Raw genomic sequence first — 144179 nt, 5'->3', positions numbered from 1 at the left:
AATTTTCCCAAAAAATACCCAATTCTTCCCAAAAAATACCCAATTCTTGGTAAAAATACCCAATTAATCCCAAAAAATACCCAATTCTGACCAAAAATACCCAATTCTTGGCAAAAAACACCCAATTTTTCCCAAAAAATACCCAATTCTTCCCAAAAAATAACCAATTCTGGCCAAAAAATACTCAAATTTTCCCAAAAATACCCAATTCTTCCCAAAAAATACCCAATTCTTGGAAAAAATACCCAATTAATCCCAAAAAATACCCAATTCTGACCAAAAATACCCAATTCTTGGCAAAAACTACCCAATTTTTCCCAAAAAATACCCAATTCTTCCAAAAAAATACCCAATTCTGGCCAAAAATACTCAAATTTTCCCAACAAATACACAATTCTTCACAAAAAATATCCCAATACTTGCCACACAGAGACACAAGTCTCGCCATAAATACCCATTTTTACCACAAAATAGCGAAATCTTATCAAAATACCCAAATTGTAACCAAAATAACAAAATTTTATCATATATTTATCTAAAATATATCAAAAATTAGACAATCTGGCCATCATCCGTTTTTTTCTAATATCTTTTTTTCATTGCAATTCAGTCAATTTTTACTAGAATATACCCGATTTTGGGCTGATATACGTAAATTTTGCCAATTAACCATTTTTTGAATACCCAATTCTTACCAAAAATACCCAATTCCTGGCAAACAATACCCAATTCTTCCCAAAAAATACCCAATTCTTGTCGAAAATTACCCAATTCTTGGCAAAAAATACCCAATTCTGGCCAAAAAATACACAATTCTTGGCAAAAAATAGACAATTCTTGGCTAAAATACCCAATTCTTCCCAAAAAGTACCCAATTCTGGCCAAAAAATACACAATTCGTGGCAAAAAATACCCAATTCTTCCCAAAAAATACCCAATTCTTCCCAAAAAATACCCAATTCTGGCCAAAAAATACCCAATTTTCCCAAAAAATACCCAATTCTGACAAAAAAATACCCAATTCTTCCAGAAAATACCCATTTTTTGGCAAAAATAACCCAATTCCTGGCAAAAAATACCCAATTCTTAGCAAAAATACCCAATTTTTCCCAAAAAATACCCATTTCTGGCCAAAAAATACCCAATTCTTGGCAAAAATTACCCAATTCTTCCCAAAAAATACCCAATTCTGGCCAAAAAATACCAAATTTTCCCAAAAAAATACCCAATTCTGACAAAAAGAATACCCAATTCTTCCAAAAAATACCCATTTTTTGGCAAGAATACCCCAATTCCTGGCAAAAAATACCCATATTTTTCCCAAAAAAATACGCAATTCTGACCAAAAAATACCCAATTCTTATCAAAAAATACCCAATTCTTGCCAAAAAATAAACACTTCTTGGCAAAAATACCCAATTCTTCCTAAAAAATACCCAATTCTGGCCAAAAAATACCCAATTCTTGGCAAAAAATACCCAATTCTTCCCAAAAAGTACCCAATTCTGGGCAAAAATACCCAATTTTTCCCCAAAGATACCCAATTCTTCCCAAAAAATACCCAATTTTGGCCGAAAAATACCCAAGTTTTCCCAAAAAATACCCGATTCTTCCCAAAAAATACCCAATTCTTGGCAAAAATACCCAATTCTTCCCAAAAAGTACCCAATTCATGTGAAAAAATACCTAATTCTGGCCAAAAAATACCCAATTTTTGGCAAAAAAAACCCAATTTTTCCCAAAAAATACCCAATTCTTCCCAAAATATAACTAATTCTGGGCAAAAAATACACAAAATTTCCCAAAAAATACCCAATTCTTCCCAAAAATTACCCAATTCTTGGTAAAAATACCCAATTAATCCCAAAAAATACCCAATTCTGACCAAAAATACACAATTCTTGGCAAAAAACACCCAATTTTTCCCAAAAAATACCCAATTCTTCCCAAAAAATACCCAATTCTGGCCAAAAACAAAAAATACTCAAATTTTCCCAAAATACCCAATTCTTACCAAAAAATACCCAATTCTTGGTGAAAATACCCAATTAATCCCAAAAAATACCCAATTCTGACCAAAAATACCCAATTCTTGGCAAAAAGTACCCTATTTTTTCCAAAAAATACCCAATTCTTCCAAAAAAATACCCAATTCTGGCCAAAAAATACTCAAATTTTCCCAAAAAACACACAACTCTTCAAAAAAAATATCCCAATACTTGCCACACAGAGACACAAGTCTCGCCAAAAATACCCATTTTTACCACAAAATAGCGATATCTTATCAAATCACCCAAATTGTAACCAATATAACAAAATTTTATCATATATTTATCTAAAATATACCAAAAATTAGACAATCTTGCCATCATCCGTTCTTTTCTAATATCTTATCAACAATGCAATTATTTAGTGACCTTAAAACATCAACTTTTGAGATCATCTTTTGTAAAGACGAATCTTCTCAGGTGATCGATATAGGTTTAATGAGTACAAATTTGTCACGAACTTTTTGCTATTGTAAAAAATTAATCGTTAAAAGTTCAATCATAGTAATTTGACAATTACGTCCTACAATCTTCTCAATTAAGAACAATTACGTGATCATTGTTTGTAGGAGGGCCACTGACCTCTTTGGAACAAAATTTACTCCAGCTATGATTGCTGCAAATAGGGATACCTATGTATTGTATGGGGTCACTGAACTCATGTGAACAAAAAATAATCCTTACTACTTACGACATTATTCCTATTTTATCTAAGCATGCACAGCTCACGTGCTTGAAGTCTTACTCATAGTATTGTAATAATTACGTCAGTATTGCGTCATAATGATGTCATTTCTTATTGTAGTGCACAAACAAAAATTCAACTCATTGCGCTTATTTTCGTTCTCTTCAACAACTTAGCTATAGTTAGACTTTTTCATTTTTTTGGAGACAATTTTAATCTCCTTTTCCTACAAACCTAAGTTTTCAGTTATAAACCCTTCAGTGGAGATTCTTCATCTCTAGAACATCTTCCTATTTTCCATTCCAGGTAAGTCACCTCTGTTATAGAATATGAAAACAGACCAAAAAAAGAAAAATGGGCTATTATAATCATCGTACTCATTCGCAAAGAGCATATTATTTCTTCAGAGAGAAAGTTTTTTTCAATATCTGTATTTTCAATTTGTTTATGAGTTCAACCGTTGTCACCTAAAGAAGGCTGGAATAATGAATATCAAATCTGTGAAATTGAACGAAAATCTTAAGGCCCACTTCATCTTCCCCGATTTCAATGATGATGTAGCAATTATAAAGGAGAGGAAGACGTGCTTCGGCTGGGTAGCTGAACTTCCATTCTCCATTCCGAGGCAGCTTCTGGTCTTCATTATTGCAATCGAGAATTTGCCAGAAGTCTCTGTTCCATACAAACAGACAACTGTAGACTTCTAAGAGAACCACATCGAAAAAAAAACTTTACGAGTCTCAGACAACATGGATCTGAGCAGATCAGTCTGATTTTGTGATTATGAGTTGTCCTATAGACCAATGTATGAAAATCAAATAGGATTTTTTGAGGAGGAGAGAGAACTTAACTTTCTCTTGTGTGTGTCTGACGAGTATGACAATTTGCAGGAGCAGAAACCTGATCGGGATTGTGACGAGTGGGAAAATGGGTCATTGACAGGGAGTATTATCGCAATTATATAAGAAGAGAACGCACTTGATCTCAAGTTAGACAACAAAAAATCTGACCAGGCAGTCCCTTTTTGCGTGTTTTTCTACAGACACTGGCAAGATGCAATGAAAGAAGTACAGGGAGCATCGAGTGTTGAAAATACTTCAATCAAGTCTGCCAGAACCATCCTTAGTACTGTACTCAATGATTATACAGATTACCAAGATCATATTTTATCTAATGAAGCAAGTGAAAAAATATCTGAAAAAAACTTCCCTCAAATCTGAGCAACCAGCGTCTTGTACACAAAAGACTGTCAAGAGAAGGGCTCCTGCTGTCAAAAAAACCTGAAAGAATGGGAAGTAAAAATTCAGATGGTGATGAAAACGAAGACAATATGTGTCCTCCATCGTGCAAATTGAGACGAGCTGCTGAGTTGTATAGTAACTAAACTAACAGGCTGAGAACTTATTTCTTTGACTGATTATCTGTTTGTATTTCCGGTATAATTTCAGATCCAAAAACTATTATTTCCTGAGGTGACTAATTGACTGCTTAATTTGTAATATTCTCTTTTTACACTCAGAAAAAGTTGAATTTCATGTATGCTTTTGAATTGATACTTTGATAACATAATTTATTTGAGTTTTACAAATGCATTTTCGAAATTAACTTTTATTTAAAGTTCAGTTTTGAATTAAAATTTATGTCAAAAAATGCCTGTTTTTTAATTTCTTTTTTTTCTCAAAAGAGGCGGTTAACGACGAAAAAGGCTTGTTTTCATAAAATGTTTTTTCAACAACGCGGGTTTTTTTGGCTTCTGCAATCAACTCCCGGCAGCTGATACTGGATGATGCAAAGCAGTTACAGTGATAATTTCGAAGCAAACTCCAGCAGCAATTCTTCCCATCAGAATATAGCAATAAGCGTGCCGCCTTTGATAATAGATTACCTGGTCATTTAAAAGAAGAATTTTTGGCAGCAATTTTTAGAAATTTGCACACTGTTTTTAACAAAAATGTAAATCTTGATTTTTTTTTATTATGCCTTTTTTTTCTGTTTTTTAATTTTTTTATGTCAAAATTTAAATTTAATTAATTTTTATTTGAAAAAACAAAGTTTTACTAGAATAGTTTTTCTTTCAAAAATGCCGTTTTTTACATAAAGTTTTTAACAAAAAATGCAACTTGTGTTGTTTTTTATTTTTTTTCCTTTTTTTCTGTTTTTGATTTTTTTAATAAAAAATTTTAAAATTTTTTTTTTGGAAAATTTTGTTTTACTAAAAAAATTTCTTTCAAAAATGCCGTTTTTTACATAAGGTTTTTAACAAAAATGCAACTTGTGTTTTTTTTTATTTTTCTGTTTTTCCTTTTTTCTGTTTTTGAATTTTTTAATGTAAAATATGAAATTTAATTATTTTCCTTTTTGAAAAAAACAAGTTTTACTAAAATAATTTTTTTTTCAAAAATGCCGTTTTTTACATAAGGTTTTAAACAAAAAATGCAACTTGTATTGTTTTTTATTTTCCCTTTTTTTTCTGTTTTTGAATTTTTTAATGTTAAATTTTAATTTTTTTCGAAAAATTTTGTTTTACTACAAAAAATTTTCTTTCAAAAATTTCGTTTTTTACATCAGGTTTTTAACAAAAAATGCAACTTGTGTTGTTTTTTGTTTTTCCTTTTTTCTGTTTTTGAATTTTTTAAAGAAAAATTTTAATTTTAAATAATTTTTTTTGAAAAAACAAGTTTTACTAGAATAATTTTTCACAAAAATGCCGTTTTTTACATAAGGTTTTTTAAAAAAATGCAACTTGTGTGGTTTTTTATTTTTTTATTTTCCTTTTTTTCTGTTTTTGAGTTTTTTATCTAAAATTTTAAAATTTTTTTTTCGAAAAATTTTGTTTTACAAAAAAAATTTCTTTCAAAAATGTCGTTTTTTACATAAGGTTTTAAACAAAAAATGCAACTTGTCTTGTTTTTTGTTTTTCTTTTTTTCTGTTTTTGAATTTTTTAATGTAAAATTTTAAAATTTTTTTTTCGAAAAATTTTCTTTAACTAAAAAAATTTCTTTCAAAAATACCCAATTCTTGCCAAAAAATACCCAATTCTGGCCAAAAAAATACCCAATTCTTGGCAAAAAATACCCAATTCTTGGCAAAAATACCCAATTCTTCCCAAAAAATACCCAATTCTGGCCAAAAAATACCCAATTCTTGGCAAAAAATACCCAATTCTCCCCAAAAAATACCCAATTTTCCCAAAAAAATACCCAATTCTGACAAAAAAAATACCCAATTCTTCCAGAAAATACCCATTTTTTGGCAAAAATAACCCAATTCCTGGCAAAAAATACCCAATTCTTGGCAAAAATACCCAATTCTGGCCAAAAAATACCCAATTCCTGGCAAAAAATACCCAATTTTTTCCCAAAAAAATACCCAATTCTGACCAAAAATTACCCAATTCTTATCAAAAAATACCCAATTCTTGCCAAAAAATAAACAATTCTTGGCAAAAATACCCAATTCTTCCCAAAAAATACCCAATTCTGGCCGAAAAATACCCAATTCTTGGCAAAAAATACCCAATTCTTCCCAAAAAATACCCAATTCTTCCCAAAAAAAACTCAATTCTGGCCAAAACTTACCCAATTCTGGGCAAAAATATCCAATTTTTCCCAAAAGATACCCAATTCTTCCCAAAAAATACCCAATTTTGGCCGAAAAATATCCAAGTTTTCGCAAAAAATACCCAATATTTCCCAAAAAATACCCAATTCTGGCCAAAAAATACCCAATTTTCCCAAAAAAATACCCAATTCTGACAAAAAAAATACCCAATTCTTCCAGAAAATACCCAATTTTTGGCAAAAATAACCCAATTCTTATCAAAAAATACCCAATTCTTGCCAAAAAATAAACAATTCTTGGCAAAATTACCCAATTCTTCCCAAAAAATACCCAATTCTGGCCAAAAAATACCCAATTCTTGGCAAAAATACCCAATTCTTCCCAAAAAATACCCAATTCTTCCCAAAAAAATACCCAATTCTGGCCAAAAATTACCCAATTCTGGCAAAAATACCCAGTTTTTCCCAAAAGATACCCAATTCTTCACAAAAATACCCAATTTTGGGCAAAAAATACCCAAGTTTTCCCAAAAAATACCCAATTCTTCCCAAAAACTACCCAATTCTTGGCAAAAATAACCAATTCTTCCCAAAAAGTACTCAATTCTTGTGAAACCAATTTTTGGCAAAAAGTACCCAATTTTTCCCAAAAAATACCCAATTCTTCCCAAAATATAACCAATTTTGGGCAAAAAATACACAAATTTTCCCAAAAAATACCCAATTCTTCCCAAAAAATACCCAATTCTTGGTAAAAATACCCAATTAATCCCAAAAAATACCCAATTCTGACCAAAAATACCCAATTCTTCACAAAAAAATACCCAATTCTGACCAAAAATTACCCAATTCTTGGTAAAAATACCCAATTAATTCCAAAAAAATACCCAATTCTGACCAAAAATTACCCAATTCTTATCAAAAAATACCCAATTCTTGCCAAAAAATAAACAATTCTTGGCAAAAATACCCAATTCTTCCCAAAAAATACCCAATTCTGGCCAAAAAATACCCAATTCTTGGCAAAAAATACCCAATTGTTCCCAAAAAATACCCAATTCTTCCCAAAAAAAACTCAATTCTGGCCAAAAATTACCCAATTCTGGGCAAAAATATCCAATTTTTCCCAAAAGATACCCAATTCTTCCCAAAAAATACCCAATTTTGGCCGAAAAATACCCAAGTTTTCGCAAAAAATACCCAATATTTCCCAAAAAATACCCAATTCTGGCCAAAAAATACCCAATTTTCCCAAAAAAATACCCAATTCTGACAAAAAAAATACCCAATTCTTCCAGAAAATACCCAATTTTTGGCAAAAATAACCCAATTCCTGGCAAAAAACACCCAAGTCTTGGCAAAAATACCCAATTCTTCCCAAAAAATACCCAATTCTGGCCAAAAAATACCCAATTCTTGGCAAAAAATACGCAATTCTTCCCAAAAAATACCCAATTCTGGCCAAAATAGACCCAATTTTCCCCAAAAAATACCCAATTCTGACAAAAAGAATACCCAATTCCTCCAAAAAATACCCATTTTTTGGCGAAAGTAACCCAATTCCTGGCAAAAAATACCCAATTTTTTCCCAAAAAAATACCCAATTCTGACCAAAAAATACCCAATTCTTATCAAAAAATACCCAATTCTTGCCAAAAAATAAACAATTCTTGGCAAAATTACCCAATTCTTCCCAAAAAATACCCAATTCTGGCCAAAATAGACCCAATTTTCCCAAAAAAATACCCAATTCTGACAAAAAGAATACCCAATTCCTCCAAAAAAAACCCATTTTTTGGCGAAAGTAACCCAATTCCTGGCAAAAAATACCCAATCTTTTCCCAAAAAAATACCCAATTCTGACCAAAAAATACCCAATTCTTATCAAAAAATACCCAATTCTTGCCAAAAAATAAACAATTTTTTGCAAAATTACCCAATTCTTCCCAAAAAATACCCAATACTGGCCAAAAAATACCCAATTCTTGGCAAAAATACCCAATTCTTCCCAAAAAATACCCAATTCTTCCCAAAAAATACCCAATTCTGGCCAAAAATTACCCAATTCTGGGCAAAAATACCCAGTTTTTCCCAAAAGATACCCAATTCTTCCCAAAAATACCCAATTTTGGCCGAAAAATACCCAAGTTTTCCCAAAAAATACCCAATTCTTCCCAAAAACTACCCAATTCTTGGCAAAAATAACCAATTCTTCCCAAAAAGAACTCAATTCTTGTGAAACCAATTTTTGGCAAAAAGTACCCAATTTTTCCCAAAAAATGCCCAATTCTTCCCAAAATATAACCAATTCTGGGCAAAAAATACACAAATTTTCCCAAAAAATACCCAATTCTTCCCAAAAAATACCCAATTCTTGGTAAAAATACCCAATTAATCCCAAAAAATACCCAATTCTGACCAAAAATACCCAATTCTTCCCAAAAAATACCCAATTCTGGCCAAAAATTACCCAATTCTGGGCAAAAATACCCAGTTTTTCCCAAAAGATACCCAATTCTTCCCAAAAATACCCAATTTTGGCCAAAAAATACCCAAGTTTTCCCAAAAAATACCCAATTCTTCCCAAAAAATACCCAATTCTTGGCAAAAATAACCAATTCTTCCCAAAAAGTACTCAATTCTTGTGAAACCAATTTTTGGCAAAAAGTACCCAATTTTTCCCAAAAAATACTCAATTCTTCCCAAAATATAACCAATTCTGGGCAAAAAATACACAAATTTTCCCAAAAAATACCCAATTCTTCCCAAAAAATACCCAATTCGTGGTAAAAATACCCAATTAATCCCAAAAAATACCCAATTCTGACCAAAAATACCCAATTCTTGGCAAAAAACACCCAATTTTTCCCAAAAAATACCCAATTCTTCCCAAAAAATACTCAATTCTGGCCAAAAAATACTCAAATTTTCCCAAAAATACCTAATTCTTCCCAAAAAATACCCAATTCTTGGTAAAAATACCCAATTAATTCCAAAAAATACCCAATTCTGACCAAAAATACCCAACTCTTGGCAAAAAGTACCCAATTTTTCCCAAAAAATACCCAATTCTTCCAAAAAAATACCCAATTCTGGCCAAAAAATACTCAAATTTTCCCAAAAAATACACAATTCTTCACAACAAATATCCCAATACTTGCCACACAGAGACACAAATCTCGCCAAAAACACCCATTTTCACCACAAAATAGCGAAATCTTATCAAAAAGTACCCAAATCGTAACCAAAATAACAAAATTTTATCATATATTTGTCTAAAATATATCAAATATTAGACAATCTTGCCATCATCCGTTGTTTTTCTAATATCTTATCAACAATGCAATTATTTAGTGAACTTAAAACATCTTATCTTTTGAGATCCTCTTTTGTAAAGACGAATCTTCTCAGGTGATCGATACAGGTTTAATGAGTACAAATTTGTTACGAACTTTTTGCTATTGTAAAGAATTAATCGTTAAAAGTTCAATCATAGTAATTTAACAATTACGTCCTACAATCTTCTCAATTAAAAACAATTACGTGATCATTTTTTGTAGGAGGGCCACTGACCTCTTTGGAACAAAATTTACTCCAGCTACGTCAGATTATACAGATGAATATACAAAATGATTATACAGATTACCAAGATCATATTTTATCTAATGAAGCAAGTGAAAAATTATCTGAAAAAAACTTCCCTCAAATCTGAGCAACCAGCGTCTTGTACACAAAAGACTGTCAAGAGAAGGGCTCCTGCTGTCAAAAAACCTGAAAGAGTGGGAAGTAAAAATTCAGATGGTGATGAAAACGAAGACAACATGTGTCCTCCATCGTGCAAATTGAGACGAGCTGCTGAGTTGTATAGTAACTAAACTAACAGGCTGAGAACTTATTTCTTTGACTGATTATCTGTTTGTATTTCCGGTATAATTTCAGATCCAAAAACTATTATTTCCTGAGGTGACTAATTGACTGCTTAAATTGTAATATTCTCTTTTTACACTCAGAAAAAGTTGAATTTCATGTATGCTTTTGAATTGATACTTTGATAACATAATTTATTTGAGTTTTACAAATGCATTTTCGAAATTAACTTTTGTTTAAAGTTCAGTTTTGAATTTAAATTTATGTCAAAAAATGCCTGTTTTTTAATATCTTTTTTTTTCTCAAAAGAGGCGGTTAACGACGAAAAAGGCTTGTTTTCATAAAATGTTTTTTTCAAAAACGCGGGTTTTTTTTGGCTTCTGCAATGAACTCCCGGCAGCTGATACTGGATGATGCAAAGCAGTTACAGTGATAATTTCGAAGCAAACTCCAGCAGCAATTCTTCCCATCAGAATATAGCAATAAGCGTGCTGCCTTTGATAATAGATTACCTGGTCATTTAAAAGAAGAATTTTTGGCAGGAATTTTTAGAAATAGATACTCAAACAAATCTTTAAGTATAGAATTTACAATTTTTTAAAAAAGTTGAAAAACTTTTGCATAATTTTTTACTGTTTTGAAAAAAATGTTCTTTTACTATCCCATTTTTTTCAAAAAAGTCGTTTTTTTACAAAAGGTTTCTTTTTTCATTTTTCCATTTGTCAGTTTTTGAAGTTTTTTAATGTGAAGTTTTGAATTGAATAATTTTTTAAATGAAAATCTTTTTTACTAAAATGATTTACGATTTTTTTGAAAACTGTCGTGTTTTACACACTGTTTTTAACAAAAATGTAAATCTTGATTTTTTTTATTTTGCCTTTTTTTCTGTTTTTTAATTTTTTTATGTCAAAATTTAAATTTAATTAATTTTTTTTTGAAAAAACAAAGTTCTACTAGAATAGTTTTTCTTTCAAAAATGCCGTTTTTTACATAAAGTTTTCAACAAAAAATGCAACTTGTGTTGTTTTTTATTTTTTTTTTCCTTTTTTTCTGTTTTTGATTTTTTTATATAAAATTTTAAAAATTTTTTTCAGAAAATTTTGTTTTACTAAAAAAATTTCTTTCAAAAATGCCGTTTTTTACATAAGGTTTTTAACAAAAAATGCAACTTGTGTTGTTTTTTATTTTTCTGTTTTTCCTTTTTTCTGTTTTTGAATTTTTTAATGTAAAATATGAAATTTAATTAATTTCCTTTTTGAAAAAACAAGTTTTACTAAAATAATTTTTTTTTCAAAAATGCCGTTTTTTACATAAGGTTTTAAAAAATGCAACTTGTGTTGTTTTTTATTTTTTTTCCTTTTTTTCTGTTTCTGAATTTTTTAATGTAAAATTGTAATTTTTTTTCGAAAAATTTTGTTTTACTACAAAAAAATTTCTTTCTAAAATGTCGTTTTTTACATAAGGTTTTTAACAAAAATGCAACTTGTGTTGTTTTTTGTTTTTCCCTTTTTCTGTTTTTGAATTTTTTAATGTAAAATTTTAATTTTAAATAATTTTTTTTGAAAAAACAAGTTTTACTAGAGAAATTTTTCTCAAAAATGCCGTTTTTTACATAAGGTTTTTAACAAAAAATGCAACTTGTGTTGTTTTTTATTTTTTTATTTTTCCTTTTGTTTCTGCTTTTGACTTTCGAATTTTTTTATGTAAGTTTAATTTTGTTTTGAACAAACAAGTTCTATTAGAATAATTTTTCTTTCAAAAATGCCGTTTTTTACACAAGGTTTTTAACAAAAAAAAACAATTTTGTGTTGTTTTTTTTATTTTTCTGCTTTTCCTTTTTTTTCTGTTTTTGAATTTTTTAATGTAAAATTTTAAAATTTTTTTTTCGAAAATATTTCTTTAACTAAAAAAAAATTCTTTCAAAAATGTCGTTTTTTACATAAGGTTTTAAACAAAAAATTCGACTTGTGTTGTTTTTTATTTTTTTTTCCTTTTTTTCTGTTTTTGATTTTTTTAATAAAAAATTTTAAAAATTTTTTTTTGGAAAATTTTGTTTTACTAAAAAAATTTCTTTCAAAAATGCCGTTTTTTACATAAAGTTTTCAACAAAAAATGCAACTTGTGTTGTTTTTTATTTTTTTTTCCTTTTTTTCTGTTTTTGATTTTTTTATATAAAATTTTAAAAATTTTTTTCAGAAAATTTTGTTTTACTAAAAAAATTTCTTTCAAAAATGCCGTTTTTTACATAAGGTTTTTAACAAAAAATGCAACTTGTGTTGTTTTTTATTTTTCTGTTTTTCCTTTTTTCTGTTTTTGAATTTTTTAATGTAAAATATGAAATTTAATTAATTTCCTTTTTGAAAAAACAAGTTTTACTAAAATAATTTTTTTTCAAAAATGCCGTTTTTTACATAAGGTTTTAAAAAATGCAACTTGTGTTGTTTTTTATTTTTTTTCCTTTTTTTCTGTTTCTGAATTTTTTAATGTAAAATTGTAATTTTTTTTCGAAAAATTTTGTTTTACTACAAAAAAATTTCTTTCTAAAATGTCGTTTTTTACATAAGGTTTTTAACAAAAATGCAACTTGTGTTGTTTTTTGTTTTTCCCTTTTTCTGTTTTTGAATTTTTTAATGTAAAATTTTAATTTTAAATAATTTTTTTTGAAAAAACAAGTTTTACTAGAGAAATTTTTCTCAAAAATGCCGTTTTTTACATAAGGTTTTTAACAAAAAATGCAACTTGTGTTGTTTTTTATTTTTTTATTTTTCCTTTTGTTTCTGCTTTTGACTTTCGAATTTTTTTATGTAAGTTTAATTTTGTTTTGAACAAACAAGTTCTATTAGAATAATTTTTCTTTCAAAAATGCCGTTTTTTACACAAGGTTTTTAACAAAAAAAAAACAATTTTGTGTTGTTTTTTTTATTTTTCTGCTTTTCCTTTTTTTTCTGTTTTTGAATTTTTTAATGTAAAATTTTAAAATTTTTTTTTCGAAAATATTTCTTTAACTAAAAAAAAATTCTTTCAAAAATGTCGTTTTTTACATAAGGTTTTAAACAAAAAATTCGACTTGTGTTGTTTTTTATTTTTTTATTTTTCCTTCTTTTTCTGCTTTCGAATTTTTTTATGTAAAATTTAATTTTTTTTTGAACAACCAAGTTTTACCAGAATAATTTTTCTTTCAAAAATGCCGTTTTTTACATAAGGTTTTTAACACAAAAAGCAATTTGTAATGTTTTTTGTTTTTCTATTTTTCCATTTTTCTGTTTTTGAAGTTTTTTATGTAAAATTTTTGATTTAAATAATTTTTTTGCAAAAACAAGTTTTACTAGAATAATTTATGTTTCGAAAATGTCGTTTTTTACATAAAGTTTTTACCAAAAAATGCTATTTCTGTTTTTTATTTTTCTATTTTTCAGTTTTTGAAATTTTTTTAAAAATTTTTTATTGAATTATTTTTTTTTCTTAAAAAAATGTTGTTTTCTAAAACATTTTTTTTTCAAAAATGCCGTTTTTTACATTAGGTATTTAACAAAAAATGTGAATTCTGTTGTTTTTTACTTTTGTGTTTTTCCTTTTTTCAGTTTTGGAAGTTTTTTTTGTAAAATTTTTAATTTAATTTTTTTATGAAAAAATATTGTTTTAGTAAAACAATTTTTTTCCAAATGTCGTTTTATGCATATTACTTTCAACAAAAAATGTAAGTTCGATGTTTTTTCTTATTCTATTTTTCAATTTTTCAGCTCTTGATGTTTTTTGCAATTTCTTTAGCAAAGCAGAAAATTGTAAATATCAATGTATTACAATTATTACAAAAATCAATTATTTATTTTCGACCGTTGTCGCCTGCTGACAAATACTGACTTCAAGCATCCCTAGCGTGCATCTCTGGATGTTGTTCGGAAATAAAAGATCGTTGGGCGCGATCAACTATCTTTTTTTTCCGAACAACATCCAGAGATGCACGCTAGGGATGCTTGAAGTCAGTAATTGTCAGCAGGCGACAACGGTACCCTGGGGCTTACTCTGAAGTATGTTTATCACGAGACGATGAATAAATCGGAATTTCTTAAGAAAAATATGATATTATTGAAAATGTAACTGTTTAAAATGAAAAAACAAAATAAAAAGTTTGTCATCAAAAGCTTGATTTGTTATAGATTTCCGCAGATTTTATCAATAAGTGTATTAATTTGTAATAAATAATTGTAAAAAATAACTAATTTTTGTAATAATTGTAATACATTGATTTTTACAATTTTCTGCTTTGCTAAAGAAATTGCAAAAAACATCAAGAGCTGAAAAATTGAAAAATAGAATAAGAAAAACCATCAAACTTACATTTTTTGTTGAAAATATTATGCATAAAACGGCATTTGGAAAAAAATTGTTTACTAAAACAATATTTTTTCAAAAAAAAATAAAATAAAAATTTTGAAAAAAAAACTTCCAAAACTGAAAAAAAGGAAAAACAGAAAAGTAAAAAACAACAGAATTCACATTTTTTGTTAAATACATAATGTAAAAAAAGGCATTTTTGAAAAAAAAATGTTTTAGAAAACAACATTTTTTAAGAAAAAAAATCAATAAAAATTTTTTTTTTTAATTTCAAAAACTGAAAAATAGAAAAATAAAAAACAGAAATAGCATTTTTTGGTAAAAACTTTATGTAATAAACGACATTGTCGAAACATAAATTATTCTAGTAAAACTTGTTTTCGCAAAAAAATTATTTAAATTAAAAATTTTACATAAAAAACTTCAAAAACAGAAAAAGGAAAAATAGAAAAAAAATAAAAAAACATTACAAATTGCTTTTTTGTGAAAAACCTTATGTAAAAAACGGCATTTTTGAAAGAAAAATTATTCTAGTAAAATTTGTTTGTTCAAAAAAAAATTAAATTTAACATTAAAAAAATTGAAAGCAGAAAAAAAAGGAAAAATAAAAAATAAAAAACAACACAAGTTGCATTTTTTGTTTAAAACCTTATGTAAAAAACGGAATTTTTGAAAGAAAAATTATTCTAATAAAACTTATTTGTTCAAAAAAAAAATTAAATTTTACATAAAAAAATTCGAAAGTCGAAAGCAGAAAAAAAGAAAAATGAAAAATAAAAAACAACACAAGTTGCATTTTTTGTTAAAAACCTTATGTAGAAAACGGCATTTTCGAGAAAAATTATTCTAGTAAAACTTTTTTTTCAAAAAAAATTATTTAAAATTAAAATTTTACATAAAAAACTTCAAAAACAGAAAAAAGGAAAAATAGAAAAACAAAAAACATTACAAATTGCTTTTTTGTGAAAAACCTTATGTAAAAAACGGCATTTTTGAAAGAAAAATTATTCTAGTAAAACTTGTTTGTTCAAAAAAAATTAAATTTTACATTAAAAAATTTGAAAGCAGAAAAAAAAGGAAAAATAAAAAAATAAAAAACAACACAAGTTGCATTTTTTGTTTAAAACCTTATGTAAAAAACGACATCTGTGAAAGAATTTTTTTTAGTGAAAGAAAATATTTCGAAAAAAAATTTTTAAATTTTTACATTAAAAAATTCAAAAACAGAAAAAAAAGGAAAAACAGAAAAATAAAAAAACAACACAAATTGCTTTTTTTGTTAAAAACCTTATGTAAAAAACGGCATTTTTGAAAGAAAAATTATTCTAATAAAACTTATTTGTTCAAAAAAAAATTAAATTTTACATAAAAAAATTCGAAAGTCGAAAGCAGAAAAAAAAGAAAAATGAAAAAATAAAAAAACTAAGTTGCATTTTTTGTTAAAAACCTTATGTAGAAAACGGCATTTTCGAGAAAAATTATTCTAGTAAAATTTTTTTTTTCAAAAAAAATTATTTAAAATTAAAATTTTACATTAAAAAATTCAAAAACAGAAAAAAGGAAAAACAAAAAACAACACAAGTTGCATTTTTTGTTAAAAACCTTATGTAAAAAACGACATTTTTGGAAGAAATTTTTTAGTAGTCAAACAAAAGATTTTGAAAAAAAAATTTAAAATTGTACATAAAAAAATCAAAAACAGAAAATAAGGAAAATAAAAAAATATAAAACAACACAAGTTGCATTTTTTGTTAAAAACCTTATGTAAAAAATGGCATTTCTGAGAAAAATTATACTAGTAAAATTGTTTTTTCAAAAAAATTATTTAAAATTAAAATTTTACATTAAAAAATTCAAAAACAGAAAAAAGGAAAAACAAAAAACAACACAAGTTGCATTTTTTGTTTAAAACCTGATGTACATTTTTGAAAAAAATTTATTTTAGTAAAACTTGTTTTTTCAAAAAGGAAATTATTTAAGTTTCATATTTTACATTAAAAAATTCAAAAACAAATGTGGTGCTCAGTTCCTTCACACTCAACTTAGTATCTTAACTATCGTATAAAGAGAAGATTAACGCACAACTTCTATTCACGTTCATATAAGGCAGACTGCAATTGATCATTTCGTGGTCTGTCTGTTAGTGCATAAATACCTGTCACTTTCAACACCATGAAGAATCGTGCGGCGATTCCAATGTTAACAAAACATGATGAATTACATACTGCATAAGGTAGTATTAATTTACTGCTTCAAAGAAATAATAGTTTGGAGGTTAACTGGTTACCCATGTACCACATTTCCCCTCGGAGGAAAAACAAAGTTTTTAAAGTTTGTTTACAATTCGAGAGGGTCTAGTTCTCTCTCTTCCTCAGCCTGCTGGAACGGCAGGGTATCGTCCAAGGGTTGTGCTGGTTCAGACTGTGGCGGTGCGCTCTCGTGGGGAGAATGTGATGGGCCGGCTGTTTGTATGTCCACCTTCGATACTTGCGGGACATCTTGTGTTGTGGTCGTGGGCTGATAATTTGCAATTCCAGTGAATTGCTTTTTCGGGGAGCCTGTCTCTGAGGTTTCCGTGTCGTAGTCTGTTTGGGGACAGTTGCTGTGGCCATATTTTTCGGGCTTCTTTGTTGTCCTTTTACTTCTTCTTGGTTTCTTTGGTGCCGCAATTTCCTGGACGTTTATGTCTTCCTCTGGGTCATAGTCTGGATCCTCGCTGTTGTCCAGTGTTTCCTGTCTTTGTGTTGCCGCTTCATAATCCTCGTCTTCGAATGGGGAATCAGGCGGTGTCGGTGTTCTTCGGCTTTTTGCCCCGGTCTTTCCCTTCTTGGGTGATCGTATAAATTTTCTCTTTGGGGGAATCTTAGTGCGGTTCACTTTCAAAAGATTAGCGAGGTTGAGGTTCGTTGGCGAATCGTTTGTTCTCCTTCTGATCGTTTTCTCGCCTTTGAGTTTTGCACACTGATCTTTTTGGTGTACGTTCATCTGTCTTTGAATTTTACCGTGGTGGTTGATTAGGGTCTTTCGAGCTGCGAATTGTATGAGTGGGATCTGCGGTTGCGCTGGTGTTCCGAAGCGTGCTACTTCCGATTTGTGTAAAACTGTATCGTCTTGGCCGGGGTACTTGATGGTCACGGTGGAGCCGGACGTTTTTACCAGTGCCGCTCCTTCAGGGATGGCTTCGTAAAGCCCTTGCAGCTGTTTCTTGCTTCGGGTGGCGGCGAGGGTCTTCTTGGCTAGTTTCAACTGTTTGCTGTTTTCGGCGAGGGGTTGTAGCGGTGTCTGGGGTGCCATACGGAAGGTGCGGGGGTTTTCACTTTTGTCATTCAGTGCCGCAGATAGCATTCGCTGCTTTGATAGTTTCACTTCTTCGTCGCTGTCCAGCGTCTCTTGAATCCAACGTTCGTCTGAGATTAGCTCGTCGTTGCCCATAATGTTGTCATCTAAATAATCAGACGTAATATTTGGCCATTTCAAGTTTCGACTATCCGCACATGAGTTAAGTTAGTTATTGGTGTGTTCACCGGGCGACCGAAGTGTGCTTCGAAAGGGGGAATATTAGTTGCTTTTTTGCGGCATATTCTTAATTTCTGTGCGATTTGTCTTAATGACTGTTTTATGTTGAAGGGGCGGTGGTTCGGGTCTAGTTTAATGCAACCTAGGCGGCGTTTTACCGTTTGTATTAATCTTTCGACTAATCCTATCGATCGGTGATCGTTCGCTGGGGCGAATATTATCTTGATATTATTTCTATTGCAGAATTCTTTTATTACATTTCCTGTTTGGCATCTAGCTTGGTCCATTCGTATGGATCTGGGTACCCCTTGGATAGCAATGTTTTTTGTTAGGAAGTGTTCTATGTTTGTGGCATTCGCGTTGTTGTATAATTTAAGCGTATGAAATTTAGAGAATCTATCAATGCACGCAAGGAAGTATACTTCTCTTCCTTGACCGTCTAGTATTGGGCCCCCAAAGTCTAGTTGTATTTCTCCGTTCGGCTCGACAAATGGTTTTAGTGGTGACAATTTGGTTTTTGGTATTATGCTTTTAAGGTTCTTACCAAATTCTGTGCACGGGCAACACGTTTTTGATTTGTTAATCAGATCTCTATTTATGAACGGCCACCATAATCTGTGGGCTAGTTCGGTCATCCCCCAAGCGCCTGGGTGGGTTGCGTGCAGGACGTCTATCACTGCTTCTTTCATTGCGTTCGGGATGGTTAGCCGACTGTCTAGGAGGATGCACCCGTCATTCACACTGAGTTGTTTCCAATGTGTGTGGATTTGCCTGCTTACTGCTTTACATCTTTGTTCATCCCCTAGTGTTATGCAGTCTCTTATCTCCCTTAGAACTTCGTCTCTGTTCGTCATGGCCGCAATTAGTGTTGAACTGAAGACATCTCGTATTGCTTTATCTAGCTGGGTGTCTGCTTTGGTGGGGCGATCTTCTTTGTCTGGGCTGAGGTAGGTCGAGAAAGAGATTGGGTTCTTAGCTGGCGATGTAGGTGGGGTTTGTTGTATTGTGGGTTGTTTTTTGTCCATTTCGAAATTAGAGTTGGAATTAGGTAGTGACTTATCTGTAGCTAAGTTACTTGGCAAATGCGCTTTTGTAATGTTTTGCTGTGTGACTTTTTGTAAATTTGCGTCATCTATCGTCACGTGGTTTTCTATATTTGGTAATTCTTTGTTTCTGTGTAGGCTGTAATTGTGCAGCTTTTGCAAAGTTTGTGGTTTTGTCTTGTGACTTTGTGCTCTAGGCACTTTGATTTTGGAATCGTCCTGCAATTGCAGGGGTAATTTCCGTGGGCGGCCTCTTTGTCGTTTGATTTTCAGCTTTGTAGTTAGTGCTTTGGAATCGTTGGACGATTGCAACTTGTCTGTTTTTCGCGGCCTCCCTCGTTGTCTTATTGCATAGATGGTTTGTTTAATTGCGTCTATTTGCGCGATTACAAAGTCCTCATCGTATCAGCTTATTGGCTTAGCTTTTTTATTTGGGTTACTTGAAATGTAATCTGTTAATCCCATCTTTGATCCTGGTATGTGTTCAATTTGAAAATGGAATGGGATTAACCTGTCACACCAACGTGTTAGTCTACTTTGATGGGCTTTCGTAGATTTCTCTTTCAATACGGATAAAAGTGCTCTATGATATGTTTGTACTGTAAAATAATGGCCATAAAGATAATGTTTAAAATGTTCGAGTGCCCATACTACACCTAGAAGTTCTAGTTCATTTATGCTATAATTTTCTTCAGCTTTATTTAGGAAACGTGAGGCGTATGCGATTGTCTCTCATCCTTTGTTCGATTCTTGTTCTAGGACGGCTCCGAGTCCGGATCGTGATGCGTCTGTTCTGACTCTCGTTTTTCGGGTGGATTCATAGTGCGTATTTTCTGTTATGTTTTTTATGTGTAATTTTATTTTTTCGAATGCTGTTTGATGTTTATGTTCCCACTTGTATTTGTTGTCTTTTTTCAGGTCTCTAAAGACTCTACATTGGATTGCTAGATTTGGAACAAATTTGGTTAGGTGGTGGACGCTTCCGAGGAATGATTTTAGTTGCTTGCATGTGTTCGGGGCTTTTAGGTTTTGAATAGCCTCGGTTTTGCCTATGAGTGGCATTATTCCGTTGATTGATTTCGAATCCTAACCATTCTATCTTATTTTTTGCGAAGTGGCATTTTTCTAAGTTTATGCTGAGGTTTTCTTTATCGAGTTTTTGTAGGCATTTAAAAATTTTTTCCTTGTGAGTTTTTATTCCTCCGCCGGAGACTATAATTATGTCGTCCAAGAAACTATATGTGTCGCTAAGACCTTTTAGTGTGCTGTCAATGGCTTTTTGGAATTCTGCCGGCATGTCCGTTAGGCCGTAGAAACCTGTTATGAATCGGTACGTTCCGGTGGCTTGGCCGCCTACTATGTTAAAATTGCATTGCTTTGCTGTTGCTTCGTCTAGAGGTAGTTGGCTGTATGCATACCGTAAGTCGATTGTTGAAAAAAGTACCTCGCCTTTGTGCGACGATTCCGAGATTGATTGGGCAATTTTGTCCATTAGGCAATCTATGTTTTGCATCTGATATTTGTTTTTGTGGATGGCTTTGTTTATAATTTTAGAGTCCATGGCTAGTTTTATCGTTTTGTCTCTTTTGACTGTTATTACAATTGGCGATATGAAGTTTTTGTCGCTGCATTTGTCCAGTTTTATTATGTTTGCGTTCTATGGTAATTTTTTGAGTTCCTGTTCGACCTGGTTTTGTAAATGTATTGGTACTCTTCGACCTCGTTGATGAATAGGCGTAAAGTTTGTTTTAAATTTGGATTTTACTGTGTGGTTTACTGATCGTCCTATCCGTTTTACTAGCCGGGAAATTGTTTTGCTAATAATTGTTTTAAGTTTCGGCTATCCAGATTTTCTATCATCGCGACGTTCTTACCTTCCGAATTTTGGGATGTCTGTTAATTGACTTGAATGCCTAGTCCCTGGAAGAGGTCTCGGCCTATTAGTGCTCTATGGTTGTTTGGTACCACGATGAGGTCAGCTCTTCCTGCGTTCCACCTGTTGCATTGAACGTCACAGTACAAGGTTCCCTTGTTCTTGATTGGGGTGTTCTTGAAGCTTCTTAGGTTAGTTGGATTCGTCTTGCGACTCCACCAACTATTTTTGTCCCGTTCTTCTATCTTGTGGGCCTTCCGCTCTGTGATTAAGCTGTTAGAGCTCCCGGAGTCGACCATTACCCAATATTTGTTTTTTCCAAATGTCACGTTTAGTTTGGTGGGGGTTGTTGGTCCTTCCGTTGGAGAGACTAGGTTTACACTGTAGTCTTCTTCTGAGTCATCTCTTATGCTCTCTATTTCGTTATTTAAGGAAACCATGTTTATGTTGTCCTCGTGTTGTGTATCGTGTATTTCTTCGATTTCGTTGATGTTTCTATTGTTGTTTCTGTTTAAGTTTGAGCGGCATACCTTAGCAAGGTGGTTGAGCTTATTGCATCTTCTGCATGTTTGGCCTAGCGCTTGACATTTGGCTCTGTGGTCTTGTGTCCAGGGTTGTCCGCAGTTCCTACAATTGTGTTGTACTTGCTGTCTGTTTGACTGAGTGTTGTTGTCATTGTTGCCTCTGGACTGTGTGAATGTGCCTCTGGGCTGGCTATAGTTGCCTCTAAAATTTCCTCGATACCTTGAACTGGTGATTGCTAGGACGGGCTCCGATCGTCCTACTATTGATACCATTGATGGGTCTGTTGTGGATTTTGCCTGTATGGCTAGTTGGCTTCGTGCGCCTAATTCAATACTGATGGCTAATTCCAGTGCCTTTTCTGGTTCCAGTGTTACCTTCAAGAGTTCTTTTTGTATTTCTGGATCATTCATGTTGGCCGTGAAGATGTCTCTTAACAATCCGTCTTCTAGAGTTCCTAGCTGGCAGAATTCTGCTAGGAATCGTAAGGCCGAACGGAATTGTTCCATGGTTTCACCTTTTTGTTGACGTCTGGTTAGCAACAAATACCGGTCAAAAGTTGCATTCCTTGGTCTTATGAATGTCAACTCTAATTCTTCCCACAGTTGTTGTGTTGTGATGATCTCGACGTTTGTATGTGGGTATTTTCGGGTGTGCATCCTGCGTCCTTCGATTCCAATTGTTAGGTATACCATTGATTTTGCCTTCTTGTCTGCAATGTCCCATGGCTTGTCGCCGCACAACACCCCTATTCTGTCGATTAGGTTGCACTCGTTCTTCCATTTGGCTACTGCCTGACTGTATCTCGTGAGTCTCTCCCTCTCCATTGTTTGTGTTGGATTATTCACTGGTTGTTCTTCCACTGGTTCCGGGGGATATATGACTATTGTCGGCTTCTCTCTTAGGAGTTCATCTAGTTCGATGTTTGTCTTTGCGACGAGGGCCATCTTGAGTTGACTTCTCCACTTTTCCCATGGAATGGGGGGGGGGTTGGAGCTGGGTCGTTCCCAAAATGGTTCCAGTCCTAATATGGTTCTTCCTTTTTCCGTTGACTGCGCCATGTGGTGCTCAGTTCCTTCACACTCAACTAAGTATCTTCACTATCGTATAAAGAGAAGATTAACGCACAACTTCTATTCACGTTCATATAAGGCAGACTGCAATTGATCATTCCGTGGTCTGTCTGTTAGTGCGTAAACACCTGTCACTTTCAACACTATGAAGAATCGCGCGGCGATTCCAATGTTAACAAAACATGATGAATTACATACTGCATATGGTAGTATTAATTTACTGCATCAAAGATATAATAGTTTGGAGGTTAAGTGGTTACCCATGTACCACAACAGAAAAAAGGAAAAACAGAAAAATAAAAAACAACACAAGTTGCCTTTTTTGTTAAAAACCTTATGTAAAAAACGGCTTTTTTGAAAGAAATTTTTTTTAGTAAAACAAAATTTTTCGAAAAAAAAACTTTAAAATTTTATATAAAAAAAATCAAAAATAGAAAAAAAAGGAAAAATAAAAAAATAAAAAACAACACAAGTTGCAATTTTTGTTAAAAACCTTATGTAAAAAACGGCATTTTTGAAAGCAAAACTATTCTAGTAAAACTTTATTTTTTCAAAAAAAAATTAATTAAATTTAAAGTTTTACATAAAAAAATTAAAAAACAGAAAAAAAGGCAATATAAAAAAAATCAAGGTTTACATTTTTGTTAAAAACAATGTGTAAAACACGACAATTTTCAAAAAAATCATATATCATTTTAGTAAAAAAGATTTTCATTTGAAAAATTATTCAATTCAAAACTTCACATTAAAAAACTTCAAAAACTGACAAATGGAAAAATGAAAAAAGAAACCTTTTGTAAAAAAAACGACTTTTTTGAAAAAAAATGGGATAGTAAAAAAATATTTTTTCAAAACAGTAAAAAATTATGCAAAATGTTTTCAACTTTTTTAAAAAAAATTGTAAATTCTATACTTAAAGATTTGTACGAGTATCTATTTCTAAAAATTCCTGCCAAAAATTCTTCTTTTAAATGACCAGGTAATCTATTATCAAAGGCAGCACGCTTATTGCTATATTCTGATGGGAAGAATTGCTGCTGGAGTTTGCTTCGAAATTATCACTGTAACTGCTTTGCATCATCCAGTATCAGCTGCCGGGAGTTCATTGCAGAAGCCAAAAAAAACCCGCGTTTTTGAAAAAAACATTTTATGAAAACAAGCCTTTTTCGTCGTTAACCGCCTCTTTTGAGAAAAAAAAAGATATTAAAAAACAGGCATTTTTTGACATAAATTTTAATTCAAAACTGAACTTTAAATAAAAGTTAATTTCGAAAATGCATTTGTAAAACTCAAATAAATTATGTTATCAAAGTATCAATTCAAAAGCATACATGAAATTCAACTTTTTCTGAGTGTAAAAAGAGAATATTACAATTTAAGCAGTCAATTAGTCACCTCAGGAAATAATAGTTTTTGGATCTGAAATTATACCGGAAATACAAACAGATAATAAGTCAAAGAAATAAGTTCTCAGCCTGTTAGTTTAGTTACTATAGAACTCAGCAGCTCGTCTCAATTTGCACGATGGAGGACACATGTTGTCTTCGTTTTCATCACCATCTGAATTTTTACTTCCCACTCTTTCAGGTTTTTTGACAGCAGGAGCCCTTCTATTGACAGTCTTTTGTGTACAAGACGCTGGTTGCTCAGATTTGAGGGAAGTTTTTTTCAGATAATTTTTCACTTGCTTCATTAGATAAAATATGATCTTGGTAATCTGTATAATCATTGAGTACAGTACTAAGGATGGTTCTGGCAGACTTGATTGAAGTATTTTTAACACTTGATGCTCCCTGTACTTCTTTCATTGCATCTTGCCAGTGTCTCTAGAAAAACACGCAAAAGGGGACTGCCTAGTCAGATTTTTTGTTGTCTAACTTGGGATCAAGTGCGTTCTCTTCTTCAATAATTGCGATAATACTCCCTGTCAACGACCCATTTTCCCACTCGTCACAATCCCGATCAGGTTTCTGCTCCTGCAAATTGTCGTACTTGTCAGACACACACCAGAAAAAGTTAAGTTCTCTCTCTTCCTCAAAAAATCCTAATTGATTTTCATACATTGGTCTATAGGACAACTCATAATCACAAAATTGTGCACAGACTGATCTGCTCAGATCCATGTTGTCTGAGACTCGTAAAGTTTTGTTTTCGATGTGGTTCTCGTAGAAGTCTACAGTTGTCTGTTTGTATGGAACAGAGACTTCTGGCAAATTCTCGATTGCAATAATGAAGACCAGAAGCTGCCTCGGAATGGAGAATGGAAGTTCAGCTACCCAGCCGAAGCACGTCTTCCTCTCCTTTATAATTGCTACATCATCATTGAAATCGGGGAAGAAGAAGTGGGCCTTAAGATTTTCGTTCAATTTCACAGATTTGATATTCATTATTCCAGCTTTCTTTAGGTGACAACGGTTGAACTCATAAACAAATTGAAAATACAGATATTGAAAAAAACTTTCTCCCTGAAGAAATAATATGCTCTTTGCGAATGAGTACGATGATTATAATAGCCCATTATTCTTGGTCTGTTTTCATATTCTATAACAGAGGTGACTTGACTGGAATGGGAAATAGGAAGATGTCCTGGAGATGATGAATCTCCACTGAAAGGTTTATAACTGAAAACTTAGGTTTGTAGGAAAAGGAGATTAAAATTGTCTCCAAAAAAATGAAAAAGTCTAACTATAGCTAAGTTGTTGAAGAGAACGAAAATAAGCGCAATGAGTTGAATTTTTGTTTGTGCACTACAATAAAAAATGACATCATTATGACGCAAAAGTGACGTAATTATTACAATACTACGAGTAAGACTTCAAGCACGTGAGTTGTGCATAATTAGATAAAATAGGAATAATATCGTAAGTAGTAAGGATTATTTTTGTTCACATGAGTTCAGTGACCCCATACAATACATAGGTATCCCTATTTGCAGCAATCATATGACGTAGCTGGAGTAAATTTTGTTCCAAAGAGGTCAGTGGCCCTCTTACAAAAAATGATCACGTAATTGTTCTTAATTGAGAAGATTGTAGGACGTAATTGTTAAATTACTATGATTGAACTTTTAACGATTAATACTTTGCAATAGCAAAAACTTCGTGACAAATTTGTACTCATTAAACCTATATCGAACACCTGAGAAGATTCGTCTTTACAAAAGAGGATCTCAAAAGTTGATGTTTTAAGGTCACTAAATAATTGCATTGTTGATAAGATATTAGAAAAAAACGGATGATGGCAAGATTGTCTAATTTTTGATATATTTTAGATAAATATATGATAAAATTTTGTTATTTTGGTTACAATTTGGGTGATTTGATAAGATATCGCTATTTTGTGGTAAAAATGGGTATTTTTGGCGAGACTTGTGTCTCTGTGTGGCAAGTATTGGGATATTTTTTGTGAAGAATTGTGTATTTTTTGGGAAAGTTTGAGTATTTTTTGGCCAGAATTGGGTATTTTTTGGGGAGAATTGGGTATTTTTTCGGAAAAATTGGGTATTTTTTGCCAATAATTGGGTAATTTTGGTCAGAATTGGGTATTTTTTGGGATAAACTGGGTATTTTTACCAAGAATTGGGTATTTTTTGGGAAGAATTGGGTATTTTTCGAGAAAATTTGTGTATTTTTTGCCAAAATTGGTTATATTTTGGGAAGAATTGTGTATTTTTCGGGAAAAATTGGGTATTTTTTGCCAAAAATTGGGTATTTTTTGGCCAAAATTAGGTATTTTTTGACGAGAATTGGGTACTTTTTGAGAAGAATTGGGTATTTTTGCAAACAATTGGGTATTTTTTGGGAACAATTGGGTATTTTTTGGGAAAACTTGGGTATTTTTCGGCCAAAATTGGGTATTTTTTGGGAAGAATTGGTATCTTTTGGGAAAAATTGGGTATTTTTTGCCCAGAATTGGGTAATTTTTGGCCAGAATTGGGTAATTTTGGGAAGAATTGGGTATTATTTGAGAAGAATTGGGTATTTTTTGGCCAGAATTGGGTATTTTTTTGGAAGAATTGGGTATTTTTGCCAAGAATTGTTTATTTTTTGGCAAGAATTGGGTATTTTTTGATAAGAATTGGGTATTTTTTGGTCAGAATTGTGTATTTTTTGGGGAAAAAATTGAGTATTTTTTGCCAGGAATTGGGTTATTTTTGCCAAAAAATTGGGTATTTTTTGGGAAGAATTGGGTACTTTTGCCAAGAGTTGGGTATTTTTTGCCAAGAATTGGGTATTTTTTGGCCAGAATTGGGTATTTTTTGCCAAGAATTGGGTATTTTTTGGCCAGAATTGGGTATTTTTTGAGAAGAATTGGGTATTGTTTGCCAGGAATTGGGTATTTTTGGTAAGAATTGGGTATTCAAAAAATGATAAACTGGCAAAATTTACGTATATCAGCCCAAAATCGGGTAAATTCTAGTAAAAATTGACTGAATTGCAATGAAAAATGATAAAATAGTATTCTCCATATGTCAATGAATGAAAGAAAAATATAGTTGTGATAACTATGCGCGGATGAAAAAAATGTGAAAATGATTAAAAGTGAAAGTTCCGCAGATATAATTTATTAAGTAGATAGGATTAGCTGAAGTGCATTAGAGCGGAAAACTGGATGCATTTCCCTGGGGTAATTAACATAATTACCCCTGGGTAATTACGATAAGATGACAGGCCTATTGTTCTCACTCTCTTTTTTAGGTACGTCTTTGGAAAATTGATGAAAATAGGCTATAGGTAATCTTTATACATAGGTACGTCCTTTTACCCCCCCCCCCACTCTTGCTTACATATAACTACTTACATTGAACTGGATAGTGTAGAGAGATATTTAGTCAACTAATTCTTTCTAGTAACAAAGGTGCTGAATAATGAATTCGTACCCCAAAAGTAGGGAAAATTCATGCACCAAAAGGGCCGCTATAGGAATTGCTGGAACAATGTTATTTTAAGACTAACAGTAGGGCTCACTGATCTGTTATGACTGTAACTGTTTTGTCATCTAAAGTGTATTTAAAATACTCACTAAACCAAACGACACCTAAAAATTCAATTTGTTGACTTTATCTCCCTTCCCTTGAATAAAGAAAGTGTGACGTGAATGCAAATGGTTTCTAATACAACCCTGTGCAATTCAATTTCTATCTTCGAAAATCAAATTATCGGTAGATTTATCTGAAAGTTATTTGTGTTCCCAATGACCTTGTGAACTCAAGAAAAGCATAAACTTTGTCGATGATTGATTAATTTACCGCCAAAAACCTGAGAGTTACTCTTTCCCGAAAACATCTGACAAGAAGTCGCAACCAAATACGAGCAACCAAAAGTCTAGAATATATGTTACATTACATAAAATGGAAACCTACCTCCGTGATTAAGAAAACATAATCCACCTTCTGAAAGGGAGTTTTATTAACAAAGAGGGTAACATCACCCCCCCCCCCCCAACCAAAAACAAAGAAACCGTACCAAGATTGTCCGAACAAAAGGGCCTATCTGACCACCAGTCACAAGCAGAAAATGTGACAAACTGAGAGTAAGGTTGCAACTGGTACAGGAAATAGCTTAAACGTTGTTCTCATTTTCGGAACCCACGAAACAAGAACAAACTAAGTGGGGTCCCTAAGTGACTTTTGCAGGGGACAAACTGGAACAGCTGGAGATTGAGAACAGCAAGACGATTTATTTTTGGTGTCAGACGACACCAAAGACGAGGAGATTTTTTTCAAGGGTTCCAGAAGTCAACCGATCAAGAAGGCCTGATTTTTTTTGGTTGCAGACGTCACAAAGAGATGATCGCCCGAGGTTCCAGACGTCACCTCAGAAATCCCTTCCCCGGTTAGACCTATCCAAAAAAAACTTGAATTTTTTTTGCGACAAAAAATCTCAAAAACAAGAAAGTTTTCCCCCAACGAGCTTTTGTGGATGGTTTATGAACGAAATAGCCGTGAAAAATTACATGTCCCACATGTCAGCATTTAGCAACAAAGAACACACAGATTGTACGAAAAAACGATATAGCGTTTTTTGCATCAGAAAAATCTAAAAACATTTTTTTGACTTTGTTGCAAAAAATCTACATGAACATGAAATTACTAGTTGAATAGAACACTTCAGTTGGACCTTAAGTTGTCTTTTTTAAAGTTGAATTCCTCATGTAAAATTTTTGCTCAAAAAACGAAAGAGTCGCAAAAGTGCTTTTTTGATGAAAAAGTCGCAAACCTTTTAATGAAAACTTTTTTTTAAACCCAAAAAAACCCATTGCTTGACCTTCCGGCTTTGTTAGAAAACAAACTTCACAGTCAGTTTATCGACTTTGTATTTTACAAAAGAGGCAGCTTATTTTTGACAAAAATTGCAACTTTGACTTTAAAAAATTCAAAAAATGTTTTCTTGACGTTTTAATATAAACAATCAGTAGATCCCAGATAACCTATTGATTGGGCCCCCTCAGTTTGCTATATTACAAGTTTTGAAGTTAGTTTATGGATTTCACATTTTAACGAAGAGGCAACTAGAATTTGGCAAAATTGCATCTTTGAGTTAAAAAACTCAAAAAATGTTTTCCTGACGTTTTGATTAAAAAAATTAGGAGATTCAAAAAAACTATTCACTGAGCGCCTTCAGTTTGTTAAGAAACAAGCTTTAAAAAAATTTATCAATTTTGCATTTTAGTAAAGAAACAGCTTGAATTTAGCAAAAGTGCATCTTTGACTTAAAAAACCCAAAAAACGTTTTCTTGACGTTTTGATACGAAAAATTAGTAGACCCAAAAAAATCTATTCATTGAGCCCCCTCTGTTTGCTATAAAACACCCTTCAAAGTATTTTCATCGATTTTGCATTTTTATAAAGAAGCAACCTAAAATTGGCAAAATTGCTTCTTTGACTCAATAATTTAAAAACTTTTTCGCAACGTTTTGCTTGAAGCATTTATTAGATCCAAGAAATCCTTTTGATCGCAGCCCTTTAGTTCATATCAGAAAAAGCTGATAAGTATTTTTTATCATTTTCGCAAAACTGCAAAGAAGCAACAGAAGAGTGGCAAAACTGCTTCTTTGACTTATAGAAACAAAATACATTTTATTTCTAACAATTAATGAAAATATCAATCGATTTTTATTAAAAAAAACCTATCGAATTGGCCTTCTCACTTCATTACAAAACCAAAAATTTTTTTAAAAATCATTTTGCTTAACTGTGAAGAACGGAGAGAAAAATTTCCAAAAAGGCATCTTCAAAAAAATACATACAATAGAATTTGAGTTCTTTTACTTTAATTGCATACTACTAGCCGCCAGCCTTGTTAATGGGGTAGTATGCGCTGAAAACAGGCACTGAAAACAGAAGTTGCTGAATGAAGTCCCTCCGTCCCTTTTTGGTCTCAGTAGTCACCAGATAGAAGAAGGGGGCATTTTGGTGTCAGCGGTTACCATATTTGAAGAACTACAGAACTCAGTGTCAGCAATTAAAAGAGCGGAAGGAAATTTCAAAGTAAAGATTTCGGAAAATTTGAAAAGAAAACAAGAAGCAAGCAGTTCAACTTAAAGGGAAAGAAAATCAACTCCAGCACAAATCGCTTTGTCTTGTCTGCTTGTCTGTAGCTCACGTTGCCTAGTCGCTCCGGTTTTATAAAAAATTCAAAACAAGGTCAAAGCAGTAGCAATCTCTATGCATTTTTTTAGTCCTTGTTCCAAAAAAAGCTTTTGTCTTCGTAAAATTTTGTAACAAGAACCATTCAAAAAGCATATACTTATTCAACTGAAGAGAATATTTAATTTCCCCAAGATTTAGCAATTATTTGGTTGTGTTTATTGTAATAACGAAACAAGCGCGCGCAAACGGTTATTTTTCTTTTTTAGTGATAAAATTAGCTAGATTTAGTACAATAACAAAAAAAACACTAGGATTCTAATTTTCCAGAAAATTTGCGTCGTTTTTTTTCAACAACAAAAAACCTGGGGCTGATTAGCCTCACAGTGCCATAAACATTGTTTTTCAACTTTGAAACTTGCGTCGCTCCGGTTTCGAAGCCGTCTTTTACCTGTTAGTTCAAAATGACCAACAAGAGCAAAATGACAAAGAAGAACAGTCAAAGTTGTTAGTACGCGTTAAACAAATTCAACCTTGCAGAGCTGAGTTTGAAAAGCCATCTGGACCTCTTACAATCTTCAATCGATCAGCAAAAAACTTTCAGATCACTCACCCCGCTCATCAATAAAGCAAAAGCAAATGTTGACGAGCTGAAAACAACAATTGATGCCGTTTTAAAGAAAGTCCGAACTCCAGCAGCACTTCCTCTGTCATGGAACGATATTCCAAACTTTTGTCACGTCTAGAGAAATTTGAACACGAAATTGACAGTTTAGATAACGATGGACTACTCAGCCAATCTTCAACTAGGACACGCGATGATGTCAGTGTAACAACTCATACAACTGCCAGACGTCCTACCTCACGGAGATGTTCACCATCAATGAACGAGATTCCAGAAGCAAGCAACCCAGAACCTTCATCATTCTCCAACAAAACACCACCTCTACCACCGAGACCGGAGAAACCAACCCTGTCTGAATGCCACAGAACCGAACCAATGTTGTCAACGTTTTTAAATGGCAACAACGATAATCACCTTACTATTGGAATGAGTACATCAAGTTCATTCAGATCAATTAATAATAACACAGCGGACTCCAAAACAGAAGCAAAATACTCGGATAAAAAACTTGCAAAACCTGAGACGACCGTCGCAAAAACGTCCGATCGTTTTGGTCTCAGTGATACAACACTCTCTGCTGTTGATCATTTTAGAGTTAACCACCAGCAGCCTAAAACCAACAATGATTCAATCCCGCCGCTATACGCAAGCACGCAAAATAAATTTCAAAACCATTTCGCTCAGGAAAACCTTAATAATCATTTTTATTCAAAATACATATTTTCTGAATTTTCTCGAGATTCGCCGAGGAACTGTTTCAGATGCAAACGTTTCAACCAATGGGCATGGGTTGTTCCAAATACCAAGAAACCTATAATTCCCACCTGATGAATCCCGGTTCTGTCAAATACTACAGTCAAGAAACCCCTTAGAACCCAGATTCTGATCTCCCCAGACAAAACAACCATTTGAACTCAGAAACACAATGACAAATTTTAATCAGTTCTCTGAAAGTTTCTGCCAAAACCCAAACAATTTTCAAACGTCTAACTTACTTTCTTCACAATTGCATAATGGACAGGAATTCAGAAACACAGAGAATAAAATTTTACCTGGAAGTTTTACTCAATTCCAGCCACAGTCACAAGTCGAAACCGTTGGCATAGAGCCGCTCAACCCATTCGGTGTTCAACAAACCACCTGTTCAAAACCCCTAACTGAAAGTGTTCCCATTGCTCCGTCAATCTCAGCGTTTCCCCACAAGCACTACCTTCAGCAGAGCGAAAACCCAAGCAACAATTTCAACATTCACATCAATTTTTGAGTGTATTTCATCCAATATCAATTGAAGGGTTCAAACACTCTTCATTTAAACCAATTTTTTTTACCGTTGACCTCAAACACAACTCCATATTCGCCCATCCCAACAAGTAAACACTCAATCAAGTTACCACCTCTTACTATTCAAAACTTTAATGGCAACCCATTGAAGTAGCACGAATGGAAAAATAAGTTTTTTTTTGCCTCGTACATAACAACCGCAGTATTACTGACACACATAGAATCACCTACTTGCTAAGTGCAGTTACTGGCAAAGCAAAAGATGTCATTCAAGCGTATTTGTGTAATCCTGCTTATTATAGCACAGCTTTAAACGAACTCATGTCATATTTTTGTGGCCATAGAATAGTGGTGAATGCCCTCATGAATCAGTGGAAAACTGGAAATCAACTAATGACTATAACAAGCAAAACTTTATAGCATTTGATTTGTTCTTGAAACGCTTAGTGCAAACTTTCCAATACATGGTATACACAGCGGACCTACAGAGCTCAACACTTACGAAGAAAGCTAAAGAAAAAGTCGGGCATAACATCCTCCTCAAATGGACAGAGCACATCCTTACATCAATTGAAACGCCAGCTATTTTAGTTGAGTTTCAGAAATGGTTAGACGTTCAAGCGCACGTGTACAATAAAATGCACCGCAAAAACTTCCAACAAAATAGCCTTTGTAAAAACAATTTTAAGAATTCTGGGAACTTGAACAACAGCGGTAATCACGCAAGAAAAGAAAGTACCCAAAGTTCAGGCTTTCCGGCGCAGCTGACTATTCGAAATCAGTCAACAAACATGAACAGTAACGGTACTGTTAAACCACCTAGCGCTCCACCATTGCCACCCCTAAACAACCCAAAACCAAACAAAGCGTTCTTGCGAAAAATGTCGTGGAAACCACATACTAACAACCTGTCCCGATTCCCAAAAATGCAGCCCAAGCCAGCGATTTCAAATTTTGAGCAAGAGCAATAAACACAGGAAGCAAAACTGCCCATCAACAAAACGCTGCCAAACATGCAGCGGGTACCACCACACAACACTGCATGACCCTGGTAAAACTATCAAGCTTCCGCCAGCTGCTTTTGCCACCAGCAATTCCACAGGTACAAATGTTACCAACCAAGAAAATCAGCCAGTCAAACAGCAATGTGAACCATGAAGTAACTGCATTGCAAGCGTCTCATCCAAATTACAAAAGAGCCACAACGGACAGTCTTTTCCAAACAAAAATCAGAATCAAATTCAGCGCGGTAATTTGAACAAATCGAACCAAATTTTTAGCATAAATCATCTACAGTCTACACCAAAAGAATGGTTCGAACAACTCCAACATATCTAGTATCTTTTGTAAACGGCAAGAAAGCTTTCGATACAAACGCTCTGATTGATCCAGGAAGCCAATTTACATTCAAACTTGAGAAAATCACAAATTTCCTTGCTCTTCCATTCGAAGATCAAGAAGCCACTACGCTTCAGTATCTTAACACAGAGCATGATATGCCACTTTCAAAAATTTCTGAAAAAGTGACAGTTGCACCCTACAAAAATTTGGATCAAAAATTTCAAATTACAACAACTTATAGCATTCCCTGTTTGAATCTAGCACCAGCTAATACATTTGACCTCATACCAGCTTTGCGATGCATTCAAAGAATTGCGTCACATTCACTTTCCAGAAATAACTGAAGGCAAAATTGGTGCCCTTTCGAGAATAAAAACGTGTGATTTCACACATCCAGTTGAAGTCATCCCGGCAACTAAAAACCAGCCATTCGGCGTAAGGACGAGTCTTGGATGGACCCTAGCCGGAGAGTATGAAGGAGTACAAAAGCAACCCTAACAACGATCTCACCAGCAGAAACAGTACGTGTACCACGTATCACGACAAAGCCCCGACAATCAGCCCCTCGATGAGTTGCTTGCGCAATTCTAGAAAGTTCAAGCCGAAGGAACTCAACCCGAGAGTGAATCTACGAATCCCGTTGATAAGGAAGCCCTTGAAATATTGAACAAGACAATCAGCTACAATGGTGAGAGGTACGAAGTTGGACTACCTTGGAAAAAACAGTTGAGAATTGGAAATAAAGATTTCGCAGCTCTCAGCCATATGAAACGTCTTCAGAAGCGACTCAGTAGTGATATCCAATTAAAAGAGTTGTATGAGCAAACTCTCACAAACTCTCTCTCGCAAATTTTATGTCAAGCCAGTTGAAATGCAGCAGCCAGAACCCGAGAAAAGTTGGTACTTGCCTCATCACCCGGTGGTGAATCCAAACAGGCCCAGAAAAGTGCGCAGAGTAGCAAATGCTGCGACCAAGATTAGAGACCAATCTTTGAACTCCAATTTGATCACAGGACCCGATTTGCTGAACAACTTGCTAGGAATTCTTCTCAGATTTCATGAAAACCCAGTTGCCATTCTCTCTGATATCGAAGGCATGTTCATGCAGATAGCAAAAACGCATGAGGACCAATGTGCACTACGCCTTCTCTGGCCCAATGAAGAGATGGTTAACCAATATCAGTTCACCAGATTAAAATTTGGAGCAACCTGCTGCCAGTTTTGTGCAATTTTTGTGCTGAACCGTTGCGCAGAGGATAATGCAATTGAATTTCTGAAAGCAGTTAATGCAATAAAAACCATTTTTATATGGACGACTATATCCATTCTTTGCCGTCTATAGAAGAAACAATTGAAACCATTAACCAAACTAAAAATAGCTCTCAAAAAAGTGGCTTTCGCTTCACAGAATTTGTGTCCAACAAACATGAAGCTCCAAGGTTCCTTGAGCAAGAAGATACAGATGAACTGAAAGAGATCAATAGAGTCCAGGTTCCGAAATGGAATACTAGAACTGAATGTTTTCTAATGAAGACATTAGAATTGTTTCCCCGAAATGCGAGTGAGTATACACAAAGGAAAATGTTCAGCTTAGTATCAACAATTTTCGATCCCCCAGGAATGTTGTCTCCCCTCACAATGAGAATCAAGATGCTTCTACAACAAATCTGGAAGCTAGGCAAGAAGTGAGATGAACTTCCCACCGAATTTTATTCCAACCTACAAAAGTGCTCGATAGTTATTTTGCAATGCCTGATATCGAAATACCCAGATGGTTGAACACTTCAACGAATCTGGAAAAAAATCACCTGATTCACATCTTTGTTGATGCCTCAACTGTTGCATCGGCAACAGTTGCTTATAGTTGCACCCAGTTACAGGACAAAAATTTTCAAACATCTCCTCTGCTTGGAAAAATCAAAGTTGCGACAATTAAACAAATTAGTGTGCCCAAATTAGAACTCGAAGCTGCCGTTTTAGCCACACGCCTCAGCACCTTGATACAAACCGAAATGAAATTAAAATTTGAAAAAGTTCATCCAATATATTGAAGACAAACAAAGCAAAATCGAGAAATATTATGGACTTCTTTTAACAAGCCTCGTTTTCTGAGCAGTCCATTTGGAAACCTGTCCAGATATAAATACAGACACCATCCTCAATGCATATCGACGGTTCACCAGCCGAAGATGCCAACCTTTTTTATTGTACAGTGATAACGGAAAAACATTTGTCGGCTCCTCCGAAGAGCTGAAGAAGTCTGTTAAAGCTTTAGACAAAGGAAAGATTTATAAAGCCTTAGCTGCAGTCACAACCACATGAAGTTTAACCCACCGTACTGCCCTCAATTTGGTGGCTTGTGGGAGCGATTGATTAAGAGCGCCAATAGGACACTCTTGAGCATTCTAGGATCTAAGCGTCTCTCTTTCGACACCTTAGAAACAATAATGGTTGAAGTTGAAGTAATCCTGAATTCCAGACCCTTGACAAACGTTGCCGATCAGCCTGAAAACGAAGAACCGCTCACTCCTAACAATTTCCTCATTCAACGCCCGTACAGTTCCCTGCCACCCGGAAACTTTGAAGATCAACAGCTAGCTAATTTCAAGAACTGGAAGCATGTTCAGCAATTAATGAATCACCTGTGGCGGCGTTTGATTAAGGAGTACCTGCCGACATTACTCAAGAGACGTAAATGGACAGACAACAACCAGCCTCCTCTGAAATTTGGAGATGTTGTGTGGGTACTCAAAGAGTTGACGCCGAGAGGAACTTGGCCCCTTGGAAGGGTTGTGGAAACATCCCTTGGACGAGACGGTGAAGTACGAGTTGCTAAAGTAAAAACGGCTTACGAGTCGTTCGTGCGTCCGGTCGCCAGCCTCGCACGGGTTTTTTCTCCGGAGTTTTTTAATTCAAATTTTTTGCTCCGGCCTTAGGCAACATGAGCTACATCCACCCCCTCTAATATTATTACCCTTACAGTATTTTCAATTCCATTTATATAGATTCAAGGACATTGGATCAAACGACAATCAAGATGATCTTCAACCCCTGCCCTCCTTTTTGGAGCATGTTCCCAATGACCTGGTGAACTCAAGAAACTTTGTCGATGATTACTTTACCGACAAAAACCTGAGAATTACTCTTTCCCGAAAACATCTGAAAAGAAGTCGCAACCAAATAAGAGCAACCAAAAGTTTAGAATATGTGTCTCATTACAATCTGCATCTGGTTCTCGAAGACGAGCACACCTAATGTCCGCCAGAACCTTGGCTTACTAACAAAGTGACATGAATAAAGTTCTATTAAGATTAGAACCTAAAAACAAAGTATAAATTGCAACGCGGGATTATGTAAACTTTGTTGAAGAGAATTGCTGAGCGTTTTAATATGAGCCATTTTTATTTTGCTGATGGCTGCTTTCTTTATTTGAGAAGCTAAAGCAGGTTTGAAGGATTGATCACGTTTCATAGTAATCGAAATAGATAAATCAAATTGGATTCAGAGGAGAGTGGAAGCTCTTTAAGGTGTCAATGTCATTTTTTATTTACATTTGCTTTTTGGTATTTTTTCTGCAAATTGAGGATAACTTTAAAAAATTAATATAACACAGTGCTTTTGATTTTCCTATATGACTGACGAGGATAAGGAATCTTTCGTATTGCTTTTCGTGATAGGGCAAAATACAATTGTAGTTATTTTCACTACCTTTTAAGTTCACATCTACTTTGAACTGCGAGAGTTCTTGTTGAAGCTCAAGCTTCAATATTTCAACATTCTCAATTTGACTTTTGCATGATTTGATTCCTAACTTTAGCTCATATGTTTTTCCATGCCAATTTACCGCTGAAACCAAAGTTTGTGAATTTACTATTGTCAAATCGATCTTGCAAGTTGGTCAAGAGTTCTAAAACGGGAGAGATCTCGCTAAGTAGTGATTTATGGCCACCAAGTACGACCGTAAAAATTGCTGATTAAAAAATTGAATTATTGAAATCAATATGTGCCAATATGTAGATTGATTAGTTTGAAAAAGTTTTTTGATCTCTTTTAGATCAGAGAAGATATTACGATAGATCACACGTTAGATTTTCAAATTCAAGTATTGGAGTTGTGTGTTTCTTGTTTATGTACTCGAGGGTTCCAAGATGGTGGCAACATAATTATCTGCAGAGCTGGAATAGTAGGAATAAAGTTCTTCATTATAATTGATTAGCATATTTACCTTTTCCTAGAGTTATGTGGTGGCGTTTGCAGAAAAATGCTTAAGTTTTTCATTTGCTCACACAGGATATCGTTTTGCTTTTTGAGTTGTCTACAACGTCAAGGGAAACACTACGATGGGCTGCAGATCATTTCTGACCACAGTTACAACATCATTGTGGTTGGACTGATTGGGATTGTTGTTGCGTAGAAATTTTGAGTTTGAAGATCGATTTTGTTTTTGGACTCAGAGGCCATTAACGGTCAGATCTTTTGCCACCTGCGATGATGTTGTCATCAAGCGCTGATTGCCAGCACCTTTTTACATAGAAATGGCGTTTCATAACACGATATTCGGGTCAACAGTTTCCCGTAGATGCTCTCGTTGTATCTCGAAATCTCGACATTCAATATATCGAAATATAATTTTCTTGTACTACATTTCTTCTAAATTACTTAAATCACAATTTTCTGCTCTCTTTTAAGGTTATTCGCTCTTCAATCGCAGTTTTGGGATCCCAAAACTCTACGATTGAAGACCACGTGCTTGTTTTGTTGTCAAATCATTTCAAATTTATTGATATTGCGTGGACCAGCATAGGCTGTTTTCTTTGGGTTCTAGAGTTCACGGGTAGTAAGGTTATTAATTTCGACATGCATGTTCTTTTTCCCCCAAAATTCTGAGTCCTGTGCTAACTGGCAGACCGAGAAGGGAACCTGTCAGTTTCCCAAACTGGCTCCCATAGTTTTTCTCCGCATAGAATACTCCGATCAATCCTTTTTTACTTTTGTTTAGCCAATTCAAACTGACTTGAGCCCTTCTAGCGGTTCTTTCGCGGTCCAACTGAGCTTAAGCTCCAACTACTGTTTTCATAATGGAGTTCTGGGGTTAAAAAGACACTTTGAGGTGTTACTTGTAGTACAAATTTGAGAACAATTGTTTGCTTCGTTAGAAGGGCATAATTTGAATAAAAAATTTTTTCCAGTCGTAATGTTATCCTAGAGAGAAGAGCCTCTATTTGTCTTATCCCAAAAAACAACTCATAAACGAATATTCTAAGAGCTACGCATTCTTGCATTCTGTTTTTAGTGCAGTGATATTCTGTATCTCGCGAAGTAAATTTATAAACATCGACAAACGTCAAATCAAGACTAATCAAACAAAAAAACTTGCAAAATGAGGAAAAACGGAAAGAAAAAACCTGGAACCATTTTGGGCTCAAAAACTCCTAAATATGATATTTTAAACTTGAATTAAGGACTCTATGCACCTCAAGGATTACAAAAGCCAGCTGGGCTTTACGTGTTTACCCCGTTTTGAAAGATCAAAGGCATTGAAAAATGTGAAAATCGTACGAAAAAGAGCCCCAACACAATCCATTTCTCGGATTGTAAAAAGGAGAGCGCCTAAATAATAGACGTTGAGATGCTGACGGCGGCTATTAAAGATCACCAACTAACGCCAGAGCGGAATGCTTTCAAACGAACGGCGAGCGGTTGACGCCAGTAGCTAGCTACGGTTTAGTGAGGCTAGCTTTAGCTTAATTGAAGGCTTGTGAGGTGAGCGCAGCGGGGGAGGGGGGTTGTGGGAGTCAACTCCTAAGAACAACCCTTCACTCAACAAGTTTAGGTCTCCAAAGAAATTTCTGTGAACCGCAAACTTAAAAAATATTGAGCTGAAAGGCTGTAAGAGACTTTAACGCCCTCTGGGGCTACTTGTTATTCCGTCTTGAGGAAAAATTGAAAGGTTCCTACGAAAAATCGGTCAATAAAAAAACGCATAAGACCTTTACGTGTATTATAATTGCTAAACTTCGTTTGATAGCAGTTAAACACACTAAAAGGAAACAAAATATCAGCTACCCTCAATCAAAGAGACTATAGTTCTTATAAATTTTCGAAGATTGGGAAAACTGCTAAAAAGCTGTTGACAAGGCAAAACAACTGAATTGGCTCACATCATCTTGGAGACCAATATTTGCCTCAGATGGTCAACAATTCTTCCAAGCACACTATTGTTAGCGAAAATATTTGAGACAAATACCTTGGTTTGAAATATATAGGATTAAATCCACAGAATCTCATATTGAAATAGCACGAGTAAAAAACTAGCTCTCTTGGCGCAAAAATACTTTTTACGTACACTTCTCGCGATTTCTTCGAAGACTGCAAGTACAAAAAGCTCCCACTCTTCAGATTTATCTAAAAACTTGTTTGCACGTGCGGATTTGCTTTTGCATGTTGTTAAAGTTAAGTCAAAGACTTAAAACATAACCAACTAACGTCAGGTGGATCCGTCTTTGGCTTCACGGGGCCCATTTGGACTGAGACATGCGCGGGTCTTGAGATTCGGGGGGGGGGGATTGTGCCGGGGATCAACTTCTAAGAACCACCCTACTACCATAACTGTAAGTCTCGAAAGCAGTTTCTGTGAATCACATAGTTGCAGACTAGTGAGCTGAATTTAAACAATTTAGAATCATTTTTTGAGTTAATGTTTGCACTACCAAATCATTTAGCTCATAAAATGGTCATAGAAAGTAGCTGTATCTCGCAAAATACGTTTATCAACATCGACAAACCTCAATTCAATACTAATCAAACAAAAAAATGGAAAAATGAGGAATAATGGAAAACCAAAAACTGGAGTTTGAGGTAAAATTTTGCACATTTTTGGGCTCAAAAACTTCTAAAAGTGACAATTTAAACTTGAACTAAGGACTTCCCAGCTGTTTTTCAACTCTATGGAGCTCAAGGAGTTCGTAAACCAGCTGGGAAAGAGACCCAATACAATCCAATGCTTGGATTGTAAAAAGGAGAGCGCCTAAATAATAGAGGTCGAGATGCTGACGGAGGCTATTAAAGATAACCGACTAACGTCCGAGCGAAATGCTTTCAAACGACCGGCGAGCTACGGTTTATTGAGGCTAGTTTTAGCTTAATTGAAGGGTGTTTGGGGTTTTTCGTGGGGGTCAACCCATGAGAACAACCCTCACGCCACAAGTTTAGGTCTCCAAAAAAGTTTGTTAATCGCATACTTAAGGACTAGTGCACTGAAAAGCTCCCAGAGACCTTAATGCCTTCTTGGGCTACTTGTTTATCCGTTTTTCAGGACGAAAAGTTGAATGCGTCTGCCGAAAATTCGATCAAGTGAAAAATCGCATTAAAAACCAACAGGACTACAAAAATTGCTACAAACTTTGAGAGCAATTAAAACAGAGCACCATAACTCTTGAGAACATACTGTAGCACTATAATTACTGCAACCTTTATTTACCATCATAACTCTTCGAGTTGTAAAAATAGAGCTCTCAAATACAATGCAATTCTTTGATTTGTAAAGAAAGAAGAAAGCCTAATTAATAGCCATTGAGAGCTGATGGCGGCTATTAATGAGAAAATCCGGCATGGAATACATCGAGGACAAAGAAATTCATTCCAATTTTGTCTCCTAGTTATAAAAAAATAAGTTTCAACTTGGTAGCTAATATTCTGTTATCATATTCATTACTTTGAATATGTTCTTGGTAGTTCATCCACCTCAGCTCAATTTGAGAACGCGAATTCAGTTTTTCTCGTTTTTTTTATATTATAGTATCCTTTCATCTAACAGCTGCTCGACCTTTAAGGCTACTTATCAAAACATCTTTTCTTATTAGTTCAACGAGTGGCAATTTGCTTGGTTTATGCTTGCTAACGGCATATCAATTGTCTACTAAACTTTCTGAGAGTTGTACATGTTCCGATCATGTTTAATAAGATGCCGAATAATGTTCCGAGATATTTCTTCCTTCTTCGTGATTAAGATACAAGCCGTACTTTTTTGACATAACTCAATTTAAAAATGGCAAAAGTGTAACTACATTATCATATTCGCATATTTACAAACTTCATATTTATAAGAGTTTATTTACATTTTTCTACAGTTATTTTTGAAAAGCTCCTTCATTCCCGAATTTGATGTTTGAGTACGTATCTTTCCTCGGTGCTTGGGGCGGTGGCATCCTTTGAAGGACATTTCGAGCATAATCGCTATTGAGAAGACCTGCTTTGCGTAGAGCATTCTCAACTTGAACTCTGTTGTCTCTTTTAAGCTGCCTTTCTAAATCATCCAAGTACTTGGTAAGCGCAACAGAATTTAATGCACTGAGCCACATAGATACCTATGACACACGTCGCAATCCCAGCAAAATCCTTTCCATTCGGTAACTATATCGAATAACGTAACAGCTGTCTGATTACGTACAGCGACATCAGAAAAATACTAAATACTAGGTTCTACTCCTGTTAGCAAAGTCAAACAGTTGCAAAATTCAGACAATTTTGTTGCTACCAAACTGCCTAGACAGTTAAAAAAAATTCTTGTCCATTTTTAGAAGTTGAGTTGAACGTACCACTGAAAGTATTGACAGAAAACATCTGCGTGTTCACTGGTTCGTAGCTGGTCTCAGATACATTTGCAACCTGTCCGGTTCTGTATTCGGATGCCACAGTGGCCTTCTGTGTCCTCTCGGGATCCCGAGGTGCCTCCACTCTCACTTGCTTTCTCAGTTCCTCTAATCTATCTTGCAGCTTCTCTTTCTCCATATCTCTTCTCTGTCGTTCTTCAGCCATTCGTTCCAGTTTCTTTTCGCGCTCCGCTCGACGGAACTCTATTCTGAAAAAGGTTATCCCGTTACCCATCGGCAAGCTTAAACTCAATTACGATTACGCACAGGTTCAGGACCGATACTTGCACTTCCGAACGTGTAATTGTTTATTGAAAGAAATAATTAATTTCTCCGGATTAAATGAATGTATCAAATCAATATAACTCAATAATAATAACGTTATCAAGAGATCCGGAGAGGACAAACAACGGGACAACACAGTCCACAAAATTCTGCCCTTCTAATTAACCACTTTACAACCTTAAACAAAAAAAAACAAAGAAAAAAATATATAAAATTTTTGTATTTTTTTTCAATATTAAACAATGTTTTCAGATTAGTCATCTTGTTCAGGACTCGACACAAAAAAACGGTAGAAAATTACACATTCTAAAATTGAGGTTTGATGGGCAAAGCACGTTTAATTGAAGAAACATACATGGTAATTTACACAACACGCTTGAATGTGGTATAAGATATTTACCCCAATTGTTCTCATTGCTTCGCATGTTTTTGTTTAAAATATCCATTTCGGTCAGAACTCTGGTTCAGTTGGCTGCATCTGGACGATTTCTGAACGTGAATTACAGTTTATCTGTGGCAGATTTCCAGTCACGATTTTGGTCTGTTTAACAGCTTTAAATCAATTGAAAAATCAATCGAGTTTGCAGTCTTCGTTGTTTCAGCAGTTATGGAAAGTAGATATATGTATCTACCATGTTTGACTGCTACATGAACAAGCAAATTTACGTTCTCTTCCGTTAAGCTTCTTATTAACTATGGCTAGCGTAGCAGAAACCCATAGGATGTCAAAATTTGGAAGAAAATTCGTCCCTAAATATACCTGGGAAAAATTCCAAAATTAAATCCACGAACAATCGGTTAAATAAAAAATGACACTGAGTGTACCGAAGCCATAGTATCAGACATAAATTATATCAGAGTTGCAGGCGTTAAATAGTATTGCAATTTTTACCAAAAGCTAGTCAAAAAGACAGCTTCAACTATTAATTGCTGGCCACTGTGATTGACCGCACAACCGCTTTTCAAACTTACATACACTATACTGTGATAGAACCACCAAAGAATTACATACCTTAACAAAGCCGGCAAACTGCCGGAAAAAACCACCCATCATCCCACAGACCGACATTATGGTTAAAACGATAAGAAAAAATGAGAAAAATTGACGGCAGCCTAATTCTTGACTAAGTCTCATAAAGTGTTGTAAATTGGTCCGCAGTTTGATTAGACTCGATAAATAAGGCGAATACAGCCTCTAAATTAGAGGAGAAACATACCAGGCAGATTGCCGGAAAATAGCCGCCGTTGATTCCAATAAGCATGATTGGGATTGAACGAATAGAATATATTGAAAAAAAAAAATTTTGTACAAAAATATTTTTTAAGTCCGATTTATTTTGATGGCATTTCGTAGTTGAACATACTTCTGTTTCTTAGAGAGAGGCTACAGGGGCTACTATCAACACCAATAAGCATTAGAGGTGGGTACTAAGACTTATAGGAACGACGTTCAAATAGCGGGCATCTAAAATTGGGCTTTATGGGTTTATCCCGTTTCTATTTCTGACTTCAATTTTTTATACCGACTCTGTTCATTTTGAATTGCTTTGCTTAGCAACTGATGTTCAAATTCACTTTTAGCAGAATGAGAGAAGAGAGAAACTAGCCCAGAGAAGTCAAAAAGATTTCACGCAAAATGTCGAAAAAGCGGCAAAATGGTAAAGCGAAAAAAAGTTTGACGAAGTAAAAAAAAACCCGAGCGCAATAATAGCCGGCTGAGAAGATAGGAACGACGTTCAAATAGCGGGCATCTAAAATTGGGCTTTATGGGTTTATCCCCTTTCTATTTCTGACTTCAATTTTTATACTGACTCTGTTCATTTTGAATTGCTTTGCTGAGTTGCTGAGCAACTGATGTTTAAAATCATTTTTAGCAGAATGAGAGGAGAGAAACTAGCCTAGAGAAGTCAAATACATTTCACGCAAAATGTTGAAAAAGCGGCAAAATGAAGTAAAGCGAAACATTTTTTTGTTCGACGAAAAAAAAACATAACAGGACAAGTCCTGACGTACAATTCAAAGAATTTTCATTGACTAAACAAAAAACTAGACCTAGAAAGGAATATGAATGGATTGGGAAAACCATTTAGAAAAAAATCCGGTCCAAAAAATTGAAAAAACAGAAAAAATCAAAGCGAAATTGCCGCATGTGAACAAAAAACCACTAGCGAGAAAGCAAATTTTTGTTCAAATACCGTTTTCTCACTCTACTTTAAAATTAGAGCGAAAAAAATTCACGCCGCAAAACCACTCGCTTTTTCGCTCCACTTCCTGTTTTGGCGTGACCAAAATCACTACTCCAATTTGACTTCCAAAATCATGAAAATGTGTGAACAGATCTTAAAAAAAAGACAGCGCCCCAATACAATTCAAATTCTTTGAATTGTAAAAAAAACATAGCAGTACAAGTCCTAAAACACAATTCAAAGAATTGAATGAAAAACTCAGACGTACTCTACCTGACCAGCATATCAATTGAACAGTGCCAGCCCAAACACAAAATCATCTAAAAAAATTGAGAAACTAAAAGAATCAAAACTAAACAAAAATATACTCATTGCTGAAACTTTTAAGCCTAAGGCAAAACTTTTTCTCTTTAAAAATGCCTATGTCAAAATTATGTTTAAACCAATTTTTTTCTGAAATCGGTCCAGTATTATATCTGCAGGACCTGAAAAATATTCATTGGCCCGTGAACTCGATTAACTCAAAAATGAACAGAAAAATTAAAAAAAAAACAAATCAATTGCAAATTATAAGGAAATGTTGCTGAAAATCGTGATATAAATATCTTCAGAATAATTTCTGTGTCTCTAGAGGCTATCCAGTAACCCAAATCCAAGCTTTAAAAACTCATTGGCTCATAGATCGACAGGCAATAATTTTTGAAAAAATTTCAAACTTTCAAAAAATAGAAATTCGTTCTATTAAAATGTTGAAAGCCATTCAATTGCCTCCTACCAACAATTTAATAACATACTATCAAACCCTGGATGAGGTTACCTGGCTACTGAGGAAAGAAGAAAATAAATAAAAGACAAATACTTTGAAAAAAACCTGAAAAAATTGCAAATTTTATCAATAAACTTCTAAAAGTCGAAAGGTTAAATTGTTGAAAACAAACTCAATGAAAATAAAAACCATGCAGTAACTTTTTATCAGAATGTGGAATATGTTTTCTCGCACTTGAGAATGGACGAATATCAAAAACTAACAAAAACTTTAGGGAAGCCTTAAAAAAATTGCAGATTTTATAAAAAAAAAGCAAAAATTCGAGACATTAAAATGTTGAAACCATTCCATTGTTACTAGAAACTATGCAGTGCTTTATTATCAAAACTCAGGGGCGATTGCCTGGTCCCTGAAGCTGGAAAAACTGGAAAAGTGACGAACATTTTCAAAACATGAAAAAAATGCGAATTTTGTCAAAAAAAATTGCTAAAAATTGTGATATCCAAAAGTTGAAACCTATTCTATGGCAACTAAAAATTTTTTCAGTAACTTATCATCCAACCCATGATGAGGTTTTATGGCCCCTGGGACTCAAACAATTTCAATAATGACAATAAATGTAAAAACAAATATGAAAAAATTGCAAGTTTTGTCAAAAAATGCTAAAATTCATGATCGAAAAAAGCTAAAAACCATAACATTTCCACTAGAAACTATGCAGTATTCTATCATCAAACCCTTTATCAAACCCTAGATGAGGTTTCTCGACACCTAGGGCTAAAAACCCAAAAAATGACAAATTTTCAAAAAACCTGAAAAAGATTGCAAAAATTAGTATCATTTTGAGTGTTTGTAGTACCAAAACATATAGCTCATAAAACGGTCATAACAAGCAATTTTGTCTCGCAAAAGGCCTTCATCAACTTTTAATAACTTCAACCTAAGACTAATTAAACAAAAAAAACTGAAAAAAAATCACAAAAAAAACATGAAAAATTAATTGTAGCATTAATAGCCGGCTGAGAAGATGAGGGCGGCTATTAATGACGACGAAATTGAGTTCTGAAATGTAGTTTTTTCAATCTCCACAACTGCAAATCAATTTTTCGCAAAAACTTTGTGGTACTGATTCCGTGCAACCAATGGGGTACTACAAAACATAAAAATAAAAAAGATACATACCTACAAATGAAGGACAAAAGAACTAAAAATGAAGGCAAGATTCCCAAATTCACTCAAACATTTCCAAACAAACGATATCTCAGTCAAAAATAACATTAGCTAAAAGCCAAAGCTACAAACTTCATAACAATTTCACCCCACTAGAATGCAAATGAGAACAGTAACTTTTGAGACTGAGCCACAGGACCGCAAGAAATGCAACAAAAAGAGCAGACTCATATATACAAAAGTGTTTTGTGGAAATAGTTGAAAGCCGTAAAAATCGTTGCTATGAACTGCAATCAATAGGTAGATTAATCGAGGCCCCATAAGCAACCAAGGAATCTTGTCAACAAAGCGACTCAGTAATAAGACAACGAAATGAATGTCATTTTCGTTAAAGGAAATTAACGAAAATAAATAATGTATATGCAATGGTTCCATTAGCCGCCCTCAAATGCCCTTGATTAGAGTGAAATATATTGAATTGACATGAAATCCTTGAATTAAAGTATGCAGAAATCTGTTTGATACTGAGGAGAGTCATTTTTGAGAGTGCACAAGTCACTTGCGACTAAAAATTTTCAGTGAAAATGAAGTCACGCACGCATTTCAGTCAAAATAGCATAAATGAATGAACAAAAACAGACTTGAGCTGAGCGCCATGTCATATGGTCGTAATATTGCCAGAAAAGATCCGGATCCGACTAAATCGTCGTCCCATACTAAACAACAGAATATTGAAGCGAAAACCATCATAAATCGTACTGAAACAGTTATTTTCTGTCTCGCCAATTTTAACTCAACTCTTTGTAAAAGTTTATTGTACTGGAGCCATGGCACCTGATTTAAACTCTGTCAGAGTTGCAAGCTTCGCAATTTTAACCAAAAGCTAGTCAAAAAGACAGCTTCAACTACAAGTTGCGTTTGATTTATAAAATACACAGAACGCTATCAACAACAAAGAGCCTGATAAGAACCTTCATAACATAGCTGCCATATTGCCAAAAAGAGCCGGAATAGCTTCGCAGATCTACAGTCTAAAAAGTAAGAAACGACAGACCAAAAACATTAGTCTTTTCATTGAAAGCTGAGATGCTATATGTTGATTAAGAATCTGTATAAGTTATTGCTGCCTCTATTAGCTGCTCTCAAATAACTTAATTTAGAGTGACACACATTCGCTTGACCTTATTTCTTTGAGTTAAAGTAAATAAAAGTCAATTTAAAAGTGAGGAAGTCATTTTTGAGAGTGAGGTGAGCGTAATTTAATGACGCGATTGAACAAAAAACTCGCTCCACTACGAGCGAAATATGACGTCACGCACGTGCTTCAGTTGAAATGGCATGAACGAATGAACAAAAAGCAGATTTGAAGTGTTTGTGACGTCATATGGTCTTTACAAAATCTTGACGAAAACATACCCGGCAGATTGCCGGAAAATAGCCGCCTTCGATTCCCATAACCAAGATTGGGAATGAAAGAGAAAAAACTAGTGAAAAATGATTTTCGTGCAAAAGTGCGAACTATTTTGATGTCATTTTGGAGCTGAACATTCTCCTGTTTTGTAGTGAGAACACAGGGGCTAGTATCATTAGCAATAAGCATTAGAGATGGTAACAAAGAACAAAGTTCGAGTAACGGGCATCTAAAATCGGGCTATATGGGTTGTTTCTATTTCTGATTTCGTTTTTTTAATAGTGACTCTGTTCATTTTGAATTGCGTTGCTGAGCAACTGCTGTCTAAAAGCACTTTGAGCAGAATGACAGAAGGTGAAACTAGGCTAGAGAAGTCAAAAAGACTTCACGAAAAATGTTGAACAAGCTGTGAACTTAGGTAAAGCGAGAAACTTTTATTCGACGAAGTAAAATAAAAAACATAGCAGGACAAGTCCTGACGTACAATTCAAAGAATTTTCATTGACTAAACAAAAAACTAGACCTAGAAAGGAATATGAATGGATTGGGAAAACCATTTAGAAAAAAATCTGATCCAAAAAATCGAAAAAACAGAAACAATCAAAGCGAAATTGCCACATGTGAACAAAAAACATCTAGCGAGAAAGCAAATTTTTGTTCAAATACCGTTTTCTCACTCTACTTTAAAATTAGAGCGAAAAAATTTCACGCCGCAAAACCACTCGCTTTTCCGCTCCACTTCCTGTTTCGGCATGACCAAAATCACTACTCCAATTTGACTTCCAAAATCATGAAAATGTGTGAACAGATCTTAAAAAAAGACAGCGCCCCAATACAATTCCAAATCTTTGAATTGTAAAAAATTAGGAGCGCAATAACAGCCGGCTGAGAAGATGAGGGCGGCTATTAATCATAAATATAGTTTGTCAAAATCTTGATCAGAACAAAAATTTCTCACCTTTCTTCGTCAATTATTGCTTGTTTTGCAAGGTTCTCCTGAATCTCTTTTAATTTCTGCATCTTAGTTCTCTCCGCTTCTTCGCTCATCAATCTCTTTGCATTCCTGAAATCGATAAGTTTTGAAGTTATTTCACATGAATTCAATCCGAGAACAATTTTGCCTTCAATATTTGAAAATCAAACTCAAGGCATGATAACCCGTTCATTCGGATAAATATTATACGCTCGAAATAATCGAAATACGAATTGTTCAATTTGCAATCACAACCATGATGCTGAAACCTTCATTAATCAATCGCCAAAAACATTCGAACTAGATAATGGTTCAAACAGTTAGCTAACATTTGTTTCGACTCACGCTGTTGGACACAAAACTGAGGGCTTTCTAATTTTTTATACCCACAGTCCGAGATAGTTGAAGTAATTCGAGCTTCGGATGTTAGAAAAAAAAGTAAGAAAGCTGATCACAGTTAAGAAAGCGATAGAACAAATGAGAATCGAAACCTGCCAATTTGAAGTTTTTAACCTGAATTGCTCGATCTCTTGTTTTTGTTGACTCCGTATTGACTTTTCTCTTTTCAGTTTTTCGTCTGTCCTCAGGCGTTCCCTTTGCGCTGCTAGTGCTTCCAACTCATCTTGCAGTTTTTGTTCTTCTAACTTAGCAAACTTCCACGCATTGACCTAAAAATCAATAGATGTCCATTATAATTTCAAAAATAGTAGCATAAATTCTTATTTTTACATACAGGCTTTGTTATCGAAGGGTTAAGGCTATTCAGTCTGCATTATCACGCCTAAAAAAAATTTCTGAGCAAACTATTGCTATGATAACCAAATTAGCCCAGAAACAATTGATATAATTACTGTAACTCTTCTCGTTATCACAGGAATATTAAATTACAAGTTTCAGACAGAAACATCGCGCAGCAGAACTCGCACAAAATACTCAACAATAAAAACTGCAATAATTATAGCGAAAAAAAAAGAATATGAAAACCTTATCAATGAGATGTTTGCAGTATTTCATTTGGGCGTCCTTTTCTGCGTTGTTTCTTTGCATCTCTTCAGCCTTGTGCGATGCTTCTGTTAAAACAGCTGTTACTTTGAGCACCAACTGCTGCTTCGTCTGCTGCCATGTCTTCAGAATCCCCGACTTCCGTAATTTGTACGACTTTCGGTCTCTGCACCATTTGTCGTGCATCATCTGAAGCAGAATTCTATCGATGAACAAGATTTGAGCTTTCATATTTTCGGCTCAGAAAATTTTGAAATAAGCGACAATCTGTGTAGAAGTAATGTATTTGTTCGAGATTTGAAACCAATTGAGAAGTCAATCGGGTTTGCATGCTCAATATAATTTAAGCAGTTTTGGAAAGCAGGTACATTTATCAGCTCTGTTTGACTGCTAAAACACGCTCTCAAAGACTAGTCTCTCAAGACTCAATGTTGTCATCTATCTGATCAAATGTTCTGTCCCTAGTACTGTTCAGAAAGAACTTAGAATAAACAGTTCATGACATTTTGGGTTCGTGTATGAAAAAACAGTGAAGCTAAATTTGCGGACTCAAACCAGTTTTGCACCCTTTCCAAAACGAATTAAATAATCAGGTTACACTGTTAACAGCAACACCACTGAACTACAACAAATCAATGATTTTCATAATAGTCCATGTCCATGAGCCATAGTATCTGACATACAATGTTTGTCAGAGTTGCAAGCCCCAAACAATTTAGCAATTTTTACCAAAAGCTAGTCTAATGGACAGCTTCAACTATCAATTGCTCAATTTCTCAAATATCAACAAGCGACATTCTAACTGATTAAAAAAACATAACCGACTAACGTCGGAAGAATTGCTCTCGAACAATGACTGGTGGCAGCCTGCTTCAGTCGGATGCGGGGGGGGGGCGGTGACTAAAATCGCTAATGGGGCTTCAAATGACGTCATTGGAGAGGTTATTATGTACCATAATAACCACTACAAAATTTAGAGTGAAAAAATGACCGATTTTGACGCACTTTTCATTTGCCTTTTTGTAGTAAACTGCCTCCACTTGAATTCACCTGCCTGAAATTCTGAATGTGAGCAATTTAAAACATGGAAAACGTAATCTCACTTAGAGCCGCAGTTAAAAACATACCCGGCAGATTGCCGGAAAATAGCCGCCGTTGATTCCAATAAGCATGATTGGGATTGAACGAATAGAATATATTGAAAAAAAAAGATTTTTGTACAAAAATATTTTTTAAGTCCGATTTATTTTGATGGCATTTCGTAGTTGAACATACTTCTGTTTCTAGGAGAGAGGCTACAGGGGCTACTATCAACACCAATAAGCATTAGAGGTGGTAACTAAGACCTATAGGAACGACGTTCAAATAGCGGGCATCTAAAATTGGGCTTTATGGGTTTATCCCGTTTCTATTTCTGACTTCAATTTTTTATACCGACTCTGTTCATTTTCAATTGCTTTGCTTAGCAACTGATGTTCAAATTCACTTTTAGAATAATGAGAGAAGAGAGAAACTAGCCTAGAGAAGTCAAAAACATTTCACGCAAAATGTCGAAAAAGCGGCAAAATGGTACAGCGAAAAAAAGTTTGACGAAGTAAAAAAAAATACGAGCGCAATAATAGCCGGCTGAGAAGATGAGGGCGGCTATTAACCAGTAACCATTTTATAGTAGACAATACATGAACAACTCAAACAACGTTTCTAAATTGCAGTTTGCAACAAAGTGACAAAAACAACGAGGCAAGTAAGTAACCACAAAGGAAAGCAAGCTTAAAAACAATAGTTAATGGCATTTTAGTCATTAACATAAGCTAATCGTGAATTTAAAGACAATTGAAATAATCGTGAATTTAAAGACAATTGAAAGCAAAACCGACTGAACGTCGGAACAATTGAAATAATCGTGAATTTAAACACAATTGAAAACACAACCGCCTAAACGTCGGAAGAATTTTTCTCGAAAGACTAGTCGGAGCTCTAATCAATTGCAGCATGCTTCAGTGTGGGGGGGTCTAAATGGGACTAAGAAGTTCAAAAGTGGGCTTCAAATAACCACATTAGAGGGTAACATATACCACTTTTAAGAATTAAAGTGAAAAATGGCACCAGTTTCGGCGCACTTTTCATTTGACTCTTAGTATTAAATTGCCGCCAATTGAGTTCAGCTGCTTGAAATTGTTAATGAGAGAGAAATTTAGATCACGCGAAACGCAAAAATTCAAGGGCGTAAAAGTCACTCGAAAGTCAAAACTGTCAACCGAAAATTTTGCATAAAAAAGACACACGTTTACAAAAATTGTTATTCACTTCGTTCAAGAGCAATTAATTACACAAAACGAAAGTCAAGGGCGCCAAAATCACTCGAAAATTCAAATTGGTCCAGAGAAAATTTTACATTTAAAACATAGCCGGTAGAATACCCGAAAGTCTTTGTCATAAGGACTGAAAACTTTTTTTCGACGAAGTAAAAAAAACATGACAGGACAAATCCTGACGTACAATTCAAAGAATGTTTGTTGACTAAACAGAAAACTAGACCTAGAACGGACTATGAATGGATTGGGAAAACCATTTAGAAAAAATCCAATCCAAAAAACCGAAAAAACTTTAAAAAACAAAGTGAAATTGCCGCATGTGAACAAACATAGCCGGCAGATTGCCGGAATAGCTGCGAAAGAATAGACCTGCGTGCCATATAATAGAGATAGAAACAGATATAGATCTAAATTGAAAAAAAATGACGTCGCTCAAAAAACCAGGCTAAAAACATTCAGCAATAAATTAAAACAGCCTGTTAAAATTCATTCCACAGAAGCCTCTTATTAGGGACGTTTAATGCACATAGGAGTTCCTTTGACCTTAAACAAATTCAAATTAAACTTTTAAGTTTTAAAGTGCAAAAGTCATTTTATTGAGTGAGGTAAGTCATGATCAAAATGTAATCACGCAAATAACCTAAAATCTTTCGCAAAAGCGAGTGAGAAATGACATCACGCGCGCAAATGCCGTTAGTGAGAAGAAGAAGTCATTCAGAAAATTTGACTTTTTCAGCTTTGCGGTGTGAACAAATGTAAAACGAAAAAAGAGCGTCAGACGAAGAAACAAAAAAAACCAAGAGCACCGCAATATAGCTACGCTCAGCTTACAGCTTCGCAGCTATAAAAAACCACTAGCGAGAAAGCGAATTTTTGTTCAAATACCGTTTTCTCACTCTACTTTAAAATTAGAGCGAAAAAATTTCACGCCGCAAAACCACTCGCTTTTTCGCTCCACTTCCTGTTTCGGCGTGACCAAAATCACTACTCCAATTTGACTTCCAAAATCATGAAAATGTGTGAACAGATCTTAAAAAAAGACAGCGCCCCAATACAATTCCAATTCTTTGAATTGTAAAAAATTAGGAGCGCAATAACAGCCGGCTGAGAAGATGAGGGCGGCTATTAATCATAAATATAGTTTGTCAAAATCTTGATCAGAACAAAAATTTCTCACCTTTCTTCGTCAATTATTGCTTGTTTTGCAAGGTTCTCCTGAATCTCTTTTAATTTCTGCATCTTAGTTCTCTCCGCTTCTTCGCTCATCAATCTCTTTGCATTCCTGAAATCGATAAGTTTTGAAGTTATTTCACATGAATTCAATCCGAGAACAATTTTGACTTCAATATTTGAAAATCAAACTCAAGGCATGATAACCCGTTCATTCGGATAAATATTATACGCTCGAAATAATCGAAATACGAATTGTTCAATTTGCAATCACAACCATGATGCTGAAACCTTCATTAATCAATCGCCAAAAATATTCGAACTAGATAATGGTTCAAACAGTTAGCTAACATTTGTTTCGACTCACGCTGTTGGACACAAAACTGAGGGCTTTCTAATTTTTTATACCCACAGTCCGAGATAGTTGAAGTAATTCGAGCTTCGGATGTTAGAAAAAAAAGTAAGAAAGCTGATCACAGTTAAGAAAGCGATAGAACAAATGAGAATCGAAACCTGCCAATTTGAAGTTTTTAACCTGAATTGCTCGATCTCTTGTTTTTGTTGACTCCGTATTGACTTTTCTCTTTTCAGTTTTTCGTCTGTCCTCAGGCGTTCCCTTTGCGCTGCTAGTGCTTCCAACTCATCTTGCAGTTTTTGTTCTTCTAACTTAGCAAACTTCCACGCATTGACCTAAAAATCAATAGATGTCCATTATAATTTCAAAAATAGTAGCATAAATTCTTATTTTTACATACAGGCTTTGTTATCGAAGGGTTAAGGCTATTCAGTCTGCATTATCACGCCTATAAAAAATTTCTGAGCAAACTATTGCTATGATAACCAAATTAGCCCAGAAACAATTGGATATAATTACTGTAACTCTTCTCGTTATCACAGGAATATTAAATTACAAGTTTCAGACAGAAACATCGCGCAGCACAACTCGCACAAAATACTCAACAAAAAAACTGCAATAATTATAGCGAAAAAAAAGAATATGAAAACCTTATCAATGAGATGTCTGCAGTAATTCATTTGGGCGTCCTTTTCTGCGTTGTTTCTTTGCATCTCTTCAGCCTTGTGCGATGCTTCTGTTAAAACAGCTGTTACTTTGAGCACCAACTGCTGCTTCGTCTGCTGCCATGTCTTCAGAATCCCCGACTTCCGTAATTTGTACGACTTTCGGTCTCTGCACCATTTGTCGTGCATCATCTGAAGCAGAATTCTATCGATGAACAAGATTTGAGCTTTCATATTTTCGGCTCAAAAAATTTTGAAATAAGCGACAATCTGTGTAGAACTAATGTATTTGTTCGAGATTTGAAACCAATTGAGAAGTCAATCGGGTTTGCATGCTCAATATAATTTAAGCAGTTTTGGAAAGCAGATACATTTATCAGCTCTGTTTGACTGCTAAAACACGCTCTCAAAGACTAATCTCTCAAGACTCAATGTTGTCATCTATCTGATCAAATGTTCTGTCCCTAGTACTGTTCAGAAAGAACTTAGAATAAACAGTTCATGACATTTTGGGTTCGTGTATGAAAAAACAGTGAAGCTAAATTTGCGGACTCAAACCAGTTTTGCACCCTTTCTAAAACGAATTAAATAATCAGGTTACATTGTTAACAGCAACACCACTGAACTACAACAAATCAATGATTTTTATAATAGTCCATGTTCATGAGCCATAGTATCTGACATACAATGTTTGTCAGAGTTGCAAGCCCCAAACAATTTAGCAATTTTTACCAAAAGCTAGTCTAATGGACAGCTTCAACTATCAATTGCTCAATTTCTCAAATATCAACAAGCGACATTCTAACTGATAAGAACATTAAAAAAACATAACCGACTAACGTCGGAAGAATTGCTCTCAAACAACGACTGGTGGCAGCCTGCTTCAGTCGGGTGCGGGGGGGGGGGTGACTAAAATAGCTAATGGGGCTTCAAATGACGTCATTGGAGAGGTTATTATGTACCATAATAATCACTACAAAATTTAGAGTGAAAAAAAGACCAATTTTAACGCACTTTTCATTTGCCTTTTAGTAGTAAACTGACTCCACTTGAGTTCAGCTGATTAAATTCTGAATGTGAGCAATTTAAAACATGCAAAACGTAACCTCACTTAGAGTCGCAGTTAAAATCAGTAACCATTTTATAGTAGACAATACATGAACAACTCAAACAACGTTTCTAAATTGCAGTTTGCGACAAAGTGACAAAAACAACGAGGCAAGTAAGTAGCCACAAAGGAAAGCAAGCTTAAAAACAATAGTTAATGGCATTTTAGTCATTAACCTAAGCTAATCGTGAATTTAAAGACAATTGAAATAATCGTGAATTTAAAGACAATTGAAAACATAACCGCCTAAACGTCGGAAGAATTGTTCTCGAACGACTAGTCGGGGCTCTAATCAATTGCAGCATGCTTCAGTGGGGGGGGGGGTCTAAATGGGACTAAGAAGTTCAATAGTGGGCTTCAAATAACCACATTAGAGGGTAACATATACCACTTTTAAGAATTAAAGTGAAAAATGGCACCAGTTTCGGCGCACTTTTCATTTGACTCTTAGTATTAAATTGCCGCCAATTGAGTTCAGCTGCTTGAAATTGTTATTGAGAGAGAAATTTAGATCACGCGAAACCGCAAAAATTCAAGGGCGTAAAAGTCACTCGAAAAGTCAAAACTGTCAAGCGAAAATTTTGCATTAAAAAGACACACACGTTTACAATAATTGCTATTCACTTCGTTCAAGAGCAATTAATTACACAAAACGAAAGTCAAGGGCGCAAAAATCACTCGAAAACTCAAATTGGTCCAGCGAAAATTTTACATTAAAAACATAGCCGTTAGAATACCCGAAAGAACCGGTGTTCTACCTATATCGGAAACACCAGGAGCAAAAATTAAATGTCTAATAGAATTCGAGTGTTTTGAAGAAATCACACGCACCTTTTTTGGGTGGGGGGTAGGTATGTAGGGTGGTGAGGAAAGGCTAGGTAGCTGCAGACAAGTAAATTTAGTTCAAATGAACAGGTATTTGAGAGAAGTTGAAAGGATGAAATCTCGAATTACTAACCAGTGTTTCGAGATCAAGAGAGGGAAAATGGCGCTTGAGTCGGTCAATGAATAAGGAATGGCAGTTCTGGGTGTCATATGTTTGGTACTGCTCTCGTGTCATCTCAAATAGAGCGTGATCTTCCCAGTACATCCCATTATTTGCATTGCTGAAACATTATCAAAATACCTCAGTCAGACTAATGATTATTCAATCGCATTTATCGAGATCCAATAATAGTTCAGATAAATGGATGAAAATATAAATTCTACCTCAAGTTGCATTTCCATTATAACGACCTACATCAGATAAAGATACCTTTACATCAAACTTCAAATTTTGCTCTAAATATACCACTTGCCCAATGACATGAAGGTATTCGATATCAAGGTCTCGCAACTTCTGCTTAAAGCTTTCGTCCATTAGAACCACTTCGGCCATAAGGGAAGTCCAGAGAGCATCGTGTGGAAAATCTGCAATGAGCAGATCTAATGGGATGCCTAAACATACCACTATTTATTTTGTGATCCATAGATCATACTGCGATTGCAAAGGAATGGTCCGAGATATTCACACAAGGTGGAGTCATTTTGATGTGGGCAAAACAAAAACTGATTCAATAATCTTCTAAATTGAGAGCTGGATATGATAGGATGAATCATATATTTAGTTAGATCGGTCTTTATAAATGTTGACACAACCTCTGAACCTGCAGCAAATTATCCTCTGTAAGGTACACGATATCAGCTTATCACGGATGAATTATCCGTGTCCTCAATCCTATATGTAACGTAAACCAACTAACATTGGAAGAAGTGCTCTCGAACGACAGACGCATTATTAACACTATGTTATCATATGTGAAAAAATAAAAAACATAACCGACTAACGTCGGGCGAATTGCTCTCAAACGACCGGCGAGCGGTTGGCTTGGTCAGTAGCTAGCCACGGGGGGGCACCGGGGGCAGCGCTGGGTTGGGGGGGGGGGGGGGGCAACAGCGCGGGCGCGGTGGGGGGGGGTGTCAACCTCTATGAACCGCCCTTCACACCATAAGTATAAGTATAAGTCTCCAAAACAGTTTGAGCTGACACAGACCTGAAAGGCTCTAAGAGCACTTAATGCCCGCTGGGCGCTACCTGTTTATCCCGTTTTTGAGGACGAAAAGTCAAAAGCGTCAGACGAAAAATTGGTCAAGCAAAAAATCGCATAAAAAAAGACCGACAGGACTAATATAATTGCTACAAACTTCGTTTGAGAGCAATTAACCGCAATTTCAATTTGATCCTACAAAAATTTCATGACGGTTTATGGGAGTTACAGGTTTAATCGAAGAGCATGTTTGCGGAGCCTTTCGGTGATCTATGGTTTAGAAGTGTATATGTGCGTGTGTGTGATAGTGGTAGGCGCTGTGGTTTGAGCTTGTATGTGTCTGCTTACTGTGCATGGCTTTCGGACAAGCATATTGGCGCTAAAATCTACGTTTACAGGTTTTCTGACTTTCGCTTACTAGAGCTTGGATATTTTCAAGACACACTTGCCTGCTTTGAATGTCTCCTTGAGGCCAAAATGACCCTGCACTTAAAAACATAGCCGGCAGATTGCTGGAAAATAGCCGCGATAGAGGCTTTTGGCCTTCCATGAATTGAAACAACTAAAAAAATAAGATGGACGGATCGATCACCAGTCCTTCAATAGACCACTTTTTTTGGGTTAGAATCGGACTGTCTTTAGGTTACTTCTTGGAATGGACTTTTTCAATGACTTCTACTGCTTTGCAGTTAAATTTTGTGTACGTGACGTCATTTCTGCTTTTAGGTCAATTGCGCGACTTACCTCACTCAAATAAATGACTTCTGAACTAACTTATGGAACTTTCAAATGGTTTCAAAAACCGCAGCTGAAACGCAGTTTCATTAGAAAATCCATAAATATTTAAAAAAGGTGCAGTTTAACGTTACTGTTCATGAGCGTGGTAGCAAAATTTCATGGAAAAGCTTGATGAAAAACAAAAATAAATTTGCAATCAGAAGCCAGAAATTGCTATGCCCTTTTCTTTTTCCCGAAGTACGAGCAGTGAATTCGAAGATGAAACTAGGCTTAAAATTAGGGCACCCAATTTCAGAAATGCTTAGTAGCACTATCGGGGATTCTAATTTTTGAGGTTTTCGAACGCTCGCTTACTGCATCATGGACCCCAAAATACTTCAATTGAATGAGAGAGGTAGGGAGGGAGAGAAGGACACCATTTCCGGACGTAAAAGGTTTTATTTTTTTTTAAGCTCCTGTAGATATTTAACGGAGAAATCGATCAAGTCAAAAATTCTTTTGAGTCCTAGTTAGACTTGCAGTGGTTATTTCTCGAGCCTTGTTTTCTAGTAGTCTGGATTGACAACGAAAAAGATTTTTTTTCAGTTTAACATGGCCAGCTTCGAATACAAAAAGGAGCCACATAGGACCTACGTGGTTTTGCCTCCATGCAGGCTTTTTCATTCTCTCAGAACCCAAAGCTTAAAAGCAATTTCATTAAAATTCAGAAATATTCACAAATTATAAACTTTGATGACACATTTTATCAGCTGTTTAACAAGCTTTCAAGCAACAGCTTGATGAAAACCTAATATAATTTTGCAATCGAAAGACCGGAAATTACTATGTCCTTCTCTTTTTCCCAAAGTGAGAGCAAAGTGGATTCAATGATAAAACTAGGCTTAAAATTTGGGCATCCACTCTCGGAATGGCCCAGAAGTTTGGAAACATAAACCAGCTAACGTCAGACGAATGGCTCTCAAACGACTGACAAACAATTGAGAAGGTAGAAGAAACTTTTATGGAGCAAAAACTTCTGATTAGGGAGGGGTTCAAACCCGCGCCCACTTAGTTTCTGAATGCAGAAAAAATCAAATCACTCAAAAAAGGAATCGAGAGGTGAAATCGAAAAAAATGTTCTACAATCAACAATAGTTCTCTTTGAGCATAAAAATGTTTAAAACGTTACCTCTGACGAGACAATCTCTTCTTTTGGGAATATTCTCTGAGGAAGTTCTAATGGTATATTTCCCTATGTTCAAAAAATCTGTACCGTACCTTCAAATTCATAGTTTGCGCTGGAAGATTTTATTGCACACTCTGAATCACAATACGCAAGATGTGTGATATCAATTTCGAGGTCCAACATCTCATCAGTCAATTGGTCACTGACTTCGTCCATAATCTCTTTCAGGCCTTCTAACTTCAATTGCAGGATCTCAAAGTTTTCGTCCTCAACGCAACTCCTGAGCAAACGTACCTCTCTCTATCAAAATCAACTGGCCCATTGTCAAACAGAAGTTGCACCGTATATCATTTTAGCTTTCTCATCAATTTCCATATCAATATAAAGCTCTTCCAATAAATAGTATTATAGCCGCACAATAGCCGACATTAATCAATGGATCACATTCCATTTTAGCTGACAAAGATTTATTAAAACTGCTTTACGTTCCCAAATCTGAGCCTGTGGTGGACCTAGATTTGAAAACATCCACATGCAAACCTGATGGCCGACTTACAAAACCACAAAAATTGTACATGATGGAATACTAACTGTTCATAAAATAGAAGATCTATATCGTTCCTGAGTTCAGCTACATTCGCCAACACATCCGCTTTGAACTCTTTCGTATCTTCTGCCATACACTTTTTATACTCCAATAACTCCACAAAGACACTCTCACCATTCTCACACACTGGGATGTGACAGTCAGCAGCAGCAATCGAATCGTACATCTGAAATAAGAAATGCTACAAAACTGTAAGAAGCAAGTATATCTATTCATCTATTTCAAAACAACACTTATAGTAAAGACATCAAAGATGATCGCAATAACACGATGGAAGGCGAATGTCAGAGTACCCAAGTCGGGAATCTTTTATCACAAACGCTGAAGCAAAACATCACGACAGTTTGTTCAACATCACGAATGTTGTCATCAGCTAACAACATAAGTGCTAAACAAATGGTGTCAGCCTGCAACTTCCAAAACTACGGAAAGATAAATCAATTCGACTGATTCAAATACGCAATCAAAGAAAACCGAATTAACGAATGGTGTTGCTTGTAAATTATTATTTACGTACATCCAACAGAGGTCAAAATAAGGTCATTAAGCCACTGTTGAGATATGACAGCTCATAACGCTTTGAACAGGCTTGTGCTAAAAGAATCGACCACCAAGGGAAAGCAAAATGACAACTCGAAGAACACAAAACTAAAGCAAACCTTCGAAAATCTAGTTTGAATTAAGAAATACAAATTGATTTGGCGTCTAAAGCGCTACCAATTCAAAACCGACGATGCTATCATGCAATTCATCAGAAGCGAATCAGTAGCATTGACTGAAAAATACACGGAAAGGCACCGTGATTTAACAAATTAAGAGAAAACGCAACGCTTTTCAACTGACGAAAATGCTCTTAAAAATTTAAACAACACTTATAGCCGAGCTTAGCGCACAGACTACAATCAGTAGGTAACAGAATACAGAAATAGGCATCAAGAAGTTAACCGATGAAACACGTGATCAGAACTTTATGGAATCATAAATCATAAGGACTTAAGCAAAAGATCACATCGGAAGCGGAAAATAAGAATTGGAAACGATCAAGGAGCATGCACAAATAAATGCAAAGCATTTGAACAAATAAATTATCTCAAATCAATTTTTCAAAACAAAATGAGTCGAAATGCACTGAAAAGGCAAATTGTAAACGAATCAAACGCCAGGTCAGGCAAAACGGATTACCAACCCAAAGAAAACACAAAGCATAAGCTTTCAAAAAAAAACCTAGTTTGAAATCAAAAACACTTACTGATTGCGCATCATAAGCGCTAATAATTTAGGACCCACGACGCTAAAAAGTAAACCATCAGAAGCGAATCAGAACCATCTGCTCAAAACAGCCGCAAAGCATGATTCAAACAAGTTAACGACAACGCATCTCGAACCATTTAATGCAAGCAGACATCGAGCACAGATGTCTAGCGCTTTCTCTAATTCTTATCAACAATTATCCTAATTTGATTGCGTAGAATACGCTGCCGGAGCGACAGGGCACTGGAAGAAGCGACAGAACGCAGTAAAAGGTAGAACAATATGTTTTGATCAGAACTTTTCGGAATCGTTCACCATAAGTACTGAAGCAAAACATAACAAATTGAACATAATAGGAATTTAAAACGAACGAAAACAAGGAACCTGAACAAATAATGTAAAGCATTTTTACGAAAAAAAAACAAAATTATCCCAAATCATTAATTTTTCCAAAAAAGAATGCCACAATGAAAATGACCGCGATGAAAAATGAAGGGCACAATATCCAACAAATAAGAAAAGCAAAATGACAACCCAATGAAAACCAATAAGAGGACAACAGTCGAAATCTATTACGACGCTTATATGTGGAGGGAGCATCATCAACGTATCTTTATCGTAGTCTCGGAAGTCCACCTTAACTGATGCAAAATATTAACGCAAAACAAAGAAATAATTGACATTAAGAAAAACGACCAGCACTAGTTATTTATAATGCTCTTACTAAATCGAAAAACGTCAATCAGTTGCTTCATGCGAATAGCACAAAGAACCAGAAAAAGCTTCAATAAATTTAGAGAGGAAAACTTTACTAGAAATGTCTAAAATCATCCCAGGGACTGAAGCATATTTAAGCTAAAAAACCGAAAAAATCTATCACAAAGTTTTGTCCAAAGAAGTTTAGTCCATGAATATAAAGTCAACAGACATGACTTCTATAATCAATCCGTAGCAGAAAAAGAAGTGGAAACAGAAAAACTAGTTTTAAGCATACGCAGAATATTTGGGATACTAACCATAACAAACAACCTAACCATTCGGAAATCAAGCTGGAAATATAAAAATAATGCTCCAACAAAGCGATAACAACCCAAAACCAATGACGAAAATATGTGAATTCAGCAAAACAAACCATATAGATTCATATAAATACAAACGAGCACAAATTTTAAAGAGCTCTATTTCGATCAAAAAAGCAATCAGTAGGTTGATGCAAAGAGCACAATCAACTAAGAGAAAACGAAAACATCGACAAACAGAGGTAAAACACTTCATTACTTTTTGGAAACATTTATCATAAAGACTGAAGCATCACATTTGAGCTACACCGAGAGGGAAAAAATCTGTAACAAAAAACGCAAAGCAAATAACTTCAAGTGATAGTCCTAACCATCAAGCCAAAGCAGAAACTGCATAGGAAGCAAACTACCAACTGGAAATATGCAATGTTCAGAAACATTGGGTTATTTGGCACAGCAAACAGCCTTAACTTTTAAACAGTCTGAGATCAAAAATAGAAAAGATAAAGCAAAAAGCAACACCGATTGAACATCCATGACGCTTACGAGTATTAAAATCAGGTAAAACTTTGTATCATTGGCTCAAAACCACCAAAAAACATCATTGAGCACAATTCAACTAAAAACAAAGAATAAGAAATGACACGAACACAGGTATTTAATAAAGCTCTAAGAGATCATAAAATGGTAATCAGTAGGCTGATGCGATGAGCACAACCAAGAGAACGCCAAAAACATCAAAAAGAGATAATACACTTCATAACTTTTTGGAATCATTTATCATAAGGACTGAAGCGTATCATCAAATTTTAAGTACCGAGATGAAAAATATCTAGAAGAACCTTGGAACAAAAAAAAAGTCAAGGCATATAACTTCAAGATATAGTCTTAACCATCAAACGAAAGCAGAAGACGCATATGAAGCAAACTACCAACTGGAAATATGCAATGTTCAGAAAAATTGATATCTGGCACAACATACAACCCTAACTTTTAAACAGTCTGAGATCACAAATAGAAAAGATAAAGCAAAAAGGAACACCGATTGAACATCCATGACGCACACAATTATTAAAATCAGGTAAAACTTTGTATCGTTGGCTCGAAACCACCAAAAAACATCATTGAGCACAATTTAACTAAAAACAAAGAATAAGAAATGACACAAACACAGGTAATTAATAAAACTCTAAGAGATCATAAAATGGTAATCAGTAGGCTGATGCGATGAGCACACAAGTATTACATAATAGTCCTAACAATCAAATCAAAGCAGAAAATGCACAGGAAGCAATCACCAACTAGAATAAGGCAGCGTTCAGAAAAGATGGGAACATTCAAAGTCTGAACTCAGATATAGAAAACCAAAAAGTAAAAAAGCAACACCAATTGAACACCTATGACGCAAGCACGTAATAGATCAGGAAAAATTTTGTATCATTTGCTCAATACTACATCTGTTTGTTGATCCAAGGAGACAAAAAAATCGAACAAAGAACCTTGGAAAAAACGCAAGGCATATAACCGAGTGATATTCCTAGCAATCAAATCAAAGCAGAAAATGCAGAGGAAGGGAACTATCAACTGGAATTAGGCAACTTTCAGAAAAGATGGGACTTTGCACAATCCAAATATTCAAACAGTCTGAACGCAGAAATAGAAAACCAAAAAGTAAAAAAGCAAACAGATTGAACACCATTGACGCAAGCAAGTAATACATCAGGAAAAATTCTGTATCATTTGCTCAAAACTACACCGAAAACTATGGAGGAAAAGTCAATGCAAAATAGTTTACAAAAACACGAAAAGACAAATGATTAGCACAGACATTGAACAGAGCTCTACGTGATCAAAAAATGGTTCACTGTAGGTTGATGCGAAGAGCACAATCAACTACGAGAAAAACAAAAACATCAACAAACAGAGGTGATACACTACATCAGAGTTTTTGGAATCATTCATCATAAGGACTGAAGCGTAACATCACATTTGATCCACAGAGACGAAAAAAATCGAAGAAAGAACCTTGGAAAAAACGCAAGGCATATAACCGAGTGATATTCCTAGCAATCAAATCAAAGCAGAAAATGCAGAGGAAGGGAACCATCAACTGGAATTAGGTAACGTTCAGAAAAGATGGGTCTTTGCACAATCCAAATATTCAAACAGTCTGAACGCAGAAATAGAAAACCAACAAGTAAAAAAGCAAACAGATTGAACACCATTGACGCAAGCATGTCAAACATCAGGAAAAATTTGTATCGTTTGCTCAAAACTACACCGAATAACATCATGGAGCACAAGTCAATACAAAATAGTTTACAAAAACACGTAAAGACAAATGAGGAGAAAAGACATTTAAGAGAGCTCTAGGTGATCAAAAACTGGTAATCTGTAGGTTGATGCGAAGAGCACAATCAACTATGAGAAGAACAAAAACATCAACAAACCGAGATAAAACACTTCATCAGAACTTTTTGGAATCATTCATCATAAGGACTAAAGCGTAACATCACATTTGACCCACGGAGACAAAAAAATCGAACAAAGAACCTTGGAAAAAACGTAAGGCATATAACTGAGTGATATTCCTAGCAATCAAATCAAAGCAGAAAATGCAGAGGAAGGGAACTATCAACTGGAATTAGGCAACTTTCAGAAAAGATGGGACTTTGCACAATCCAAATATTCAAACAGTCTGAACGCAGAAATAGAAAACCAAAAAGTAAAAAAGCAAACAGATTGAACACCATTGACGCAAGCAAGTAATACATCAGGAAAAATTCTGTATCATTTGCTCAAAACTACACCAAAAACTATGGAGGAAAAGTCAATGCAAAATAGTTTACAAAAACACGAAAAGACAAATGATTAGCACAGACATTGAACAGAGCTCTACGTGATCAAAAAATGGTTCACTGTAGGTTGATGCGAAGAGCACAATCAACTACGAGAAAAACAAAAACATCAACAAACAGAGGTGATACACTACATCAGAGTTTTTGGAATCATTCATCATAAGGACTGAAGCGTAACATCACATTTGATCCACAGAGACGAAAAAAATCGAACAAAGAACCTTGGAAAAAACGCAAGGCATATAACCGAGTGATATTCCTAGCAATCAAATCAAAGCAGAAAATGCAGAGGAAGGGAACCATCAACTGGAATTAGGTAACGTTCAGAAAAGATGGCTCTTTGCACAATCCAAATATTCAAACAGTCTGAACGCAGAAATAGAAAACCAAAAAGTAAAAAAGCAAACAGATTGAACACCATTGACGCAAGCATGTAAAACATCAGGAAAAATTTGTATCGTTTGCTCAAAACTACACCGAATAACATCATGGAGCACAAGTCAATACAAAATAGTTTACAAAAACACGTAAAGACAAATGAGGAGAAAAGACATTTAAGAGATCTCTAGGTGATCAAAAACTGGTAATCTGTAGGTTGATGCGAAGAGCACAATCAACTATGAGAAGAACAAAAACATCAACAAACCGAGATAAAACACTTCATCAGAACTTTTTGGAATCATTCATCATAAGGACTAAAGCGTAACATCACATTTGACCCACGGAGACAAAAAATCGAACAAAGAACCTTGGAAAAAACGTAAGGCATATAACCGAGTGATATTCCTAGCAATCAAATCAAAGCAGAAAATGCAGAGGAAGGGAACCATCAACTGGAAATAGGCAACGTTCAGAAAAGATGGGACTTTGCACAATCCAAATATTCAAACAGTCTGAACGCAGAAATAGGAAACCAATAAGTAAAAAAGCAAACAGATTGAACAACTTTGACGCAAGCAAGTAATACATCAGGAAAAATTCTATCATTTGCTCAAAACTACACCGAATAACATGGAGCACAAGTCAATGCAAAATAGTTTACAAAAACACGTAGCCAAATGATTAGCACAGACATTGAACAGAGCTCTAGGTGATCAAAAAATGGTACACTGTAGGTTGATGCGAAGAGCAAAATCAACTACGAGAAAAATCAAAAACATCAACAAACAGAGGTGATACACTACATCAGAGTTTTGGGAATAATTCATCATAAGGACTGAAGCGTAACATCACATTTGATCCACGGAGACGAAAAAATCGAAGAAAGAACCTTGGAAAAAAAGCAAGGCATGTAACCTCAAGTGTTATTCCTAGCAATCAAATCAAAGCAGAAAATGCAGAGTAAGGAAACCACCAACTGGAAATAGGCAACGTTCAGAAAAAAATGGGACTTTGCACGATCCAAACATTCAAACAGTCTGAACGCAGAAATAGAAAACCAAAAAGTAAAAAAGCAAACAGATTGAACACCTTTGACGCAAGCATGTAAAACATCAGGAAAATTTGTATCGTTTGCTCAAAACTACACCGAATAACATCATGGAGCACAAGTCAATACAAAATAGTTTACAAAAACACGTAAAGACAAATGAGGAGAACAGACATTTAAAAGAGCTCTAGGTGATCAAAAACTGGTACTCTGTAGGTTGATGCGAATAGCACAATCAACTACGAGAAGAACAAAAACATCAACAAACCGAGATAATACACATCAGAAATTTTTTGGAATCATTCATCATAAGGACTGAAGCGTAACATCACATTTGATCCACGGAGACAAAAAAATCGAACAAAGAACCTTGGAAAAAACGCAAGGCATGTAACCTCAAGTGTTATTCCTAGCAATCAAATCAAAGCAGAAAATGCAGAGTAAGGAAACCACCAACTGGAAATAGGCAACGTTCAGAAAAAAATGGGACTTTGCACGATCCAAACATTCAAACAGTCTGAACGCAGAAATAGAAAACCAAAAAGTAAAAAAGCAAACAGATTGAACACCTTTGACGCAAGCATGTAAAACATCAGGAAAAATTTGTATCATTTGCTCAAAACTACACCGAATAACATCATGGAGCACAAGTCAATGCAAAATAGTTTACAAAAACACGTAAAGACAAATGAGGAGCACAGACAATTAAGAGAGCTCTAGGTGATCAAAAACTGGTACTCTGTAGGTTGATGCCAAGAGCACAATCAACTATGAGAAGGACAAAAACATCAACAAACAGAGATAATTCACTTCATCAGAACTTTTTGGAATCATTCATCATAAGGACTAAAGCGTAACATCACATTTGACCCACGGAGACAAAAAAATCGGAGACAAAAAAATTGGTAACAAAGAACCTTGGAAAAAACGTAAGGCATATATCCGAGTGATATTCCTAGCAATCAAATCAAAGCAGAAAATGCAGAATAAGGAAACCACCAACTGGAAATAGGCAACAATCATTAAAAAATGGGACTTTGCACGATCCAAATATTCAAACAGTCTGAACGCAGAAATAGAAAACCAAAAAGTAAAAAAGCAAACATATTGAACACCTTTGACGCAAGCATGTAATACATCAGGAAAAATTTGTATCGTTTGCTCAAAACTACACCGAATAACATCATGGAGCACAAGTCAATGCAAAATAGTTTGCAAAAACACGTAAAGACAAATGAGGAGCACAGACATTTAAGAGAGCTCTAGGTGATCAAAAACTGGTACTCTGTAGGTTGATGCGAAGAACACAATCAACTATGAGAAGAACAAAAACCTCAACAAACAGAGATAACAAACTTCATCAAGGACTGAAGCGTAACATCACATTTTACCCACGGAGACAAAAAATCGAAGAAAGAACCTTGGAAAAAAAGCAAGGCATATAACTTCAAATGATATCAGCCAAATCAAAGCAGAAACTGCAGAGGAAGGAAACCACCAACTGGAAATAGGCAACGTTCAGAAAAGATGGGACTTTGCACGATCCAAATATTCAAACAGTCTGAACGCAGAAATAGAAAACCAAAAAGTAAAAAAGCAAACAGATTGAACACCTTTGACACAAGCATGTAATACTTCAGAAAAAAATCCATCATTTGCTCAAAAGTACACCGAATAACGTCATGGAGCATAAGTCAAAGCAAAATAGATTACAAAAACACGACAAATGAAGAGCACAGACATTTAAGAGGGCTCTAGGTGATCAAAAACTGGTACTCTGTAGGTTGATGCGAATAGCACAATCAACTACGTCAAGAACAAAAACATCAACAAACCGAGATAATACACAGAAATTTTTTGGAATCATTCATCATAAGGACTGAAGCGTAACATCACATTTGATCCACAGAGACAAAAAAATCGAACAAAGAACCTTGGAAAAAACGCAAGGCATGTAACCTCAAGTGTTATTCCTACCAATCAAATCAAAGCAGAAAATGCAGAGTAAGGAAACCACCCACTGGAAATAGGCAACGCCCAGAAAAAAATGGGACTTTGCACGATACAAACATTCAAACAGTCTGAACGCAGAAATAGAAAACCAAAAAGTAAAAAAGCAAACAGATTGAACACCTTTGACGCAAGCATGTAATACATCAGGAAAAATTTGTATCGTTTGCTCAAAACTACACCGAATAACATCATGGAGCACAAGTCAATGCAAAATAGTTTACAAAAACACGTAAAGACAAATGAGGAGCAGACATTCAAGAGAGCTCTAGGTGATCAAAAACGTAATCTGAAGGTTGACCCGAAGATCACAATCAACTACGAGAAGAACAAAAACATCAACAAATAGAGGTAATAAACTTCATCAGAACTTTGTGGAATCATTCATCATGAGGACTGAAGCGTAACATCAAATTTGATCGACGGAGATGAAAAAAATCAAAAAAACCTTGGAAAAAACGCAAGGCATATAACTTCAAATGATACTCCTAGCAATCAAATCAAAGCAGAAAATGCAGAGGAAGGAAACCACTAACTGGAAATAGGCAACGTTCAGAAAAGATGGGACTTTGCACAATCCAAATATTCAAACAGTCTGAACGCAGAAACAGAAAACCAAAAAGTAAAAAAGCAAACAGATTGAACACCTTTGACGCAAGCTTGTATTACATCAGGAAAAATTTGTATCGTTTGCTCAAAACTACACCGAATAACATCATGGAGCACAAGTCAATGCAAAATAGTTTACAAAAACACGTAAAGACAAATGAGGAGCAGACATTCAAGAGAGCTCTAGGTGATCAAAAACTGGTAATCTGAAGGTTGACCCGAAGATCACAATCAACTACGAGAAGAACAAAAACATCAACAAATAGAGGTAATAAACTTCATCAGAACGTTGTGGAATCATTCATCATGAGGACTGAAGCGTAACATCAAATTTGATCGACGGAGATGAAAAAAATCAAAAAAACCTTGGAAAAAACGCAAGGCATATAACTTCAAATGATACTCCTAGCAATCAAATCAAAGCAGAAAATGCAGAGGAAGGAAACCACCAACTGGAAATAGGCAACGTTCAGAAAAGATGGGACTTTGCACGATCCAAATATTCAAACAGTCTGAACGCAGAAATAGAAAACCAAAAAGTAAAAAAGCAAACAGATTGAACACCTTTGACACAAGCATGTAATACTTCAGAAAAAAATCCATCATTTGCTCAAAAGTACACCGAATAACGTCATGGAGCATAAGTCAAAGCAAAATAGATTACAAAAACACGACAAATGAAGAGCACAGACATTTAAGAGGGCTCTAGGTGATCAAAAACTGGTACTCTGTAGGTTGATGCGAATAGCACAATCAACTACGTCAAGAACAAAAACATCAACAAACCGAGATAATACACAGAAATTTTTTGGAATCATTCATCATAAGGACTGAAGCGTAACATCACATTTGATCCACAGAGACAAAAAAATCGAACAAAGAACCTTGGAAAAAACGCAAGGCATGTAACCTCAAGTGTTATTCCTAGCAATCAAATCAAAGCAGAAAATGCAGAGTAAGGAAACCACCCACTGGAAATAGGCAACGCCCAGAAAAAAATGGGACTTTGCACGATACAAACATTCAAACAGTCTGAACGCAGAAACAGAAAACCAAAAAGTAAAAAAGCAAACAGATTGAACACCTTTGACGCAAGCTTGTATTACATCAGGAAAAATTTGCATCATTTGCTGAAAACTACACCGAATATCATCATAAAGCACAAGTCAATGCAAAATAGTTTACAAAAACACGTAAAGACAAATGATAAGCACAGACATGGAAGAGAGCTCTAGGTGATAAAATGGTACACTGTAGGTTGATGCGAAGAGCACAATCAACTATGAGAAGAACAAAAACATCAACAAACAGAGATAAAACACTTCATCAGAACTTTTTGGAATCATTCATCATAAGGACTAAAGCGTAACATCACATTTGATCCACGGAGACAAAAAAATCGAACAAAGAACCTTGGAAAAAACGCAAGGCATGTAACCTCAAGTGTTATTCCTAGCAATCAAATCAAAGCAGAAAATGCAGAGTAAGGAAACCACCCACTGGAAATAGGCAACGCCCAGAAAAAAATGGGACTTTGCACGATACAAACATTCCAGCAGTCTGAACGCAGAAATAGAAAACCAAAAAGTAAAAAAGCAAACAGATTGAACACCTTTGACGCAAGCATGTAATACATCAGGAAAAATTTGTATCGTTTTCTCAAAACTACACCGAATAACATCATGGAGCACAAGTCAATGCAAAATAGTTTACAAAAACACGTAAAGACAAATGAGGAGCAGACATTCAAGAGAGCTCTAGGTGATCAAAAACTGGTAATCTGAAGGTTGACACGAAGATCACAATCAACTACGAGAAGAACAAAAACATCAACAAATAGAGGTAATAAACTTCATCAGAACTTTGTGGAATCATTCATCATGAGGACTGAAGCGTAACATCAAATTTGATCGACGGAGATGAAAAAAATCGAAAAAACCTTGGAAAAAACGCAAGGCATATAACTTCAAATGATACTCCTAGCAATCAAATCAAAGCAGAAAATGCAGAGGAAGGAAACCACTAACTGGAAATAGGCAACGTTCAGAAAAGATGGGACTTTGCACAATCCAAATATTCAAACAGTCTGAACGCAGAAACAGAAAACCAAAAAGTAAAAAGTAAGAAAGCAAACAGATTGAACACCTTTGACGCAAGCTTGTATTACATCAGGAAAAATTTGCATCATTTGCTCAAAACTACACCGAATATCATCATAAAGCACAAGTCAATGCAAAATAGTTTATAAAAACACGTAAAGACAAATGATAAGCACAGACATGGAAGAGAGCTCTAGGTGATCAAAAAATGGTACACTGTAGGTTGATGCGAAGAGAACAATCAACTACGAGAAAAACAAAAACATCAACAAACAGAGGTAGTACACTACATCAGAACTTTTTGAAATCATTCATCATAAGGACTGAAGCGTAACATCACATTTGATCCACGGAGACAAAAAAATTGAACAAAGAACCTTGGAAAGACGCAAGGCATATAACCTCAAGTGATACTCCTAGCAATCAAATCAAAGCAGAAAATGCAGAGTAAGGAAACCACCAACTGGAAATAGGCAACGTTCAGAAAAAATGGGATTTTGCACAATCCAAATATTCAAACAATCTGAACGCAGAAATAGAAAACCAAAAAGTAAAAAAGCAAACAGATTGAACACCTTTGACGCAAGCATGTAATACATCAGGAAAAATTTGTATCATTTGCTCAAAACTACACCGAATAACATCATGGAGCACAAGTCAATGCAAAATAGTTTACAAAAACACGTAAAGACAAATGATTAGGACAGACATTGAAGAGAGCTCTAGGTGATCAAAAAATGGTACACTGTAGGTTGATGCGAATAGCACAATCAACTACGAGAAGAACAAAAACATCAACAAACCGAGATAATACACATCAGAAATTTTTTGGAATCATTCATCATAAGGACTGAAGCGTAACATCACATTTGATCCACGGAGACAAAAAAATCGAACAAAGAACCTTGGAAAAAACGTAAGGCATGTAACCTCAAGTGTTATTCCTAGCAATCAAATCAAAGCAGAAAATGCAGGGTAAGGAAACCACCAACTGGAAATAGGCAACATTCAGAAAAAAATGGGACTTTGCACGATCCAAACATTCAAACAGTCTGAACGCAGAAATAAATAGAAAACCAAAAAGTAAAAAAGCAAACAGATTGAACACCTTTGACGCAAGCATGTAATACATCAGGAAAAATTTGTATCGTTTGCTCAAAACTACACCGAATAACATCATGGAGCACAAGTCAATGCAAAATTGTTTACAAAAACACGTAAAGACAAATGAGGAGCACAGACATTTAAGAGAGCTCTAGGTGATCAAAAACTGGTAATCTGACGGTTGACGCGAAGAGCACAATCAACTACGAGAAGAACAAAAACATCAACAAATATAGGTAATAACTTCATCAGAACTTTGTGGAATCATTCATCATAAAGACTGAAGCGTAACATCAAATTTGATCCACGGAGATGAAAAAAATCGAAAAAGCCTTGGAAAAAACGCAAGGCATATAACTTCAAATGATATTCCTAACAGCTAAATCAAACCAGAAAATAATTAGAAAGGAAACCACCAACTGGAAATAGTCAACGTTCAGAAAAGAAGGGACTTTGCACGATCCAAATATTCAAACAGTCTGAACGCAGAAATAGAAAACCAAAAGTAAAAAAGGAAACAGATTGAACACCTTTGACGCAAGCATGTAATACATCAGGAAAAAATCTATCATTTGCTCAAAACTACACCGAATAACATCATGGAGCACGAGTCAATGCAAAATAGTATACAAAAACACGTAAAGACAAATGAGGAGCACAGACATTTAAGAGAGCTCTAGGTGATCAAAAACTGGTAATCTGAAGGTTGACGCGAAGAGCACAATCAACTACGAGAAGAACAAAAACCTCAACAAATAGAGGTAATAAACTTCATCAGAATTTTGTGGAATCATTCATCATAAGGACTGAAGCGTAACATCAAATTTGATCCACAGAGATGAAAAAAATCGAAAAAACCTTGGAAAAAACGCAAGGCATATAACTTCAAATGATATTCCTAACAGCCAAATCAATCCAGAAAATACATAGGAAGGAAACCACCAACTGGAAATAGGCAACGTTCGGAAAAGATGGGACTTGGCACGATCCAAATATTCAAACAGTCTGAACGCAGAAATAGAAAACCAAAAAGTAAAAAAGCAAACAGATTGAACACTTTTGACGCAAGCTTGTAATACATCAGTAAAAATTTGTATCATTTGCTCAAAACTACACCGAATAACATCATGGAAAACAAGTCAATGCAAAATAGTTTACAAAAACACGTAAAGACAAATGATAAGCACAGACATTGAAGAGAGCTCTAGGTGATCAAAAAATGGTACTCTGTAGGTTGATGCGAAGAGCACAATCAACTAGGAGAAAAACAAAAACATCAACAAACAGAGGTAATGCACTACATCAGAACTTTTTGGAATCATTCATCATAAGGACTAAAGCGTAACATCACATTTGATCCACGGAGACAAAAAAATCGAACAAAGAACCTTGGAAAAAACGGAAGGCATATAACCTTAAGTGATATTCCTAGCAATCAAATCAAAGCAGAAAATGCAGAGTGAGGAAACCACCAACTGGAAATAGGCAACGTTCAGAAAAAATGGGACTTTGCACAATCCAAATATTCAAACAGTCTGAACGCAGAAATAGAAAACCAAAAGTAAAAAAGCAAACAGAGTGAACACCTTTGACGCAAGCATGTAATACCTCAGGAAAAAATCTATCCTTTGCTCAAAACTACACCGAATAACATCATGGAGCACGAGTCAATGCAAAATAGTATACAAAAACTCGTAAGACAAATGATTAGCACAGACATTGAAGAGAGCTCTAGGTGATCAAAAAATGGTACACTGTAGGTTGATGCGAAGAGCACAATCAAATAAGAGAAGAACAAAAACATCAACAAAAGCAAACAGATTGAACACCTTTGACGCAAGCATGTAATACATCAATAAAAATTTGTATAGTTTGCTCAAAACTACACCGAATAACATCATGGAGCACAAGTCAATGCAAAATAGTTTACAAAAACACGTAAAGACAAATGAGGAGCAGAGACATTTAAGAGAGCTCTAGGTGATCAAAAACTGGAAATCTGAAGGTTGATGCGAAGAGCACAATCAACTATGAGAAGAACAAAAACATCAACAAACAGAGGTAATAAACTTTATCAGAACTTTTTTGTAATCATTCATCGTAAGGACTGAAGCGTAACATCTAATTTGATCCACGGAGACGAAAAAATCGAACAAAAAACCTTGGAAAAAAACACAAGGCATATAACTTCAAAAGATATTCCTAACAACCAAATCAAAGCAGAAAATGCATAGGAAGGAATCCACTAACTTGAAATAGGCAACATTCAGAAAGATGGGACTGCACAATCCAAATATTCAAACAGTCTGAACGCAGAAATAGAAAACCAAAAAGTAAAAAAGCAAACAGATTGAACACTTTTGACGCAAGCTTGTAATACATCAATAAAAATTTGTATAGTTTGCTCAAAACTACACCGAATAACATCATGGAGCACAAGTCAATGCAAAATAGTTTACAAAAACACGTAAAGACAAATGAGGAGCAGAGACATTTAAGAGAGCTCTAGGTGATCAAAAACTGGAAATCTGAAGGTTGATGCGAAGAGCACAATCAACTATGAGAAGAACAAAAACATCAACAAACAGAGGTAATAAACTTTATCAGAACTTTTTTGTAATCATTCATCGTAAGGACTGAAGCGTAACATCTAATTTGATCCACGGAGACGAAAAAATCGAACAAAAAACCTTGGAAAAAAACACAAGGCATATAACTTCAAATGATATTCCTAACAGCCAAATCAATCCAGAAAATACATAGGAAGGAAACCACCAACTGGAAATAGGCAACGTTCGGAAAAGATGGGACTTGGCACGATCCAAATATTCAAACAGTCTGAACGCAGAAATAGAAAACCAAAAAGTAAAAAAGCAAACAGATTGAACACTTTTGACGCAAGCTTGTAATACATCAGTAAAAATTTGTATCATTTGCTCAAAACTACACCGAATAACATCATGGAGAACAAGTCAATGCAAAATAGTTTACAAAAACACGTAAAGACAAATGATAAGCACAGACATTGAAGAGAGCTCTAGGTGATCAAAAAATGGTACTCTGTAGGTTGATGCGAAGAGCACAATCAACTAGGAGAAAAACAAAAACATCAACAAACAGAGGTAATGCACTACATCAGAACTTTTTGGAATCATTCATCATAAGGACTAAAGCGTAACATCACATTTGATCCACGGAGACAAAAAAATCGAACAAAGAACCTTGGAAAAAACGGAAGGCATATAACCTTAAGTGATATTCCTAGCAATCAAATCAAAGCAGAAAATGCAGAGTGAGGAAACCACCAACTGGAAATAGGCAACGTTCAGAAAAAATGGGACTTTGCACAATCCAAATATTCAAACAGTCTGAACGCAGAAATAGAAAACCAAAAGTAAAAAAGCAAACAGAGTGAACACCTTTGACGCAAGCATGTAATACCTCAGGAAAAAATCTATCCTTTGCTCAAAACTACACCGAATAACATCATGGAGCACGAGTCAATGCAAAATAGTATACAAAAACTCGTAAGACAAATGATTAGCACAGACATTGAAGAGAGCTCTAGGTGATCAAAAAATGGTACACTGTAGGTTGATGCGAAGAGCACAATCAAATAAGAGAAGAACAAAAACATCAACAAAAGCAAACAGATTGAACACCTTTGACGCAAGCATGTAATACATCAATAAAAATTTGTATAGTTTGCTCAAAACTACACCGAATAACATCATGGAGCACAAGTCAATGCAAAATAGTTTACAAAAACACGTAAAGACAAATGAGGAGCAGAGACATTTAAGAGAGCTCTAGGTGATCAAAAACTGGAAATCTGAAGGTTGATGCGAAGAGCACAATCAACTATGAGAAGAACAAAAACATCAACAAACAGAGGTAATAAACTTTATCAGAACTTTTTTGTAATCATTCATCGTAAGGACTGAAGCGTAACATCTAATTTGATCCACGGAGACGAAAAAATCGAACAAAAAACCTTGGAAAAAAACACAAGGCATATAACTTCAAAAGATATTCCTAACAACCAAATCAAAGCAGAAAATGCATAGGAAGGAATCCACTAACTTGAAATAGGCAACGTTCAGAAAGATGGGACTGCACAATCCAAATATTCAAACAGTCTGAACGCAGAAATAGAAAACCAAAAAGTAAAAAAGCAAACAGATTGAACACTTTTGACGCAAGCTTGTAATACATCAATAAAAATTTGTATAGTTTGCTCAAAACTACACCGAATAACATCATGGAGCACAAGTCAATGCAAAATAGTTTACAAAAACACGTAAAGACAAATGAGGAGCAGAGACATTTAAGAGAGCTCTAGGTGATCAAAAACTGGAAATCTGAAGGTTGATGCGAAGAGCACAATCAACTATGAGAAGAACAAAAACATCAACAAACAGAGGTAATAAACTTTATCAGAACTTTTTTGTAATCATTCATCGTAAGGACTGAAGCGTAACATCTAATTTGATCCACGGAGACGAAAAAATCGAACAAAAAACCTTGGAAAAAAACACAAGGCATATAACTTCAAATGATATTCCTAACAGCCAAATCAATCCAGAAAATACATAGGAAGGAAACCACCAACTGGAAATAGGCAACGTTCGGAAAAGATGGGACTTGGCACGATCCAAATATTCAAACAGTCTGAACGCAGAAATAGAAAACCAAAAAGTAAAAAAGCAAACAGATTGAACACTTTTGACGCAAGCTTGTAATACATCAGTAAAAATTTGTATCATTTGCTCAAAACTACACCGAATAACATCATGGAGAACAAGTCAATGCAAAATAGTTTACAAAAACACGTAAAGACAAATGATAAGCACAGACATTGAAGAGAGCTCTAGGTGATCAAAAAATGGTACTCTGTAGGTTGATGCGAAGAGCACAATCAACTAGGAGAAAAACAAAAACATCAACAAACAGAGGTAATGCACTACATCAGAACTTTTTGGAATCATTCATCATAAGGACTAAAGCGTAACATCACATTTGATCCACGGAGACAAAAAAATCGAACAAAGAACCTTGGAAAAAACGGAAGGCATATAACCTTAAGTGATATTCCTAGCAATCAAATCAAAGCAGAAAATGCAGAGTGAGGAAACCACCAACTGGAAATAGGCAACGTTCAGAAAAAATGGGACTTTGCACAATCCAAATATTCAAACAGTCTGAACGCAGAAATAGAAAACCAAAAGTAAAAAAGCAAACAGAGTGAACACCTTTGACGCAAGCATGTAATACCTCAGGAAAAAATCTATCCTTTGCTCAAAACTACACCGAATAACATCATGGAGCACGAGTCAATGCAAAATAGTATACAAAAACTCGTAAGACAAATGATTAGCACAGACATTGAAGAGAGCTCTAGGTGATCAAAAAATGGTACACTGTAGGTTGATGCGAAGAGCACAATCAAATAAGAGAAGAACAAAAACATCAACAAAAGCAAACAGATTGAACACCTTTGACGCAAGCATGTAATACATCAATAAAAATTTGTATAGTTTGCTCAAAACTACACCGAATAACATCATGGAGCACAAGTCAATGCAAAATAGTTTACAAAAACACGTAAAGACAAATGAGGAGCAGAGACATTTAAGAGAGCTCTAGGTGATCAAAAACTGGAAATCTGAAGGTTGATGCGAAGAGCACAATCAACTATGAGAAGAACAAAAACATCAACAAACAGAGGTAATAAACTTTATCAGAACTTTTTTGTAATCATTCATCGTAAGGACTGAAGCGTAACATCTAATTTGATCCACGGAGACGAAAAAATCGAACAAAAAACCTTGGAAAAAAACACAAGGCATATAACTTCAAAAGATATTCCTAACAACCAAATCAAAGCAGAAAATGCATAGGAAGGAATCCACTAACTTGCAATAGGCAACGTTCAGAAAGATGGGACTGCACAATCCAAATATTCAAACAGTCTGAACGCAGAAATAGAAAACCAAAAAGTAAAAAAGCAAACAGATTGAACACTTTTGACGCAAGCTTGTAATACATCAGGAAAAATTTGTATCATTTGCTCAAAACTACACCGAATAACATCATGGCGCAAAAGTCAATGCAAAATAGTTTACAAAAACACGTAAAGACAAATGATAAGCACAGACATTGAAGAGAGCTCTAGGTGATCAAAAAATGGTACTCTGTAGGTTGATGCGAAGAGCACAATCAACTAGGAGAAAAACAAAAACATCAACAAACAGAGGTAATACACTACATCAGAACTTTTTGGAATCATTCATCATAAGGACTAAAGCGTAACATCACATTTGATCCACGGAGACAAAAAAATCGAACAAAGAACCTTGGAAAACGCAAGGCATATAACCTTAAGTGATATTCCTAGCAATCAAATCAAAGCAGAAAATGCAGAGTAAGGAAACCACCAACTGGAAATAGGCAACGTTCAGAAAAAATGGGACTTTGCACAATCCAAATATTCAAACAGTCTGAACGCAGAAATAGAAAACCAAAAGTAAAAAAGCAAACAGATTGAACACCTTTGACGCAAGCATGTAATACATCAGGAAAAAATCTATCATTTGCTCAAAACTACACCGAACAACATCATGGAGCAGGAGTCAATGCAAAATAGTATACAAAAACTCGTAAGACAAATGATTAGCACAGACATTTAAGAGAGCTCTAGGTGATCAAAAACTGGAAATCTGAAGGTTGATGCGAAGAGCACAATCAACTAAGAGAAGAACAAAAACATCAACAAACAGAGGTAATAAACTTTATCAGAACTTTTTTGGAATCATCATAAGGACTGAAGCGTAACATCACATGTGATCCACGGAGACGAAAAAAATCGAAAAAACCTTGGAAAAAACGCAAGGCATATAACTTCAAATGATACTCCTAGCAATCAAATCAAAGCAGAAAATGCATAGGAAGGAAACCACTAACTTGAAATAGGCAACGTTCAGAAAGATGGGACTGCACAATCCAAATATTCAAACAGTCTGAACGCAGAAATAGAAAACCAAAAAGAAAAAAAGCAAACAGATTGAACACTTTTGACGCAAGCTTGTAATACATCAGGAAAAATTTGTATCATTTGCTCAAAACTACACCGAATAACATCATGGAGCACAAGTCAATGCAAAATAGTTTACAAAAACACGTAAAGACAAATGATAAGCACAGACATTGAAGAGAGCTCTAGGTGATCAAAAAATTGGTACTCTGTAGGTTGATGCGAAGAGCACAATCAACTAGGAGAAAAACAAAAACATCAACAAACAGAGGTAATGCACTACATCAGAACTTTTTGGAATCATTCATCATAAGGACTAAAGCGTAACATCACATTTGATCCACGGAGACAAAAAAATCGAACAAAGAACCTTGGAAAACGCAAGGCATATAACCTTAAGTGATATTCCTAGCAATCAAATCAAAGCAGAAAATGCAGAGTAAGGAAACCACCAACTGGAAATAGGCAACGTTCAGAAAAAATGGGACTTTGCACAATCCAAATATTCAAACAGTCTGAACGCAGAAATAGAAAACCAAAAGTAAAAAAGCAAACAGATTGAACACCTTTGACGCAAGCATGTAATACATCAGGAAAAAATCTATCATTTGCTCAAAACTACACCGAACAACATCATGGAGCAGGAGTCAATGCAAAATAGTATACAAAAACTCGTAAGACAAATGATTAGCACAGACATTTAAGAGAGCTCTAGGTGATCAAAAACTGGAAATCTGAAGGTTGATGCGAAGAGCACAATCAACTAAGAGAAGAACAAAAACATCAACAAACAGAGGTAATAAACTTTATCAGAACTTTTTTGGAATCATCATAAGGACTGAAGCGTAACATCACATGTGATCCACGGAGACGAAAAAAATCGAAAAAACCTTGGAAAAAACGCAAGGCATATAACTTCAAATGATACTCCTAGCAATCAAATCAAAGCAGAAAATGCATAGGAAGGAAACCACTAACTTGAAATAGGCAACGTTCAGAAAGATGGGACTGCACAATCCAAATATTCAAACAGTCTGAACGCAGAAATAGAAAACCAAAAAGAAAAAAAGCAAACAGATTGAACACTTTTGACGCAAGCTTGTAATACATCAGGAAAAATTTGTATCATTTGCTCAAAACTACACCGAATAACATCATGGAGCACAAGTCAATGCAAAATAGTTTACAAAAACACGTAAAGACAAATGATAAGCACAGACATTGAAGAGAGCTCTAGGTGATCAAAAAATTGTACTCTGTAGGTTGATGCGAAGAGCACAATCAACTAGGAGAAAAACAAAAACATCAACAAACAGAGGTAATACACTACATCAGAACTTTTTGGAACCATTCATCATAAGGACTAAAGCGTAACATCACATTTGATCCACGGAGACAAAAAAATCGAACAAAGAACCTTGGAAAAAACGCAAGGCATATAACCTTAAGTGATATTCCTAGCAATCAAATCAAAGCAGAAAATGCAGAGTGAGGAAACCACCAACTGGAAATAGGCAACGTTCAGAAAAAATGGGACTTTGCACAATCCAAATATTCAAACAGTCTGAACGCAGAAATAGAAAACCAAAAGTAAAAAAGCAAACAGAGTGAACACCTTTGACGCAAGCATGTAATACATCAGGAAAAATTTGTATCATTTGCTCAAAACTACACCGAATAACATCATGGAGCACGAGTCAATGCAAAATAGTATACAAAAACTCGTAAGACAAATGATTAGCACAGACATTGAAGAGAGCTCTAGGTGATCAAAAAATGGTACTGTAGGTTGATGCGAAGAGCACAATCAAATAAGAGAAGAACAAAAACATCAACAAAAGCAAACAGATTGAACACCTTTGACGCAAGCATGTAATACATCAATAAAAATTTGTATCATTTGCTCAAAACTACATCGAATAACATCATGGAGCACAAGTCAATGCAAAAATAGTTTACAAAAACACGTAAAGACAAATGAGGAGCAGAGACATTTAAGAGAGCTCTAGGTGATCAAAAACTGGAAATCTGAAGGTTGATGCGAAGAGCACAATCAACTACGAGAAGATCAAAAACATCAACAAACAGAGGTAATAAACTTTATCAGAACTTTTTTGTAATCATTCATCATAAGGACTGAAGCGTAACATCAATTTGATCCACGGAGAAGACAAAATCGAAAAACTTGAAAACGGAAGGCATATAACTTCAAATGATATTCCTAGCAATCAAATCAAAGCAGAAAATGCATAGGAAGGAAACCACTAACTTGAAATAGGCAACGTTCAGAAAAGATGGGACTTTGCACAATCCAAATATTCAAACAGTCTGAACGCAGAAATAGAAAACCAAAAAGTTAAAAAGCAAACAGATTGAACACCTTTGACGCAAGCATGGAATACATCAGGAAAATTTTGTATCATTTGCTCAAAACTACACCGAATAACATCATGGAGCACAAGTCGATGCAAAATAGTTTACAAAAACACGTAAAGACAAATGATTAGCACAGACATTGAAGAGCTCTGGGTGATTAAAAAATTGTACTCTGTAGGTTGATGCGAAGAGCAGAATCAACTACGAGAAAAACAAAAACAACAAACAGAGGTAATACACTACATCAGAACTTTTTGGAATCATTCATCATAAGGACTGAAGCGTAACATCACATGTGATCCACGGAGACGAAAAAAATCGAACAAAAAACCTTCGAAAAAACTTCAAAAGATATTCCTAACAACAAAATCAAAGCAGAAAATGCATAGGAAGGAAACGACTAACTTGAAATAGGCAACGTTCAGAAAGATGGGACTGCACAATCCAAATATTCAAACAGTCTGAACGGAGAAATAGAAAACCAAAAGTAAAAAATCAAACAGATTGAACACCTTTGACGCAAGCATGTAATACATCAGGAAAAAATCTATCATTTGCTCAAAACTACACCGAACAACATCATGGAGCAGGAGTCAATGCAAAATAGTATACAAAAACTCGTAAGACAAATGATTAGCACAGACATTTAAGAGAGCTCTAGGTGATCAAAAACTGGAAATCTGAAGGTTGATGCGAAGAGCACAATCAACTACGAGAAGAACAAAAACATCAACAAACAGAGGTAATAAACTTTATCAGAACTTTTTTGGAATCATTCATCATAAGGACTGAAGCGTAACATCAATTTGATCCACGGAGACGACAAAATCGAAAAAAACTGAAAAACGGAAGGCATATAACTTCAAATGATATTCCTAGCAATCAAATCAAAGCAGAAAATGCATAGGAAGGAAACCACTAACTTGAAATAGGCAACGTTCAGAAAAGATGGGACTTTGCACAATCCAAATATTCAAACAGTCTGAACGCAGAAATAGAAAACCAAAAAGTTAAAAAGCAAACAGATTGAACACCTTTGACGCAAGCATGGAATACATCAGGAAAAATTTGTATCATTTGCTCAAAACTACACCGAATAACATCATGGAGCACAAGTCAATGCAAAATAGTTTACAAAAACACGTAAAGACAAATGATTAGCACAGACATTGAAGAGCTCTGGGTGATTAAAAAATTGTACTCTGTAGGTTGATGCGAAGAGCAGAATCAACTACGAGAAAAACAAAAACAACAAACAGAGGTAATACACTACATCAGAACTTTTTGGAATCATTCATCATAAGGACTGAAGCGTAACATCACATGTGATCCACGGAGACGAAAAAAATCGAACAAAAAACCTTCGAAAAAACTTCAAAAGATATTCCTAACAACAAAATCAAAGCAGAAAATGCATAGGAAGGAAACCACTAACTTGAAATAGGCAACGTTCAGAAAGATGGGACTGCACAATCCAAATATTCAAACAGTCTGAACGGAGAAATAGAAAACCAAAAGTAAAAAATCAAACAGATTGAACACCTTTGACGCAAGCATGTAATACATCAGGAAAAAATCTATCATTTGCTCAAAACTACACCGAACAACATCATGGAGCAGGAGTCAATGCAAAATAGTATACAAAAACTCGTAAGACAAATGATTAGCACAGACATTTAAGAGAGCTCTAGGTGATCAAAAACTGGAAATCTGAAGGTTGATGCGAAGAGCACAATCAACTACGAGAAGAACCAAAACATCAACAAACAGAGGTAATAAACTTTATCAGAACTTTTTTGGAATCATTCATCATAAGGACTGAAGCGTAACATCAATTTGATCCACGGAGACGACAAAATCGAAAAAAACTGAAAAACGGAAGGCATATAACTTCAAATGATATTCCTAGCAATCAAATCAAAGCAGAAAATGCATAGGAAGGAAACCACTAACTTGAAATAGGCAACGTTCAGAAAAGATGGGACTTTGCACAATCCAAATATTCAAACAGTCTGAACGCAGAAATAGAAAACCAAAAAGTTAAAAAGCAAACAGATTGAACACCTTTGACGCAAGCATGGAATACATCAGGAAAAATTTGTATCATTTGCTCAAAACTACACCGAATAACATCATGGAGCACAAGTCAATGCAAAATAGTTTACAAAAACACGTAAAGACAAATGATTAGCACAGACATTGAAGAGCTCTGGGTGATTAAAAAATTGTACTCTGTAGGTTGATGCGAAGAGCAGAATCAACTACGAGAAAAACAAAAACAACAAACAGAGGTAATACACTACATCAGAACTTTTTGGAATCATTCATCATAAGGACTGAAGCGTAACATCACATGTGATCCACGGAGACGAAAAAAATCGAACAAAAAACCTTCGAAAAAACTTCAAAAGATATTCCTAACAACAAAATCAAAGCAGAAAATGCATAGGAAGGAAACCACTAACTTGAAATAGGCAACGTTCAGAAAGATGGGACTGCACAATCCAAATATTCAAACAGTCTGAACGCAGAAATAGAAAACCAAAAGTAAAAAATCAAACAGATTGAACACCTTTGACGCAAGCATTTAATACATCAGGAAAAAATCTATCATTTGCTCAAAACTACACCGAACAACATCATGGAGCAGGAGTCAATGCAAAAAAGTATACAAAAACTCGTAAGACAAATGATTAGCACAGACATTTAAGAGAGCTCTAGGTGATCAAAAACTGGAAATCTGAAGGTTGATGCGTAGAGCACAATCAACTACGAGAAGAACAAAAACATCAACAAACAGAGGTAATAAACATTATCAGAACTTTTTTGGAATCATTCATCATAAGGACTGAAGCGTAACATCAATTTGATCCACGGAGACGACAAAATCGAAAAAAACTTGAAAACGGAAGGCATATATCTTCAAATGATATTCCTAGCAATCAAATCAAAGCAGAAAATGCATAGGAAGGAAACCACTAACTTGAAATAGGCAACGTTCAGAAAAGATGGGACTTTGCACAATCCAAATATTCAAACAGTCTGAACGCAGAAATAGAAAACCAAAAAGTTAAAAAGCAAACAGATTGAACACCTTTGACGCAAGCATGGAATACATCAGGAAAAATTTGTATCATTTGCTCAAAACTAAACCGAATAACATCATGGAGCACAAGTCAATGCAAAATAGTTTACAAAAACACGTAAAGACAAATGATTAGCACGGACATTGAAGAGCTCTGGGTGATTAAAAAATTGTACTCTGTAGGTTGATGCGAAGAGCAGAATCAACTACGAGAAAAACAAAAACAACAAACAGAGGTAATACACTACATCAGAACTTTTTTGGAATCATTCATCATAAGGACTGAAGCGTAACATCACATGTGATCCACGGAGACGAAAAAAATCGAACAAAAAACCTTGGAAAAAACTTCAAAAGATATTCCTAACAACAAAATCAAAGCAGAAAATGCATAGGAAGGAAACCACTAACTTGAAATAGGCAACGTTCAGAAAGATGGGACTGCACAATCCAATTATTCAAACAGTCTGAACGCAGAAACAGAAAACCAAAAGTAAAAGAGCAAACAGATTGAACACCTTTGACGCAAGCATGTAATACATCAGGAAAAAATCTATCATTTGCTCAAAACTACACCGAACAACATCATGGAGCACGAGTCAATGCAAAATAGTATACGAAAACTCTTAAGACAAATGATTAGCACAGACATTGAAGAGAGCTCTAGGTGATCAAAAAATGGAACACTGTAGGTTGATGCGAAGAGCACAATCAACTAAGAGAAGAACAAAAACATCAACAAACAGAGGTAATAAACTTCATCAGAACTTTTTGGAATCATTCATCATAAGGACTGAAGCGTAACATCACATGTAATCCACGGAGATGAAAAAAATCGAACAAAAAACCTTGGAAAAAAAGCAAGCCATATAACTTCAAAGGATATTCCTAACAACCAAATCAAAGCAGAAAATGCATAGGAAGGAAACCACTAACTTGAAATAGGCAACGTTCAGAAAGATGGGACTGCACAATCCAAATATTCAAACAGTCTGAACGCAAAAATAGAAAACCGAAAGTAAAAAAGCAAACAGATTGAACACCTTTGACGCAAGCATGTAATACATCAGGAAAAAATCTATCATTTGCTCAAAACTACACCGAATAACATCATGGAGGACAAGTCAATGCAAAATAGTTTACAAAAACACGTAAAGACAAATGATTAGCACAGACATTGAAGAGCTCTGGGTGATTAAAAAATTGTACTCTGTAGGTTGATGCGAAGAGCAGAATCAACTACGAGAAAAACAAAAACAACAGAGGTAATACACTACATCAGAACTTTTTGGAATCATTCATCATAAGGACTGAAGCGTAACATCACATGTGATCCACGGACAACGAAAAAAATCGAACAAAAAACCTTGGAAAAAACGCAAGGCATATAACTTCAAAAGATATTCCTAACAACAAAATCAAAGCAGAAAATGCATAGGAAGGAAACCACTAACTTGAAATAGGCAACGTTCAGAAAGATGGGACTGCACAATCAAAATATGCAAACAGTCTGAACGCAGAAATAGAAAACCAAAAGTAAAAAAGCAAACAGATTGAACACCTTTGACGCAAGCATGTAATACATCAGGAAAAAATCTATCATTTGCTCAAAACTACACCAAATAACATGGAGCACAAGTCAGTGCAAAATAGTTTACAAAAACACGTAAAGACAAATGATTAGCACAGACATTGAAAAGAGCTCAACGTGATCAAAAAATGGTACACTGTAGGTTGATGCGAAGAGCACAATCAACTAAGAGAAGAACAAAAACATCAACAAACAGAGGTAATAAACTTCATCAGAACTTTTTGGAATCATTCATCATAAGGACTGAAGCGTAACATCACATGTGATCCACGGAGATGAAAAAAATCGAACAAAAAACCTTGGAAAAAACGCAAGGCATATAACTTCAAAGGATATTCCTAACAACCAAATCAAAGCAGAAAATGCATAGGAAGGAAACCACTAACTTGAAATAGGCAACGTTCAGAAAGATGGGACTGCACAATCCAAATATTCAAACAGTCTGAACGCAAAAATAGAAAACCGAAAGTAAAAAAGCAAACAGATTGAACACCTTTGGCGCAAGCATGTAATACATCAGGAAAAAATCTATCATTTGCTCAAAACTACACCGAATAACATCATGGAGCACAAGTCAATGCAAAATACTTTACAAAAACACGTAAAGACAAATGATTAGCACAGACATTGAAGAGCTCTGGGTGATTAAAAAATTGTACTCTGTAGGTTGATGCGAAGAGAATCAACTACGAGAAAAACAAAAACAATAGAGGCAATACACTACATCAGAACTTTTTGGAATCATTCATCATTAGGACTGAAGCGTAACATCACATGTGATCCACGGAGACAAACAAAATCGAACAAAAAACCTTGGAAAAACTTCAAAAGATATTCCTAACAACAAAATCAAAGCAGAAAATGCATAGGAAGGAAACCACTAACTTGAAATAGGGAACGTTCAGAAAGATGGGACTGCACAATCCAAATATTCAAACAGTCTGAACGCAGAAATAGAAAACTAAAAGTAAAAAAGCAAACAGATTGAACACCTTTGACGCAAGCATGTAATACATCAGGAAAAAATCTATCATTTGCTCAAAACTACACCGAAAAACATCATGGAGCACGAGTCAATGCAAAATAGTATACAAAAACTCGTAAGACAAATGATTAGCACAGACATTGAAGAGAGCTCTAGGTGATCAAAAAATGGAACACTGTAGGTTGATGCGAAGAGCACAATCAACTAAGAGAAGAACAAAAACATCAACAAACAGAAGTAATAAACTTCATCAGAACTTTTTGGAATCATTCATCATAAGGACTGAAGCGTAACATCACATGTGATCCACGGAGACGAAAAAAATCGAACAAAAAACCTTGAAGACGCAAGGCATATAACTTCAAAGGATATTCATAACAACCAAATCAAAGCAGAAAATGCATAGGAAGGAAACCACTAACTTGAAATAGGCAACGTTCAGAAAGATGGGACTGCACAACCCAAATATTCAAACAGTCTGAACGCAGAAATAGAAAACCATAAGTAAAAATGCAAACAGATTGAACACCTTTGACGCAAGCATGTAAAACATCAGGAAAAAATCTGTCATTTGCTCAAAACTACACCGAATAACATCATGGAGCACAATTCAATGCAAAATAGTTTACAAAAACACGTAAAGACAAATGATTAGCACAGACATTGAAGAGAGCTCTGGGTGATTAAAAAAATGTACTCTGTAGGTTGATGCGAAGAGCAGAATCAACTACGAGAAAAACAAAAACAACAAACAGAGGTAATACACTACATCAGAACTTTTTGGAATCATTCATCATAAGGACTGAAGCGTAACATCACATGTGATCCACGGACAACGAAAAAAATCGAACAAAAAACCTTGGAAAAAACGCAAGGCATATAACTTCAAAAGATATTCCTAACAACAAAATCAAAGCAGAAAATGCATAGGAAGGAAACCACTAACTTGAAATAGGCAACGTTCAGAAAGATGGGACTGCACAACCCAAATATTCGAACAGTCTGAACGCAGAAATAGAAAACCAAAAGTAAAAAATCAAACAGATTGAACACCTTTGACAAAAGCATGTAATACATCAGGAAAAAATCTATCATTTGCTCAAAACTACACCGAACAACATCATGGAGCAGGAGTCAATGCAAAATAGTATACAAAAACTCGTATGACAAATGATTAGCACAGACATTTAAGAGAGCTCTAGGTGATCAAAAACTGGAAATCTGAAGGTTGATGCGAAGAGCACAATCAACTACGAGAAGAACAAAAACATCAACAAACAGAGGTAATAAACTTTATCAGAACTTTTTTTGGAATCATTCATCATAAGGACTGAAGCGTAACATCACATGTGATCCACGGAGACGAAAAAAAATAGAACAAAAAACCTTGAAAAAAACGCAAGGCATATAACTTCAAAGGATATTCCTAACAACCAAATCAAAGCAGAAAATGCATAGGAAGGAAACCACTAACTTGAAAAAGGCAACGTTCAGAAAGATGGGACTTCACAATCCAAATATTCAAACAGTCTGAACGCAGAAATAGAAAACCAAAAGTAAAAAAGCAAACAGATTGAACACCTTTGACGCAAGCATGTAAAACATCAGGAAAAAATCTATCATTTGCTCAAAACTACACCGAATAACATCATGGAGCACAAGTCAATGCAAAATAGTTTACAAAAACACGTAAAGACAAATGATTAGCACAGACATTGAAGAGAGCTCTGGGTGATTAAAAAAATGTACTCTGTAGGTTGATGCGAAGAGCAGAATCAACTACGAGAAAAACAAAAACAACAAACAGAGGTAATACACTACAACAGAACTTTTTGGAATCATTCATCATAAGGACTGAAGCGTAACATCACATGTGATCCACGGACAACGAAAAAAATCGAACAAAAAACCTTGGAAAAAACGCAAGGCATATAACTTCAAAGGATATTCCTAACAACCAAATCAAAGCAGAAAATGCATAGGAAGGAAACCACTAAATTGAAATAGGCAACGTTCAGAAAGATGGGACTGTGCAATCCAAATATTCAAACAGTCTGAACGCAGAAATAGAAAACCAAAAGTAAAAAAGCAAACAGATTGAACACCTTTGACGCAAGCATGTAATACATCAGGAAAAAATCTATCATTTGCTCAAAACTACACCGAATAACATCATGGAGCACGAGTCAATGCAAAATAGTATACAAAAACTCGTAAGACAAATGATTAGCACAGACATTGAAGAGAGCTCTAGGTGATCAAAAAATGGTACACTGTAGGTTGATGCGAAGAGCACAATCAACTAAGAGAAGAACAAAAACATCAACAAACAGAGGTAATACACTTCATCAGAACTTTTTTGGAATCATTCATCATAAGGACTGAAGCGTAACATCACATTTGATCAACGGAGACAAAAAACAATCGAACAAAAAACCTTGGAAAAACGTAAGGCATATAACTTCAAATGATATTCCTAACAGCCAAATCAAACCAGAAAATACATAGGAAGGAAACCACTAAATTGAAATAGGTAACGTTCAGAAAGATGGGACTGCACAATCCAAATATTCAAACAGTCTGAACGCAGAAATAGAAAACCAAAAGTAAAAAAGCAAACAGATTGAACACCTTTGACGCAAGCATGTAATACATCAGGAAAAAATCTATCATTTGCTCAAAACTACACCGAATAACATCATGGAGCACGAGGCAATGCAAAATAGTATACAAAAACTCGTAAGACAAATGATTAGCACAGACATTGAAGAGAGCTCTAGGTGATCAAAAAATGGTACACTGTAGGTTGATGCGAAGAGCACAATCAACAAAGAGAAGAACAAAAACATCAACAAACAGAGGTAATAAACTTCATCAGAACTTTTTGGAATCAATCATCATAAGGACTGAAGCGTAACATCACATGTGATCCACGGAGACGAAAAAAATCGAACAAAAAACCTTGGAAAAAACGCAAGGCATATAACTTCAAAGGATATTCCTAACAACCAAATCAAAGCAGAAAATGCATAGGAAGGAAACCACTAAATTGAAATAGGCAACGTTCAGAAAGATGGGACTGTGCAATCCAAATATTCAAACAGTCTGAACGCAGAAATAGAAAACCAAAAGTAAAAAAGCAAACAGATTGAACACCTTTGACGCAAGCATGTAATACATCAGGAAAAAATCTATCATTTGCTCAAAACTACACCTAATAACATCATGGAGCACGAGTCAATGCAAAATAGTATACAAAAACTCGTAAGACAAATGATTAGCACAGACATTGAAGAGAGCTCTAGGTGATCAAAAAATGGTACACTGTAGGTTGATGCGAAGAGCACAATCAACTAAGAGAAGAACAAAAACATCAACAAACAGAGGTAATACACTTCATCAGAACTTTTTTGGAATCATTCATCATAAGGACTGAAGCGTAACATCACATTTGATCAACGGAGACAAAAAACAATCGAACAAAAAACCTTGGAAAAAACGTAAGGCATATAACTTCAAATGATATTCCTAACAGCCAAATCGAACCAGAAAATACATAGGAAGGAAACCACCAACTGGAAATAGGCAACGTTCAGAAAAGATGGGACTTTGCACAATCCAAATATTCAAACAGTCTGAACGCAGAAAAAGAAAACTAAAAGTAAAAAGCAAACAGATTGAACACCTTTGACGCAAGCCTGTAATACATCAGGAAAAAATCGCTCATTTGCTCAGAACTACACCGAATAACATCATGGAGCACGAGTCAATGCAAAATAGTATACAAAAACACGTAAGACAAATGATTAGCACAGACATTGAAGAGAGCTCTAGGTGATCAAAAATGGTACACTGTAGGTTGATGCGAAGAGCACAATCAACTAAGAGAAGAACAAAAACATCAACAAACAGAGGTAATACACTTCATCAGAACATTTTTGGAATTATTCATCATAAGGACTGAAGCGTAACATCACATTTGATCCACGGAGACAAAAAAAATCGAACAAAGAACCTAGGAAAAAACGCAGGGCATATAACTTCAAATGATATTCCTAGCAATCAAATCAAAGCAGAAAATGCAGAGCAAGGAAACCACCAACTGGAAACAGGCAGCGTTCAGAAAAGATGGGACTTTGCACAATCCAAATATTCAAACAGTCTGAACGCAGAAACAAAACCAAAAAGTAAAAAAGCAAACCGATTGGACACCTGTGACGCAAGCATGTAATACATCAGGAAAAACTCTGTATCATTTGCTCAAAACTACACCGAATAACATCATGGAGCAAAAGCCAATGCAAAATAGTTTACAAAAACACAAAGACAAATGGTGAGCACAGACATTAAAGAGAGCTCTAGGTGATCAAAAAATGGTACACTGTTGGTTGATGCGAAGGGCACAATCAACTACGAGAAGAACAAAAACATCAACGAACAGAGGTAATATACTTCATCAGAACTTTTTGGAATCATTCATAAGGACTGAAGCGTAACATCACATTTGATCCACGGAGACGGAAAAAATCGAACGAAGAACCTAGGAAAAAACGCAAGGCATATAACTTCAAATGATATTCCTAACAGCCAAATCAAAGCAGTAAATGCATAGGAAGGAAACCACCAACTGGAAATAGGCAACGTTCAGAAAAGATGGGATTTTGCACAACAATCCAATTATTCAAAACTCAGAAAAAGAAAAGCAAAAAGTAGAAAAGCAACACCGATTGAACACCTATGACGCAAGCATGTAATACATCAGGGAAAATTTTGTATCATTTGCTAAAAACTACGCCGAAAAATATCATAGCGTACAATTCAACATCATGGAGTACAATTCAAAAACTTCTTTCAGCTGCACAAAACTCAGTTGAAAAAAATCATGCAGCACAATTCAACGAACGAAGCAAACGAACTGACGTAAAGACAAATGAGCACAGAGTCACAGTCGAGCTCTAATTGATTAAAAAATCGTCTATGAGTAGGTTGATGCAAAGAGCACAATCAACTAAAAGAAGAGCGGAAGAACATCAACAAACCCAGATGCAAAACTGATAAAAACTTTTTGAAATCATTAAGGACTGAAACGTAACATCAGATTTGAACTAAACAGACGAAAAAATCTGGAAGCATGGGACAAAAAGTCAAGGCATATAAACTCAAGTGGCATTCCAAAAAACCGATTTAAAGCAGAAAAAGCCAAAGAAGCCAACCAACAACTGGAAATAGACAATGTTCAGAAAGCTTGGGATACTTGTAACAACAAAGCTTAAATATACATACAGTTTGAACTCAGAAAAACGAAAATAAATTATAATAGAGCAACAGCTATTGAACGCCCATGACGAAAACATGAGACATCAACTGGAAATAGGCAATGTTCAGAAAAAATGGGACTTTGCACCAAAACCCAAAAATTTATATGTTCTGAAGTCAAAAAATAGAAAACCAAAGAGCGAAAAAGCATCAGAAAAATTATATCATTTGCTCAGAACTACACCGAATAACATTTTGCACAAGTCTATGCAAAACAGCCTACAAAATGACGTAAAGACAAATGAGGAGCACAGACATTAATGGAGCTCTAACAGATCCATAAATGGTAATCAGTAGGTCGATGAGAGGAGCACAATCAACCAAGAGAAAACCATAGACATCAACAAACAGGTAATAAACTTCATAAGAACTTTTTGGAATCAATTATCCTAAGGACTGAAGCGTAGCATCACATCTGAACTGTACCAAGACGAAAAAAAATCTTGAACAAAGAAACTAGTAACAAAAAAGTCAAGGCATATAACTTCAATTGTTAGTGCTAACGATTAAATAAATACAAAAAAAGCAGAGGAAGCCAACCACCAACTGGAAATAGGTAATCTTCAGAAAAGTAGGGATTTTTGGCTCAACAAACAGCCCAAGCATTCAAACAGCCTAAATTCAGAAATGGAAAACAATAAATTAAAAACGCAACATCAATTGAACACTAATGACGCAAACATGAAATGCATCAGGGAAAATTCTGTATCATTTGCTCAAAACTACACCGAAAAACATCATGGAGTGAGTACGAGTAAAAAAATGAGTCAAATACAGATGAACAACACAGATATTTAATAGAGATCCAATAGATTAACATAGCCTATTCATAAAGTTCGTAAACGAAAAAACACTCAATCCCAAAGTTAGCTGCTTCAAAAAATTGAACGAAAAAAAAATTGCTACATTACTACAAAAAATTCCGATTATCAATTTCTCGCTCTCGAAAACTGCGGTATGAACAAAAGTAGAACTCTTTTCGGTCCACTCTCCAATTTCGTTCACAAAACAAACCACTCCCTAATTTTCTCACGCATGTACTATATCACAAAAATTCTATCATTTGCTCAAAACTAAACCGAATAACATTTTGCACAAGTCAATGCAAAACAGCCTACAAAATGACGTAAAGACAAATGAGGAGCACACACATTTATTGGAGCTCTAAGAGATCCATAAATGGTAATCAGTAGGTTGATGAGAAGAGCACAATCAACTAAGAGAAGACCAAAAACATTAACAGGTTAATTACTTCATAAGAACTTTTTGGAATCAATTATCATAAGGACTGAAGCGTAGAATCACATCTGAACTGTACCAAGACGAAAAAAATCTTGAACAAAGAACCTAGTAACAAAAAAGTCAAGGCATATAACTTCAAGTGTAAGTGCTAACGATCAAATACAGAATAAGCTTAGGAAGCCAACCACCAACTGGAAATAGGTAATCTTCAGAAAAGTTGGGATTTTGTGCTCAACAAACAGCCCAAACATTCAAACAGCCTAAATTCAGAAATGGAAAACAATAAATTAAAAACGCAACATCAATTGAACACTAATGACGCAAACATGAAATGCATCAGGGAAAATTCTATCATTTGCTCAAAACTACACCGAAAAACATCATGGAGTACAAGTAAAAAAAAAAAATGAGTCAAACACAGATGAAGAACACAGATATTTAATAGAGATCCAATAGATTAATATAGCCTATTCAAAAAGTTCGTAAACGAAAAAACAGTCAATCCCAAAAGTACCTGCTTCGAAAAACTGAAAAATTGCTATATTACTAAAAAAACTTCCGATTATCAATTTCTCGCTCTCGAAACTGCGGTATGAACAAAAATAGAACTCTTTTCGGTCCACTCTCCAATTTCGTTCACAAAACAAACCAGTCCCTAATTTTCTCACGCATGTACTATATCAGAAAATTCTATCATTTGCTCAAAACTACACCGAATAACATTTTGCACAAGTCTATGCAAACCAGCCTACAAAATGACGTAAAGACAAATGAGGAGCACAGGCATTTATTGGAGCTCTAAGAGATCCATAAATGTTAATCAGTAGGTTGATGAGAAGAGCACAATCAACTAAGAGAAAACCAAAAACACCAACAGGTTAAAAACTTCATCAGAACTTTTTGGAATCAATTTTCATAAGGACTGAAGCGTAGCATCACATCTGAACTGTACCAAGACGGAAAAAAATCTTGAACAAAGAACCTAGTAACAAAAAGTCAAGGCACATAACTTCAAGTGTTAGTGCTAACGATCAAATACAGAATAAGCATAGGAAGCCAACCACCAACTGGAAATAGGTAATCCTCAGAAAAGTTGGGATTATCAACAAACAGCCCAAACATCCAAACAGCCTGAATTCAGAAATAGAAAACGATGAATTAAAACCCAACATTAATTGAACACTAATGACGCAAACATGAAATGCATCAGGGAAAATTCTGTATCATTTGCTCAAAACTACACCGAAAAACATCATGGAGTACCAGTAAAAAATTGAGTCAAATACAGATGAACAACACAGATATTTAATAGAGATCCAATAGAATAACATAGCCTATTCAAAAAGTTCGTAAACGAAAAAACACTCAATCCCAAAGATAGCTGCTTCAAAAAATTGAACAAAAAAATTTGCTATATTACAAAAAATTCCGATTATCAATTTCTCGCTCTCGAAAACTGTGGTATGGACAAAAATAGAACTCTTTTCGGTCCACTCCAATTTCGTTCACAAAACAAACCACTCCCTAATTTTCTCACGCATGTACTATATCACAAAAATTCTATCATTTGCTCAAAACTAAACCGAATAATATTTTGCACAAGTCAATGCAAAACAGCCTACAAAATGACGTAAAGACAAATTAGGAGCACATGCATTTATTGGAGCTCTAAGAGATCCATAAATGTTAATCAGTAGGTTGATGAGAAGAGCACAATCAACTTAGAGAAAACCAAAAACACCAACAGGTTAAAAACTTCATCAGAACTTTTTGGAATCAATTTTCATAAGGACTGAATCTTGAACAAAGAACTTAGTAACAAAAAGTCAAGGCTCATAACTTCAAGTGTTAGTGCTAACGATCAAATACAGAATAAGCATAGGAAGCCAACCACCAACTGGAAATAGGTAATCTTCAGAAAAGTTGGGATTATCAACAAACAGCCCAAACATCCAAACAGCCTGAATTCAGAAATAGAAAACGATGAATTAAAACCCAACATCAATTGAACACTAATGACGCAAACATGAAATGCATCAGGGAAAATTCTGTATCATTTGCTCAAAACTACACCGAAAAACATCATGGAGTACAAGTAAAAATAAGAGTCAAACACAGATGAACAACACAGATATTTAATAGAGATCCAATAGATTGATATAGCCTATTCAAAAAGTTTGTAAACGAAAAAAACAGTCAATCCCAAAAGTACCTGCTTCAAAAAACTGAACAAAAAAATTGCTATATTACTAAAAAACTTCCGATTATCAATTTCTCGCTCTCGAAAACTGTGGTATGAACAAAAATAGAACTCTTTTCGGTCCACTCCAATTTCGTTCACAAAACAAACCACTTCCTAATTTTCTCACGCATGTACTATATCACAAAAATTCTATCATTTGCTCAAAACTAAACCGAATAATATTTTGCACAAGTCAATGCAAATCAGCCTACAAAATGACGTAAAGACAAATTAGGAGCACATGCATTTATTGGAGCTCTAAGAGATCCATAAATGTTAATCAGTAGGTTGATGAGAAGAGCACAATCAACTTAGAGAAAACCAAAAACACCAACAGGTTAAAAACTTCATCAGAACTTTTTGGAATCAATTTTCATAAGGACTGAATCTTGAACAAAGAACTTAGTAACAAAAAGTCAAGGCTCATAACTTCAAGTGTTAGTGCTAACGATCAAATACAGAATAAGCATAGGAAGCCAACCACCAACTGGAAATAGGTAATCTTCAGAAAAGTTGGGATTATCAACAAACAGCCCAAACATCCAAACAGCCTGAATTCAGAAATAGAAAACGATGAATTAAAACCCAACATCAATTGAACACTAATGACGCAAACATGAAATGCATCAGGGAAAATTCTGTATCATTTGCTCAAAACTACACCGAAAAACATCATGGAGTACAAGTAAAAATAAGAGTCAAACACAGATGAACAACACAGATATTTAATAGAGATCCAATAGATTAACATAGCCTATTCAAAAAGTTCGTAAACGAAAAAACACTCAATCCCAAAGATAGCTGCTTCAAAAAATTGAACAAAAAAATTTGCTATATTACAAAAAATTCCGATTATCAATTTCTCGCTCTCGAAAACTGTGGTATGAACAAAAATAGAACTCTTTTCGGTCCACTCCAATTTCGTTCACAAAACAAACCACTCCCTAATTTTCTCACGCATGTACTATATCACAAAAATTCTATCATTTGCTCAAAACTAAACCGAATAATATTTTGCACAAGTCAATGCAAAACAGCCTACAAAATGACGTAAAGACAAATTAGGAGCACATGCATTTATTGGAGCTCTAAGAGATCCATAAATGTTAATCAGTAGGTTGATGAGAAGAGCACAATCAACTTAGAGAAAACCAAAAACACCAACAGGCTAAAAACTTCATCAGAACTTTTTGGAATCAATTTTCATAAGGACTGAATCTTGAACAAAGAACTTAGTAACAAAAAGTCAAGGCTCATAACTTCAAGTGTTAGTGCTAACGATCAAATACAGAATAAGCATAGGAAGCCAACCACCAACTGGAAATAGGTAATCTTCAGAAAAGTTGGGATTATCAACAAACAGCCCAAACATCCAAACAGCCTGAATTCAGAAATAGAAAACGATGAATTAAAACCCAACATCAATTGAACACTAATGACGCAAACATGAAATGCATCAGGGAAAATTCTGTATCATTTGCTCAAAACTACACCGAAAAACATCATGGAGTACAAGTAAAAATAAGAGTCAAACACAGATGAACAACACAGATATTTAATAGAGATCCAATAGATTGATATAGCCTATTCAAAAAGTTTGTAAACGAAAAAAACAGTCAATCCCAAAAGTACCTGCTTCAAAAAACTGAACAAAAAAATTGCTATATTACTAAAAAACTTCCGATTATCAATTTCTCGCTCTCGAAACTGCGGTATGAACAAAAATAGAACTCTTTTCGGTCCACTCTCCAATTTCGTTCACAAAACAAACCAGTCTCTAATTTTCTCACGCATGTACTATATCAGAAAAATTCTATCATTTGCTCAAAACTACACCGAATAACATTTTGCACAAGTCTATGCAAACCAGCCTACAAAATGACGTAAAGACAAATGAGGAGCACAGGCATTTATTGGAGCTCTAAGAGATCCATAAATGTTAATCAGTAGGTTGATGAGAAGAGCACAATCAACTAAGAGAAAACCAAAAACACCAACAGGTTAAAAACTTCATCGGAACTTTTTGGAATCAATTATCATAAGGACTGAAGCGCAGCATCACATTTGAACTGTACCAAGACGAAAACATATTGAACAAAGAATCTTGTAACAAAAAAGTCAAGGCATATAACTTCAAGTGTTAGAGCTAACGATTAAATAAATACAGAAAAAGCAGAGGAAGCCAACCACCAACTGGAAATAGGTAATCTTTAGAAAAGTTGAGATTTTTGGCTCAACAAACAGCCCAAACATTCAATCAACCTGAATTTAGAAATAGAAAACGATAAATTAAAAACGCAACATCAATTGAACAACAATGAAGCAAACATGAAATGCATCAGGGAAAATTCTGTATCATTTGCTCAAAACTACACCGAAAAACATCATGGAGTAAGAGTAAAAAAATGAGTCAAACACAGATGAAGAACACAGATATTTAAAAGAGATCCAACAGATTAATATAGCCTATTCAAAAAGTTCGTAAACGAAAAAACAGTCAATCCCAAAAGCACCTGCTCCAAAAAATTGAACTAAGAAATTGCTACATTACTAAAAAACTTCCGATTATCAATTTCTCGCTCTCGAAACTGCGGTATGAACAAAAATAGAACTCTTTTCGGTCCACTCTCCAATTTCGTTCACAAAACAAACCAGTCTCTAATTTTCTCACGCATGTACTATATCAGAAAAATTCTATCATTTGCTCAAAACTACACCGAATAACATTTTGCACAAGTCTATGCAAACCAGCCTACAAAATGACGTAAAGACAAATGAGGAGCACAGGCATTTATTGGAGCTCTAAGAGATCCATAAATGTTAATCAGTAGGTTGATGAGAAGAGCACAATCAACTAAGAGAAAACCAAAAACACCAACAGGTTAAAAACTTCATCGGAACTTTTTGGAATCAATTATCATAAGGACTGAAGCGCAGCATCACATTTGAACTGTACCAAGACGAAAACATATTGAACAAAGAATCTTGTAACAAAAAAGTCAAGGCATATAACTTCAAGTGTTAGAGCTAACGATTAAATAAATACAGAAAAAGCAGAGGAAGCCAACCACCAACTGGAAATAGGTAATCTTTAGAAAAGTTGAGATTTTTGGCTCAACAAACAGCCCAAACATTCAATCAACCTGAATTTAGAAATAGAAAACGATAAATTAAAAACGCAACATCAATTGAACAACAATGAAGCAAACATGAAATGCATCAGGGAAAATTCTGTATCATTTGCTCAAAACTACACCGAAAAACATCATGGAGTAAGAGTAAAAAAATGAGTCAAACACAGATGAAGAACACAGATATTTAATAGAGATCCAATAGATTAAAATAGCCTATTCAAAAAGTTCGTAAACGAAAAAACACTCAATCCCAAAGACAGCTGCTTCAAAAAATTGAACAAAAAAATTTGCTATATTACAAAAAATTCCGATTATCAATTTCTCGCTCTCGAAAACTGTGGTATGAACAAAAATAGAACTCTTTTCGGTCCACTCTCCAATTTCGTTCACAAAACAAACCACTCCCTAATGTTCTCACGCATGTACTATATCACAAAAATTCTATCATTTGCTCAAAACTACACCGAATAACATTTTGCACAAGTCTATGCAAAACAGCCTACAAAATGACGTAAAGACAAATGAGGAGCACAGGCATTTATTGGAGCTCTAAGAGATCCATAAAAGGCAATCAGTAGGTTGATGAGAAGAGCACTATCAACTAAGAGAAAATCAAAAACATCAACAGGTTATAAACTTCATCGGAACTTTTTGGAATCAATTATCATAAAGACTGAAGCGCAGCATCACATTTGAACTGTACCAAGACGAAAACATATTGAACAAAGAATCTTGTAACAAAAAAGTCAAGGCATATAACTTCAAGTGTTAGTGCTAACGATTAAATAAATACAGAAAAAGCAGAGGAAGCCAACCACCAACTGGAAATAGGTAATCTTTAGAAAAGTTGGGATTTTTGGCTCAACAAACAGCCCAAACATTCAATCAACCTGAATTTAGAAATAGAAAACGATAAATTAAAAACGCAACATCAATTGAACAACAATGAAGCAAACATGAAATGCATCAGGGAAAATTCTGTATCATTTGCTCAAAACTACACCGAAAAACATCATGGAGTAAGAGTAAAAAAATGAGTCACACAGATGAAGAACACAGATATTTAATAGAGATCCAATAGATTAAAATAGCCTATTCAAAAAGTTCGTAAACGAAAAAACACTCAATCCCAAAGACAGCTGCTTCAAAAAATTAACAAAGAAATTTGCTATATTACAAAAAATTCCGATTATCAATTTCTCGCTCTCGAAAACTGTGGTATGAACAAAAATAGAACTCTTTTCGGTCCACTCTCCAATTTCGTTCACAAAACAAACCACTCCCTAATTTTCTCACGCATGTACTATATCACAAAAATTCTATCATTTGCTCAAAACTACACCGAATAACATTTTGCACAAGTCTATGCAAAACAGCCTACAAAATGACGTAAAGACAAATGAGGAGCATAGGCATTTATTGGAGCTCTAAGAGATCCATAAATGCTAATCAGTAGGTTGATGAGAAGAGCACAATCAACTAAGAGAAAACCAAAAACACCAACAGGTTAAAAACTTCATCAGCAATTTTTGGAATCAATTTTCATAAGGACTGAAGCGTAGCATCACATCTGAACTGTACCAAGACGGAAAAAAATCTTGAACAAAGAACCTAGTAACAAAAAAGTCAAGGCATATAACTTCAAGTGTTAGTGCTAACGATTAAATAAATACAGAAAAAGCAGAGGAAGCCAACCACCAACTGGAAATAGGTAATCTTTAGAAAAGTTGGGATTTTTGGCTCAACAAACAGCCCAAACATTCAATCAACCTGAATTCAGAAATAGAAAACGATAAATTAAAAACGCAACATTAATTGAACAACAATGAAGCAAACATGAAATGCATCAGGGAAAATTCTGTATCATTTGTTCAAAACTACACCAAAAAACATCATGGAGTACGAGTAAAAAAATGAGTCAAACACAGATGAAGAACACAGATATTTAATAGAGATCCAATAGATTAAAATTGCCTATTCAAAAAGTTCGTAAACGAAAAAACACTCAATCCCAAAGATAGCTGCTTCAAAAAAATGAACAAAAAAATTTGCTATATTACAAAAAATTCCGATTATCAATTTCTCGCTCTCGAAAACTGTGGTATGAAAAAAATAGAACTCTTTTCGGTCCACTCTCCAATTTCGTTCACAAAACAAACCACTCCCTAATTTTCTCACGCATGTACTATATCACAAAAATTCTATCATTTGCTCAAAACTAAACCGAATAATATTTTGCACAAGTCAATGCAAAACAGCCTACAAAATGACGTAAAGACAAATGAGGAGCACAGACATTTATTGGAGCTCTAAGAGATCCATAAAAGGCAATCAGTAGGTTGATGAGAAGAGCACTATCAACTAAGAGAAAATCAAAAACATCAACAGGTTATAAACTTCATCGGAACTTTTTGGAATCAATTATCATAAGGACTGAAGCGCAGCATCACATTTGAACTGTACCAAGACGGAAAAAAATCTTGAACAAAGAACCTAGTAACAAAAAAGTCAAGGCATATAACTTCAAGTGTTAGTGCTAACGATTAAATAAATACAGAAAAAGCAGAGGAAGCCAACCACCAACTGGAAATAGGTAATCTTTAGAAAAGTTGGGATTTTTGGCTCAACAAACAGCCCAAACATTCAATCAACCTGAATTCAGAAATAGAAAACGATAAATTAAAAACGCAACATTAATTGAACAACAATGAAGCAAACATGAAATGCATCAGGGAAAATTCTGTATCATTTGTTCAAAACTACACCAAAAAACATCATGGAGTACGAGTAAAAAAATGAGTCAAACACAGATGAAGAACACAGATATTTAATAGAGATCCAATAGATTAAAATTGCCTATTCAAAAAGTTCGTAAACGAAAAAACACTCAATCCCAAAGATAGCTGCTTCAAAAAAATGAACAAAAAAATTTGCTATATTACAAAAAATTCCGATTATCAATTTCTCGCTCTCGAAAACTGTGGTATGAAAAAAATAGAACTCTTTTCGGTCCACTCTCCAATTTCGTTCACAAAACAAACCACTCCCTAATTTTCTCACGCATGTACTATATCACAAAAATTCTATCATTTGCTCAAAACTAAACCGAATAATATTTTGCACAAGTCAATGCAAAACAGCCTACAAAATGACGTAAAGACAAATGAGGAGCACAGACATTTATTGGAGCTCTAAGAGATCCATAAAAGGCAATCAGTAGGTTGATGAGAAGAGCACTATCAACTAAGAGAAAATCAAAAACATCAACAGGTTATAAACTTCATCGGAACTTTTTGGAATCAATTATCATAAGGACTGAAGCGCAGCATCACATTTGAACTGTACCAAGACGAAAACATATTGAACAAAGAATCTTGTAACAAAAAAGTCAAGGCATATAACTTCAAGTGTTAGTGCTAACGATTAAATAAATACAGAAAAAGCAGAGGAAGCCAACCACCAACTGGAAATAGGTAATCTTTAGAAAAGTTGGGATTTTTGGCTCAACAAACAGCCCAAACATTCAATCAACCTGAATTCAGAAATAGAAAACGATAAATTAAAAACGCAACATCAATTGAACACCAATGAAGCAAACATGAAATGCATCAGGGAAAATTCTATCATTTGCTCAAAACTACACCGAAAAACATCATGGAGTACAAGTAAAAATAAGAGTCAAACACAGATGAACAACACAGATATTTAATAGAGATCCAATAGATTAAAATAGCCTATTCAAAAAGTTCGTAAACGAAAAAACACTCAATCCCAAAGACAGCTGCTTCAAAAAATTAACAAAAAAATTTGCTATATTACAAAAAATTCCGATTATCAATTTCTCGCTCTCGAAAACTGTGGTATGAACAAAAATAGAACTCTTTTCGGTCCACTCTCCAATTTCGTTCACAAAACAAACCACTCCCTAATTTTCTCACGCATGTACTATATCACAAAAATTCTATCATTTGCTCAAAACTACACCGAATAACATTTTGCACAAGTCTATGCAAAACAGCCTACAAAATGACGTAAAGACAAATGAGGAGCATAGGCATTTATTGGAGCTCTAAGAGATCCATAAATGCTAATCAGTAGGTTGATGAGAAGAGCACAATCAACTAAGAGAAAACCAAAAACACCAACAGGTTAAAAACTTCATCAGCAATTTTTGGAATCAATTTTCATAAGGACTGAAGCGTAGCATCACATCTGAACTGTACCAAGACGGAAAAAAATCTTGAACAAAGAACCTAGTAACAAAAAAGTCAAGGCAAATAACTTCAAGTGTTAGTGCTAACGATTAAATAAATACAGAAAAAGCAGAGGAAGCCAACCACCAACTGGAAATAGGTAATCTTTAGAAAAGTTGGGATTTTTGGCTCAACAAACAGCCCAAACATTCAATCAACCTGAATTCAGAAATAGAAAACGATAAATTAAAAACGCAACATTAATTGGACAACAATGAAGCAAACATGAAATGCATCAGGGAAAATTCTGTATCATTTGTTCAAAACTACACCAAAAAACATCATGGAGTACGAGTAAAAAAATGAGTCAAACACAGATGAAGAACACAGATATTTAATAGAGATCCAATAGATTAAAATTGCCTATTCAAAAAGTTCGTAAACGAAAAAACACTCAATCCCAAAGATAGCTGCTTCAAAAAAATGAACAAAAAAATTTGCTATATTACAAAAAATTCCGATTATCAATTTCTCGCTCTCGAAAACTGTGGTATGAAAAAAATAGAACTCTTTTCGGTCCACTCTCCAATTTCGTTCACAAAACAAACCACTCCCTAATTTTCTCACGCATGTACTATATCACAAAAATTCTATCATTTGCTCAAAACTAAACCGAATAATATTTTGCACAAGTCAATGCAAAACAGCCTACAAAATGACGTAAAGACAAATGAGGAGCACAGACATTTATTGGAGCTCTAAGAGATCCATAAAAGGCAATCAGTAGGTTGATGAGAAGAGCACTATCAACTAAGAGAAAATCAAAAACATCAACAGGTTATAAACTTCATCGGAACTTTTTGGAATCAATTATCATAAGGACTGAAGCGCAGCATCACATTTGAACTGTACCAAGACGAAAACATATTGAACAAAGAATCTTGTAACAAAAAAGTCAAGGCATATAACTTCAAGTGTTAGTGCTAACGATTAAATAAATACAGAAAAAGCAGAGGAAGCCAACCACCAACTGGAAATAGGTAATCTTTAGAAAAGTTGGGATTTTTGGCTCAACAAACAGCCCAAACATTCAATCAACCTGAATTCAGAAATAGAAAACGATAAATTAAAAACGCAACATCAATTGAACACCAATGAAGCAAACATGAAATGCATCAGGGAAAATTCTATCATTTGCTCAAAACTACACCGAAAAACATCATGGAGTACAAGTAAAACAATGAGTCAAACACAGATGAAGAACACAGATATTTAAAAGAGATCCAACAGATTAATATAGCCTATTCAAAAAGTTCGTAAACGAAATAACAGTCAATCCCAAAAGCACCTGCTCCAAAAAATTGAACTAAGAAATTGCTATATTACTAAAAAAATTTCCGATTATCAATTTCTCGCTCTCGAAAACTGCGTTATGAGCAAAAATAGAACTCTTTTCGGTCCACTCTCCAATTTTGTTCACAAAACAAACCACTCCCTAATTTTCTCACGCATGTACTATATCAGAAAAATTCTATCATTTGCTCAAAACTACACCAAAGAACATTTTGCACAAGTCAATGCAAAACAGCCTACAAAATGACGTAAAGACAAATGAGGAGCACAGACATTTATTGGAGCTCTAAGAGATCCATAAAAGGTAATGAGTAGGTTGATGAGAAGAGCACAATCAACTAGGAGAAGACCAAAAACATCAACAGGTTAATTACTTCATAAGAACTTTTTGGAATCAATTATCATGACTGAAGCGTAGCATCACATCTGAAATTTACCATGACGAAAAAAAAATCTTGAACAAAGAACCTAGTAATAAAAAAGTCAAGGCATATAACTTCAAGTGTTAGCGCTAACGATCAAATACAGAATAAGCATAGGTAGCCAACCACCAACTGGAAATAGGTTATCTTTAGAAAAGTTGGGATTTTTGGCTCAACAAACAGCCCAAACATTCAATCAACCTGAATTCAGAAATAGAAAACGATAAATTAAAAACGCAACATCAATTGAACACTAATGACGCAAACATGAAATGCATCAGGGAAAATTCTATCATTTGCTCAAAACTACACCGAAAAACATCATGGAGTACAAGTAAAAAAAAGAGTCAAACACAGATGAAGCACACATAAATTTAATAGAGATCCAACAGATTAATATAGCCTATTCAAAAAGTTCGTAAACGAAAAAACAATCAATCCCAAAAGTACCTGCTCCAAAAAATTAAAGAAATTGCTATATTACTAAAAAAAATTTCCGATTATCAATTTCTCGCTCTCGAAAACTGCGTTATGAGCAAAAATAGAACTCTTTTCGGTCCACTCTCCAATTTCGTTCACAAAACAAACCACTCCCTAATTTTCTCACGCATGTACTATATCAGAAAAATTCTATCATTTGCTCAAAACTACACCAAAGAACATTTTGCACAAGTCAATGCAAAACAGCCTACAAAATGACGTAAAGACAAATGAGGAGCACAGACATTTATTGGAGCTCTAAGAGATCCATAAAAGGTAATGAGTAGGTTGATGAGAAGAGCACAATCAACTAAGAGAAGACCAAAAACATCAACAGGTTAATTACTTCATAAGAACTTTTTGGAATCAATTATCATGACTGAAGCGTAGCATCACATCTGAAATTTACCATGACGAAAAAAAAATCTTGAACAAAGAACCTAGTAATAAAAAAGTCAAGGCATATAACTTCAAGTGTTAGCGCTAACGATCAAATACAGAATAAGCATAGGTAGCCAACCACCAACTGGAAATAGGTTGTCTTTAGAAAAGTTGGGATTTTTGGCTCAACAAACAGCCCAAACATTCAATCAACCTGAATTCAGAAATAGAAAACGATAAATTAAAAACGCAACATCAATTGAACACTAATGACGCAAACATGAAATGCATCAGGGAAAATTCTATCATTTGCTAAAAACTACACCGAAAAACATCATGGAGTACAAGTAAAACAATGAGTCAAACACAGATGAAGAACACAGATATTTAAAAGAGATCCAACAGATTAATATAGCCTATTCAAAAAGTTCGTAAACGAAAAAACAGTCAATCCCAAAAGCACCTGCTCCAAAAAATTGAACTAAGAAATTGCTATATTACTAAAAAAATTTCCGATTATCAATTTCTCGCTCTCGAAAACTGCGTTATGAGCAAAAATAGAACTCTTTTCGGTCCACTCTCCAATTTTGTTCACAAAACAAACCACTCCCTAATTTTCTCACGCATGTACTATATCAGAAAAATTCTATCATTTGCTCAAAACTACACCAAAGAACATTTTGCACAAGTCAATGCAAAACAGCCTACAAAATGACGTAAAGACAAATGAGGAGCACAGACATTTATTGGAGCTCTAAGAGATCCATAAAAGGTAATGAGTAGGTTGATGAGAAGAGCACAATCAACTAAGAGAAGACCAAAAACATCAACAGGTTAATTACTTCATAAGAACTTTTTGGAATCAATTATCATGACTGAAGCGTAGCATCACATCTGAAATTTACCATGACGAAAAAAAAATCTTGAACAAAGAACCTAGTAATAAAAAAGTCAAGGCATATAACTTCAAGTGTTAGCGCTAACGATCAAATACAGAATAAGCATAGGTAGCCAACCACCAACTGGAAATAGGTTATCTTTAGAAAAGTTGGGATTTTTGGCTCAACAAACAGCCCAAACATTCAATCAACCTGAATTCAGAAATAGAAAACGATAAATTAAAAACGCAACATCAATTGAACACTAATGACGCAAACATGAAATGCATCAGGGAAAATTCTATCATTTGCTCAAAACTACACCGAAAAACATCATGGAGTACAAGTAAAAAAAAGAGTCAAACACAGATGAAGTACACATATATTTAATAGAGATCCAACAGATTAATATAGCCTATTCAAAAAGTTCGTAAACGAAAAAACAATCAATCCCAAAAGTACCTGCTCCAAAAAATTAAAGAAATTGCTATATTACTAAAAAAAATTTCCGATTATCAATTTCTCGCTCTCGAAAACTGCGTTATGAGCAAAAATAGAACTCTTTTCGGTCCCCTCTCCAATTTCGTTCACAAAACAAACCACTCCCTAATTTTCTCACGCATGTACTATATCAGAAAAATTCTATCATTTGCTCAAAACTACACCGAATAACATTTTGCACAAGTCTATGCAAAACAGCCTACAAAATGACGTAAAGACAAATGAGGAGCACAGACATTTATTGGAGCTCTAAGAGATCCATAAAAGGTAATGAGTAGGTTGATGAGAAGAGCACAATCAACTAAGAGAAGACCAAAAACATCAACAGGTTAATTACTTCATAAGAACTTTTTGGAATCAATTATCATGACTGAAGCGTAGCATCACATCTGAAATTTACCATGACGAAAAAAAATCTTGAACAAAGAACCTAGTAATAAAAAAGTCAAGGCATATAACTTCAAGTGTTAGTGCTAAAGATCAAATACAGAATAAGCATAGGAAGCCAACCAAACCACCAACTGGAAATAGGTAATCTTCAGAAAAGTTGGGATTTTTGGCTCAACAAACAGCCCAAACATTCAAAGAGCCTGAATTCAGAAATGGAAAACGATAAATTCAAAACGCAACATCAATTGAACACTAATGACGCAAACATGAAACGCATCAGGGAAAATTCTATCAATTGCTCAAAACTACACCGAAAAACATCATGGAGTACAAGTAAAAATAAGAGTCAAACACAGATGAACAACACAGATATTTAATAGAGATCCAATAGATTGATATAGCCTATTCAAAAAGTTTGTAAACGAAAAAAACAGTCAATCCCAAAAGTACCTGCTTCAAAAAACTGAACAAAAAAATTGCTATATTACTAAAAAACTTCCGATTATCAATTTCTCGCTCTCAAAAACTGCGGTATGAGCAAAAATAGAACTCTTTTTGGTCCACTCTCCAATTTTGTTCACAAAACAAACCACTCCCTAATTTTCTCACGCATGTACTATATCAGAAAAATTCTATCATTTGCTCAAAACACCGAATAACATTTTGCACAAGTCCATGCAAAACAGCCTACAAAATGACGTAAAGACAAATGAGGAGCACAGGCATTTATTGGAGCTCTAAGAGATCCATAAATGGTAATCAGTAGGTTGATGATAAGAGTACAATCAACTAAGAGAAAACCAAAAACACCAACAGGTTAAAAACTTCATCAGAACTTTTTGGAATCAATTATCATAAGGACTGAAGCGTAGGATCACATCTGAACTGTACCAAGACGGAAAAATCTTGAACAAAGAACATGGTAACAAAAGGTCAAGGCACATAACTTCAAGTGTTAGTGCTAATCATCAAATACAGAATAAGCATAGGAAGCCATCCACCAACTGGAAAAAAGTAATCTTCAGAAAAGTTAGGATTTTTGGCTCAACAAACAGCCCAAACAGCCTGAATTCAGAAATAGGAAACGATAAAATAAAACCCAACATCAATTGAACACTAATGACGCAAACATGAAATGCATCAGGGAAAATTCTGTATCATTTGCTCAAAACTACACCGAAAAACATCATGGAGTACGAGTAAAAAAATGAGTCAAACACAGATGAAGAACACAGATATTTAATAGAGATCCAATAGATTAATATAGCCTATTCAAAAAGTTCGTAAACGAAAAAACACTCAATCCCAAAGTTACCTGCTTCAAAAAATTGAAAAAAATTGCTATATTACTACAAAAATTTCCGATTATCAATTTCTCGCTCTCGAAAACTGCGTTATGAGCAAAAATAGAACTCTTTTCGGTCCACTCTCCAATTTCGTTCACAAAACAAACCACTCCCTAATTTTCTCACGCATGTACTATATCAGAAAAATTCTATCATTTGCTCAAAACTACACCGAATAACATTTTGCACAAGTCTATGCAAAACAGCCTACAAAATGACGTAAAGACAAATGAGGAGCACAGACATTTATTGGAGCTCTAAGAGATCCATAAAAGGTAATGAGTAGGTTGATGAGAAGAGCACAATCAACTAAGAGAAGACCAAAAACATCAACAGGTTAATTACTTCATAAGAACTTTTTGGAATCAATTATCATGACTGAAGCGTAGCATCACATCTGAAATTTACCATGACGAAAAAAAATCTTGAACAAAGAACCTAGTAATAAAAAAGTCAAGGCATATAACTTCAAGTGTTAGTGCTAACGATCAAATACAGAATAAGCATAGGAAGCCAACCAAACCACCAACTGGAAATAGGTAATCTTCAGAAAAGTTGGGATTTTTGGCTCAACAAACAGCCCAAACATTCAAAGAGCCTGAATTCAGAAATGGAAAACGATAAATTAAAAACGCAACATCAATTGAACACTAATGACGCAAACATGAAATACATCAGGGAAAATTCTATCATTTGCTCAAAACTACACCGAAAAACATCATGGAGTACAAGTAAAAATAAGAGTCAAACACAGATGAACAACACAGATATTTAATAGAGATCCAATAGATTGATATAGCCTATTCAAAAAGTTTGTAAACGAAAAAAACAGTCAATCCCAAAAGTACCTGCTTCAAAAAACTGAACAAAAAAATTGCTATATTACTAAAAAACTTCCGATTATCAATTTCTCGCTCTCAAAAACTGCGGTATGAGCAAAAATAGAACTCTTTTTGGTCCACTCTCCAATTTTGTTCACAAAACAAACCACTCCCTAATTTTCTCACGCATGTACTATATCAGAAAAATTCTATCATTTGCTCAAAACACCGAATAACATTTTGCACAAGTCTATGCAAAACAGCCTACAAAATGACGTAAAGACAAATGAGGAGCACAGGCATTTATTGGAGCTCTAAGAGATCCATAAATGGTAATCAGTAGGTTGATGATAAGAGTACAATCAACTAAGAGAAAACCAAAAACACCAACAGGTTAAAAACTTCATCAGAACTTTTTGGAATCAATTATCATAAGGACTGAAGCGTAGCATCACATCTGAACTGTACCAAGACGGAAAAATCTTGAACAAAGAACATGGTAACAAAAGGTCAAGGCACATAACTTCAAGTGTTAGTGCTAATCATCAAATACAGAATAAGCATAGGAAGCCATCCACCAACTGGAAAAAAGTAATCTTCAGAAAAGTTAGGATTTTTGGCTCAACAAACAGCTCAAACAGCCTGAATTCAGAAATAGGAAACGATAAAATAAAACCCAACATCAATTGAACACTAATGACGCAAACATGAAATGCATCAGGGAAAATTCTGTATCATTTGCTCAAAACTACACCGAAAAACATCATGGAGTACGAGTAAAAAAATGAGTCAAACACAGATGAAGAACACAGATATTTAATAGAGATCCAATAGATTAATATAGCCTATTCAAAAAGTTCGTAAACGAAAAAACACTCAATCCCAAAGTTACCAGCTTCAAAAAATTGAACAAAAAAAATTGCTATATTACTACAAAAAATTCCGATTATCAATTTCTCGCTCTCGAAAACTGCGGTATGAACAAAAATAGAACTCTTTCCGGTCCACTCTCCAATTTCGTTCACAAAACAAACCACTCCCTAATTTTCTCACGCATGTACTATATCACAAAAATTCTATCATTTGCTCAAAACTAAACCGAATAATATTTTGCACAAATCAATGCAAAACAGCCTACAAAATGACGTAAAGACAAATGAGGAGCACAGACATTTATTGGAGCTCTAAGAGATCCATAAATGGCAATCAGTAGGTTGATGAGAAGAGCACTATCAACTAAGAGAAAATCAAAAACATCAACAGGTTATAAACTTCATCGGAACTTTTTGGAATCAATTATCATAAGGACTGAAGCGTAGCATCACATCTGAACTGTACCAAGACGGAAAAAAAATCTTGAACAAAGAACCTGGTAACAAAAAGTCAAGGCACATAACTTCAAGTGTTAGTGCTAACCATCAAATACAGAATAAGCATAGGAAGCCAACCACCAACTGGAAATAGGTAATCTTCAGAAAAGTTGGGATTTTTGGCTCAACAAACAGCCCAAACATCCAAACAGCCTGAAAACAGAAATAGAAAACGATAAATTAAAACCCAACATCAATTGAACACTAATGACGCAAACATGAAAGGCATCAGGGAAAACTCTATCATTTGCTCAAAACTACACCGAAAAACATCATGGAGTACGAGTAAAAAAATGAGTCAAACACCCATGAAGAACACAGATATTTAATAGAGATCCAATAGATTAATATAGCCTATTCAAAAAGTTCGTAAACGAAAAAACACTCAATCCCAAAGGTACCTGCTTCAAAAAATTGAACAAAAAAAATTGCTATATTACTACAAAAAATTCCGATTATCAATTTCTCGCTCTCGAAAACTGCGGTATGAAAAAAAAAACTCTTTTCGGTCCACTCTCCAATTTCGTTCACAAAACAAACCACTCCCTAATTTTCTCACGCATGTACTATATCAGAAAAATTCTATCATTTGCTCAAAACTACACCGAATAACATTTTGCACAAGTCTATGCAAAACAGCCTACAAAATGACGTAAAGACAAATGAGGAGCACAGGCATTTATTGGAGCTCTAAGAGATCCATAAATGGTAATCAGTAGGTTGATGATAAGAGCACAATCAACTAAGAGAAAACCAAAAACACCAACAGGTTAAAACCTTCATCAGAACTTTTTGGAATCAATTATCATAAGGACTGAAGCGTAGCATCACATCTGAACTGTACCAAGACGGAAAAATCTTGAACAAAGAACATGGTAACAAAAAGTCAAGGCACATAACTTCAAGTGTTAGTGCTAATAATCAAATACAGAATAAGCATAGGAAGCCAACCACCAACTGGAAATAAGTAATCTTCAGAAAAGTTGGGATTTTTGGCTCAACAAACAGCCCAAACATCCAAACAGCCTGAATTCAGAAATAGAAAACGATAAAATAAAACCCAACATCAATTGAACACTAATGACGCAAACATGAAATGCATCAGGGAAAATTCTGTATCATTTGCTCAAAACTACACCGAAAAACATCATGGAGTACGAGTAAAAAAATGAGTCAAACACAGATGAAGAACACAGATATTTAATAGAGATCCAATAGATTAATATAGCCTATTCAAAAAGTTCGTAAACGAAAAAACACTCAATCCCAAAGGTACCTGCTTCAAAAAATTGAACAAAAAAAAAATTGCTATATTACTACAAAAAATTCCGATTATCAATTTCTCGCTCTCGAAAACTGCGGTATGAACAAAAATAGAACTCTTTCCGGTCCACTCTCCAATTTCGTTCACAAAACAAACCACTCCCTAATTTTCTCACGCATGTACTATATCACAAAAATTCTATCATTTGCTCAAAACTAAACCGAATAATATTTTGCACAAATCAATGCAAAACAGCCTACAAAATGACGTAAAGACAAATGAGGAGCACAGACATTTATTGGAGCTCTAAGAGATCCATAAATGGCAATCAGTAGGTTGATGAGAAGAGCACTATCAACTAAGAGAAAATCAAAAACATCAACAGGTTATAAACTTCATCGGAACTTTTTGGAATCAATTATCATAAGGACTGAAGCGTAGCATCACATCTGAACTGTACCAAGACGGAAAAAAATCTTGAACAAAGAACCTGGTAACAAAAAGTCAAGGCACATAACTTTAAGTGTTAGTGCTAACCATCAAATACAGAATAAGCATAGGAAGCGAACCACCAACTGGAAATAGGTAATCTTCAGAAAAGTTGGGATTTTTGGCTCAACAAACAGCCCAAACATCCAAACAGCCTGAAAACAGAAATAGAAAACGATTAATTAAAACCCAACATCAATTGAACACTAATGACGCAAACATGAAAGGCATCAGGGAAAATTCTGTATCATTTGCTCAAAACTACACCGAAAAACATCATGGAGTACGAGTAAAAAAATGAGTCAAACACAGATGAAGAACACAGATATTTAATAGAGATCCAATAGATTAATATAGCCTATTCAAAAAGTTCGTAAACGAAAAAACACTCAATCCCAAAGGTACCTGCTTCAAAAAATTGAACAAAAAAAATTGCTATATTACTACAAAAAATTCCGATTATCAATTTCTCGCTCTCGAAAACTGCGGTATGAAAAAATAGAACTCTTTTCGGTCCACTCTCCAATTTCGTTCACAAAACAAACCACTCCCTAATTTTCTCACGCATGTACTATATCAGAAAAATTCTATCATTTGCTCAAAACTACACCGAATAACATTTTGCACAAGTCTATGCAAAACAGCCTACAAAATGACGTAAAGACAAATGAGGAGCACAGGCATTTATTGGAGCTCTAAGAGATCCATAAATGGTAATCAGTAGGTTGATGATAAGAGCACAATTAACTAAGAGAAAACCAAAAACACCAACAGGTTAAAAACTTCATCAGAACTATTTGGAATCAATTATCATAAGGACTGAAGCGTAGCATTACATTTGAACTGTACCAAGACGAAAAAATATTGAACAAAGAATCTTTTAACAAAAAAGTCATGGCATATAACTTCAAGTGTTAGTGCTAACGACTAAATAAATACAGAAAAAGCATAGGAAGCCAACCACCAACTGGAAATAGGTAATCTTCAGAAAAGTTGGGATTTTTGGCTCAACAAACAGCCGAAACATCCAAACAGCCTGAATTCAGAAATAGAAAACGACAAACTAAAACCCAAATTTCGGTCCACTCTCCAATTTTGTTCACAAAACAAACCACTCCCTAATTTTCTCACGAGTTTCAATTCCTGCTCCAGATTCACCCAAAAGAAACTGAAAGTCTTCCCAATACTTCTCTTCGAGTCATAAAAACACAGCGCACCAATACAATTCAAATCCTTTCAATTGTAAAAAAAATCAGTAGCGCTATAATATCAGTGAGATGAGAGCGACTAAGATCAAAACTAAACGGTTGATAATAATCAGCAAACGGCAAGAAGTCATTTTGGAGGCAAGTCACGCAATTGACCTAAAAGCAAAAATGACGTCAGGCACACAAATTTTAACTGCAAAGCAGTAGAAGTCACTGAAGTCAAAGAAAAAGTCAATACTAAGAAGTCAGGTCGTAGGAATCATCGATGGAGACAACGAATTAAAAAAAAAACAGCAGGACGACTCCTGAAATACAATTCAAAGACTTGAAAAACATAGAAGTACTCCACTTGAACAGCAGATCAATTGAACAAGGCCAGCCAAAGCAAACAAAATCATCTCAAAAAATTGAGAAACTAACAATAAAACGTACTAAAAAAATACTCATTGCTAAAAATCTTTAAGCTTTTACCACTGAGGTAAAATTTGATCCCTTTAAATATACCTTTTTTAAAAATATGCTCACAGCCACTTTTTGTTTCTGAAATCGGTCCAGTATTATATCTGATAGACCTGAAAAAAATTCGTTGATCCTTGAAGATTGATTAACTCAAAAATGACCAATTTTTTTAAAAAAATGAAATCAATTGCAAATTTTAATGAAATGTTGCTGAGAAAGCGTGATATTAATATCTTTAGAATCATTTATGTGTGTCTAGAGGCTATTCAGTAACCCAATTCCACGCCTTAAAAAATGCATTGGCTCAAAGATCGAGAGGCAAAATTTTTTAGAAATTTCAAATTTCGGAGAAATTTGATTATTAAAATGTTGAAAATTATTCAATTGAACCCTATTAACTACTTAATAACATACTATTAAACCCTGGCTGAAGTTACCTGGCAACTTAGGCAAGAAAAACTAAATAAAAGACATTTGAAAATAAAAGACATTTAAAATTTGAAAATATTGTAAATTTTAGCAAGAAAGTTCTAAAATTCGAAAGGTTAAAAACAAATCCACTAGAACGAACAACCATGCAGTAACTTTTTTATCAGACCGTTGAATAGGTTTTATGGCACTTGGGAATGGACAAATATCAAAAATTGACAAAAACTTTAGGAAACCTTAAAAAAATTGAATTGAAATTCGTTTATCTGATGCATCAAAATTGTTCTATGAAAGGCAAAAAAGAAACACCAAAAGGGACTCTACTGCAGGCTTATGCCTAACAAGGTAGAGCCCAGGTGACCTCATGAGGAGAAAACAAAGACCCGGGGGTGGGGAACTTGAAGAAATGGACATTTAGAAGAAAAGTTTATGATTTACTATATTATTGCGAAGATAGATTTTTCCAGACTTATGAAAAAACCTTTGAAAGCTTGAAGTACTCTTCTTTCACAAATCTGAGGGTATCTGGTTATTTTCCTACAAGAAGTTGTATGCAATAACCATTCAAAATCTAATGAATTTTTTCCAGCTCTTGATTGTCTTGCTTTGGAAAGCTATGCATTTTTTGACACTGATCGTGTGTGAGGCCTCTTATTGAGTTCAGAAAAATGCAGTGTTTGGACTGCCGTTTGATTTCGTATTTAGAGGAAAAGTTCTTGAAAAAGGTCAATAAACTTAAACTCAAGACTGTAGCATGTTGCGACTCGTTCAAAATTTCATGCACTGACTCCCAAGGGCGTTTAAAATAAATTGATCTGATGATTCGTTACTGAGCTTTTAAAATTCTGTTAAACAATACTCGGAAGTGTTCCATAAATTAAAAGTCCGTACCTAAATCAAGATTTTATGTATGCATCACAGAATCTGACCATTTGCTTTTTAGAGAAAAAATGCCGAGCTTGACAAGCCACTCCGCAAAATTGATTGTTTTTTTTTACTACAGTTTGTATGTGAGGTATAAAATTGAGTTTAAAATCAATATAAACACTCAAGTGTTTTTGATTAGAAACCAGTTTCTCAGAGCAACCGTGATTTTTTTTAACAAGCTGCGTTTTGACATTTAGATCTGTTCAAAGTCAAATAATTTTTTTCTAACCACTTATGGAGAAATTTCTGGTCTTGATTCATACTAATGCATGATTTGAAGCTGTTTTTGAAAACTGTAGTGTCATCTGCAAAAACTATGCAATGGCCAGATTTAATGGAGTCATTCATATCAATAATGAAATGCAAAAAAATAGGGCCGTAAACAGAACCTTGAGGAACCCCGCATGAGATTTCAAGTGTTTTGGATTCCCAGCTACCACCTACCACATATTGTAAACGATTAAAAAGGTTATACATTTTTCTGGGAACCCATAGCACAACAATTTTCAAAAGAATTTCATGATTAACTGTATCAAACGCTTTTTTAGGAGTATGAAACATGCAGAGCCGTATTTGCCCTTGTCAATAGTTTCTCTCATAAATTCAGTGAAAACTTTTAAGGCATGCACGCACGATCGATTCCGGGGGAAACCAAATTGTCTTGAGTTCAGTAAATTGTTTTGGTCGATGAAGTTCATCATTCTGCGATGTAATAGTTTTTCAAGCAATTTATTGAGAGCTGGTAGCAAACTAATAGTTCGAAAATCTGATGGTTCATCAGATAAACCAGTTTTAGGTAGAGGTTTAATCCTAGCAATTTTAGCTTGACGGAAAATATCGTTCTTTGATACAATTGTTAAAGATCTCCGATAGTGGCTGACTAATAACCGTAGCCGATATTTTAAGTGCAAACATACTCAAACGATCATGCCTTATTGATTTTTTGTATTTACCTTCTCCCAAAACTTTTTCCAATTCTTTTGGAGTAATTGGATCAACAAAAAAGTATTGTTGTTGAAAAAAGTTTCTGGTGTCTTTGAAGGTGTTCCAAATTCTGGCGCCAAATTTTTCCCTTCGTTTACGAAAAACTCATTTAATTTCTATATGAGACGATAAATGTTTAATGTTGATGCTACAAAATTCTTTAAAAGATTGGAACAGAGATTTTGAATATTTACCATTTATGAATTTGCTGTCAAATTTTTTTTTCGAATCTCGGATTAAATTTATGACATTGGTGCTAGCATCTTTAAAATTTTTTTAAGTTTATATCACGTGGCTCACGGATACGCACTATTCTAAGTTTATCTCGCTTAGCTAATGCTTTTTTAATTGTTGATTACAACCAAGCCGGTTTTTAGCTTCCGTTGATACCTGGTTCAAGGGAGCAAATTTGTCAAACTCAGTTTGAAACGCAACTTGTGATTTTGCTACAACATGATGTTGCAACAATTTTCTGTTGTACGACTGCATTTCCACTCTCGAACACTTCGTCAGCATCTTTCTCATCAATCAAGGTATGTGGTCGTACCCACTTTTTGTTTTTATTAATACTTGCGGTTGACTGTTTTTGGAGGTGGTGCGCATTCCCAAGCCCCTGGTGTAGTTAAGCAGATCACCGTCTTGCTTGGTCAGTCGTTCGTATATAAATACGGGTTTTTTGTTAATCGTTTTCAAATATTCTCTAAGCCATTTTTTCGTCCCCATACCCGATCTTTTTTTCCAAAAGTGCACAAATTTTACAATTACTGCGGGTGGGTAATTCAAATTTTCCCAGACAATGGCACGCCACCTTATCCGATAAACTGGCCTCAGTTTGCAGAGTAGTCTTGAAGAAGTTGATAACATCCGAGAACACATCTTTGTTTGTAAAGAGAGGAAGATTCTGTATGATCACACAGTCCTTTGATGAGTACCGCTCCGCTTCGTTCACTTTCTTCTTGAGGTAAAGAACTTCTTCCTGTAAGGCTACTATCTTTTCGTCCTTCTCCTTCAAATCAGTGATAATCAATTTTAATAAATCTGCCAAACCATCGTTAATATGTGATGTGTCTCAAGTTGTTGTTGCATTGTGTTTTCTTTAGCGGTCATTCTATTGAAAGCAGGTTTTATGCAGCGCAGTAAGCCGACTGTTCTTTAGCTGTTCATTTAGTTCTCTGACAATGAAATTGCAGATTTTATCAAAATACTAAAAATCGAGACATTAAATTTTAAAACCAATCCATCGCTACTGGAAACTGTGCAATGCCCTATTATCAAAACTTAAAGGAGATATCCTGGCACCTGAAGCTGGAAAAACTCAAAAAGCGACAAAAGGTTTCAAAAAACTTTAAAAATTTCAAAAATTAGTATCAATTTGCGTATTTGTGTTTGTAGTACCAAAACATGTAGCTCATAAAATGGTCATAACAAATACTTTTGTCTCGCAAAAGGCCTTCATCAACTTTTAATAACTTCAAACTCCGAAAATGACCTCTTTTAACCTTAAATTAAGGCCATCCCAGCAACTGCACCACTCTAAGCACTTGAAGGAATACTAAAGCCCACTTTGTGCCTCTAATGAAACTTAATTGCCGCAGGGCTTTACCTGTTTATCCCGTTTTGAAAGATCAAAGTCATTAAAAATGTTTGAACACATCTTAAAAAAAAGACAGCCCCTCAGTACAATTCAAATTCTTTGAATTGTAATAAACCACGATGTCCCCAATAATAGCCACTATCGCTTCGCGGCTATTAATAAAATGGATAACTCGATCAAACTGAATTCAATCATGAGTTATAAAGACTGGGGCACAACATAATAATATTGAGATAAAATCCGAAAGAATATGGAAGCCCAGACGCCATTGAAGATTAAATCAGCTAACATTTCCAGATTAAAACACTTACTTCGGCGCAGATTTCGTCTTCCATTCTGGAAGCAGACTGGCACAATTTCTCATAAAACTTCCTCCAGGCTAGCTTGTGCTGTTTCAGGGAATTTATATCCCGATTCTGCTTTCGGGCTCTTTCGATTTGTCTGCAAAATGAGAGAACAATTTGATTACAATTTTTTTAACAATTCAATTTATCTGATAAAGTTTTAATTAAGGCCTTTAATTCAGACGTAGAGTACTTGTTTTCAGAAACAGGTCGAAACAATTCTATTTTTTCGATAAGTGATTAGAGTACGGGGAGAACCCAAACGACGTACAGGGCGAACTTTTTATTGTAAGCATACTTGTGGAGGGGAGAATATAACACCGCAGGGGGACCTCATAGAAGATGAGTTCCCTTCTCAACAAATTTTGACTCATTTGATTGATCTCTCCTTTAGTTAAACGTCAGCAGTTCAATCAGCTGCTTAAAAATCCTAATGAGCAATTGAATTACTCAAACATCAGGCGAGGCAGTAGAAGACAGGCAAAGTCCGAAATTTACACAAAAGAATTTTCACAAACAATTCCCCACCCCAAATTTAACATAACGCGCGCCTTACCTGTGCGGCAGTTTAGATTTTCTAATACGAAATCATACATACCAAACTTAGCTTGACAAACAATGTGCCAAACAATTTTCGTGCGAAGAGTTTTGCTGACTAAATCTTTTAACTTTTTCATTAATGTCACGCAGAAGCGCACAAAATGGTTTTCTTAGTTGAGCGGTTTCCTACTGGCAGTGAGACCTTTTTGTTACTTCGTTCGCAAATCAAGTTAAAAACATAACCGACAAAGGTTTGGCAAATTGCTCTCAAACGACTGCGAGCTTGTCGTAAGTAAGTGTGTGTGTGTGGGGGGGGGGGGGGGTCAAGCGCATTCAGACTAGAAAGGCGTACGATTTTAGAATTCAACCACAATAGTTTCGCACTCCAGACTGAACCCACTTAAAATCTGATGTTTCAGCCCACCGGCATTTTGCGACGTTCACCATCCTAGAAAATCTTAAATGGTCGAGACTGAGATAAGTATAAACATAGCCGACTAACGTCGGGCGAATTGTTCTCAAAATACGGGTGAGCGGTTGGCTTCGGTAGTATCCAGTTGGGGCTTATGGCTGGTTATCTAAGACGTCCTAAAGTAATAAGCCTCTATTGAGATTCCACACAAAGCAATTAAACAAACCAAATAGCGGAGAATTGCAGAAATTTGCCCAAATTCAGCGAAATAGCCTAAAAACCGGCAAATTGGTATAAAATTCATATTAATTACCATAAAACCTTCAAACCTCTATCAAAACAACCCGAAAAGAATACAATATATAATTTTTTTGGTTTAAAAGTTCGATTGAATTTGTATTATTTTTAGGGTTGCTTTGATAGACGTTTGAAGGTTTCTGGTAATTAATGAAATTTATACAAATTTGAAGGTTTTTCAGCTATTTTGGTGAAAATTAGGCGAATTTGACAATTTTTCTTTTTGTTTGTTTTATTGCTTTGTGTGGGATTTGAATAGACGCTTAATACTTCAGGATTTTTTAGATACCAAGTGATTACAGTTTAATTGGTATTAAACGTTTTCTGTTCAGAAAAATGACCAAAAACAAGTTTTAATTTTAAAATTTTGCATTTTTCTAATCATTGATAAGTTTCTTATGACTTGCCTGTTGTTTTGCGAGTAGTTTTGAGCTAGTCTTCAAGACAAGACTGGTTAAAAAGCCGCACGAAAAAAGATTCCACTCGCTTAGAATCTTTTTCCACACCAACTTCTCGCTTTCTCGAAAACGGCGATATGAACAAAAAATCCGCTCTTTTTGCTCTACTTTTCAATTTTTGATAAAATGGACTTCTCCAATACTTTGATTGGTAAAAAGGAGAGCGCCTAAATAATAGCCGTCGAGAGGCTGACGGCGGCTATTAATTAATACAATAGCTAAACATTAAGAACATAACCGGCTAACGTCGGGCGAATTGCTCTCAAACGACCGGCGAGCGGTTGGCTTCGTCAGTACCTAGTCACTGATTAGTGACCTCAGGGCACTACCTCTTTATTCCGATTCTGAAAACGAAAGTCGAATGGGTCAGACGAAAAATCGGCCAAGCAAAAAAGTGCATAAAAGACAAACAGGATCAATATATTTGCTACAAATTGCTTTTGAGAGCAATTAAAAATTGCCTGTTAGATCGTTTATGATTAAAACATCTCTACTATAGCTCATTGTTAATGAGGATCAGAGATGATTACATTACGCCACACAGCAGCAGCTGAAGAGCGGCCTCAACAGAAAGAGACAGAGAGATACAGTGAGAGAGAGAGAGAGATAAAAAGTGAAAGAGAAAGAAAAGGAACCCTAACCCACAGAGAGCAAAAGAGACAGGAATATTGTCTATGATTGGATTCGACTTTGCAACTTCTAGTTTTCTAGCCTTGTTAATATAAAAAAAACTGAAAAAGGCAAAATGCAAAAAAAAAATTTTCAACTTCGCAGTAAAAAAGTTCAAAACCATTTTTTGTCTCCAAAGCTCTGTGAAAAAACCCACCTCCGAGACTTGAAGAGTTTTGTTGACCATTAATGGTCAAAGAAAAAGAAAAATATGGATAAACCTTTGAAAAAATTGCAAATTTTAATAAAATCTTGCTAAAATTCTAGATATTAATATCTTAAGAACCATTTCATTGTTTCACAGGCTCAAAGATCCATACACTTCGAACAAAAATTTTCCATAAATTTGGAAAGCTCAAATTTTATCCAAAAATTACTATAACTGGAGTCATAAGAAATGTTCATGACTATCCCATTAACTCTGGAAACTATGCAGCAGCTTATTATCAAACCTTGGAGGTCCCAGGGCCTCTGGTGCAAGAAAAAATTAAACAGTAAAAAATAGCAAACATTTTTAAAAAATTGCTAAAATTTGTGATACTAAAATCTTGAAGAACATTCCATTACATCTAAAAACTGTGCAGTTATATATTATAAAACCCTACAGGAAGTTCCGTGGCTCTTGAGGCTAGAGACACCTAAAAATGACAAAAAATTTCAAAAAACTTAGAATTGCAAGTTTTATAAAAAAAAAACTGCAAACTTGTGATATTGAAAAGTTGAAAATTAATCCATGACCAACAAAATTTTCCAGTAACTTAAAAGCAAACCCTAACGGAGGTTTTCTGACCCTTGAGGTTCAAAAAACCTGACTAATGACTATAAATGTCAAAAAGTTGAAAAAAGAAATAGCAAAAATATGCTAAAATTCGTGATGTTAAAATCTTGCAAGACATTCCTTTTAACCTACAAAAAATACAGTGGCCTATTTTCAAACCCTAGAGGGGCTTTCTTCGCTCTTGAGGCTGATAAAACCTAATAAACGACTTTATTCCTGAATAAGGAAAAATGTCAAAAAAATTGAAAATTGCACATTTTGTCAAACAATTTCTTAAAACCGAGACGTTAAAATGATGAAACCATTCCACTACCACCAGAAAATATGCAGTAACCAATTATTAAAACCTAGAGGAGTTTTCTTGACACCTAGGGCTGATAAAAACCAAAAATTGACAAAAAATTTTCAAAAAGCTGGAAAAACTTGCAAAATAGTAAAAATTTGCGTTGTTCGTCAGTAGCTACCCACGCGGGGAGAGGACACCGGGGGCTGATGGGGAGAGAGGGGGGGCATCACTGGGGTGGGGGCAACAGCGCGATGGGTGGGGCAAGTGGGGGGGGGGGTCTTCACTATCTAAAAAGATCGGTGGTTCGGCAATATCCACGGGGGGGGGGGGGGGGGGGGGGGGTTGCGGTGCACCTGGGGGCTGATGGGGAGGGAGGGGATTGGACAGTAGAGGTGTGGGGGGGCAACATCGCGGTGGGGGGCAGTAGTGGGGTGTCTTCAACCTCTAAGAACCGCCCTTCACACTATAAGTATGTCTACAAAGCAGTTTGAGCTGAAACAGAGCTGAAAGGCTCTAAAGAGCACTTAATGCCCGCTGGGCGCTACCTGTTTATCCCGTTTTTGAGGACGAAAAGTCAAAAGCGTCAGACGAAAATTCAGTCAAGCAAAATATCGCATAAAAAAGACTGACAGGACTAATATAATTGCTACAAACTTCGTTTGAGAGCAATTAAACAGAAGTCAAGTTCGAAACTAAAACACCGCGTTTAAAAGCAAAAAATTTTGTCCTATAATACGCTGAGTCCTAATTTAGACCTAATAAAATTTACCTCATTTTCTCCAACTGTCGTTTGCCTCTTCTGTTGACTTGATGCTTTATTGCCTCGAAGTTCTGATAGTCATTCTCGTAGTATCTGTTGCTACACATGCCATTCGTGAATCTCTTCACAAGTTTCTCTGACAAAAGATCCACTCTATTTACAATTCTACTCAAAATTAGTGTCTGATGTTGACCAAATTCGAACCTACCTGCAGCATCTATGTCTTTCGCAGGAGTTGCCGTAAAAACGAAAGGCATTTTGGCACCCTTCAAATTGTCTCGCAGCCCACCAATTGAGCCCATTATGTATACATATGGATTACATTGTGCTATTATGAACAAAATTCTTCGCGCCTGTAACTACAGCATTACTTCAACTGAAATTATTAAATCTGGGGTAGCTTTTCAGACCGCCATCTTTCCATTGCCGCCATTCTTTGGCTTTGTTCGAAACTGAATGAGTAATTATTCATTAGGTCTTGATTTAAACACGTTGACGCTGTTTAATGCCAACCTGGTACCGGTGTCTTCCCCTCCATCCCTTTTGGCTTTCAAGTTGTTGAAAAACTCGGTGGCTAATAATTTGATTTCAGCGTACATCATTGATATTTTGAATTATACAAATCATAATAACATCTAAAATATAGAAATTCATTCTCACTAATCTCGATCATTGCAATTAGAAAATGGATCGCGTGGAAATACAAAATTTATCCGAATTCAGTTTTACAGCAAAACAGAAGCTCCAACTTTTTCAACAGCAGATTTTCACAGACAGTATTGTCTTGATGCGATGATTGCATTAGCACAGTTCCTTTATCACAAAGGGGAAGATGAGGAATTGGAGGAGGGCAGGTTCCACTGTGAGGAGGAGGAATAACATCAACCCTTAAGATCAATTATAATATTTTTGGCACCATGGGGTAAATGGCAAAGATCTTCGAGTAATTTCAGCTATATATACCAATATTTAAGTTCGGATCTGTTTCCTTCCTCGTCAACATTAAATTTTTGCTTTCATAAGCTTACATGAACCAGCATGATTTTGAATTAATGCACGAAAATACATATTATTTCGAGTTTGAATACTAAAAAGTATCTGATTGGTTTACTCAGTGATGGAACTACACAAAGTTAAACTTCCAGTAGATTGTTATAAGTATATATCATAAATTTTCCAATTTCACCCATTCGTTGGAGGAAGAAACATCACCTTAACTCCTTTATAGCTTTGATAGGAACAATCTATTATTTCTAAAGACACTGCTGTTTTGCTGTTTGCTTTCATTTTTTCAAATAAAATTAAAACGTCTACTCTGAAGATAATCGAAAACTCAAAAAATGATACTCTCATAGACCATCAAATATCCAAACTAAACCGTTAACAAATGATTTTCAAACCGCTTTTACGTCACAATGCGTATTAGAGCATGAATTTCCCATCACAATGGTAGCACGCTCTACTATATTACACATGTGCTCGCAAAATTACGTTGAGAGAGGTAGTGTGCGTATCATTGCGTTGGAAAAACTGAATGGAAAAATGGGAGAAAATGGATAAAAAGGAGGAAGTTCTGTTTTTTCAATTCCCTGTGTATGTTTTCCTTCTTGGTGGAGTAATACATATACTTAGTGGGGTCTAAATAGATACAAAGGCGAGGAAAAGAACGAGCGCAGAAAGGAAATGGAGCGACTAAACATGCCAGTATTGAGAAAAGAAGGTATTCATTCAACATGCTTAAGACCAAATTGAAGCTCCATATGAGCAAAATGAAGTTAACACTAATATGTACGCACGCGCTAGGATGATTTAAGACCAAAATAATGTCAAATATCTTTCGCTTTTGTATCCTCCGACTACAATTTACCCCAAATGAAAATACCAAAGACAACAGAGTAACCTTCTACGGCAATACATGTTATATAATGACAGAATAGCTTCAAAAAAAATCTGCTTGATTTTACACAAATAGTCAAAAACTTCGAGTCCAATTTGATTACATTGATTACGAGCAAACAGCATATCTTGTCCGCACAGCTAATCATTAAGGGTGTAGATATTTTAATCTCATCGCGAATTCCGCAATTTTCTATATCAATATTTCTGTAGTTAACTATTAAGCGAAATTATATACAAATGGACAAATTAGACTGCAGTAGTTTATTAAAGCCGGTTAAGTACGTTTCGGGCAATAAAATGAGCTTGGAATGAAATAAGAGGTAATAAGCACAGTATTCAACAAACAATTTCGGCTCATATAGCATTCGAGATATTAGACCCTTTTTCAATTTATCACTCCTTGGTAACTTAATCAATAGTGCTCTCTAATCGAAGCCGAAATTATAGCTTCCTTAACCTCCCAGTGAAAGCTCTGAATGTATATTTACTGATTGAATTCCTTTATTTCACTGAGATGACGTGGTGCAGAAGAGTAGGAAGGAATACAAGTGTAGCAAACGAAGGATGCATTCTGATATTGTGATAACTATGAACACTTAAAAGCGAGAGGTATATTATACACAGATCAAAAAGTCTTCAAAATATTGCAGCTTGATCTAGCCTGGGGGGAATATAAACACAAAATTCGTACGAACTTGCAATGTTACTACAATAAATAACATCAATTAATTCAGATTTACACGTTCATATACAGCAAATTCAAAAAAGACTGTGATAAAATAAAATTGACATTTTAAATGGAGCAAATGCATCGTGCCAGACAGTTAAAGACTCGTTTGTCACATTTTCATTATAGTAGAACAGAAAGTGAAAGATGATTTTTGTCGCAGTGTTTTCTGTAATGTAATGCTCTGTAGTGAAGAGATCTATTACGGCTCTCCATATGTAGCAATGGTAGTCGTAGCAATTATCCTTTGGTGAAGTAGAGAGCAGCCAGACCAATTACTAGCACAATGATCACTCCTAAAATGATCATCATCTTCATGTTTTTCCAGAACATCTTTGACTTGAGCTTTCCTGCACTCGTTTCAAATTGGGATGCACCGGCCTGCAGAGCGTCTGCCCTCTCGTCTAACTCTGAGAGCTTTTGATCACGTTCCAGCACCTTGTCCACGTTAACTTTCATTATGTCCACAACCTAAGCCAGCACACATTCAAACGCTAGTACATCGAAATATATTGAAAGTTTCAACCTAGGCCCAAATTGTACAATAGCCACATAACTTGATTAATGTGACAGAATATTTTGATGATTGCGCCAGCATTAAAATCGATTGAAAACGCAATCGAGTTTGCAGACTCCAATTGTTTCAGCAGTTATGGAAAGTAGATATGAAATGTCCACCATGTTTGACTGCTACAAAACATTCGTTCAAAGACATAGGATCTTTCCCGTTTTTACCCCTTGCCACGTTATGCACCCTGCTGCTTTTGCGAATAAATTGCGCTCACTATTCTGGTGGGAATAACCGCGAAAGATCCGAAGATTAATATATCTATAATTCGCGTGATCATCTTTAGTATCTAATCATAATTAAACGTTGCAGATTCTTAACGTTTTTTGCAGTTGTACCAAAAAATGATCCAAGAAACCCTTTCAAGTATAAACTGCTCCAAAACTACATATTCAAACAGAAGTCCACAACCCGTTCTAAGTTATGTCCAGAAGCTATGGTATCCGACATAAAACGTCTGTCAGAGTTGCAAGCTTTGTATAGTTTAGCAACTTTTACCAAAAGCTAGTCAAAAGGACAGCTTCAACTATAAATTGCAATCAATTTGTCAATCAATAAACTCGAAACAAGCAGCACTGATTAGTCAAGTACGGTTTTGCAACATTATGAAAAAAAAATCTCCCAGCAGTCTAACAAATGTCCAGAGGCTATAGTATCCGACATACATCGTCTGTCAGAGTTGCAATCAAGCTTAGCATAGTTTAGCAATTTTTACCAAAAGCTAGTCAAAAGGACAGCTTCAACTATAAATTGCAATCAATTTGTCACATTGTCATAAAACAAACAAACAGCACTGATTTGTCAGGTACGGTCTTGCAGCATTATGAAAAAAAATCTCCCAGCAGTCTATTTAACAAATGTCCAGAAGCTATAGTATCCGACATACATCGTCTGTCAGAGTTGCAAGCAAACTTTGCATAGTTTAGCAATTTTTACCAAAAGCTAGTCAAAAGGACAGCTCCAACTATAAATTGCAATCAATTTGTCAATCAATAAACTCTGAAACAAGCAGCACTGATTTGTCAAGTACGGTTTTGCAACATTATGAAAAAAATCTCCCAGAAGTCTAGCAAATGTCCACAGCCTATAGTATCCGACATACATCGTCTGTCAGAGTTGCAAGCAAGCTTAGCATAGTTTAGCAACTTTTACTAAAAGCTAGTCAAAAGGACAGCTTCAACTATAAATTGCAATCAATTTGTCACATTGTCATATAAAACAAACAAGCAGCACTGATTTATCAGGTACGGTCTTGCAGCACTATGAAACATAGCTGGCAGATTGCCAGAAAATAGCCGCAATAGATTCGTAGATCGGCAGTCTAAAAAAAACAGTAAAAAAGACAGACCAAAAAAATTCGTCTTTTCATTGAAGGCTGATCTGTTATACTTTGACTAAAATTCTGTATAAGTTATTGCTGCATCTATTAGCTGATCTCAAATAACCTTCATTTAGAGTGATACACACCCATTTGACCTTATCTCTTTGAATTAAAGTAAATAAAAGTCAATTTCAAAGTGAGGAAGTCATTTTTGAGAGTGAGGTAAGTCAAGTGTGACCAAAAATTTAAGCACGCACATGAACAAAAAAACTCGCTCCACTAAGAGCGAAAAATGCCGTCACACATGCAAATTCAGTTGAAATTGCATGAACGAATGAACAAAAAATGGCTGTGACGTCATATGGTCGTAACAAAAATCATGACGACGAAATGAAAAAAAACCAAGAGAAGGCCAATAATAGCCTCAGCTATCGCTGTGCGGCTATTAAAAAAATCTCCCAGCAGTCTATCTAACAAATGTCCAGAAGCTATAGTATCCGACATTCATCGTCTGTCAGAGTTGCAAGCAAACTTTGCATAGTTTAGCAATTTTTACCAAAAGCTAGTCAAAAGGACAGCTTCAACTATAAATTGCAATAAAGTTACCACACTTATTCAAATAACGCAACACAAGCAGTCCTGATTTGGCAAGTACAATCTGTCGATCATTTTGAAAAACACCAAAGCGTAGTCAAGAGAAGTTAACGCCAGAATCCGTGGATAATTAACAGTTTTCAAAAACGAAAAGACTCGGTATTGTGCATTTGAACAATATTCCACACCCACATTCTTAGCTGAAATACCAGAAAAGGCCAGCAGTGATGGCAAAAAACAATAATGGGTAAATCAAGCTTTGTAATTCAAAGCTTGAGATACTCTCAAATTATTAGACATAACATATATACCAGTCAGGTTAATACCAGTTTGTTTATTTTTTTCTCCGACTAGACTGTGTAGAAAGTGAACCGAGTAAGACGTTTGACATAGTTGAGAAAGAAGCCAACATTAAATCATAAACCAACTAATGTCGGAAGAATTGCTCTCGAACGACAGGCGGGATTCGAATCACTGACCTCCCGATACATAACCAGATGTACTGACCACTCGGCTATTAGGCCCTTGTTTTTGCTATGCTGTAACCAACTTTATATTAGCAACAAGCTTCACTTCGGAGTGAGATCAAAATAGATCACTTAAAAATGAAGAGTTAAAAGTCAAATAAGGTTCTGGAAGAACAGCGCAACATGGTCAAGCATAAAAAAACAAACACGTTTACAATAATTGCTACGAACTTCGTTCAAGTGCAATTAAACAACTTAAGCAGAAAATTAAACGAGTCGGTCAAGTAACCCTGACACCATTGAGAACTAAAAAACAGGATTCTGAATAGCTCTTCAATTCAAATTTCCAACCAAACCTCAAGCATAAAGATCTTTCAAGAAACAAAGCTTTGATTCAGCTTGGTTAACCCCTAATTAAGAATTTGGATTTTGCAGATTCAAATAAGATATTTTGAGTGTTTCATCGAAAATGCTGTCATTTGAATTTTTGTCGCGTGATCCGATGGTTGCAACTTATACGGTAAGCTCAGCATTTGATAACGCGGAAAACACTAGGCAAAAACAAATGAACTAAAGGACAAAGTAAAAAAAAATAACATAGCTGGCAGATTGCCAGAAAATAGCCGCAATAGATTCGTAGATCGGCAGTCTAAAAAAACAGTAAAAAAGAGACCAAAAAATTTGTCTTTTAATTGAAGGCTGACCTGTTATATTTTGATTAAAAATCTGTATAAGTTATTGCTGCCTCTATTAGCTGATCTCATATAACCTTCATTTGACACACACCCATTTGACCTTATCTCTTTGAATTAAAGTAAATAAAAGTCAATTTCAAAGTGAGGAAGTCATTTTTGAGAGTGAGGTAAGTCAAGTGTGACCAAAAATTTAATCACGCGAATGAACAAAAAACTCGCTCCACTAAGAGCGAAAAATGACGTCACACATGCAATTCAGTTGAAATTGCATGAACGAATGAACAAAAAGTAGCTGTGACGTCATATGGTCGTAACAAAAATCATGACGACGAAATATAAAAAAACCAAGAGAAAGCCAATAATAGCCCCAGCTATCGCTGTGCGGCTATTAAAAACATCATTTTCGTCGAAACAGCTGTAAAATTATATTGAACAGAAATCAAACTAACACCAAAATTTGCGCAAAACCAAATGCCAAAAGACGAAAAATGCAAAACGCAATCTCACTTAGAAACTTAAACCAGTAACCATTTTATGGTATACAATACGAACAACGCAAACCCCGTTTTTAAATTGCATTTAGCACAAAGTGACAAAAATAAAGAGACAAGTTAGTAACCACAAATGAAAGCAAGATTCTAAACAATAGTTAATGGCGTTTTAGCCATTAACGTAAGTTACAAAATGATGATCGTGAAATGAAAGACAATTGAAAAAAAAAACAGTATCGAAGATAAGAACTTTTCGATGAAAATAAAGTATAAGCAGATTGATACGATTCCTCTAGCAAGCAGCTGGGAGCTGTCATCAGTGAGTCTACTAAAGTCGGAAAGAACGAAAAATCATCTAGCAAATTTGAAGACAAAAACAGTTTAAGAGTCATAAAAAGCAAATCATTGACCTCAAACAAAAGTTCATCAACGGCGTCTTAGAAAACCCAATGGTCCTTTTTTAATGAAAATCAATAATAAAGAAATTTGGAAACAGCCAATAAGGTAGAACTCAATAAATCACTAAGATTAGAAAACAGTCAAAACAAACTTGATCTCAAACAGAATATAGTACATTGATGGCTTTTTAGAAAAACTCGATGGTCCTTACATTGAACAGTAAGTCGTAATAACACCAGAAAAACAAACGATGCGAGCCAGAAACAGGGCAAACAAAAACATGGTGTCGAAGAATGAAAAACAATAAGTTATCGACCAAAAGCATCATAAAAATTCAATTGGGCTTAGTTGGGAAAAAACAATGATACCTCATTTAATGAGTCTTTGATAATGAACTTTGAAAAAGCAAATAGTGGCAGAGCTCAATAATTCACTATAATTGGACGAACGGAGTCAAATTATGCTTCCCCAGTGAGCCCAATTGTACACTCAATACACAAAAAGACCCAAATTTCAGTCATGGGAAGAATAAGCTGTTCCAAAAAACATTCAGTTTTTTCACTCATGCGCTTTATAAACTACCAACAGGATCTTTTAAGGAAACTAATTGACAAAAAAAACAGAATTTACAACAAATACGAGTAAAACTCTTCAAAACATAGCCAAAATCACAAAAATCAATCACTGTCTATTGATTCTCTGTCTAAATATTCTCTAGAATCCAAATATTTGTCTCCAATCTTAAAGCAATTTGAAGACTTTACGCTTTACTACTCCTTCTTTTTCTCCCTTTAATATTGTAGCGTTACCTAAATCACTATTCCAATTTCGCTTTACATTGACATGTAAATGTCGCAGAAGAGTGAAGATCTTGAAAAAGATGACTAATCCAAATCCTTTAAAAAACAATCCAAATGCTTTCAAAATAATTAATTCTTACAGAAAAAAATATTTCAAATCCTTTCGAATGAGAAATGTACGATAAGACTAATAAAACAGTCTCGCTGTTGGATCGCTAGGTTTCTTAAAAAATGTCCATAATTTAAACGTAATTGCGCAAAATATCTAGAACTGGCGTAGAAAAATAGTCGAGCATATAGTTCCTCCCCACTAAGTGGGATCAGAATCAACTACGAAAATCAAATTTTAAATTAAGAGGGAAGCTTAAGAGCTTAAGCTGAAGACACTTCAACACTTTCTGACTAAATAATAAAAACTACGAAAGAAACTGCGATTGGCTTGAGTAGTAGCCAACAGGCTTGGGGATACCAAAACTAGGGGCGGGTTAAACTTTGAGGATTAAGAAATACCCTTCACACAAATGTCTCCAAAAGTTGCGATCTCATACCTAGAGACAAATAAGGCGCAAGGCTCTAAGAGAGCTGCTCGGCCTCAAAATAACTCTCGTACTTTCTCTTTATCCGGTAAAAGGACAAGAATTTTAAAGGGTCAAACAAATCGTTGATGCAAAAAACTCGCACAAGACCACCGGACTACCATACTTGTAAAAAACTCCATTTGAGAGCAATTAATGACGTGTACATACGAAATGAGTTGCATTTTCAAACAATTTCGAACAAAAATGATCGAAGACATTTGCTAAAGCACGCGATAACCTCTGCCAACCATAAGCAAACTTTGAGCTATGGGGATACCTGGCTTGGACTAAATATATGAAATGTATGTAATCAAAAAGGCTACATGTGCACAAACCAGGATAAACTGGCGGTCAACTTTCCTTCATTAAAAATGTGTAAAAAATCTAACAAACAGTTTTATGTACCAAAACGTATCAAAAAGAAATATTCTTGTCACTTAAAACCAACTGGATACAGAAAACTAAAGGAGCGCTCAGAAGATAAAATGTCAAGAAGATACAGAAATAGACCAAAGTCATTTCTTTTTATTAATTGATGAGATGCTAGATTTCTCTGCAGAATCCGTATAACTTACTACTGCTTTTATTAGCGGCTCTCAAATAACCTTAAACTAAGGACACACACACTCACTTGACCTTACATCTTTGAACTATAGTAAAGAAAAGTCAATTTTAGAGCGAGGAAGTCATTTGTGAGTAAGGTAAGTCGTATGATTAAAACCTTATTCACGCGAATGAACAAATAAGTCATTCCACTAAGACTAAAAAGGACGTCACCGCACGCAATTCAGATGAAATTTTAAGAACGAATGCTCAGAAATGGTCGAAACAAAAACCTGAAGAAACATAACCGAGGAATTCCACAAAAGACTCCACGTAGAAAACTGTGAATCCTCACTGACCTGAACTACCTACTTGATTACACTAAACACTTTGAAATTAACAGGAAAACTTACGTGAGAAAACAAAATGACAAAAACAAAAACATCTGATAAAATATATATCAAGGTACCTCCAAAAGTATAGGTATAAATTGGTAACACAAAAACACAGGTAGTTCGCAACAACAAGATATCAACTAAAAGGCAATCTAACAGGCTCATAAAAAACTCAGGAAAGAACTCAGCGAAGTGAAAATTGAAGGCAACGAATATTTGGATAACTTTTAATTAATTTTTCTGCTGAATCAGTCATCCGAGCAATACTGATCCAGCATACTGGATCCGTCATCCGAGCAATAAAGATCCAATATTTGGATAACTTTAAATTAATTTTCCTGCCCGATCAGTCAACCGAGCAATAATGATTCTTGCCGAAAAAAATTTTAAAATGAAAAAGCATTGAAGAAAAAAAAATAAATTCTTTTTAACATATTTCAGTAAAAAGCCCCTGTCTAGCTGTCAAGTGAAGCAGCACCTATAGAAATCCTCTTAAAAAATAACTGATCATGACAAACCACCTCGAGAACCAAAAAAATGGAAAAAATAGGCAAAAAAATTGAAACATAGCCGGCAGGTTGCCGGAAAATAGCCGCCGTTCACGTGCTTGATGCAAATCGGGATTAAAACAAAGACAAATTGGCCAATTTTTTTTTCTGTTTTTCAGTGTCAAAAAGTTTGTTTTTTTTTCAGTGCCAAAAGTTTTTTCAGTGATTTGGCGTGTAGTTTCAGTTGGATTCTAAAACTATACTTAATTCATCTTCTATACTGAAAACTAATAAGCTTAATACCAATGTCAGCTAGCTAACAATAATAAACTTTGATAACCTAAATCTCAATGACTTATTGATCGGGCTTTATCGGTTTAACCCGTCTCTTTTGATCTTGATCTTTCGACTTTGACAGTATTCACCACATTGCGCAATTGAATACGTGAATGAATTTAAATTCCATTCAGTTGAAATAAGTGAAAGTAAATCAGATTTCAAACGTGAAAATCGTGACTTATGTGAAACGAAAAACGTGATCGAAAGGTAAAGCGAACCAAATAAAAAAGAGAGCACCTAAATAATAGCCGTTGAGAGGCTTAAGGCGGCTATTAAAAACAAAAACTTGAAAATTTGTGCAAATTTTCTCAATTTTCTTTAAAAATAACTCAAAATTATAACTTATCAAATTGAGAGAGAACCAAAATTGCTAGAAGAACTGATTTTCCATTCAAAACACCCCAATGCTATTCAAATTTCAAGGATAAAACAATTGCTGAAAAAACATTGCAAAATGGTAAAAATAGCTATAAAATTTACACCAAGTGTGTAAAATTCGCTTCACATGGTCAAAAAGCCTTCAAACGCACTTTCACGTTTTTTTTTACCACAATTGAGCGAAACGCCTTTGACAGCAATAGTTAGAATTCAAACTATTAAAACTGCTTTTCGCGCTCTCTCTCTCTCTCTCAAATAATCGGCACGGACAAAAAACTACTCTAAACTCTTCAGAAATTTGACCTAAACACTTTTTCTCGCATTTTACTTCCTGTTTCAAATACAGTCCAATGAAATTACCGATCAAAAAAGACGCTTCACAAATACTCCTCTTCGACTCGTAAAAACCAAGAGAAGACCAATAATAGCCCGTTATTGCTTTGCAGCTATTAAACAACAGGATTGAAAAAGCGTACAAAAAGCTACCCTCAAATTCTGTTTCCCGAAATAAACGCTTTTACAACATTTAGAACAATTTGAGAACTACATTTGCTATTAAATTCTGAGACTTTTGCTTTCCTACGTTAGAATATGCTCTTCAAATAATGTTTCAACACCTTAGCAGTTTTTTTTGTATTTGTAGTGGCTACCCCAATCTTCTATTAGGCCACACAAACCACAATTGATGCAAAAACAAGCATTAGTCTTGACACGTGTATGAAAACAAAATTCTTTTTACGGGGATAGGAAATTGATAATCATGATATTTACCTCTTCCACTTGAGCCTGGGTCTGTTGGAAGCGCTTTGTAGATCCTCCCTGAGGTCTGGGTTGCTGACCTCCAGGTCCTCCGGGGGCGGCTCCGGGACCTCCTGGTGCTTGGTTGGGCTGAGACATTTTGGATACGGAATTAATTCAAAGACAACCTTGTGTAGTAATAGCTAATTATAACTATTAGGAGGTAAATGCTGATTAGCACCACGTTAGTTTGATTCTGCACAAAATATCCTCTCGTTTATTAGGCTGAGTTCTGCTTTGTCACAATTTTCACAAATATCTGAAAAATGTTTGAACCGTTTTAAGATACAAGTTTGCAAACAACACGTGTTGCCGCTTCAAATTGGCATCCAAAATAACCAATTACATATATAAGCGGTCGATTTCCCAAGCACTACTGTAAACTTTAATTTTTGAAAGCTTTATCCATGACATAAAAAGCAGTTACCTCTATTATGTTTCCAGTGAAATTATAACGGATTTAAGCTTAATTTAACAAACCAATTTGCATGGTTAAAAACTAAATGTAGCGTAGCCAATTTAGTTGCTACCACTGACAAAATTCATAGGGTAGACTAATACGTTCACTTATACTTCTTACGTCTACAACCTTCACCGTAAATTTCCGTTTATAACAATCAGCTAACAGGCAATGCCTTAGAGAAAAACAAACAGTGGAAATCATCAGCTAAAAATAGCTCGTTGATAAACAAAAGGATAGCTAGAAATTAGTAAACTACTGTGGTCTAAAAATGGTAACATTGTACAAATGTTTTCAAGATTATCTGTGTTTATTTAATTGGTTAAGCTCGTCAGTTTTTCATATACCATGGTAATGTTGAGCAGTCAAGTAGCCATATAAATTAGAATATCTTGATTTTTAGGTTTTCAATTTGCTGCATACACGTTACATGAAATGCATGTTTTTTTTTTACAAAAATTCATAATACGGCAGCGTACACAAAGCTAAATGCAATAAAATATTGCCATTACGTTTTTGCATGTCTAACTATACATTCAATTATAATCGATAGGAAATAATGCCTTGGTGTTCAAGCGAGTTTTATGATAAGCACCACAACTAAAATGGCAACGCATGCAATCACAACAGCCGCTATAATCAACTTCCATTTCATATTTTCCCACCAATATTTCCTCTTTAGCTTCGTGGCATTGTCCTCAAACTGTTGGGCGCCGTCTTTTAGATTCTCTGCGCGTTCTTCTAATTCGCCTAATTTCTGATCTCTCTCTAGTACTTTATCCACGTTCACTTTCATCACATCAACTATCTTTCATGCATAATGCCAACATAGATACCGTCAAAGTATCATATTTAGTGTCCACATATAAGTTATCAACTATTACGTGATCAATTATTCAGTTATTTGGACCTTTCACTTCCTGTTCGATAAAAAAATGTTTCAGATAAAAAATGTTGCAGGTATCATAAGATTCACTTTAAGTTGGCTTGATAATTTACCTCAAGATTCAGTGGAAAATTGTACAACGAAATTTTTGAACAGCGGCGTTGATTCCTAAACCTAATTTGATCTCAAAACCTAAATTCAGGCGATAAATGCCATCTATGTGGCATTAATGAGCAGCTCTAATGTAGTAGTAATACTTCGTCAACATCCTCTTGTCTTTGCTTAACAGTGCGCCGTTGCTCTTTAGGAGGCGGCGGAACACTTGCACCAGAGCCTGTGCCTGTCGAGCGGCGCGAATTCTCTTTAGCACCGCTTGTCATTAGTTTCCTGAAAGCAATTATTAACAAGCTGCGTTCAAAATTCTGATTTTGGTCACACAACATGGACGGTAACCCCTGCCATCTAATAAGACAACCTTTGGCAAAATATTAAAGCATAAACAATTGGTTTGAAGGACTACAAAATCCTGCAATAGACATTTTATAAATATTCACCAATACGACATTCACGAGCAAATGTTGCATCATGTCCGAATAGGTACAGACTACCATAAATGTATAAACTATCATACGCCGCTAAGCGTTCCAATGTAGCTTTGCTTTGCACACATTGGTGCAATAAACTAATGAGTCGATATTAAAAAAAAGCAGTCGTGGGTAAAACAACCGAAGATTGGAAACAATCCAACCAGTTGTACATGCATGTAGCGGAACAAACGAACTCAAAACTCATCAACTCCGTCACTCGTTTAGTTTAAGACACTATCTCCCGTTGATGTCCTGTCGTTGAAACTTGTCAGGGGCCAAAATTTAAAGGACCACAGAGTTTAAATTGTTACGCTCTTCAGCCACTATTAAGGTGGAGAATGGAAAATCAGCCAAATTCGTCACACTTTTGAAAGCTTTGATTTCAGATCTTTCCTCAACTAGAGCGTTGCAGAATCGACGAGAAGTTATTCAGCAATAAAAGCATGGACGGGGAGAACTTTATGCTAGCCTCAATTTTTTGTTCAGAAATCGATTAGGCACTACTTAAACCTTATGATTTTTTATAGCATCCCAGACTGGCATATGTGGCATCGAATTAGAGCCCTCTGCGTCTAGATTTTTACTAAGAGAAATTTCAGGCGTCGCTCCTTTTGGGAAACGTTTTCGAACGGCATTTCACATCAAAAAATTTGGGCCAGAAATTAAAAATCACGAGCATTATGAAGGCAACTCCATTTGAAAACAATTCGGAACTAGTTTGGTCATTAATTCTTTATATACGTTTTTTTGTTTAAAGTATGTTCCTGTTCAGTCAGTGAAAGAACACACATATGTGGGAGTGTTATGAGCATTATCACACACTCAGTCAAACTACTACTAAAAGTGGCATTTTATTTTAGCGTGTTACGCCTCAATTATTCAGAGTGCGGTGTGAAAAATTTGCCGAGAAAAACTTTTAACGGCCGGGTGAAAAATTTGCATTCTCTCACTTAACGTTTTCAAATGTCAGTTTTACTTGCTAAATTGAAACCCCTAAGATTCAAATACTTTGCCCTCATTTATTGTCCTATCATAGATTCTGTCATTTATTACAATAGCATGCTGCCGGTGGCTAATTTGTTCGTTTTTTTCCCAAACGGCTCTTTGCTGCGTTTAATAAATTTCTGTCTCTTCTTCACCATTTACCTATTCATACGCTCTTCACACTTTGCTATAAAATTGCCAAAAACTTGATTTTTCTATTTGTTAATTGTGTCTCTTTGTTACTATTAGCCACAATCAAACTGATTACGACAAATTAAGCAAAATCACTTTGCTGAAGTGCAGAGTAAAACGGTGAAACAGATAATGGCTTCAATCAACTTGTAGTTCTTTTGACCACATTTAACTTCTTTTTAATAACTTGCAACATCAAATGAAGTTAACTATCAATTGGAAGTAAAATAAAATTACCGTAAGATTAAAATTTTTCAAAGTCCAAAAAGCTATAAATAAAGACCGTATGACCTTATGAAGAACATGAGATCCATCAGTGACACAAAAATTTACTCTATGCTGTTACTTTATGCTTTAAGTAATTTATACTGGTATGAAAGCAAACTTTTTGTTAGAAATTTTCAGCAAATTAGCGAGAAAAATAGAATAAATAATGGGGGAATAATGAAAGGCTATATACTCATGCATTTTCTGTTTCTTTCTTCTATCTTGCATAATAAAACAGTTGCTCTTCGCAGAAGCCTTCTTATTTTGTTGTCAAGTCACATGTTTTTCTGCACTATCATTTCAGATATGGGGATATGATGCATTGAACGATTGTGAATGCTCACGTTGGAACATTCTGTTGAACGCACCGAGCCAAACGAGCCTTCATTTTGTTAGAAAAATCAAAATTCTCTCACCAGATTAGTAGCAACCCAATTTTAAAAAACTTTTTACAGGGAATGGATGATCAAAAACATTCAGGCTGAGTAGGTTAATCCAATGGCAAGGAAACATTTTTCAATGGCAGAGAACTATTCAGAATACCTTAAAAGTAGGTAGGTTTTATATTACCGAAAACAAAATTACATGCAGTTGCTAAATTACTTTGGAAAGCAGCGCCAATATTTTGATGCAATTTATTCCTTCTAAAGTATTCCTTCTAATTTATTCCTAAATAAGTAATTGATTTCAGATGCTTCTGCAAATCGGTAAAATAATCAGGAGAATTCAAATACTAGAAATATGAAACATAACCGACTAACGTCGGAAGAATTGCGCTCAAACGATTGGTGGGAGCTCGAGTCTATGACATCTTGCTTCAGTCGGGGGGGGGGGGGGGGTCATACTTGCTTCAGAGTGGTCATACTCTTATTCACTTAGGGGGCTTCAATTGACGTGATTAGAGGTTATGATATTACCAGTAATAAAATCTACTGAAAAAAACGACAACAATTTTGGTACACTTTCCTTTGACGCACTTTTTTATTGAACTGCCATCACTTGAGTTCGATTGCTGACACTTGTGAATGAGAGAAATTTAAATCATTCAAAACGAAAAATTCAGGGGCTCAAAGACACCCGAAAAGTGAAAAACGTCAAGAGAAAAATTGCTGAACATACGAAAAGGCACTAAATATATAGAAACAAACAATTTTAAGTAAGGAATTTGTGGAGGGGGTCGTGGGTAGTATGGGGGTATGCATAAGAGTAGTTGATAGGAGGCCGACCTTTTCAACTTTATTATCATCAGAAGTTCCGAGTTATTATACAATTAACTAAGCTACTATTGAAGTCCAATGTTCCAAAACAGAGATCAACGTTCAAAAACACAGGTAGATGTTTGAGATGAAGGACATCAACATTCAAGCCATGAACCAACTTGCGTCAGCAAAAAAAAATCTGTTTAATGCCAATACTCCTCTATGAGTCCTAAAAAGACCAAAACGTTTACGAAGCTTGCTTCAAACTTCGTTTGAGAGCAATTAATCTACGCTTATATCCTATCTCCGATAATTCAGTGAAAATCGATACTTCAGTGGATTCAACATCTGGATGCCAGAAAACAATGTGACGCCAACCACAAACGGGTGGGTGGACTTATAAATGTGTGATAAATTAACAAATTAAGTGAAAACGGGTACTTGAAAAATTAAGCAGCTTCATTTAAGTCAGAACTTCTATTCAGCTTATTGCTGAAGCCAGAAATGCATTTCTTGTAACCAAGCCTTTCCCCATCTTTTGAAACCCATATTTAAGGCATATCAGAACATATAGCTCACAAAAAGCAAATATAATTCATCTTATCGCATAAAGATAACTTACGTTCGTTCTTTAGCTCGAACATTCGAGCTCTGAATGATTGGTACAAAGGGTCGTATAACACTTCTTTTTCGATTAGCAGAATCATTCTTCAGTCTACTAGGTCTTTGTCCCATGCAACTTAGTTCTCATTAATAATGTTGATCGTCTTTAATATTACATTGCTTTGAAAAGTCACGGTTATTACACTGCAATTACTGCATTAGTGCAAAACTACAATCATGCATCTAAAGACTAGGCAAACAAATATTGGATATGTTCCCTTTATGCCCCCCCCCCCCGCACGTGTTAATGGGGGGCATACAGGAAAACACTCCAATATCGTTCTTTCTTTCAAACAAATTCTGATGAAAATTGCTGGTGAAAACCAGAAATTCGACGATTTGGAGAATTTAGGTTTCGTTAAATCGTTTAACTTCAAAAGAACCTCAAATTTTAAACTATACCCAAAATAAAATTAGGAAAAAGCTTTTTATAAAAGAATACCACGCACAATTGTCATTACTCTACAATATAATACTGCAAACATTATTTAGCAACCAGGACTAAAGCAACCTTTAGCTTTTTTAGGAGTTATCACTCGCACAGTTCTAGCTGGAATGTACTCTAACGACGGGTCCCGGTGACTATAAGATGACGGAAACTTGTCATTTATTTCGTTAATCCCTTCCATCAGCTCTATGAAACGGTGTAACCTCTCTTTTGACAGAAAATTTAGGAACATCCGTTTCTTTTTCGAAGCGTTTCCTCGTTTTAAAAACATTGTTATGAACGAATCACTTTCATTGGCCGGCAAAAATGTTAATTCGTCAACTTCGTCGAAACGTACCAAAAACGGCACAGGTAACGAACATTTCTGATCTTGTTGTCTAAGATTTTGGCAAAAAAGGAACCCTCGCATTCCAACTCCAATCAAAAAATCGTAGCGTCCATTTTCATCCTTTTGGAAAACAGGGAAATACTGAAACCCGTAAAATGGATGCTTCGAAATATCAGCAAGCAACTCATAAGCTTGTTCACACATTTCGTCTAGGCTCATAATTACGTCATAATTATTGATCAAATACTGTTCAAGCTTTTGCTCTTCTGTTTCATACTGTATCGTGAACAAATAATCGTAGTTAACAATATCCCACGTTAGCTGTTGCAGAATAAAAGAAGCAACGAAAGGTGAAAACTTGAATGGGTTTTGTGGATAAAACTTGACAATTAAAAATAGTTGCATAACCGGTTCATCCCCTTCGTTGAAATCTTGATATGACGAAAAAGTTCTCTTATCAAGCAAACTTTCCTCATCTTGTACAATACATTCATTTCGAACGTCCTGTGATTGCGCTGTTGATAGAGCGAACAAAGATTTAGCGTCAGTTTGGGTTTCAGCAGGCCAATTCCAAAGACCACGTTCGTTAAAGTGCCTCGACCTTTCTATATCTTTCAACGCTACCCTCAAAGCGTCGCCTCCTACCGATGGCACTAACAAAACCCTACGTAAATCATTAGGGTATATTATCTCAACGAGAACTTTCTTAGCTTCGCTGTTACCGCTCATAATTTAACGAAAGCGCAGAAATGAAGAAACGCAATAAAGTTGGCAAATTTGCATTGCTAGTGGTGTTTAATTTAAGCACTATCAAAATCTACCTCTTCAATAGTTTTCGGTGATAGTTTCACACAATGAAAAGTAAACATTAGAAAGAAAACAAATTCAATTTATGACCACAATTTGTTAATCGGGTTGACAAGCTCAGCCATCGTTTAACTCAATGACAATTTTGATTATGTACATTTGATGTTGCACTTGCATTACAACACCACCAGAGAAATTAAAAGGCAACCAGATGGTTAAATATTCCAAGCCTGCTGCGAATCAACTTAAACACAGTACCAGCATCTCAAGTCAACTGCAACTATATCCATTTGCACCATTTACCAGAAACCAGAAAAAAGCTACTAATTTACGCCAAGAACGACTATGCTTGGATTTTTAAAAATTGTCTGTAGATAACCAATACAACAGTCAATTTCTAAACACTTCCGTCAATGCATATATAACAATACCAAACTACCAAAGAATGACGCTGGCAGTTTGTTCCATTGCATGCATGGCAACCTTTTAAATTTCGAAAATTTGGTTAGCGTGAGTAATCATTGTTTAGCAGTGAGAAACAATACCATGAAACGCAATGTGTATTATTAAAAGGCAAACTAATTCTATGAACATTGACGGATGGTTACATTAATTAGACTACTAGGCGATCATACCTAGTCTACGAAATCAAGAGAACCCGGCAGTCAATGTAGCGACCGAAATCAATTTTGTTCGATATAGTCGCAGCAATTATCAGGAACCAAAAATCAAGCTTAATACACTTGAAAAACTTTTAACTGTCCAATTTAAACGTTCAGTGTCCAATATGAAATTCAATTTTGTAGCCTTTTGTACGTTTTAACTAGTGAAGCGAGGGTCAGATAATTAAGAAAATGGATATGAACATTAATTAATACAGCTTTATCATTATTGCTTCAAGCACTTTTCGTCAAGCATTGATTGGCAATCACTAAAGTTGCTTTAGGTAGGTGTTGATTTCAGAGCCTCGAGATGACCAACAACAAACCAGGCCAGATCATAATTTGCCGAAAATTTGGAACGACTTTTGCCATTACATATTAGAAGAGAATGCGAACAAACGACAACCATCGGGCGAATTGCTCTCAAAAGACTGACGAGCGTTTGACTTTGTAAGTAGCTAGCTACGGCTTACGCAGGCCAGCTTTAGTTCAATTGAAGAGGGGGGGGGGGGGGTTGTCAAGCGAGCAGAGGGTGAGGGGGCTGATGATGATCACACTTCGTGACCAATGATGATCAGACTACTTTTTGCTGTTGTAAATCAAAGACACAAAATATAACTAAAAGGTTCTCACAGCAAATAACAATGTAAACAGAAAGTTCATCAGATATTAAAAAAACTAAATTTTCTAGCTCTTATAAAAGTGAAGTCTACGATGCCTTGACAAAAAATGATAAATTTTAGATCAAAAATTAGATGCAGCTAAGGATCAGGGTAGAAGGGGAAAATCGTATCCCTTAAAATATAAAACGTTCTTTTCTGACTTCCCATTCGTTAGTGCCGAGTCAACAGCAAAGGGAAGAATAGTATCATATGAATAGAGCAGCTTATCAGTTCTCTAGATTTTCAATTGGTAACAAAAAAATTTAAAAAGTAGAGTAGTTAAAACCAATCCTTGCGAAAAGTGACGAAGTTCCGGTATATCACTAACAAGTCCCGATCTACGATTGAAGCAATAGAACCAGGTTTTGAACGTTCCGAAATCTAACACATTGCCAATTTCGACAGAAACCCAGCTGCTCAAAAACGGTACGATAAGGGAACTTACAATAACAATTTACAAACATACCCGGCAGATTGCCGGAAAATAGCCGCCGTTGATTCCAATAAGCATGATTGGGATTGAACGAATAGAATATATTGAAAAAAAAGGATTTTTGTACAAAAATATTTTTTAAGTCCGATTTATTTTGATGGCATTTCGTAGTTGAACATACTTCGAGAGAGGCTACAGGGGCTACTATCAACACCAATAAGCATTAGAGGTGGTAACTAATACTTATAGGAACGACGTTCAAATAGCGGGCATCTAAAATTGGGCTTTATGGGTTTATCCCGTTTCTATTTCTGACTTCAATTTTTTATACCGTTCTCTGTTCATTTTGAATTGCTTTGCTTAGCAACTGATGTTCAAATTCACTTTTAGCAGAATGAGAGAAGAGAGAAACTAGCCCAGAGAAGTCAAAAAGATTTCACGCAAAATGTCGAAAAAGCGGCAAAATGGTAGAGCGAAATAAAGTTTGACGAAGTAAAAAAAATTCGAGCAAAATAATAGCCGGCTGAGAAGATGAGGGCGGCTATTAATAACGGAAGGGTTTTCGTGTAATGCCATGCTTGACGGAACTTCCGAATATCCCTTTTATAACATGATAGATTTGAACAAAACAAAGCTTTATGACGAAGTAAAGGTGGGAGGCCCCTAGATCAGCCAATAACCACACCGTATTCGTGAGGGGCATTTCTTCATTTAGTTTTTGTCTTATAACTGTTATTTAAACAATCGGCTATT

At 35.0% G+C, this 144179-nt stretch overlaps 3 protein-coding genes across 3 annotated transcripts; all 3 read right to left on the bottom strand.

Annotated features, from left to right (window-relative positions):
• Window positions 1-41377: 41377 nt before the first annotated feature.
• LOC142352317 (coiled-coil domain-containing protein 148-like) lies at window positions 41378-123765 on the bottom strand. The gene is made up of 12 exons (XM_075404849.1): window positions 123577-123765; window positions 123378-123504; window positions 119136-119265; window positions 59937-60118; window positions 59438-59625; window positions 56714-56852; window positions 56374-56521; window positions 49785-49991; window positions 49314-49468; window positions 48786-48890; window positions 41956-42218; window positions 41378-41663 (listed from the first exon to the last, which is right to left on the bottom strand). The coding sequence occupies exons 1-12, from the start codon at window positions 123668-123670 to the stop codon at window positions 41488-41490; spliced, it is 1914 nt and encodes a 637-aa protein (XP_075260964.1). The 5' UTR covers window positions 123671-123765; the 3' UTR covers window positions 41378-41487.
• Window positions 123766-123935: 170 nt separating this feature from the next.
• On the bottom strand, window positions 123936-135121 carry LOC142352316 (vesicle-associated membrane protein 3-like). The gene is made up of 2 exons (XM_075404848.1): window positions 134822-135121; window positions 123936-126465 (listed from the first exon to the last, which is right to left on the bottom strand). The coding sequence occupies exons 1-2, from the start codon at window positions 134945-134947 to the stop codon at window positions 126235-126237; spliced, it is 357 nt and encodes a 118-aa protein (XP_075260963.1). The 5' UTR covers window positions 134948-135121; the 3' UTR covers window positions 123936-126234.
• Window positions 135122-135219: 98 nt separating this feature from the next.
• Window positions 135220-140318, bottom strand: LOC142352314 (vesicle-associated membrane protein 3-like). Its single transcript, XM_075404847.1, has 3 exons — window positions 140046-140318; window positions 136452-136581; window positions 135220-136116 (listed from the first exon to the last, which is right to left on the bottom strand). The coding sequence occupies exons 1-3, from the start codon at window positions 140156-140158 to the stop codon at window positions 135880-135882; spliced, it is 480 nt and encodes a 159-aa protein (XP_075260962.1). The 5' UTR covers window positions 140159-140318; the 3' UTR covers window positions 135220-135879.
• Between the last annotated feature and the right edge of the window lie 3861 nt (window positions 140319-144179).

Source organism: Convolutriloba macropyga, chromosome 13, assembly GCF_964194025.1.
Source record: "Convolutriloba macropyga chromosome 13, txConMacr16.3, whole genome shotgun sequence".
NCBI lineage: Eukaryota > Metazoa > Xenacoelomorpha > Acoela > Convolutidae > Convolutriloba > Convolutriloba macropyga.
Note: the sequence above shows the minus strand (reverse complement) of the source record. Positions and strands in the feature narration are given on the sequence as shown.

Excerpts from the sequence above, each read along its gene's own strand:
- LOC142352317 (XM_075404849.1), bottom strand. The coding sequence starts at position 123,670 with ATGGGCTCAATTGGTGGGCTGCGAGACAATTTGAAGGGTGCCAAAATG. Across the intron at positions 56,522-56,713 it reads GAATACCTTCATGTCATTGG|CAATGCAAATAATGGGATGT; the intron begins GCAAGTGGTATA and ends ATAATGTTTCAG. Across the intron at positions 49,469-49,784 it reads GCAAACATCTCATTGATAAG|GTCAATGCGTGGAAGTTTGC; the intron begins GTTTTCATATTC and ends ATTGATTTTTAG.
- LOC142352314 (XM_075404847.1), bottom strand. The coding sequence starts at position 140,158 with ATGGGACAAAGACCTAGTAGACTGAAGAATGATTCTGCTAATCGAAAA. Across the intron at positions 136,582-140,045 it reads GTTCGAGCTAAAGAACGAAC|GAAACTAATGACAAGCGGTG; the intron begins GTAAGTTATCTT and ends AATTGCTTTCAG. Across the intron at positions 136,117-136,451 it reads GACAAGAGGATGTTGACGAA|ATAGTTGATGTGATGAAAGT; the intron begins GTATTACTACTA and ends TATGCATGAAAG.
- LOC142352316 (XM_075404848.1), bottom strand. The coding sequence starts at position 134,947 with ATGTCTCAGCCCAACCAAGCACCAGGAGGTCCCGGAGCCGCCCCCGGA. Across the intron at positions 126,466-134,821 it reads CCCAGGCTCAAGTGGAAGAG|GTTGTGGACATAATGAAAGT; the intron begins GTAAATATCATG and ends GTGCTGGCTTAG.